The sequence below is a fragment of the Haliotis cracherodii genome, unplaced genomic scaffold (assembly GCF_022045235.1).
Source record: "Haliotis cracherodii isolate W230 unplaced genomic scaffold, xgHalCrac1.p SCAF_18, whole genome shotgun sequence".
Classification (NCBI taxonomy): Eukaryota; Metazoa; Mollusca; class Gastropoda; order Lepetellida; family Haliotidae; genus Haliotis; species Haliotis cracherodii.
The window spans coordinates 10,884,629-11,028,807 of NW_027266273.1; the positions used below are offsets into that span (position 1 = coordinate 10,884,629).

Consider the following 144,179-nt stretch of genomic DNA (forward strand, 5'->3'; position numbering starts at 1 on the left):
TAAACTATGAAAGAGCCACACAAATTACAAACAAGGACAATCCCCATAGAGTGTGCATGGTAACGATTAAAACCCTGCTCTCTGCTGGTTTTCACTGGGAGGCCCGTAACTCAGCATCTTAGCCGATAAAAATAGAAGCAAATTAACAGATTCTCACTGACAATGCTTGTCATAATCAGGCGAACCAGGATTCGAACCCACAATCAAAGGTTTCTGGCGTTCCTTAGGGATGCAACTCTGCACAGTGAATTGTTGCACCTTGAGACGACTGGGCCACATAGAAGCATGCATGAATTAAAAGTCCTTCAAGGATGGTATTTCAGAGAATAAGGTGAGGTGAAATGGGTTTTAATGTCATGTTCAAGATCATTGCACTTACATAGCGACATGCATGCACGTGTGTGTGGCTGCTTGTACAAACTAATGCTGATTTTACCAGGCAAGACCACTGAGATACCATGATACAGTTTAACATGGATTCCAACCTCAGACTCACCATACCATCTTCTATAAAAGTCCAGTTTCCACCCTTGCCGAACTAGGCTGGTATTATGGAGCTACGTTTTGTCTGGACTAACAAGTCTATGAATAGTCCAATCAAAATCGCGCACCGAAATCAAAATCTGGTTCGTAAACTGTCAAGCAGATCTCGATCAATTGCAGGATTTGCAAAACATGGGAATCGCCAATTCGTGGTCAGCAGATATTTTCCAAATCCTTTCATGTTTTTAATCAAGGCGCTCACGTGATTTGATGCATTTCGCGTGGCCAGATCCAATCAGATCGTCCTCACTGGGCGCCACCATTTTGTGTGAAGGAAACGCATGTGACACGAGAGGTGGACAACTTGTTTGATAGGTATTACTTAGAAGTTGGCGGATGACAAGATAGACACAATTTTTATGGATAACAACTTCTTTAATACTGTAAAAAGCTGGTGGAATCTGATTGGTCCATAGGAGAGGCTTAGAAGGGACATAATTGGTAGTAGCCACTGGTGGCGCAACGATAGAGCCCAGTAATTCCAGCCTAGTTCAGCAAGTTAACTCCCTTGCCTCGGGAAGATGCACTATACTGACTCCAAGATGTTTTTTACCCTTAAAGCTGATGACAAGGCAGAGTAAGAAGTTCCATATTTAGCTTCTTTGATTTTCAAGATAACGAGTAACAGAGTTATGTTTGTCAGTTATATGATGGGGTGTCAGTTATATACGTGTGGGTGTATTTCAGTTATACACCACTGGGCACAAATGTATACCCTTGATACTACACCCTTTTGTGTGTGTGGGGAGCTTTATACCCTTAAAGACGAGGACCAGGCCGAGTAAGAAGTTCCCTATTTAGCGTCTTTGGTATGACACAGATGGGGATCAAACCACCGACTTTCCGTTCTCCGGGCAAACGAAGCCGGTCCTTCAGAGACCAAAATATCAGATTTCTTTGATAGGCATTTAGAAGTTGGAGTACTTAGTAAGGATAAGAATTTTTGGATGAACAACTTCTTTATTACAATTAAGAGTGACGTTTCGGTTTAGGTTCTAACACCGTTATCAAGCAAGTGATATACAGATTGTGGTTGGCCAGTATATATATAAGTAGGAGGCAATGCTTATACAGTAGAGTAGATATTGTTATACTAGAGTAGAGAAGCTTGTTATGTACACACAAGGGTAGTGATGACAATCATTGGTGAGTGAGTGAGTGAGTGAGTGAGTGAGTGAGTGAGTGAGTGAGTGAATGAGTGAGTGAGTTGGGTTTAACGCAACTTTTAACAGTATTTCAGTTACATCACAGCGTGTCAGCTTAATGTGGGAGGAAAACCCGAAGTGATGCAGGTCTCAGACGTTAACCACTTCAGTGAAACCCACGAGGATGGGTATGGGGCTGACAAACCTAGAAACATAATCAGGCGAACCAGGATTCGAACCCACAATCATAGGTTTCTGGCGTGCCCAAGGGATGATACTCTGCACAGCGAATCGCGGCGCCTGAGACGACTGGGCCACCCGTGCCCCCTAATCATCGGTGAAGTCACACCACAAGCATTTAGCACTTCTGGCATGAGGAACATTCATGTCAGTATTTAGATCATTCTCACCTTACAAGTTCGACATTCACTGCAGTCATCGATCCTCACACAACCAGGGCAGCTGCCGCATTGGGTTTTTAGTTTCCTTCTTTTCTTCTGGAAGACAATGAGGTCAGAAAATAAATAACGCCATGGCACTGAAGCTCAACTTGACATGTACTCAACGCAAGAGGCGACTAACAGGATTGGGTGGTCAGGCTCACTGACATGGTGATGCATGTTATCGTATCCCAATTGCGTGGATCGATGCTCATGATATCAATCACTGGATTGTCTGGTCAAGACTCGATTGTTTACAGACCGCCATCATATAGCTTGATTATTGCTGTATTTGGCGTTAAACAGCAAACAAAGAAAGCTTAAAATATCAACAAAGACAGAAACTTAAGAAAAGTCAGCATTAGTATTTGAATACTTCCTGCATGAAAACAGAGATCTGAAAATGCACTAAAAGGATCTGAACAAAATATGATGTCATCAGTCAGACAAACACAGATGCTAAAGTTCAGCTCCCTCAGTCTGACAACTCTTACACTGAGTTTCAAGAGGATTTAAGAGCAATGTCAAAACAAGGTTGAAACATGTAAAATATTGCAAATATAGAACATGCTGAGCCCCACTACTAAATAAACATACACCAAATTCCATTTAGGGTTTTCAATATGGCTATTGGGGTATCTACACTGAAAATCTGCTTCAACTACTTAAAGAAACTGAGGCATCATCACTTGTAGGAACAAGTATATGAAGTTTCAGTTCCATTTTTGGATTTTTTAAATTTTGTATATGATGATCAAGATACTAGGTAGCTACCTGGCGACCATGTTGAGATTGCAATTGTGATGCCTTGAACGAACTTGAATCCTGAAACAAACAACCACACAACATTTCAACTGAATCCATCAAGCCGTCAAGATTGGTTGGTTTGTTGTTTAACGCCGCACTCAGCAATATTCCAGCTATATAACGGCGGTCTGTAATTAATCGAGTCTGGACCACACAATCCAGTGATTAATATCATGAGCATCGATCCACACAATTGGGATCGATGACATGCATCAACCAAGTCAGCTAGCCTGACTACCCAATCCCGTTAGTCACCTCTTACGACAAGCACTGTCACCTTTTACGGCAAGCATGGGTTGCTGAAGACCTATTCTACCCCGGCGTCTTCACAGGCCCCGTTTCAAAGAAGTTAAACATGTACAATGTAATTTTGTTGTCCTTACATGTACATAGATATGCTCTCTGCCTCATGCCATTCATTCACCCGATGAAGGAGTAAGCATATACTCTGAAACGTGTTCCTCATAAAAAAGAAATTCACATCCATAAATGTTCTTCCTTATGTACAGTGTTTGTTCATGACATGTGACGACACAAGCTTTTATGGCCTTTCAGTCCAGGCGACGCAAAAATAAACAAAGATTCATACCAAGAGCAAGGTGAAACCCTGCAAGCAAAAAGAGCTTTGAACACTAACATGATTTAAATGAAGGCAAAATGGTTCATCAATGCACCAGTTTTTTATTCTCAAGCATATAATGCACTTACCTTTCTCCATGGTAGGTTCGGAACATCGTAATCAAATCGAAACTCTTCTCCCATTTTGATATTTCGACTGGCAAACAGGCAGATATGGGTCTTATTTTCACACTGCACAATTCTTAGGAAACAGTTTTTTTCATGCTCCTTCCAGCCATCATTAACGAACCGTCCCATTGTCTTTGAATGTGTGGCATCCACACTGAAACCAAAAACACTAGGTTTACCACAGAAGAGATTCTATGTGGGAGACAATTCTATGTTCTAAAAAGAATAGGATTGGTAGTAAGAAAAATATGATTAATGAGTTCTAAATCATATAAGCAATAATGTATTGTCTATATTTCCGGGAAATATTTAAACAGAATTCACATTGATGACGCTTTTACAACACAGAAGCCGATGACACCACAAAACTGAGGTTATAGTAAAACCAACAATAGGAGGACAAAAGTCTCTCTGAATATCAACATTATCTATCAACCATGTCAAAGTATAAATGCATTGGATAACTGACTTACTCTACACAATGGCAAATTCCCTCACAAGAGGTGCTACTTCCCATTGGCTGGTCTACACAACCAAATTGTATACAATATTTGAGCTTCAAATGGTGCTAATATTCTTTTGCTTGCCAGGAGCATTAGAATTAATGATCATGCTTACCAAAGTCGTTTTCCTTTCTTGTCTTGGAAGTATACAATAAATGACCCTTCTTTTTCTTTATCGTACTTCTCATCTCGGAGCTTAGCCTCAGTCTGAGAAATCAGCTCTCCGTGATATTCTAGCACAAAGTCACCCTCTGATAGATCCTGGGTTGCAAATACCCCATAACCTGTTAATATATTGCCTGGCAGAGGTAATTATAAGGCAAAAATTTTAAAGGAACACATGTAATATTGTTTCTGTCTGGAAATTAAGCCCTACAATACACATGAATCGACACCTTATGAGCAAAGTCTGTTTATATAGTGATGAAGGGTCTCCTTCGCCGCATTCAGCAATATTCCAGCTATGTGACGGCAGTCTGTAAATAATCGAATCTGGACCAGACAATCAAGTGATCCGGGCAATTGGGATACGACAACATGCTAACCAAGTCCGTGAGCCTGACCACCCGATCCCTTTAGTCGCCTCTTATGGCAAGCAGTTGCCCATTACAACAAGCATGGGTTCCTGAAGACATACTCTATCCCGGATCTTCTCGGGTCGATAATCATAGTGTGAAGATCTTTTCCTGGAAAGGGACCCCGTTTCCCTTCACATTTCTGATGTCTCTGCCATGATATTGCTGGAATATTGCTGAAGTGGCATAAAAACATACTCACTCACTCACTCACCTATGTTGGAGTTGATGTGTCTGACCTCGCAGAAGGGAGGGTCCAGCTCGGCCATGATGTAGCCTTTAGCTATGGATTCCACCTCCTCCACCTGGACACAATCAAGTGACCTCAGACATGATGGACTTGTTCATGTTATCAACTAGTGCTAGGACGATACACCGATTTATCATCCAAAACTGGCTCCCACAGGAAATATAGCTTGGATTAGATCAAGCGATATCTACACTGTAGATATCGCTGCAATGAAATTACATCACAATGCTTTGCAGACCATTGTGACGTCACTGGTTACCATGACGTCACAATCAAATGACATCACTAATGGCTCTGCTACTGAAGCTGTTAGTAGTACTTTTACACTGAAAACACTGCTAATTACTGTCTACAAATTGAAAAAGTTGGAAGAATGATGTTGGATGATAAATAAAATCTCACCCTTGTGTCTTTTGATATCAAGTATATCAACACTCGTTGATGTAAGTGGCAAAAATCCTCTACAAGCCTCGGAATTTTTCCACTTTTATCAACTCGTGTTGATATATTTGATATCAAAAGACACTCAGGTAAGATTCTCTATCCATTGGTGGATCCCAATTTTGTTTACTTCTTGATACAAGTATTGATCCCAGTCACACACACACTAAATAGTATTGATTCTTACCTTAAATGTTTGGTTTAATACTGTTACACTAAACGCTAATTAGGAATGAGGTGAGGTGAGGTGAGGTGAAATTGGGTTTAACGTCGCATCCAAGATTATTGCACTTATATAGCGACGTGCACGTGTGTGTTTGTGTCGCTGCTTCTACTAGTCCGGACTGATGCCGATTTATAGTGCTAGCTCACTGAGATACCATGCCGCAGTTTAACATGAATATCCCACACAGTATACTGACTCCAAGCCGACTAGTCCTTGTTTTAGCCCCTTAATGCCTAGCGCCAGACAGGGTAACAACAAGTACCATCTTTTAACGTCTTTTGGTAAGACGGACGGGGATCGAACCCCGGACCTTCCGCTCTCCGTGCGGACGCTCTACCACTAGACCACGGAGGCGGTCAATTAGGAATGAAAGTTTATAGTGAAAACGTAAATATTTTCATCCGTTGTGCCATACTTCACACTGCTGACTGAAAATCAGGTATTTGGCCATCCTGTCTATGAAAAAGATGGCTTAGGGACCACAAATGGGAGCACATCAAGTATCAGATCATAAGTAAGGTATCGTGATATGTATTGGATCGCACATTTGGTGTATCGTCCCAGCCCTATATATATTATCAACTAGCTACTTTGATAACTATCAAAATTTTGTTGCCCATCAGTTCCAAAATAGCATTTTCCAGTTCTACAGGAGCAATTCAATGCCCTAAAGAAAACTCAATTAAGGGTTCTATCATCATCATGACTCGCAAACATTATCGATTTACAAAGGACTTATTTTGGTACAACCAAAACATTTAACAGTAAATAATGTTAATGTGTAGCTTACATGATTTATGTCTTTTCCCTTGGATGAGAGTTTGATCATATGACTGCGAAACAGATTTTCATATGCCTATGAATGACCCATTTCACAAGACTATTCTTGAAATGAATGACAGATAGAGGACATTCCTGGCAAAAGCCCGTGAAATTCCTTAGCACGCATAAATACAAAAGTGTTGTTTCAGATCATTTATAAAAGACCACCTAATCTAGAACTCTGCATTTTAGCACACATTGGGAAAGATCAGAGAGCTTGACGGCCCATTCACAAATATCCTCCAGTGAACAAAATAAAGAACGTACATCCAAGCTCGAATGATGATACTGTTTGTTCTTCACATTATCAGAAGGTTCAAACTCCAGTTAACACAAAGTGAAAGTAAAATCTTAAATCAAGAGCAAGAAAAATAATATGAGCTATGTTCAGTAGGTCACACAAGAAAAATTGACATGATTCTGGGCGAAACAAAAGAAGTTTTGATGGGAAAACCGTTGTTGCAACCGGCAAATAGTCGCATCTGGAGCAGACAAGCCAGTGATTGATATTGTGAGCAACATACCAACATGATTAGGGTACAATGACACAGAATTGACCAAGTTGAAAAGCCTCACTACCTGATCCGTTAACTAAGTTGTGCTTCTTACGACAAGGGTAAGGGACTGGTGGCCTATTCTAACCCTATTCACAGCTGGGCACAGAGTGAGTGAGTGAAATGGGAAGGTCTGCCTCCTACTTTGATTGGTTGTAACATTCACTGACATATACTTAGTGTACTTACCCGCCATAACTGTTCTTTTAATGTTTTTTGCCTTTTGGTCATATTGCTTCATGAAGACAGCTGGAAGTGAAGGAGGAGCAATGTTATCACATGGAACTCAGGAGGATACGAGATTTATCTCCATCTGCTCTGAAATTGATTTTTCAACCTAAATATGCTGCCAATGTCAGTAGAAATTCCAAAATTGTAATTAAATATGTCACATTATTGTATTTGTAACAGATCATGGATTTGGTTTAATATCTTTGATGCTGCTTGTAATAACAGAATAACCTTGTGATATACAAGGTGTTACTTTTTTAAGGTAAAACTTCCTGAGATCAGGATTATTGCGTAATGCATAATGGGATGTCCTCCAGTGTTTGAAAATGAAATATTTCCAGGGTGCCATCAGGACCCACAGACTTTAGAAGCTGCAGGCCCTGATGAAACTCTTCAGGCCCTCATTAAAATAAATACAGTTTATTGTGACCAACAAATCTACAGGCCGACACAAGATTTACCTGCAACTTTAATGTGTTTATCATGGTTTTGTGTAATCACTTACAGATGAAGGGAATTGTTGAACATAATTTGATGTTAAACAGTATCTTTCTGTGAATGCACACAAACAATCTGGCATTGTGTTACAGTGCTCAGTGTGTGTGTGTGTGTATGTGTGTTTTCTTTTGTGACGCTAGTCCTATTGGCAAACTGGCAAAATTACAATTGTGGAAAAGCACGAGACACCAGGACACCAGTGTGCAAGATGAAATTACTTTGTTCAAATTACATGTTATAGTAGTCCTTATGTTGTCCCCCAAGAACCAAAATATGTATTAGTCTGAGGTGTGGTCACTAGCAAATGCGACTACCCTGTGACAATAGTGACATAGTTGTAATATTGCTGCCTTCATGCAAACATTAATTCACTCACTCATTCTGGAACTTGTTCTCACCATCACCATTGCCTGACATCTGACAATATGCCTTAAATATTCCTGATGCGATGTTTTTTTAATCTTAAATTGCTAACTAGACCACTGGGCTACCATATCTTCCTGAGGCAAGGGAGTTAACAGACAATAAAGGTCCAGTTTCCACCCTTGGTGAACTAGGCTAAATTTTCCAGGCTCGATCTTAACCCAGTGGCTATTACAACTTCGTCCCTCCTATTGCTCAATCAGATTTCACCTTTCATATCACTTGCATTTGCTTCAAACAAAATGGCAGCGCCCAGTCAAGACAATCTAATCGATAATCAAGATCTATATTGTAATAAAACGGGACTTACATCGCGAAGTGCATCAAATCACATGAGCACCTTGATTAAAAACATGAAATGATTTGGAAAATATCTGTTGACATTGAGTTGGTGGTGCATATGCTTTGCAAATCCTGCAATCTACCGAAACAGATTTTGATTTTGGTGCCCGATTTTGATTTGACTGCATAGACTCATTAGTCCAGCCACAATGTAACACCATAATAACAGCCTAGTTTGGCAAGGGTGGAATCTGGACTTATATGGTCTGTTAACTCTCTTGCCGCGGGAGGTGGGATCAAAGGGCTAAGAATAGAGTTGGGGGTCAATTACCATAACACTAGAACAACTAATGCTAAGGATTGTATTATGTATTATGTATATGTAATATTTAATATATATCTAGTGTTAATGATACTATGGTGGCCAACAGATTCCATAAATGCACCAACGTTTCTTCCTCACTGCCTAGTGAATGAGTGAGTGAGTGAGTATGGATTTATGCCATTTTTAGCCATATTCGAGCATTATCACGACGAGGACACCAGAAATGGGTTCCACAAATTGCACCCATGTGGGAAATAGAACCTGGGTCTTCAGCGTGAAGAGAAAACACTTTAACCACAATGCTATGGAAACAAGCCCCTCACTTCCTTGATAAGACTATAAGACTATAAGACTAAGTGTTGTACACCCTACAGCCTGTGCCACTTTAGACTTTCCATAATTCAATCGATCTGACGTTAGTATTGTTCAAAGGTTTTAAATCAAATCGCTGCCATAATTCGCCTAACTTCACATAATCACATATGTGAAGGTAAGACTCCCTCCCGTACCCGCACCCCGAAATATATATAATCAATCGACAGTTTTGGAGGGGAGATTCCGGAATACGAACGGAAGCCTTTCCGACCAGACAATGTCAAAGATGTATGCGGTCAGACGAACAAGTCACGTGACGTTACGGTGTTTCTAAGAAAATTCCTATCTCATATCATAAATAAACACAATGTATGACAATAGCAGATGTTAAACACCTAGGAAATGTGCTATAACTAGTTTATACCATAGAAAACTGTGCTGATAACAGCAGACGGCTTTCAAAAGAATATTGGACAACGTCCATTGGATGAAATACAAATATGTGAAACATTGTATCCTGGTTTTGAGTGCGTACCTTGGAATTACACAATCATCTCTTCCTACAAAACCATGTACAATAAACACTTCGGGCTCGTATGCGTCATATCCAATTGATGTATTACATTGACATCAGAATAACAGGTAAAAGTTTAAATTTTGCCTCGCACTTACCGCAAGGATTGCTCAATCAGTTCGAACCATAACGCGTCTGGCACGTGCGCTGGAGTCACGTGATGTTCAAAAATGTAAACAACCGACGTGCGCAGACAACTTTCGGGGACCTGTGAACTGTCGTCTTTTCTGAAGCGATGTGGATATGTGAACGACTGAATGAGTATGGTTTTACGCAACTTTTATCCACGTGAGATTGGTTTTAGGTCTGCATTACCAGTCCCTTAATGGATCCGGTGGTCAAGCTCACCCGGATGGCGAGGATCGTTGCTCATAGCAACGTGATCATGCGACTACTGGTTTGTCTGGTCCAGACTCTATTATTTATAGACTACCGCCATATAGATGGAAATTTGCTGAAAGCAGGGTTAAACAACAAACAAACAAACCAAAAACAAACAATGGTATTTCATTCTGTATATTTATTTGTCATAATGTTTTAGAAACTTGCAACATTATGATGGTATTTTTCACGGATGATTCACAGACATTTGAAACAGAATTAGGCATTCTCCCTTCAAAGTTTAGTTTCATCGTGATATCATAAGGTCACATCGAGTGAGTGAGTATGGTTTTACGCCGCTTTTAGCAATATTCCAGCAATATCTCGGCTGGTGACACCAGATATGGGCTTTACACATTGTACCCAGGTGGGAAATCGAACACAGGCCGTCGATTTGTTTGTTTGTTTGTTGTTAAACGCCGCACTCAGCAATATTCCAGCTATATGACGGCGGTCTGTAAATAATCGAGTCTGGACCAGACAATCCAGTGATTGTCATCATGACCATCCATCTACGCTGTTGGGATCGATGACATGCATCAACCAAGTCAGCGAGCCTGACCACCCGATCCCGTAAGTCGCCACTTACGACAAGCATAGGTTTTTAAAAGACCTATTCTACCCCGGGTCGTCTTCGACCACAAGACCACCCCTATCTCCCCAAAGGTCATAGGAACGGGTGTATAGATAAATGACATTATGATTGTAGTGATCTGTATGGTCTCTTAGTTTTGGTCCAGATGTATACACATGGAATTAAAAATATTAATATAGACAAATCAGACGGACACACCTGGAGAAGTTAGCCAAATGGCTTAACAATATATTCGTTGCACTATATATTCGAAATGACTGAAGCGGACATAAAATATTCATAAAACTACAGCTTCTATGTTCGCATTCCATCCGAATCGCTTCATTTGAAAGCGTCATTTTATAAGCAGTTGTATCAGTAAAAACGATGTGGGATTTTGAAGTTGAACTTCACTATTATTTTAATGCACCTTTCGGTACAGGTCTTAGTGCCTTCATTACTTTTTTAATTTGATTTTTTAAAAGCAGAAATAAGTGAAATGTTAAAAGAAAACAAAAGAAACCAACAAATAATGTACTGTCACTTTCAATATCAATAAATTAATTTCAAGTGATATGATAAGTAATTAAAACATGTTGAAAATTGATCTCAAAAACGTAAAAACACAGAGAATCATGACCAACCTCTATTACTTACTTAACATTCGAAGAAATCAAAACAATATTTGAAATTGGATTTTATTTATTTATTATTTTTTAACCTACCGACCTCAGTTTTCGGGCCAAATATCCGTAAAACCCAAAGAAACTGAAATAAAATCTCGGGCCTTATTAGGTAAAGGTACTAGCCTCTTTACGGAAACGTTGCACTGAAGGACTATAGCAGTTAATATCCACGAGTCAACTCTGTCTTGTAGTACAGGTGCTAGTACCATCCATTCGGCTTGTCCCGGAATGGCACGAGTTGGTCACGAATATGTACCGTTATGACCTGCTTGCTAGGAGTACTTGCAACTACAATGTGTCTACAAGCCTTCAGTGATGCCTCACATGTTGATGTGTGCGTGTTTCGCATTATACAAATCGGATAAATCAGTATAAGACTCCAACAAACTTTAGATGAATACCATGTTTGGATAAATTAATACGTAAATTAAATGTTATGTTTTGATAAAAGAAATTGCAAATTTCCCGAAATACTCAAAACATAAATTAGGGACCAAAATGAAAGATGAAGACAACTTGAACCAAGACACTTTAATGTTAAAACGCCTCAATGTGACTCTCCATGTTGATAACATACACTGCCGGGCAAAAGAAAATATACACTTGAAAATTGGATTTGAAATTCCGACCCATACTTTCCTTGAGACGTCATATGCACGTCATGTAGGATATTCATTGATATGATGCATGTAATAGCGCCTATGACATCCTTATCAAATACATCATCATTAAATAACCGTTTCTTGTTGTTTCATTTTTAGCCACTATACATGGTATATACTTTCTTTTGCCCGTCAGTAGCGTTCGGCCGTCACGCCGAAGACCCGGGTTCAATTCCCGACATGGGTCCAATGCGTGAAGCCCATTTCAGGTGTCCCCCGCCGTGATATCGCTGGAATATTGCTAAACGCGGTGTAAATCCATACTCACTCACCCATCTGACCGTCAGTTTACTTCGACACATCCCGATGCATACCTTACCAACTGTCATTCCGAGACAAGCCAAATGCATGTTACGATAAGATGCGAGTATCGACAGACAATTCCAATGTGTTGCAATACCGAAACCGCTTTAAGGGAAACAGTGTCGTGTTTGGCATGATATTTAGTATGCACCCCGACGTCAACATGAAAGCGTTTAACTCAATATCTAACTTTCCCCATTACAGCCACAGACTGAGACACGAATTGATCATTGATGTTGTAAATGAAAAAATATTTTTACTTCAGAAAGTATATGGATATTTAACATCTGTCCTGGAAGGACAAATGTGACAGCTGTGTCTTATGTGATTGGCTAAAGGGATCCTTTTGCACGTGCTGCTTGTTGCCGAACAGTGCCCGGATGGCGAGCGCCGTGCAGATGGCCAGTAGGAAGAAGATGAGTATGGACATGCCAATGATGACGCCAATAATCTCCATGGATACGTTGCATGTGTCCGATACCGTTGTCCATGTCCTTTCTGGAATCAAATTTACACAAAAGTAGTAAGCATGATTACATATCGTAAGGGAACAGGTATTTACATGTGAAGCTTTTCAATTCCAGTCAGGAAGGAGCTTTCTGAAGGCACCCTAAAAAAAACATTCATGGCTGCTTTGAGGTCATCGTCACAGCGCTTTCCAGAAAGGTGTCCTTTCAGTTTAGGAAACAGGTGGAAATAACTTGGTGCCATGTCTGGCGAGTATGGAGGGTGAGGAAGCTCTTCGAACCCACGTTGTCGCACAGCAGCCTCTGCAAGTCGAGGGGTGTAAGAAGAGGCATTGTCATGAAGTATTAGAACTCCAGCAGTCAGTATTTCCCGCCGCTTTTCTATGTTAGAATTTACGATGAAGTAAATCAGCATAGTAGGCACAGGTAATCGTCTTTTGACTTTCAAAGTAATCAACAAGGATCACACCCTTTGCATCCTAGAATACAGTGACCATAACTTTCTTTACTGGTCTTGAATTTCTTTGGTGCCGGAGAAGTAGAATGATTCCATTCCACGGATTGACGTTTTCACTCGGGATCATAGTGGTAGACCCATGTTTCATCACCCGTTACTAATCTACGTTTTGAATTTGACGAAATACTTCTCAATTAGCTCTAAATATTCTCTTTCCTTGAGATCAGAATTTAGAAACTTTGGCACCCAAACGAGCAGATATTTTATGTAAATATAGATGTAAATGTTGATCAATAATAGTTTCAATGGTTCCATGGCTTAGATCTGTGTCTTCCTCAAGTTCAGCAATGGTAATACGTCTATCTGACAGTAAAAGTTTCTTCACTGGTGGAAGTTGAGGAACGTCACCAAGGCTTGTTCTCCCAGCCTTAAACAGAGCTGCCCAACGTTTAATAGTGGAATAGTTTAGGCACTTACTCCCATACCCTTGTGCGGTCATGAATTTCTTGGGGAGTATTTTTCTCTAAAGTAAAAAACTTGATCACTGCTCGGTACTCTTTTCCATTTCTGTGCCCATTTGGACCCCTATCACGTTCAACTGGCTGTCACTAATATACAAACGACCTCAACAGACCAAATACACTTGCACCGAACTACTCAAACAGTGTACTCCATTGACTAGTACACTTTGTTATGGCCCATAGTTGAAAGCTAGTTAGGCTTAGAACTTTTTGCCGAGCCCTCGTATTCGTCGTACTGACCCGTATCATGCTCTATCGTGACTGGAGGGGGCACGGGTGGCCCAGTCGTTGCGCCGCGATTCGCTGTGCAGAGTTGCGTCCCTTGGGCACGCCAGAAACCTATGATTGTGGGTTCGAATCCCGGTTCGCCCCGATTATGTTTCTAAGTTTGTCAGCACCATACCCGTGCTCGTGGGTTTCACCGAAGTGATACACGTCTGCAACCAGCATCACTTCTGGCTTTCCTCCCACATTAAGCTGACACGCCGCGATATAACTGGAATACTGTTAAAAGCGGCGTTAAACCCAACTCACTCACTACCATGAATGTACCATGACAAAGACTGCTTACAACATTTATACGCACAACACTTACAGCATACATCACTGATACATCACAACTACAGAATGCGCTGGCACGTATCATGCATGACTGCACAGCATACTCCGAGTGAGTGAGTGAGTTTGGTTTAACGCCGCTTTGAACACTATCACGGCGTGTCAGCTTGGTATGGGAAGATAACCGGAAGTGATGAAGCCCATCGACGTTTATCACATTGGTACAACCCAAAAGCACCTGTATGTGCTCACGAACCAATTGCAAGAAACCTAATTAGCACGAACCTTATATGGACGAACCGGGATTCATAACCCTCGATCATAGGTTTCTGGCACACCTAAGGGGCGTAACTCTACACATTAAAGTGCGAATAGACAATTTGGCCACCTCATTCGTTCGATGAATACAGAGTGAGTGAATGAGTGTAGTTTTATGCCGCTTTTAGCAATATTTCAGCAATATCACGACGGGGGACACCCAAAATGGGCTTCACACATTCTACCCATGTGGGGAATCGAACCTGGGCCTTCGACGTGATGAGCAAACTATTTAACCACAAGGCTACCCCACTGCGTCCATGAATACAGATGGTGCATTGAAGCATACATACATTAGGTGAGGTGCGGTGAAATGGGGTTTAACGTCGCGTCCAAGAATATTGCACTTATATAGCGACGTCCAAGATTAATGCACTTATATAGCGACGTGCATGTACGTGTGTGTGTTTGTGAGGTTGCTTGTACTAGTCCGGACTGATGCCTATTTATAGTGCTAGCTCAATGAGATAACATGCTGCAGTTTAACATGAATACCCCACTCAGACACAGTATACTGACTCCGAGCCGACCAGTCCTTGTTTTAGCCCCTTAATGCCGAGCGCCAGACAGGGTAACAACAAGTACCATCTATTAACGCCTTTTGATATGACGCGGCCGGGGATCGAACCCGGACCTTCCGCTCTCCGGGCGGACGCTCTACCACTAGACCACGGAGGCGGTCCATACATACATTACTTTCACCGTGGCTACATACGGCAATCATACATGTCATGTGACACACATAGCACGATGCACGTATAACTACAAGATAGGTATACGCACCACCGTTTGCGTGCAGAGGATCCCTGATGGTCAGCACTCGGCCGAGAACCTTCTCCTGATCAACGTTCCTCCTCCTCCGCCGACCAAGTCCAGTCCCTGCGCCAGTCAGGTCACAACCCAGCTGCTTGGGAAAATACGAATTCTAGAGAAACCACAATCGAAGCTACATCCCATCATGTCAGTTTAGTAGAAGCTTAAGTTTTTATTGGTTCGCCAGTGGTTTTCGAAAACCTATTGGTATTGTTTAAATACTCCGCGTTCTCGTGATTATTGCACTTACATAGCTACGAGCTAGCACACGTGTGTGTGTGTGTGTGTGTGTGTGTGTGTGTGTGTGTACTAGTCCGCTTTAATGCTGTTTTTGCACATTACCATGCCGTAGTTTATCATAAATACCCCACTCAGACACAGTGTACTGACTCCGAGCCTTTGTTTTATCCCCGTAAACCCGAGCACCCGACAGGGTAACAAGTACTAACTTTTAACGTCTTTGGGTATGACGCGAACCCCCTGACCTTCCGCTCTTCAGGCAGAAACTCTATCCACTAAACTTCGGATAAGGTCTTGGTTTGGTGTACTGTTGCTTCTTACTTTGAATGCATTATGGACTTTAATGAGTGACTTTGAAGTCTAGACGTTGCAATAGCAACATCGTCTCTGTATAATTAGACCCCTTCTTTGAGCCATACATTCTAAGTGTAAATTGCATAAGCCAGGGCATGCTTGGGGTTTTAAAACAAGAGGGGAGAGGCGTGGGCAAGTAAGGCCGAGGTTCTCTTGTCGAGGGCCTCCCGTTCCAAGCATATCAGAGGAGTGTTTTGTCTTGTTGAGAAACCTACATTATACCTAACAAATGTTGTATTTGGGATAACACTTTCTTAGAAAAGTACAGATTACCGTTTTTTTGGCTTGAAATCATATCGACCGAATTTGTCAAAGTAAATCTAATGACCAAAGAAAGTGATTTACAGAGAAAGAAAATATCGAGCAACATATTTATTTACTTTACCTGCCCTCTCCATCAACCGAGCAATACGTTTGTTTGTTGTTTAACGCCGCACTCAGCAATCTTCCAACTACATGCCTGTGAATAATCGAGTCGGACAAGACAATCCAGTGTTTGATATCATGAGCATCGATCTATTCAACTAGGATACGATGACATGCATCTAGCCTGGTCTTGCGAGTTGCATTTGTATTTACCGGAACACAGTTGGCTGCTGCCTCGCACATCTTTATTCGGCATCGTATGAGCAGATTGTCTCCCTTGCTGAACTTGAAGGCGTCAAACATGAAGGTGACGCTGCCGGTGGTGGAGTTGGTCGTCATCGGTTGCAGCGTCACCGACGCGAGGGCGGGGACATGACAACTGGGACATAAAAAATGAGGTCACGGATCCACTACATATTAATCAGTACACTTGTTCATTAATTAAAACAAAATTGTTCCATAAAAAAAAATCATAAAATAATTTGGTATCAGGTTTTAAAAATCAACAACACATGCCAAGCTGGATATGATGTATACAAAATATTACGATAAAATAAAAAATGGTTGGGCTTCTCCTTTCAGAGAAAGTCTTTTCAAAGGCTTCAAACGGTACCCGAAAAATGTTTTGTTTCTACCGATCATCTACACAACAAACACGATATTGAAATAAAGAATTAAAAAGATTACACTTGAACGTTGGATTGGACCACACCATTACAAACGATATCAAATCGTTACTAGGCTAAAAACAATCATCGAAGCACGGCAAATGTGAGTGAGTGCATGAGTTCGGATTTACGCCGCTTTTAACAATATTCCAACAATATCACGGCAGGGGACACGGCAAACGTGAGGTCAAAAACACATTTATGATACCCGTAGTAAATACCATCGAATAATCATTTCTTGTTGCATGTTGTAGCCACCATGAAACATTAGTGTATACTTTCTCCGTCTGGCAGTTGATCACAATATAGATAATACATAAACAGTGAGTGAGTGAGTGAGGTTTTACACCGCTTTTAGCAATATTCCAGCAATATTACGGCGTGGGACACCAGTAATGGGCTTCACACATTGTACCCATGTCGGGAATCGACCCCGGATCTTCGACGTGACGAGCGAACGCTTTAACCACTAGGCTACCCTACCGCCCCTTAATACATAAACAAGTTATTGAGAAGCATGTACGTTCATACGGAATTCATCTCTTGTGTACTGAAGGTAATGAATGTACTTGAAAATGGTCTGTTTAACTCGTACGATAGTGTAAAACTAAAGTGCTCCATTAACCGCGGGCCCCTGTACCTGTTCTCAACGAAGTTGGCGGACCTGTAGTCGACGTTGGTGTCGAGCAGGTTGTTCGTCGCTGAACATTCCTCTAAACGGAAAGCTTGATATTCTGTCAACAGTTTGAAAACAAAGTTATGATAGATTATTGGCAATAGTGTCCATGCTTCCCTGCTCAGGTTATTGGGGAACCATCAATTCGAAATCCTGGTCATCTGCCGTAATATGTATGCTGTCATAAACAGACACGGTCATAAACAGGATAGGACAGTGGGTTTTTATCGTACTGACAAAAACAATTTTGTTCGATTTTGTTAAACCATTTGTCTTTGAGGATCGGATACTAAGTAACCTCTCTTGTGTGCAGCTGCTTAAAACTTAATTATTCTACCAAGCTAGATATTTACTAAATTTTCAGTCAAAAAATCTGGGGCCGTACACTCCATCGTCAATACGTTCCCTAACCACGCGTGAATACATACGGCAGATTTGCGGCGAAGTTGCTATTTTTAACCAATGAATCAAGCTATGACCTGGTTCCAGTGAGAGGGAAACCACAAAGTGTATCGACCAATGAGAGCTCAGTTTACATCGGTAAAATGTCTTGTGAAACACGTGCCACATCCTGCTGTCATCCCCTCTTCACATTGACTCAATGTAGTGCTCGCACAAGTCCATGCACGGGATACGGATCATTTGCCTTCCGTGAGTTACACACGGCCTCGTGTCATCAGCTTATAAAGAATGGGCACACACCACTAAACCGCCTGGCGGCCGTATGTATTCCCAGTTGGTGGAAGGAGTTAATGTATACACGTCCGTGAAATACTGACGGTGCGAATACTTGTGTTCAAACAGTTCTGCCAGTTTAGTATTATACATGTTCCCGAGGCAAGGGAGTTAACTGACCATAAAAGTCCAATGTCCACCCTCGCCGAACAAGGCTGGAATTATGGAGTCATTATTTGGCTGGACTAACGAGTCTATGCATAGTCCAATCAAAATCGCGTAACAAATCGACATCCGGTTGATAAAAATGCGTGCAGATTTCGGTCGTTTGCCAACTCGGCGTCAACAGTTATTTTTTAAATCTTTTCAAGATTTTAATCAAGGTCAAGATTTGGTGGACTTTGCGAAATAAGACCCGTTTTGTTACAATATAGATCGTGATTATCGATCAGATCGTCCTGAAGCCAAGAAATTCCAACCTTGTTAGGCAACTGGACTTTTACAGTCAATTAACGCCCTTGCCTCGGGAAGATGAGTATTATATGTCTTAACCAATTTCACGAGTCAGAGCCGTGGTCAATGGATTAACATCAGTGATTTCATCATACTTTGACTGCCTGCTTCTGTCAGGGCTACTTCAACAGTGACGTCATCTCCCAAACTAAGTTCGCCGTTGATGACGTTGCCGTCGAGTGTCATGTCGAAATTGATGTCGCTGTCGAGGGGAACATTACCCAAGCCTTTGTCGCGGAGGCCCCTGAAATGAACAAGAAACAACACCATTAATTAAATGAAACTTTGTGCATGATTACGTCTGTGTTTCATCCCACTCCATCTCTAAAAGATGTGAGAGAGTTTGGTTTTATGGATAATAATCAGAGCGAGTCTGGGATTCGAACCCACTACCAGCAGATCTTGATATGGCTAAAGGGTGGCCATGCCACAAACTGAGTTGCCTCTCTTAGATCACTGACCCACAAATGTACTCTTCGAAATAAGCAGATATATATTCTTTACAGACCTTCTGTTATATTTTAATACCGATTTTACTGCACATTAATATAGGTGGGAGAGTTGAACTCAAATTTGTAGTCGTCACTTAAAATAATCCCTAAATCAAGCCTGCAATCGTTTGCCTGCTAAATTTGAAATAAATACAACATTTTTGTCCTTTCTTCTCATCATCTTTTATAGTAAGTTAACACCCTTGCCTCGGGAAGATGGTACTTAAGGCTAGATATTAATCGACAACAGCGACAAGAAGTCTTCAAGAATAATATGTTGTTTCTTGTCTGGTACAAAACAACAAAACAATTAATTTTGACATCTGTCATCAAAATAAGAGCATGTTTTTTTCACCCCCGTCTTCAGGGGCCACCAAAATATGGACGTGATCTAAATTATTAAAAGCTTGGGGGATATACATTGTACAATGCCAGTTCTTCATATGTCCCGCTGTAAAGATGCAAATTTCAAATTTATAATTCAAAGCAAAAATCTTCACCAACTAAGTCTTGACAGGCACCAATTCTATACCGTAGATGCCCCAATGCTTGCTGTACCTGAGGTGCAACAGACTTACTGATTCAGCATGCCGATGGTGACTGTCGATGTCTGTTTGGTGAGGATGTTGTCACCGCAGACTGCCGTCACCAACTCGTCACGGCGTGTTACCTGGTCACTGTTGTACAGGATCACCACCTTCCGCGTGTAGGTGTCTTGCTGCAATAACAGACACAGTTTCGAGAATAGTCACTTCCCCTGGAGATTCAATGACAGAATGGGGCCGGTTGGGTAGCCTAGTGGTTCAAGCTTTCGCTCGTCACGCCGAAGACCCGGGTTCGATTACCGACATGGGTACAATGTGTGAAGCCCATTTCTGGTGTCCCCCGCCGTGATATTGCTGGAATATTGCTAAAAGCGGCGTAAAACCTCACTCACTCACTCCATGGCAGAATGGGCCCCACATAACCTGCGCTTGTCTCCCTGTGGTGAAGATACGTCACAGTACCCTACGCTTGTCTCCCAGTGTGGCTCAATAGGTTCCCTTTACCCATACTTCACCCTTCGGGGCAGGGTGGGTCCCCAGTACCCCGTGTTTCTCTCACCGTGTATAGACATACTATAAGATTTCAACCAATTAATTTCCATTATGTCGAGAATATTCCGGCAGCTTTACATTTCACAACTTTTGAGATACAATCGAGATTGCTCTTTCAACCAAGAAAGTCTTACGACCCTCCCTCAGAAGTTGTTTGATGAAGGTCGCAGCATTCAAGGACTCACTAAAGCTTTCAAAAAGTTTTATGGTAGACATGTGGAGGACATTTCCAAATTTGACGCATCAGTGACAAAAATGATATCCGATGCAGTTCTCTGTTTTGACCTGACAATATGTTCCCTTGTTTTGCCTTTGCATGTGTTTGTGACATGTGCCATCGGCGTGGCAGGATTTGATAGTGATTGATAAACACATGCTCATGATATAGTCGGAATTGCACAACATTCATTATGAATATGGAAAGGGTTTTGTCGCAATTATCTAATACATAATAAATGTAATCGCAATAAGTTTATTCTAAGCGCCACAACTCGCTATACAGAGTTGCGTCCCTTGGGTATGCCAGGACACGATGATTGAATCCTAGAATCCTAGATAAACCCGGATTATGTTTCCTGGTTTGTCAGTACTATTCCCGTGCACGTGGGTTTCGCATATGTGGAAAAACGCCTTAAAATTAGCATCTCGTCATGACGGGTTTCGTCAAAACCAATCTGCTCCGCCGTGGTATAACTGAAAGACTGTTCAATGGGACGTGAAACACAACTCACTCACTCACTCATACATCAAGTGTCGCGGCCTACCAGCTGATTGTAGTCGGCATCAGAACAACTACTTTCGGTGTGACCCAGGGTGATGGTGTAGGGGTCATCTGGTGAGGCCTGGGTGAATTCACAGTTAACGTCACCTTGACGTCCCTCGATGAACATAACACCGTTGACGAAGTTGCCCTCGGGGACGATGGAGAGGGTCATATTGGTGCCACCGCTGCAGTCTAACAAATCTAGACAAGGGGATAACCAAACCATAATAACATGTATACTGAAAAGAAAGTATATTGTCGGCAGTACAGGTTTTATGAAATCATTAATAACGTCACTTTCAAGTTTTTATCTTTATTCATTAAAACGACATTGAGACAAAATCTCATATACACTGAACAGACAAAGTTAGGTATTACGAATATTTGGGGGGCACGTGTTTTTGTAGTGAAGACTGAGCAGACAATTTTAATAAAAATATCCCCCAATATAATTAGTTAATTATAGTATGTTTATCGTAAAAGTAGGGGGATATTATTTACCAGCGTTGCTGCATCTTCGTGTTTCTTGGGAAAGTGTATCATATCTCCAATCTATTATGATAAATACTCTGGACCCATTCGCCGCCATAGTTTTGGAAGAGACTTTGAACGTCACTTCCATCGCGCCTATTTCCCAACTGATCACACAATTTCTCTCGCTCGTGAGAGTAATTTGGGCAGCCTGCTAATTTGAGCGCCGTGCTTTAAGACTTGTTTGTTTGTTGTTTAACGCCGCACTCAGCACAATTCCGGCTATATGACGGCGGCCTGTAAATAATCGAGTCTGGACCAGACAATCCAGGGATTAACATCATGAGCACCGATACACGCAAATGGGATACGATGACATGCATCAATCAAGTCAGCGAGCCTGACCACCCGATCCCGTTGGTCGCCTCTTACAACAAGCATAGTCGCCTTTTACGGCAAGCATGGGTTGCTGAAGACCTATTCTACCCCGGATCTTCACGGGTGTCGTGCTGTTAGAATCGGAATAATAAGCGACGCTATTGCAGCGAGTGGGATAGAATTAAGATGTTATACCCTGGATTATTCAGGATGACGCTGCATCAGGGTACTGTTATTGATCATTATAACTAGCAAGGGCGTGTATGGCCTAGTGGCCCAAGACGCCGCAAAGTGCTGACTTAAGTTGCGCCCCTTTTCCGTGTCAGGATAGGTAAGACGTAGGTTCGAATCCCAAATATACAAGATTATTATCCTAGGTGTGTCATCACCAAGCCGCGTTCGTGGGTTACACAAAAGTGGTGATCATCTACGACCTTCGTTACTTTGCCCCAACACCAGCCTGACGCGTCCACCTACACGTGGAGCACTCTTGACAGCGTCGAGGTAGTTAAGTCGCCCATTATGACTATGTACAACGTTTAGCTCTGTCAGGGATCGGCGTGATCAAGGGAGAGTTACCTCCCTTATCAGCGCTGACACTTACAACGTGGAATTTCACACTGATCGCCGGTGAAGTCTTCCGTGCAGTGACAGTTGGAGTTGGTTCCGTCTCCGGTACACGTCCCGGCGTTCTGGCAGCTCGTGTTGGTACAAGGAGGCTGTTCTATCTCCGCTAGAGGTGGTAAATTGCATTTAACGTACTTTGCAGTCATTTGAACGTTTACATCCATATAATATACGTTATATAGTTTGTTTATTTGTTTCTTGTTTAACGCCTGACTCAGCAATATTCTAGCTGTATGAAGGCGATCTCTTAATTGTCGAGTCTGGACGAGACAATCCAGTGAATGACATCATGATTGAGATATCATGACACGCATCAACCATATCAGCGAGATTGACCACCGATCCCGTTAGTCGCCTATTACGACAAGCATTGGTTGCTGAAGACCAATTCTAACCCGGATCTTCACGGGTCACATCATGATTGAGATGCCATGACATGCATCAACCACATCAGCGAGACTGACCACCGATTACGATAAGCATGGGTTTTCGCAAAACAATTCTAACCCGGATCTTCACGGGTCACATCATGATTGAGATGCCATGACATGCATCAACCACATCAGCGAGACTGACCACCGATCCCGCTAATCGCCTATTACGACAAGCATTGGTTGCTGAAGACCAATTCTAACCCGGATCTTCACGGGTCACATCATGATTGAGATGCCATGACATGCATCAACCACATCAGCGAGCCTGACCACCGATCTCGCCTATTACGACAAGCATGGGTTGTCGCAAAACAATTCTAACCAGGATCTTCACGGTGGTCAATATCGTGTTGGCGTCCATTATGCGCCATTGTTGTTTTCGTTCCAAAAAAGTAAGTATTAAAATGTGTAAAGACATATCTAACTTCCAGCGAATGCACGTATGTGTCACCTTTTCATTACGTTACCAGTATTGGACACAAAAGTTGAGTGTACTACTTCAATTCGTTTACGGGGGGCACGGGTGGCCCAGTCGTCTAAGGCGCCGCGATTCGCTGTGCAGAGTTGCGTCCCTTGGACACGCCAGAAACCTATGATTGTGGGTTCGATTCCCGGTTCGCCCCGATTATGTTTCTAGGTTTGTCAGCACCATACCCGTGCTCGTGGGTTTCACCGAAGTGGTAAACGTCTAAGACCTGCATTACTTCGGGCTTTCCTCCCACATTAAGCTGACACGCCACGATATAACTGGAATACTGTTAAAAGCAGCGTTAAACCCAACTCACTCACTCAATCAATTCGTTTACTCAAAGGCAAAAGTTGTGACTTGGCTATTTTACACTTACAAAAGAGTGAGTGAGTGAGTTGGGGTTAACGCTGCTTTTAACAGTATTCCAGTCATATCGCGGCGTGTCAGCTTAATGTGGGAGGAAAGCCCGAAGTGATGCAGGTCTCAGAAATTTACCACTTCGGTGAAACCCACGAGCACGGGTATGGTGCTGACAAAACTAGAAACATAACTGGGGCGAACAGGGACTCGAACCAACAATCATAGGTTTCTGGCGTGCCCAAGGGACGCAACTGCACAGTTTAGGTGGAGGTCGTAGGGCTAAGAGGCTTTCGAGAAACGGCACCCGACCTGTTACTAATCGAACATGTGTGTAACTTATCCTCCAACAACTCCGGCTTATCCTTCCTCAGATATGGAATGCCATTACCCTAGGGTGTTCAACGTTTGGTGAGTGAGTGAGTACGGTTTTACGCCGCTTTTAGCAAAATCACGGCGGGGGACACATGAAATGGGATTCACACATTGTAACCATGTGGGTAATCGAACCCGGGTCTTCAGTGTGACGAGCGAACGCTTTAACCACAAGGCCACCTCATCGCCCCCTTAACGTTTAGTGCGCTCATTGAAGCTTCCATCAATGCACAAGGACAACACACTCACCTCTGAACCCCGACTCGAGTTACATATAAGCTTTCGCACTCTTCTTATGGACTGTTTGTTGCTCGCTGCAATACCTTAAGGACATTGTCCTCTTCCCTTTGAAATAATTCCATCCATGGCAGAAACTAACTGATTAATTTTGTTCATAAAAAAATGCCTTTGAGTATAGTGCAAAACCCTAGTACAACTTTGAGTGAGTGAGTATGGTTTTACGCTGCTTTTAGCAATATTCCAGCAATATCACGGCGGGGTACAACAGAAATGGGCTTCACACATTGTACCCATGTCGGGAATCAAACCTGGGTCTTCGGCGTGACGAGCGAACGCTTTAACCAATAGGCTACCCGACCGCCCCCAGTACAACTTTGAAGTGATAATGGCGTGGTTGTCGTCCTGACTTACCTATGACGATGCTGCAGTCTCTGCCTGTGTGGGTTGTGGCGTTGTCACAGATACATTGCCCTATGGCCATGTTACAAACAGAGCTGGCTTGACACAGGGTCGGATCACGTCCACAGTCAAACACAGCGCCACCTGCATCATAACGCTGGATATCAAGCATTGTGTGAAGCTATTTCCTTCTGCTTCGTTTTAGAACTGATTATCAGTCAGATAAGACCCATGTTGACATACGATGCGGCACATGAGCTCGTGAGATCATTTATCCTATCCAGGTTGGACTATGCTAACAGTCTGCTTATTAATATCAAACAGGATCTATGTAGCAAATTGCAACGTGTGCAGAATGCTGCTGCCAGATTGATATGTAGACGAAATAAGCGTGCACATGTCACTCCTTTATTAAAATCATTAACTGGCTTCCAATAAGATCCAGGATTGAATACAAAGTCGTGTGCATTGCATACCAGTGCTACTATAGTACAGCACCTTCCTATCTGAGTGAATTTCTTACCCTACACCTGCCAGCACGAGATCTCAGATCAGCACATGAACTCCAGTCTAGTGTCCCTATGGTCTCACTCAAAGCATTCGGCAACAAAACTTTTGCTCACACTGCATCTGTGCTCTGGAATTCCCTTCCAGTGGAAATTAGGCAATCTCCAACTCTGGACACTTTCAAGACAAAACTAAAGACTTAGATGTGTCTATGACCCTGTGTGAGGCGCTATGAGCGACTTCGTAGTAGACGGATATGGCGCTGAAGAAATGGACTTTAATATCATTATTATTAATGACTGGTAAGGGTATTAGCGATATTTACAGCCTTAATCCGAAGGACACCGTTCCTACTCAAGTCGTTGGAGCCAACGATTCACGGGTTTGGAGTTATGTCCCTTTGTATGTATTTAGACCAAGCTCCTTCCCAGCGCGTGACGCCTTTGTTACACTCTCGGTAACATGGCTGCCGCCAGTGTGGGCGCGGCCATTATAAGAATCTTGAAATTTGCCCTCTTACCCCAAATGTAGTCACGTTTATATTTGTTTATGTCTCTGGGAATGCTACCATAGTGAATTTTGAAAAGGTTTATGACTGACCAGATTTCCCATATGAATTTACCTTTCTGTTTGTTTAATCAGATTGGTTCGAAATTTCAGACTAACGGAAAACTTCCCCCTTACATTCTTACTATCAATTACATGATAATTGAAATGAAATAGAAATTCAAATTGACAAACAAAGAAAATTGTTTAGAAGGGTTAAGAGTATTCGGCGTCACTGGTTTGTAATCATAACGGTCAGTTAGTTGCGAGTTCAACTCCAAGCATGGTTGTGGCCACCTATCACAGTGTACAGAGAGCTCCGCGAATGAGCCACCGCTGTGAGATAGCAACATTTTGAACAGCCTTTCAAAGGATGTACAGGGGGTGGAGGTGGTTAAGGTTGGTATTCTCACAATTTTCACGTCGATTATCTGCACCTTTTCTCCCAATACCGATTGTTAGATATCTGCCACTTTTGGGTGCGATCGTTCGGCCATTGCGTTCATCTGCGCTGCCAGCTACATCTATGAGGAACAACTCAATTGACACTTCCCTCTAGAAAATAACGTCGTCTCTTTTACGACGTCATCAAGTTGGGAGCGAATGTTCGAATCTCCAGAAATGACGTCATGATAGAACAATGTTTTATCGTGCAATAAACCACGCCGTTCTTCATTGCTTTTTGCGAATCATCGCGGAGCTATCTCATATATAACTATATCAAATGATCTATCGTGATCTATCGCGACATCAAACAAATATCTACTCCCAATATATAAGTGTAATGACGTAGAAAATGGCCACGAGACTTACCTGTAACAACTACCGCAGTTAGGATTGCGAAAAACAGCATCACGGATGATTCTGTAACAACAGGACTGTGAATGATTCCTGCACTCACTGACTAATAGCGTTATGTGCCTCACATGCAGGCTGCAGGTGTTGTATGTAAATCTCGTGTCACTGGCACCGCACGGGCTCATTCAGGACACGTACAGCGTTACTCACGGCGTTAAACAAATGGCGGCCGTGTATACCATTCACATCCACTGACCCGCACGTGTGTCTGACTTTGTGAAGGAAGGTTGTGTGTGTTTGGGTTTCACGCTGGACTATTGTGAGTGAGTGAGTGAGTATGGTGTTTCGCCTTTTTAGCACTATTCCAGCAATATCACGGCGGGGGATACCAGAAATGGACTTCCTACGCTGTAAACACGACGCTACCTGACCGCCCTGCACTATTGTGAGTAACGTCCCGTCTACACAATGTCAACCAAGTCACCGAACCTGACCAGCTGAATGACCTGATCCATTAAGTCGCCTTCGAACAGCACTGAACTGAGGGGCAAAAGAAGGTCAGTTGATCTCCCCTTACCTACATGTTTCAGAAAGCCGGTATGCCAATAAATTGACATAAGGTATAATAACAGCGTACCATTGCATATTTACATAAATCACAACAATAATGGCACGATTAACTCAGTCAGGAAACGAGAAAGTGAGTGAGTGAGTATGTTTTACGCCGCTTTTAGCAATATTCCCGCAATATCACGGCGGGGGACACCAGAAATGGGCTTTACACATTGTACCCATGTCGGGAATCGAACCCGGGTCTTCGGCGTGACGAGCGAACGCTTTAACCACTAGGCTACCCGACCTCCCCGAAACAAGAAAGAGTCGTTAGAGTGTTGCAGATGGAGGCTACACATGACCATGCTGCCAGATACTGCGGCTGTACCCGCGCCACAATGACAAGGCAGACAGAGCGTGCAGTAGATAGGCCTAGGAGCGTCAGATTACCAGTCACAACCCCTCAAGGAGATCGTGTTTACGTCTTGTCCATCTCGGAAACAGATTCCTGACAGTGACGTCATCATTTGACCTTGGACATCCTTTCAGCCGGAGAACGGTGTCGAAAGATGCCTACCTTACCGATCTGTTGACCCGTCAACACAGACTTTAGAAACTGGCGTGGACAGGAACAGTACTACAATGACATAATACGCCCATGCAGCGAGCACTGTTTACAGACGAGGGTCGATTCCAACTTTTCCGAGCTGATGGCAGAGTTCGCATACACCGACGATATATCGAATAATTTGGCTGTGGTACCTGACTAAGGAGTAAGCATATACTCCGAAACGTTGTGTTGCTCATAATAAAGAAGTTGACATCCATATATTCTCTTCCTGAAGACGATCTGGTAGTGCTCGACGCCAGTCTCAATGCACAACGTTACATCAACGAGGTTCGGCCTAACCTCCATCATCACAAAGCCCATATCTTGTTCAAGCAAAATAACCCTTATTGTGCGAGATTTTTCTCAGGTCAACAATGTCAAAGTGTTACCTTGGTAGAGTGGTCGGTTGGATAGCCTAGTGGTAAAAGCGTACGCTAGTCACGCCGAAGACCCGTCTTCGATTAGCCACATGGGTACATTTGGAAGCCAATTTCTGGTATCCCCTGCCGTGATATTGCTGGAATATTGCTAAAAGCGGCGTTAAACAATACTCACTCACTCTTGCCTTTTCCAGCTCGATCACCTGACGTGTGACCACCAATCGAGCCCCTGCGGGACCATATTGGAAGTCCCTCCTGTTAGCAAACAGTAGTTAATGTAGGCACTATGGGAGGATTGACTAAATATTTAAGTCCACGTCATCAGGAGTCTGACTTCCCCTGCTCGACGTAAAGCGAGGGCGTCATGGGATGCCCATGGATCACCTTTCCAACGTTGTGCCTCTAGATTCCTTATTTGCACTGCTTGTGGCTCGATATCTTGTTATGTTGCTGCTAGTTGATGGCTGTATAAAATACATATACCATCGTTGAATAGTTCTCTCTTCATTTCGTGAACGCAACGTCTTCCTTGGTATGGTTTCGTTTGCCCATCATGGTAGTATTAGGTTAATGGGGACCACTTCTAACCAGCAATCCCCAGAGAAGTGCGTGTCTCAGTTAAGGGTTTCCAGACCATTCCGTTGATAAATTACTTGTTAATAAAAGTGTCAATTAAGAGATCAACTTTCTGTGTTTATAGGACAATGCATCCTGTAGACTTGACAGTGTTAAAATGAATTTGGAACCAGTGGAAATCCATATCACCAGATTTAAAGTATTGTCCTGTTGACGTCCGGGTTAACGAATAAGGGTACGGAGAAATTTCCCTTTCTATATACAGTAAACTACGGTTATAACGAACTCAAAGGGACTACTAATTTTAGTTTGTTATAACCGTAGTTCGTTATAAGCATTTATACAGCATACTTACAGCAAATAGTCGGTACCAAAAAGTAAGTTCGTTATATCCGTCTGTTCGTTATAAGCGTGTTCGTTTTAACCGTAGTCTACTGTACATAGACGCCCCTTGACACAGGGGCTTTATTATTGTTGCACTTTATTTCGCGCGTCCGTATCGTTGCTGCCCGCCGTCTTGTTGCTAGAATATTACTAAAATCGGTAGAAAATACGAATCATTCACTGTATCATTGAAATACCATGGATTTATACTGAGTTAGGCACCATCCACTTGATGCGCTGTGCAGTGTGGAAAAGTATTTTAGTCCAGACATTACTGGTAAAAAATATGCTTTTCGCGGGAGAAGCTGGACATCTTGTTATGTTATGACCACCCTACACACGCCCCTGACACCACTTCTTTCAGAAGAATAAATGATCAGTCCCGTGTTGTTGTTTTTTGTTTCCATCCATCCACTTCAGCCCAAGATTGTCAGCGCCTGTCGATATTCGTGAACGATATCTCCATCACCACAGTCAATAGATCTAGACCAGAGAGGGTGCAACACCTGGCCAGGTGGCTCGGTCATACAGGTCGTGTCCAACTGCGCAGGTGATGTGCTGTCATTGCAGATCGATATTCCTCAGTCTCGGCACGCATTTTGTGACTGTAGCAAAGACTTCTCCAACAAAAGTATTCTACTCAAAAGAAGTTAATGGATACCTACAATAATAAAATTGGTTGTTCTTGAACTTCTTTTGAGTAGAATATTATTCAGTTATACGACTGGTTTAGTACATCTTCCCGAGGCAAGGGCGTTAACTGACTACAAAAGTCTTTTTATTGTCAGTTAACGCCCTTGCTTTGGGAAGATGGGTTTAGAGCAGCCAGTCAGGCCCTGTACTTATAGAAGCACATTGAACACCCCTTCGTAAACCCTCCTATCTGCATTCACGATGTATGCTCTTAGTTTATCATTTTGAATTTCGGTGTCGCCAGGTCAGCGTGCGTCAAGCTTAAAATAAATTGTCCAGTCATTGATATCTTTAACAAGTACATTCTTAAATGTGAATGATGACTTCAACCATCACTTTGCAAAATACATTCTGATTGGTCAATAGGAGTTTCAAATCACAGTAACCACCTCTAAATAAAACAGCTTATTTGATCATCGCATCGCCGTGGAAGCTAACAAAGACTTGAAAATTGGATTTGACACCAAAAGTATCATTAAAACGTTACATAGGCTGAAAGTGAGTGAGTGAGTGAGTTGGGTTTAACGCCGCTTTTAACAGTATTCCAGTCATATCACGGCGTGTCAGCTTAATGTGGGAGGAAAGCCCGAAGTGATGCAGGTCTCAGACGTTTACCACTTCAGTGAAACCCACGAGCACGGGTATGGTGCTGACAAACCTAGAAACATAATCGGGGCGAACCGGGATTCGAACCCACAATCATAGGTTTCTGGCGTGCCCAAGGGACGCAATTCTGCACAGCGAATCGCGGCGCCTTAGACGACTGGGCCACCCGTGCCCCCACATAGGCTGAAAACAGTCGACGTAACACTGCAAACATATTAAGGTTTGTTATGTTCTCTGAACGACCCTGAACGAGTGAGGTCCAAGGTGAGGTGAAATGGGGCTTGGCGCCGCGTTCAAGATTATTGCACTTATATAACGGTTTCTATGAACGAGCGTCAGGCAGGGTAACAACAAGTACCTTCTTTTAACGTCTTTTGGTATGACGCGGTGGGGGTTCGAACCCCAACCTTCGGCTCTCCGCTCTACCACTAGACAACGGAGGCGATTTTCGACAGTTAAAGTGTATTGCATTGTGATAAACTATCCACGGAGTATCTACCGGTGATTCTTATCAAATATTTGTTTCTAGCAGTATGTGGTGTATAAGCAGTTTATTCAATACCAACAGAATATCATCGTCAATATTCCACGGCCCTGCATACGCTACGTTCACCAATCACGGTGTTTAAAAAACCCGTGAAGAACCCGATGAGAGAATACCAGTTTGCAGAAATTCTGCAAAAATATACGATAACCAGTTCGCATGTTGCATTATCGAAAAGTAATATTTGTTTGTTTGTTGTATTCCAGTTATATGACGGCAGCCTGTATATAATCGAGTCTGGACCAGACAATCCAGTGACTGACATCATCAGCATCGATCTACTAAACTGAGATACGATGACATGCATCAACCAAGTCAGCCAGCCTGACCAGCTGATCCCGTTAGTCGCTCTTACGACAAGCATAGTCGACTATTATTGCAAGCCTGAGTTGCTGAAGGCCTATTCTAACCAGGATCTTCACAGGTTGTATATCTTTCGAAGATAGCGTATAGTGAATCACCGTTATATCAGACGCCATTTCTCCAGAAAGCCCGTTTGATAATGGATGAGGACGTATATGACTCGATAATCCAGTCGATTTCACCCGGACAGTCACCGTCCGGATAAACGGGGTTTGACAAAAAAGGCTCGTTAAAACTAAACTATACTATTATAATGGTAAAAAAACAAACCTGTTTTGATACTAAACTAAACTAAACTGTTTACGTTCACTCTATAAATTTATACCAAATAATTAAACTGCCTCTACTTCTACTTACATGATTGATATCTGCAGTCTGCTCGGTAGTGTGATGTTCTGTTTGCATCTCGCGTGCCTACCTGTCAGGTAAACTCATCACCTGGCCAGGTGTACACACCCCCTGCAGTCGTAACGCTAGTCATGTAGACTCAACACAATGAATTTCCCTTCTTTGTTAATGAATACATACAACGCGACCTGGATTATTTCATTTTTATTTTACCTCTGCAGATGGTCTAACTTTGAGGCGTGTCTTTCAATTTAGATTTCAAACATAACTATCGATCTTTCAATACGGTGTTACTCGTCAGCGTATGTATATGATGTTTGAAGTGTTATTTTGTTGTAATTTGAAGGCTTTCACATTCAGTAGGTCCAGTTTGCCTACTGACTGTTGTAAATCTATGATAAGGTATGGGACTTACGATCGCCTTAGCGCTAAGATCGCTTTGTACAACGGCACCCAGGGCTCGTCTTCACCAAGCTGACTGTGTCCACTGTTGTAACTCTTCGCCAGTGCAAATCCAAGGCCCCGTTTCACAAAGCGGTCGTAATGCAACGCTTGCCATGATTCTCATACCTTAACATAATTTAACATTAGTCGTAGCTACGAAATCTTTGTGAAACACTGGCCTGATCATGAGACATCGTGATGATTGAATAAAGCACATTCTCGTCATGGTAAATTGGGGTAAATCCCCAGTTCGCCCTGATTTCGATTTTTGGTTTGACGGTACCATACCCGTGGCTCTCTGCATCAAGTGGTAAACATCCACGATCTGATTTGCGTTGTGCTTTCCTCCAAAATGAAGCTGACACGCAATGATGTTGCCAACGCGCATGTTGTCGGGGAATTAGCTCTTGGGGGAAAGAAGGACAAAATCGACATCACTGTCCCGGAACGCTTTATGCACAACATGTAAACAATAAACAACAATTGCACAATGAGCGGAATACCTGCTCTGACAACACAAACACAGCGATGAGCGGACCTTCCAGCTCAGGCGTACAAGAGGTCAGCGGAGCTCCAGCTCACCTCAGGGCGTTTCCTACGAGCGGCACATCCTGATCGAGGTCGTCCCTATGCCAGCACTCGGAATACCAAGCCTGACTAACACCGTAGTAACTGTGTAAAGGTCGCACATATATAGTAATGAACAACAATGGAAATACAATGACGTTGCTCTGGACATGGGACTTCCGGGGGTGATGTACCGACACAACTCAGGGGATGAACAATTATGGCAATAAATGTCACACTATAAATAACAGTGATTAACGGGAAGTGATAAAGTAGGCCAGTTTGGCTGTCAGTCAATATACAATGAAATGTTAGTGAGGATTAACAACGGGGATTAGCGCCTAAAACGTAATGACAGCTAAGTTATGGAGACATGGCTACAGGGTAATTTGCCCTTGGAGTCAAATGTACTGCAGACAATGGTAGTCATAAATCAGTCGCTATGACAATATAACTAAACTACTGTTCAATGCAGCGTTAGACCCAACGCAATCACATATCAATCAGAAATAGTTTGAGTTTGGTTTTACGCCGCTTTTAGCAATATTCCAGCAATATCACGGCGGGTGACACCAGAAATGGGCCTCAAACATTGTACCAATGTCGCGAATCGAACCCGAGCGAACGCTTTAACCACTAGGCTACCCGACCGCCCCTTCTGCATCAAGTGGTAAACATCCACGATCTGCTTTGCGTTGTGCTTTCCTCCAAAGTGAAGCTGACACGCAATGATATAACGAAACAGCTGTTCAATGCGGCGTTATAATTGTATATATAACTGTAAAAACCAGTTACATTAGAGAACTTGTGCATACCTTCAAATTATTGAGTTCTAACAGGATTAGTAGTTATCAAGCACCCAACTCCTGGACAAGCATCCGCCGTTCTCTTGTGTCACGTGACAACAGAAAGCTATTCCCGTGACAAGAATAACGCTGCACGTGAGTTGAATAAAATGCCTTACTGCTTGAAATGGGATTTTGTGTGACAAGTTAACAGTATATATTTTTCGTGTGGTTGAGTTTATATACGCTCAAATCGTTTCTCGTTTTGTTCATTGTTTTCTCACACATACTATTTACAGGCGCCCTCGGCTGGAGCCATTAACTTTACTCGTATATTGGACACAAGTTTTGTTTTTGTGCAATATTTCAGCTATATGACGGCCTTTCATTAATCGAATCCAGTAAATAATTATTATCGGTCGACCTGTTATGGACTGTGGAACAGAATGATAACAGAAGAGAATGGGTGTTTTTATATAAAAAGGCCAGGAAGCCGTTGTTCAAAACAACCTTAGCGCTAAGACTGTCGTAAGTCTATGTTAAGGTATGGGAGTTACGATCACCTTAGCACAAGGATCGCTTTGTATAACGGCACCAGGGCCCACTTGCACAAAGCTATCTTAGTGCTAAGATGATCTTAACTCCCATACTTTAACATAGACTTACAATAGTCTTAGCGCTAAGATCGTTTTGTGCATGTGGGCCCAGGTGTGGAAGGCGGAGACGGGCTTTTGACCGAGCAAAGGGAGATAACTTCAAGCAGCAGCAGAAATGTGCTTCACACGTTTTACCCATGTGGGGAATCGAACCCGAGTCTTCGGCGTGACGAGCGAATGCTTTAACCACTAGGCTACCCGACCGCCCCTGGTACATTAACATTCAATCAACCAATATTGTTTGGTCGTTCATTTCTGAGCCCGGAGTAAATACAGCCAGCTACTTAATTATTAAACATATTAATATGTTTAATGTTGAATTTATTTTTATAGTAACATGTTTGATACTCTATTTTGATACACAACTCATGCTACCATAAAAATAAATAAAAAAAGCTTTCCCCATTGCTTTTAGCAATATTCCAGCAATATCATGAAAGAGCCGTGCGTGCGTGCGTGCGTGCGTGCGTGCGTGCGTGTGTATGTGGAAGGTGTGTTCCCCTCGGAGTGACAAGCGAGCTCATTAACAACTTGGCTACTTCACTGCCCTAAGTTTGAAAGAAGTCAGTTTAGTGTGGCCAGAGCCTGTGTTAAAAAAACCTATGTCAGCATTTGAATATCGAACTGGGTGAGGCGAGGTGAAATGGGGTTTAAGGTCGCGTCCAAGATTATTACACTTATATAGCGACGTGCATGCAGGTATGTGTTGCTGTTTGTACTAGTCTGGACTGATGCCGAATTTACCCACGGAGACACCATGCCGCAGTTTAACATGAATACCCCACTCAGACACAGTATACTGACTTGGAGCTGACCAGTCCTTGTTTTAGCCCCTTAATGCCGAGTGACAGGCAGGGAGACAATAACTACCATTGTTTAATGTCTTTTGGTATGACATAGCCGGGGATCGAACCCGGGATCTTCCGCTCTCCGAGTGGACACTCTACCACCAGACCACGGAGACGTTCAGAATATCGAACTGACGATGACTGAACTGAACTCAATTAGTTTAGTACAAGTATCAGTTTCCAGAGATAAATAATATGTGTATCATGGTGAAAAACAACTTGAAGTAAAAATCAAAACATAACAATAAATAAATGTTTTTGTTTATTTACACAATATACATTCTATAAGGAAACGCAAATATCACAAACTGTAATATAAATATTCATTTATCAAAGTTTCTAATACATAGCGACATTGCAAAATGATGTGGTATATGGTATGTACGAATATGATTACAAACATGATTATTATTCATAATTGCGCTGATTATTTCGGTCAGGAACATAATCTCAATTCATGTCCTCAAAAAGCATGGACACATCGTGCAAAACTAAGACATTGCTGTTACGATAAGGCATTCACCGAAGTGGTAAACGTCTGAGACCTGCATCACTTCGGGCTTTCCCCCCACATTAAGCTGACACGCCGTGATATAACTGGAATACTGTTAAAAGGGGCGTTAAACCCAACTCACTCACTCACTCCGATAAGGCAGCGACAAATGACCCTACATGGTACGATGAGAGAAGTGAGAAGCGCTCGTTAAATCCCTTTCTACAATAACCTAACTCTATACTACGATCTTTCAAAGTTATGATGTAAGATTAATGAACTAACCTGGAGTGACAAGAGTAATTGCTTAAAGAACTGTATAGTTTCCCTTCTGTAACTACCAACATAAAATAACCATTTCTCAAAGTTCTGCATTGGGTAAGTACATGAACCTGTGCATAACAACAGTTATCGTTTAAAACGCACGTAAAATCTCTTCATACACTTACCACCAACAACACTCTGTTGTTAGATAATGAATCTACCTGGTGAGATGACAATGTTTGCTTGAAGCATTCGTTAAATACCTTGTGCGAAATACGTTAATCTTTCTCATCGGAAATCCCAAAATGATATCACTGGCACGAGTTATTTTGTCAGTTTGAGCTAAACTGCCGGGAAAAAGAAACTATACACTTGAAAAATGGAATTGACAAAAAAATACAAACGTTATCAAAACGTTAGTAGGCTTAAAACAGTCCCAGAAACATTGCAAACATTGGGTCCAAAACACAACTAGGATACTCGTATCAAATACATCACCATCGAATAACCATTTCTTGTTTCATATTTAGCCACCATTAAACATGGCTTTACAGTTCTTTCCCCTGGCAGTTTATATCATCACGTTGTAGCAACACTGTAGTGTAACTATTAACATAACACAGTGCATCGTTGCAGCCGCATAACGTGTGCGCTCGGATCTACCATCCTGCAAGTGTTGTCAGTATGATTTACAGTTATATTGTCATCAACAGTCTTCTTCTGCACCAAACAATCCAGAGCCAGGGTTTTTAGAGGACATTGACACTTCTTCCTTCTCCCTGTCATACATGGCGTTTTCAAAACCCAGAGATGGCATATTGGGCAGGAAGTTGTATTTCTTTCTGGCTAACAAAAACGCGATGACAATGAGGACGATAAGGGCGATGACCCCGATGAGGATCCCCGCTATAGCGCCCCCCGACATTCCACTGCTGCTGCTGCTGCTGTTGGAGCCTGTAGACAAAATGTGTAACTTAGTGAGTGATGACACTCTTTAATGCTGCAGTCGTCAATGTTATAGTTATAGTACTGTGTCCAATACTACTTGCGCCTTGGCCATGTTATAGTTATAGTACCATGTCCATTGCTACTTGCGCCTTGGCCATGTAATAGTTATAGTACTGTGTCCAATGCAACTTGCGCCTTGGCCATGTAATAGTTATAGTACTGTGTCCAATGCAACTTGTGCCTTGGCCATGTAATAGTTATAGTACTGTGTCCAATGCAACTTGCTCCTTGGCCATGTAATAGTTATAGTACTGTGTCCAATGCAACTTGCGCCTTGGCCATGTAATAGTTATAGTACTGTGTCCAATACTACTTGCGCCTTGGCCTTGTTATAGATATAGTACTGTGTTCAATACTACTTGCGCCTTGGCCATGTAATAGTTATAGTACTGTGTCCAATGCAACTTGCTCCTTGGCCATGTAATAGTTATAGTACTGTGTCCAATGCAACTTGCGCCTTGGCCATGTTATAGTTATAGTACTGTTTCCAATGCTACTTGCGCCTTGGCCATGTAATAGTTATAGTACTGTGTCCAATGCTACTTGCGCCTTGGCCATGTAATAGTTATAGTACTGTGTCCAATGCAACTTGCTCCTTGGCCATGTAATAGTTATAGTACTGTGTCCAATGCAACTTGCTCCTTGGCCATGTAATAGTTATAGTACTGTGTCCAATGCAACTTGCGCCTTGGCCATGTAATAGTTATAGTACTGTGTCCAATACTACTTGCGCCTTGGCCTTGTTATAGATATAGTACTGTGTTCAATACTACTTGCGCCTTGGCCATGTAATAGTTATAGTACTGTGTCCAATGCAACTTGCGCCTTGGCCATGTAATAGTTATAGTACTGTGTCCAATGCAACTTGCGCCTTGGCCATGTTATAGTTATAGTACTGTTTCCAATACTACTTGCGCCTTGGCCATGTAATAGTTATAGCACTGTGTCCAATGCTACTTGCGCCTTGGCCATGTAATAGTTATAGTACTGTGTCCAATGCTACTTGCGCCTTGGCCATGTTATAGTTATAGTACTTTGTCCAATGCTACTTGCGCCTTGGCCATGTTATAGTTATAGTACTGTTTCCAATGCTACTTGCGCCTTGGCCATGTAATAGTTATAGTACTGTGTCCAATGCTACTTGCGCCTTGGCCATGTAATAGTTATAGTACTGTGTCCAATGCTACTTGCGCCTTGGCCATGTTATAGTTATAGTACTTTGTCCAATGCTACTTGCGCCTTGGCCATGTTATAGTTATAGTACTGTGTCTAATGCTACTTGCGCCTTGGCCATGTTATAGTTATAGTACTGTGTCCAATGCTACTTGCGCCTTGGCCATGTTATAGTTATAGGACCATGTCCAATACCACTTGCGCATTGGCCATGTTATAGTAATAGTACTGTGTCCAATACTACTTGCGCCTTGGCCATGTTATAGTTATAGTACCATGTCCAATGCTACTTGCTCCTTGGCCATGTAATAACTGTAGTACTATGGCCAATGCCACTCGCGCCTTGACCACGTTATAGTTATAGTACTGTGTCCAATGCTACTTGCGCCTTGGCCATGTTATAGTTATAGTACTGTGTCCAATGCTACTTGCGCCTTGGCCATGTTATAGTTATAGTACTTTGTCCAATGCTACTTGCGCCTTGGCCATGTTATAGTTATAGTACTGTGTCTAATGCTACTTGCGCCTTGGCCATGTTATAGTTATAGTACTGTGTCCAATGCTACTTGCGCCTTGGCCATGTTATAGTTATAGGACCATGTCCAATACCACTTGCGCATTGGCCATGTTATAGTAATAGTACTGTGTCCAATACTACTTGCGCCTTGGCCATGTTATAGTTATAGTACCATGTCCAATGCTACTTGCTCCTTGGCCATGTAATAACTGTAGTACTATGGCCAATGCCACTCGCGCCTTGACCACGTAATGCTGTGTTTTCGTTGTTGTTTAACGCCGCACTCAGCAATATTCCAGCTCTAGGACGGCGGTCTGTAAATAATCGAGTCTGGATCCGACAATCCTGTGATTGACATCAAGAACATCGATCTACGCAACTGAGATACGATGACATGCATCAACCAGGTCAGCAAGACTGACCACCCGATCTCGTTAGTCGCCCCTTACAACACGCATGGGTTGCTAAAGACCATTTCTCACCGGGAACTTCACGGTGGAATGCAGTGGTTGGGTGAATGAGTAACGATGTATGCAAATCTGGTCTGCTAACGCATGCCCAGGTCACCCATTGTGCCCACCCAATACGCATTTTCACACATTGTGTTCATCATGTTTTGGGTACCGGGAATACCCGTATTTAAGGACTGTCCCACCGTCTTATACATGTACCTCATTGGATTAGGTTTGGTTTGTTGTTTAACGCCGCACTCAGCAATATTCCAGCTATATGTCGGTGGTCTGTAAATAATCGAGTCTGGACCACACAATCCAGTGATTGACGTCATGAGCATCGATCCATACAATTGGGATACGATGACATGCATCAACCAAGTCAGCGATCCTGGCCACCCGATCCCGTTAGTCGCCTCTTACGACAAGCATAGTCTCCTTTAACGGCAAGCATGGGTTGCTGAAGACCTACTCTACCCCGGATCTTTACTGGCCTCATGTGCTTAGAAAATGAGATGTGTTTACTCATTTTAAGCCCATGTGTTTAAATTTAGAAATCAACTTTGAGTGATCCAACCCCAGATGATGAATCAAACCAAGTTGGAATGTGACGTCATCACTTGGAGGCTTCTATATTCATTCAACCCATTGGCCTCTTCAGTTGTATTTCATGATGTTATGGTGTTTGTTCAATAGAGCATCGTTATTGCACTTTTGAATTTTAAAAGAGTTGGTTTATTAGAATTGAATGAAATAGTAGTCTTTAGTCATTTTTGCTTTTTTAATATTTTCCATATTCAAGTCCAGGGCTTAATTACGGATAAGATATTCGGTCCTTAATGGTGATTAAACCGATTATAGGCCCGGGGCTTAAATACGTGCATTCCGGGAACTCATAAAGATGAATCTAACTGACCTTGCTGGTGGACCTTGGAGTTGTGAGGCGAGGCTGTTCCTGTGTACGATGGTTGAAAGGTGTTGCCGGCAGGAGTGACGACTGGGTTGAATGGAGTATTTGGGTTGAATGGAGTTTTTCCATTGTAATAAGGCGTGTATGTATTTTGCGGCGTGACGCCTCCACTTTGTTTGGTCCCCAGTTTGGTCGCAACTGTCGATGTACCTGCGATAGATGGGCGTGTCTCTTCAATGATGGACATTAACCAAGAACATCTACTAGTTATAACATATTGCAATACCCTAAATGTCTTAAATTCTACTAACCCCTAGTGCACCTTTAACATTTAAAAATGTGGTCCAGGATAGAGTGAGTGAGTATGGTTTTACGCCGCTTTTAGCACTATTCCAGCAATATCAGCGCGGGGGACACCACAAATGGGCTTCACACATTGTACCCATGTCGGGAATCGAACCCGGGTCTTCGGCATGACGAGCGAACGCTTTAACCACTAGGCTACCCGACCGCCCCTCCAGGATAGAGAATGTTTTACCCAAACATGGCTTTAAAGTATCAAATTGACAAATTAATATGTTATTACTAAAACACTGTAACCAAGGTTGGTCTCAAACTACAAGTGCATACATACCCAGTAAACGCCGCACACCTTTGTAATTCACATTCATTATTGCCAATAAACTCGAAGATGCCTTGTTTTTCGAATAATATAAAATAAATATTTTCAGTGCGAAATAATACATGCTGGACTGCTTTTAATTTACCTATGAATATAACTGTGAGAAAACACATTTTGTGCCACAGAACATGTCAAGCATCATATTGATCTCATCTTGTGACCTGACGATATAATTTTGTTAACTATCTGACGAGGAGTGAGCGAGTGAGTTGGGTTTAACGCCGCTTTTAACAGTATTCCAGTTATATTGCGGCGTGTTAGCTTTATGTGGGAGGAAAGACCGAAGTGAAACCCACGAGCACGGGTATGGTGCTGACAAATCAAGAAACATAATCGGGTCGAACCGGGATTCGAACCCACGATCAGAGGTTTCTGGCGTTCCCAAGGGACGCAACACTGCACAGCGAATCGCGGCGCGTTAGACGACTGGACCACCCGTGACCACCCCCGACCCCCTCTCCCCGCTACTCGATGAGAAAAAAACATGTTATTTGACATATCAAGACAAGACAAATATCGCCACTATATACTTATATGGCGACATGATATGATATAGTAATGGAGTGTTTTAGAGTGAGTGAGTATGGTTTTACGCTGCTTTCAGCAATATTCCAGCACTATCAGGCAGGGGAGAGGAGCAGTGAGCTTCACACATTGTACCCGTGTGGGGAATCGAGCCTGGATCTTCAGCGTGACGGGAGTATTTTAGAAATCGCCTCACTTTTCAATATTTTGCAGATGTAGCCGGCCTGAGTGAAGCAATCGAGGTCGTTCCACATCCACCCTCCTGACGCCATCATGATGACGCAGTCTTGATGCCATTCATTGTCGGTGTCCGAAGGCTCGTTGTGGGCCCAGTGTAAGTAGCTGACTGGGCTCCTGTCTGTCCACACGAAACCCCCTGTAAGTATAAGTAAGTATTAGTTAATATGGTATTTCTTTTGTATAATTATTATATTTTACATTTATATACCGCAGGTATCCAGGTACTAGTGTCTGCTCAAATGCGGTTTTATTTGTTTCCCGACCAGTGGATGCGTTCGCATTCCAGTTATCATTCTCAACTCCTTGGGGACTATACAGCCCAATCTGCATCGGGGCGCTAGAAGGTTTTGTACATACAATTCACATATCGGGTACCCATTCCCTGCTTAGTGAGTGAGTTGGGTTTAACGCCGCTTTTAACAGTATTCCAGTTATATCACGGCGTGTCAGCTTAATGTGGGAGGAAAGACCGAAGTGAAACCCACGATTCGAACCCACAATCATAGGTTTCTGGCGTGCCTGAGGGACGCAACACTGCACAGCGAATCGCGGCACCTTAGACGACTGGGCCAGAGGTAAATTGAACAGAGGTACATTTGAACTAGGTCACTTGCCGAGGGTGACAGGTATTTGGCGTGATGTACAGCACCCATAGTCCCGTTTACAAATATCACTGTTGACGTCATACGGATATCACTCAGTTAGACAATGGGTTGACGTCATGTTGATGGGGTCAGATTTACCACAAGCTTTTTCAACATGGCTGAAATTACGTGAAATGGGGTTTAATGCCACGTCCAAGATTATTGCACTTATATAGCGAAGTGCGTGATGCACATGATGATGCACTCCATTTTCATTCTCAGCTCCCTGGGGAGTACATAACCCTAGCTTCCTGTTAGGTGCTAGAATGTTAACACCCATAGAAAGTCAAGGGATCCTTGTCATAACCCAATTCTAAAATATAAAGGTTTAGGGGGGTCCTTATATTCAAATACAATAGGCGAAGACCTTCAGAACCCCCTGAATTGTGAACACTGTATATGAAGGAGGAGCATCGTCCAAACAACGTCCGCGCCATCCATTATTAACGGGACTACGATCAAATGATTATCTTAGTTCTAAAGGTGAGTTTAGGTGAAATGGGGTTTAACGTCACGTCCAAGATATCATCACGTGTGTGCGTGTGCGTGTGCGTGTGTTTGGCTGCTTGTACTAGTCCGGACTGATGCCGATTTATAGTGCTAGCTCACTGAGATGTCATGCCGCAGTTTAACATGAATACCCAACTCAGACACAGTATACTGACTCCGAGTCGACCAGTCCTTGTTTGAGCCCCTTAATGTCAAGCGCCAGACAGGGTATCAACAAGTACCATCTTTTTACATCTTTTGGTATGACATACAAATGATTTCTTCGGAACAATCAATTATCAAGTGTTGATAAAGATGTTATCAGTATCGTGTGTGCACCCTACTGACTTCACTGTCACATCAAGGGTCATAATCAGAGCAAACAGTGCATCGGATCCAGGCACAGTTGAGGCACACAACTCTGAGGGTTGCAGCTACTGAGATCACCGGGTTCCCATGCCCGTTATACACGTACATATTATACATTATACATGCCAATGGTTTGATATGATTCAGTACTGAGTAGTGATTAACGTTGTTTATAGTAGTTGCACTTTGAGGAACTTTCCAAGAATGAATGCCAGTCTTGATATATATTGTAAGAGAGCCTTTGTTGAAATCTCCGAGTCCAGACTATACCAAATTCTATGAGAAAAAGAATAAAAGTACATCACCATCGAATAACCATTTGTTGTTTGTTTCATTTTTAGCCACCATCAAGCATGGGTGTATACTTTCTTACCAGGTGAACCCAGCAGAAACTAAGTTTTGAAAGTTGAAGTTTTATGGTTGAATAAAATATTACCATCTTCCGTTTTGGACAGTCCTATCCATATATCTGTAGCGCTTTGTCCTGCGATGCCGGCCACCTCGGTCATCACGGTCTGGCTACTGATGCTGGCGAGCTCCGCCCCAATCCTCTGACACAGGTACCGAGCCTCTGGCCACGACTTGGTCACGTTGGTCATGATCTTGTAGCAGTAGTCTGCCCCTGCTGACCAGGAGGAGTCCGGGCAGAAGCCCTGGATAGCCGCTGTAGTGACCGGGCCGCTGTCTGAATGGTCAATCAGAACATGTATGCCTTCAGTATACTTGTATTTGAGGGAGTTAAAGCTATTTTCAACACTATTCAAGTATTATCAAGGTGTGTCAGCTCAGTATGGGTTCAACCAAGAAAAGTGCAGCCCGCTGGACAATGCTGACTAAGCACGGTATGCGACTGGCAGACCAGCGGATCTTGGTCGTTACTCTGACAATCTGGCCTTCCACGCCCCGCCTTTAGTCAGTGCCCTCACCAAGGTGCATCTATGAATCTGTATGACATCCTGCACTAACCCATTTGTATCTATGAATGTGTCTGACCGTCAGTACTGACAGATGTGTTTATGAATGTGTCTGACCGCCAGCACTAACCCATTTGTATCTATGAATGTGTCTGACCGTCAGTACTGACACAGATGTGTTTATGAATGTGTCTGACCGTCAGTACTGACACAGATGGGTTTATGAATGTGTCTGACCGCCAGCACTAACCCATTTGTATCTATGAATGTGTCTGACCGTCAGTACTGACACAGATGTGTTTATGAAAGTGTCTGACCGTCAGTACTGACACAGATGGGTTTATGAATGTGTCTGACCGCCAGCACTAGCCCATTTGTATCTATGAACGTGTCTGACCGTCAGTACTGACCCAGGTGTATGTATGAATGTGTCTGACCGTCAGTACTGGCAAAGATGTGTTTATGAATGTGTCTGACCGCCAGCACTAACCCATTTGTATCTATGAATGTGTCTGACCGTCAGTACTGACCCAGGTGTATATATGAATGTGTCTGACCGTCAGTACTGGCAAAAATGTGTTTATCAATGTGTCTGACCGCCAGTACTGACCCAGGTGTATGTATGAACGTGTCTGACCGCCAGTACTGACCCAGGTGTATGTATGAACGTGTCTGACCGCCAGTACTGACCAAGGTGTATGTATGAATGTGTCTGACAGCCACTACTGACCAAGGTGTATGTATGAATGTGTCTGACCGCCACTACTGACCAAGGTGTATGTATGAATGTGTCTGACAGCCACTACTGACCAAGGTGTATGTATGAATGTGTCTGACCGCCAGTACTCACCCAGGTGTATGTATGAATGTGTCTGACCGCCAGTACTGACCCAGGTGTATGTATGAATGTGTCTGACCGCCAGTACTGACCCAGGTGTATGTATGAACGTGTCTGACCGCCAGTACTCACCCAGGTGTATGTATGAACGTGTCTGACCGCCACTACTGACCCAGGTGTATGTATGAACGTGTCTCACCGCCACTACTGACCGAGGTGTATGTATGAACGTGTCTGACCGCCACTACTGACCCAGGTGTATGTATGAACGTGTCTGACCGCCAGTACTCACCCAGGTGTATGTATGAACGTGTCTGACCGCCACTACTGACCCAGGTGTATGTATGAACGTGTCTGACCGCCAGTACTCACCCAGGTGTATGTATGAACGTGTCTGACCGCCAGTACTGACCCAGGTGTATGTATGAACGTGTCTGACCGCCACTAATGACCCAGGTGTATGTATGAGCGTGTCTGACCGCCACTACTGACCCAGGTGTATGTATGAACGTGTCTGACCGCCACTACTGACCCAGGTGTATGTATGAACGTGTCTGACCGCCACTACTGACCCAGGTGTATGTATGAATGTGTCTGACCGTCAGTACTGACACAGATGTGTTTTTGAATGTGTCTGACCGCCAGCACTAACCCATTTGTATCTATGAATGTGTCTGACCGTCAGTACTGACCCAGGTGTATATATGAATGTGTCTGACCGTCAGTACTGGCAAAGATGTGTTTATGAATGTGTCTGACTGTCAGTACTGACACAGATGTGTTTATGAACGTGTCTGACCGCCACTACTCACCCAGGTGTATGTATGAACGTGTCTGACCGCCAGTACTGACCCAGGTGTATGTATGAACGTGTCTGACCGCCACTACTGACCCAGGTGTATGTATGAACGTGTCTGACCGCCAGTACTGACCCAGGTGTATGTATGAACGTGTCTGACCGCCACTACTCACCCAGGTGTATGTATGAACGTGTCTGACCGCCAGTACTCACCCAGGTGTATGTATGAACGTGTCTGACCGCCACTACTGACCCAGGTGTATGTATGAACGTGTCTGACCGCCACTACTCACCCAGGTGTATGTATGAACGTGTCTGACCGTCAGTACTGGCAAAGATGTGTTTATGAATGTGTCTGACCGCCACTACTGATCCAGGTGTATGTATGAACGTGTCTGACCGCCACTACTGACCCAGGTGTATGTATGAACGTGTCTGACCGTCAGTACTGGCAAAGATGTGTTTATGAATGTGTCTGACTGTCAGTACTGACACAGATGTGTTTATGAACGTGTCTGACCGCCAGTACTCACCCAGGTGTATGTATGAACGTGTCTGACCGCCACTACTGACCCAGGTGTATGTATGAACGTGTCTGACCGCCACTACTCACCCAGGTGTATGTATGAACGTGTCTGACCGTCAGTACTGGCAAAGATGTGTTTATGAACGTGTCTGACCGCCACTAATGACCCAGGTGTATGTATGAGCGTGTCTGACCGCCACTACTGACCCAGGTGTATGTATGAACGTGTCTGACCGCCAGTACTGACCCAGGTGTATGTATGAACGTGTCTGACCGCCACTACTGACCCAGGTGTATGTATGAATGTGTCTGACCGTCAGTACTGACACAGATGTGTTTTTGAATGTGTCTGACCGCCAGCACTAACCCATTTGTATCTATGAATGTGTCTGACCGTCAGTACTGACCCAGGTGTATATATGAATGTGTCTGACCGTCAGTACTGGCAAAGATGTGTTTATGAATGTGTCTGACTGTCAGTACTGACACAGATGTGTTTATGAACGTGTCTGACCGCCACTACTCACCCAGGTGTATGTATGAACGTGTCTGACCGCCACTACTGACCCAGGTGTATGTATGAACGTGTCTGACCGCCAGTACTGACCCAGGTGTATGTATGAACGTGTCTGACCGCCACTACTCACCCAGGTGTATGTATGAACGTGTCTGACCGCCAGTACTCACCCAGGTGTATGTATGAACGTGTCTGACCGCCACTACTGACCCAGGTGTATGTATGAACGTGTCTGACCGCCACTACTCACCCAGGTGTATGTATGAACGTGTCTGACCGTCAGTACTGGCAAAGATGTGTTTATGAATGTGTCTGACCGCCACTACTGATCCAGGTGTATGTATGAACGTGTCTGACCGCCACTACTGACCCAGGTGTATGTATGAACGTGTCTGACCGTCAGTACTGGCAAAGATGTGTTTATGAATGTGTCTGACCGCCAGTACTGACCCAGGTGTATGTATGAATGTGTCTGACCGCCAGTACTGACCCAGGTGTATGTATGAATGTGTCTGACCGCCACTACTGACCCAGGTGTATGTATGAACGTGTCTGACCGTCAGTACTGGCAAAGATGTGTTTATGAATGTGTCTGACCGCCACTACTGATCCAGGTGTATGTATGAACGTGTCTGACCGCCACTACTGACCCAGGTGTATGTATGAATGTGTCTGACCGCCACTACTGACCCAGGTGTATGTATGAACGTGTCTGACCGCCAGTACTCACCCAGGTGTATCTCGCAGATGTATTTGTTGAGGTTGTTACACAGGGTGTTGTTCCACCTGAAGTTCTTCTTCTCAACAACACAGCCCTCGCCGTCGGATGTCGATGGCTCCTTGTACGCCCATCTGGTTAACTCGACAGGGTACTTGTCTGTCCATGTGAAGTGGCCGTTACCCTGAAATAAACCAAGTACAACAATAATGTCAACTATGTCACGGTGTACGATCACCTATCAACATTTTCACTGAACTGAGATGAAATGGAACATATAATCAAAGTAAATATGTCTGACGACCACAATTGGACGAGGACAATAGAGTGAGTGAGTTGAGTTTAATGCCGCTTTTTACAGTAATCCAGTCATATCATGGTGTTTCAGTGTAATGTGGGAGGAAAGCCAGAAGTGATGCAGGGCTCAGATATTTACCGCTTTGGTGAAATCCACGAGCACGGGTATGGTGCTGACAAACCTAGAAGCACAATCGGAACGAATAGGGATTCGAACCCACATTCATAGATTTTCTCGCGTGCCCAAGGGACGCAACTCTGCACAATGAATTGCGTCGCCTTAGACGACTGTGCCACCCGTGCCCCCTTTGACAATAAAACACCTTACTTTAAAACGTAAAACTTGATGGCTAACGTTCAGCAACAATTGAATTTAATTAAGAAAACATATTTTTATCGTTGTAACCAAAGTTATGATAAGGTTGTAACTGGAAGTGAACGGAAACTTGAAATCAAGAAAAAAATAATTATCTATTCATACATTTCGATATAATCCGTTCCCCCAGATTATTAAATGCATTCCTGTTCAGAGCATTAGAGTAAGTGTAACGGAATGGAATTATTGGAGCTAAGCAATCTCATTAACATCAGACCTTAGTTCTCGCTGTCGCTAAACAAAGATCTGAGGACATCCCATTACGGGTCACGTCAGACCGACCTTTCGCGAACTCTGAGCGACCAATGGAATTACTGACAAGAAGTCGACATTAGCCAATCAGAAAGCAGCTTTCTCGTGCGTTACGGCACTAATTTCAAATTGGCGACTACGCTTCGAAACATATTTTGATAAATTCTCGCTTAAAAATTTGAAACCTGAACAAAAGAACATTCTCGAAAGGCTAATATATGGTCTAGATTGTATAGATTCAGTCGTTAAGCCCGTAACTATCGTTCGGAATACCCCGTTTTAAAGTTTTTCGAGGCTGCATGATGAGAAATCACATTCCGACTGTCATTTTCATGATCTGGTAAGCGACGCTCTGATTGGTCGGATGAAAGGTCGTTCTGACGTGACCCCTATTGGGATGTCCTCAGATCTTTGTTTAGCGGTAGCGAGAACTAAGATCTGATTTTAATGAGATTGTGGAGCAAAGTCACTGATATCAGAACTGGCTGAAATGGATCATTAAGTTGTCATGGCCTGGTTACCGTTTCACAAATATATCTTAGATCTGCGACTGCTGCAACACCTACACCTTCACACCGATTTACGAAAGTCGTAGCGCTTTGATCTCATTGGGCGAGTGTATCCAATCACAGGAGTCCGTATCTGAAAATAGACGCCCTCGTGCATATTCACGAGCATCTCCTTCGGGCTCGGGTGTGGCGATGGTCATGAATATGCATGAGGGCGTCTATTTTTAGATTGTTTTTAGACTCCTGTGATCCAATGTACTGGAGCCCAAAATTGTTTACAAGCACCCTCAGTCTCAGCGAAACGACAGTCGTAGTTTCCAATTACTTAAAACATAGATAATCGTCCCACTAAAATCGTATTGTACACTGTCTTTATTTAGTTCTTTGTCCCGTTTGACATACTCACATCAAGATTACTTAATCCTATCCACGACTGGCCTTGGCGCGCGACCATCAGGTCTACGAAGGACGCCTCAAAAGCATCATTGATGGAAACAAGGTTTCCTCCATCTGCGACGCAGGCAAACTGAGCGTCAGACCACTTTTTGGTGCTAGTGTAACCCTTGTAGCAGCTGTGACTGTAGTTTATATAGCCGTTGCTGCATCCCGCAGTGTTCTGGGTGGGGCTGGGATACGATGGTACTGGAACACGTGACCACCATCATTATAGTGAGTGAGTAAGTTAAAATTAAACGTCGCATCGGCATTATTTTACCATCATTATAGACATATTAATTATGTTGTTTTACGGCGTATTCCAGCTATGTCAGTTTTGAGGCAGACAATTTCTATTTTTTTCAACAGTCTGAAGCATATTTTGTTAAAAGAATTAAATGGGAAATCCTTTTTCGATAAAAATCCCTCCCACCAGAATATCAAATAGTCGTTCCCTTAATGTGCAATTGTACACTATTTGTGATTAACGCCGAAGATAAGTCTGTTGTTGCAAGTGATGAATTATCATTGAATCTCATGTCCCGAAGAGCTTACTTTTAGGTACGCTGCAGGCATACGCCCTCTTGGCATCGCAGAAGTAGTCGTCCCAGCCGCCGGCTTTGAACTTCCCCTGGGGCAGCGTCCACACCATCACGCAGTCCCGCTGGAAACACGGAGGCATTAGTAACAGTGAGGGCTGCAGTTTGGCCCTGTTTGAACAGTATTTCAGTTACATCACGGCCTGTCAGTTAGATGTAGTAGGAGGCCCGCGGCGATACAGGTTTTAAACATTAACCACCTTACTACCGGATGGTGATATGACATCTAGAAACATGATCAGGGCGAACCTGGGATTCGAACCTACGTTCACAGGTTTCTGGCGTACCTAATGATTGCACTCTTATACTCTGCAACCTCTCTTTCTCTCTCTCTCTCTCTCTCTCTCTCTCTCTCTCTCTTTCTCTCTCACTCTCTCTCTCTCTCTCTCTTGTTCTCTCTCCGTTCTGAACCGACTTACCCGATGCTCTTTCTTATCATCGGTACCTAATGATTACACTCTGCAACCTCTCTCTCTCTCTCTCTCTCTCTCTCTCTCTCCGTTCTGAAGCGACTTACCCGATGCTCTATCTTATCGTCGGTACCTAATGACTGCACTCTTACACTCTGCAACCTCTCTCTACCTCTCTCTCTCTACCTCTCTCTCTCCGTTCTGAAGCGACTTACCCGATGCTCTATCTTATCATCGGTGACATCCTCATCCGGTTGGCCAGGGGCCCAGGCTGTGTACAGTACCTCAGAACTGTCCACCCACATGTAGCGACCGTTCGTCGCCCTGTCCATAAGTCCGATCCATACCTGACCGGATACGCCCCGTAATAGTGTCGTCAGGAACTCTGCGAATGAGCAAGTTCTGATAAACAGTTGTGAGGATGATAGGCTGCAGGGGGTTGACGTTAATGGTATTCAACTGGAGTGAAATTACTATCGTCGGTACTTCATGGTTTTGTATACACTAATTCCCCATCACCTCTGAAGACATACAGACGCTTTGTGGTGTAGTCGCTATTTTTAAGCAACGAATCAATCTACGGCCTGGTTCCATGGAGAGGGAAATCAACGAAGCTAGGACCAATGAGCGCTCAGATTACATCGTCTGTGTGGTATAGTCGCTATTTTTAAGCAACGAATCAATCCACGCCCTTGTCCAAGCGAGAGCGAAATCAACGAGTGCTAGGACCAATGAGCGCTCAGATTACATCGTCTGTGTGGTATAGTCGCTATTTTTAAGCAACGAATCAATCCACGCCCTTGTCCAAGCGAGATCGAAATCAACGAGTGCTAGGACCAATGAGCGCTCAGATTACATCGTCTGTGTGGTATAGTCGTTATTTTTAAGCAACGAATCAATCCACGCCCTTGTCCAAGCGAGAGCGAAATCAACGAGTGCTAGGACCAATGAGCGCTCAGATTACATCGTCTGTGTGGTGGAGTCGCGATTTTTAACCAACGAATCAATCCACGCCCTTGTCCGAACGAGAGGGAAATCAACGGGTGCTAGGACCAATGAGCGCTCAGATTACATCGTCTGTGTGGTGTAGTCGCGATTTTTAACCAACGAATCAATCCTCGCCCTGGTTCCAGGGAGAGGAGAAATCAACGGGTGCTAGGACCAATTAGCCTCAGGTTACATCGTCAAACGTTCTTATGAATTTTGGGCCTCTACTATATAGTTCTTCAGAAACAGGCAATGGTAGGGTTCGCACAAAGTACACGCATAGGGATGGGCTTATTTTTACTTCCGTGAGTTTTTCGCGGCCTTAATTTACTACCGCATAATTATTACAGTGAGTACGGTTTTACGTCGCTTTTAGGAATATTCCGGCAATAGCACGGCGAGGAACAATAGAAATGGGCTTCACACATTGTATTCATTTGTGGAATCGAACCCTGGTCTTCGGTGTGACGGGCGAAAGCTTTAACCACTAGGCTCCCCACCGCCTCTCATTATCACACAGCACAGAGGCCGTATGTACCCAAGGGTGATGGAGAATGTTGTATCACAAACCTCTGAAGTATTGACGTTCAATGCAGCTGTGGGGACACTTTAGATCATAACGGGATTGATACTTGCTGACATATTTTGAGATTTATGCTATGATCTCCAGAGAGGAGACATTTTCATAGGCAAGGGAGTAAGAAGTCCAGTTTCCACCATTGCCGAACTAGGCTGGAACTCCGGAGTTACATTTAGGCTGGACGGACGAGTCTATGCATAGTCCAATCAAAATCGCCCAACGAACTCGACATCCGGTTCGAAAACAACATGGATTTCAACGTGCAGATTTCGATCGACTGCAGGATTTGCAAAACATGTGTCCCGTCAAATGAGCGTTGACAGCTATTTTCCAAATTTTTTCATGATTTTAATCTTGGTGCTCAAGTGATCTGATACACTTCGCGAGATAAGGCCCGTTTTATTACAATAAATTTAATTGAATATCGATAAGATCGTCTTGACTGGGCGCCGTGTTTGAAGCAAATGCAAGTGATGTGAGAGATGTAAGTTGATTGGTCAATAGGTGGCACATAGAAGGGACTTAACTCGTAATAGCCACTGGTGGCGCTACAATCGAGCTATGGAATTTCAGCGTAGTTCGACAAGGGTGGAAACTGGACTTTTAAAGTATATTAACACCCTTGCTTCGGGAAGATGGAGAGGAGAACTATCGCATCCTTACTATTTTCCAGTTTCGTGGACACGATGGCAAGGGTGGCCCCCGGAGCCGTTGACTGGCACTTTGCGTTAGCGCTCGTCCAGTTGAGGTTCTGTGCCTTCACGGTGCCTGCTACCATGTAGCATCTGTGGGCTGAAAGAGGGGGGGAAAGACGCCATGTTAGGAGGCTACAATGACAATGTGGATGTGAATGACAAACTAGCCATGACCTTGTTAATATTACCTAAGATGACAGGTGAGGTGAAATGGAGTTAAACGTCGCGTCCAGGATTATGGCATGATATATATAGCGTGTGTGCATGCGTGCGTGCGTGCGTGCGTGCGTGTGTGTGTGTGTGTACTAGTCCGGACTGATGCCGATTTATAGTGCTAGTCCACTGAGATACCATGCCGCAATTTCACAAGAATAACCCACACAGACACAGTGTACTGACTCCGAGCCGACCAGTCCTTGTTTTAGCCCCTTTATGCCAAGCGCCAGACAGGGTAACAAGAAGTACCATCTTTAAACGTCTTTTGGTATAAGTGAGTGAGTATGGTGTTATGCCGCTTTTAGCAATATTCCAGCAATCGATACCTTTTTATGTTTTTTATTTGGAACCGTGCGCTTGAAGTTTATCTCCATTCTACCATGACAATGACAACGGTTTTTTTGTATGAAAAGTCTTAATTAAGAGGTATTAATCGGACAATTGATACCTCATTTCAATCAAAGTCCGAAATATCTTAAGTCCTTGCGACCATCTGGAGGAAACATACTATGTTCTTATACTGATTTTTCATAACATATCGGTGGTACCTTACGCATTTAGCCAAACGTGGTCAATTCCATGTGTAGATATTACCAAAAGATATGGTGAAGTTCGAAATAAATCTATATGTACATAACGAAGTGCCCCAACGCATTGATTCCACTGCCGGTGTGACACGAGGTTAGGTACCGACCATTGATATTCCTGGGCCTGGTATTTTATCGAAAAAAAACCCATTATCCCCGAAAATTCTTGAAAAATATAATTTTACATCAGACTGTCGGGAAAAAAAGAAATTGCCTGCCACAAAAATTACCTTTTTGCAAGGTGTTTTTCAGGCTAATAATTGTAAATAAAAAAAATATACCTGGTTTTGTATCTTTAGCTGAAAATATATCTAATCTCGATACAAAATCCCAGCACACCCCCCCCCCCCCCCCCCAAAAAAAAATAAATAAATAAAAAAATAAAAAAATAAAATAAAATAAAAAATAAATAAAATAAAAGCAAAAAAAACCCCCCAAAAAACAACAACCCAAAAACCAACAAACCCAAATCCCAACAAAAGAACAAAAAAAAGACTCACAGCTGAAGACGGTCTTGAACCCTGGGGGGCAACCTCCTTGTACAACCGCTGTCGGGGCTGGAGTCATGGGGGCTGTGTTCCATGGCTTCTTCTGACATATAAACCCCATGACGTCATTGCAGTTCTGGTCATACCACGTGCCTGATATGGTGAAGGCATAGGTCATAACAAATGCTGGGATAGGCATTATGAAGTTGAACAACATGAAGACACGAGGCTTACGAAGACATAAAACATGTTTTAGATAATAACGTCATTACTGATAGTAACGACGGTTGGGGGCTGCATAATGTTTTGTAGGTCCATGCATGGAATGCTTTGACATTGATTCAGAAACGTAACTAAAAGGCACATAAACTGGAGTCAGGTATATCAACTTGTATTGATTCTATTGTTTGTTTGTTGTTTAACGCCACACTCAGCAATATTCCAGCTATATGACAGAGGTCTGTAAATAATTGAGTCTGAAACAGACAATCCAGTGAGCATCTACTTAATTGAGATACGATGACATGTATCAACCAAGTCAGCGAGCCTGACCACCCGATCCCGTTAGTCGCCTCTTACGACAAGCATGGTCGTCTTTTACGACAAGCATGTGTTGCTGAAGACCTATTCTACCCCGGATCTGTATTGATTCTAAGTTGGGTTTGGCTGCAAATTATCTGTATGTATGTAGATGTAGATCAATAAGTGGAGGAGTAAAGCAAAATTTTAATGAAAAAGGGATGCTGAAAAAAATCGGCCTTACATATGTTATTAATACATTAATTATGCATTTAGCCCCATTCAATATCTATCGTTGTTGAAATCTATAAATTTGAACTAATTGTAAATATATTTTGTGTAACCCTTTGCCTGTGTCAATAGCCTTGCATTAAGTTGTCTTTGTATTGTTTTGGCTCTAAACTATTAACAAATCAATAAAAGACACGGAATACCCATAGCCTTAGTCACAACCAATCCTTGTACAGATTTACCTCCCTTAGTCGTGCCAGAATCATAAGATTCACCTGATCATCTTTGACACGTGTCCATTGATTTCATGACCTGCGTTGTTTATTTGGCTTCGTGTCATACCACTCTGATGTGCCACGATTTCATTAAATGTTAAAGCTACATGAACTATTCACTCATTCGCTCAAAATGTAATAACATTCTCACCAAAGTGATGATCGAGGTAGACACATCTCTTCTCACCGAGACCATCATTAGGCTGACGAACCTGCCAATCCAGGAACTGTACAGGGCTCCCGTCAGACCACCTGGTACACCAAGAACATCATGTTAATATATATGTAATCCCCCTGTACGCCATGCGATGTTCCTCGTACACCTTCACACACAATGGAATCCCCCGAACGCACATAGAGATACACTTTCAAACACAATGAGATTACCTGATCGCTTGTAATTAGCCTTTAAGCACAATGGGATCACCTGCATGTTTGTAATTAGCCTCTTAGCACAATGGGATTACATGCATGCTTGTAACCAGCCTTTAAGCACAAGGAGATCACCTGCATGCTTGTAATTAGCCTCTAAGCACAATGAGATCATCTGAATGTTTGTAATTAGCCTTTAAGCACAATGAGATCACCTGCATGCTTGTAATTAGCCTCTAAGCACAATGAGATCATCTGAATGTTTGTAATTAGCCTTTAAGCACAATGAGATCACCTGCATGCTTTTTATTAGCCTCTAAGCACAATCAGATCACCCGCTCGCTTCTTATAAGACTTTAAGAACAATGAGATCACCTGCTCGTTCGTTATTAGCCTCTTAGCACAATGAGATCACATGCACGCTTTTGATTGCACAATAGAACACCTGCACACTTGTAATTAACCTTTAAGTACAATGAGATCATCTTCTCGCTTGTAATTAGCATTCAAGTACAATGAGATGATCTGTATGCTTGTAATTAGCATTCAAGCACAATGCGATCATCTGTATGCTTGTAATTAGCATTCAAGCACAATGAGATAATATGCATGCTTGTAATTAGCATTATGATTAGCACAATGAAATCCCCCCCCCCCCCCCCCCCCCCCCCCCGGGCATATGGAAATAAACCTGCATGCACGTTGATACAGATCAAAGTCAGCCAAGGCGCAATTCGCATTGCACAGTTGCATCTCTTAGGCTTACCAGGATCATATGATGGCGGTTAGAATTCCAGATTTGCTAGTCTGTCTTACAGACCCTGATACATTTATATCAACTACAGCCCATGCAAGTCTATAATGTTTGGCAAGTCTAGATTACTGCAGTATCTGAAAATGAAGAGAATCACTGGGCTCCCTTTTTATTAGATTTTTATTAAGATAACTGAACAACTGTTTTTTGATATGTTCATTTCAGAGACTATATGTTAGTCTACAGATTTGCCTATATCATGTTTCTAGGTTTTTGTGAGCTCCATATCCGTGCTCGTGGATTACTAAGTTTAAGACTTGCATCACTTTCCTCTTACAGTATCCTGCTACACAGTGATACACGTGCACTACTCTACAATGCACTTTTCAGCTCACCCACTCCAACGTTCCCTTTAAGGAGTCGAGGTGAAATGGGGTCGACTGTCGCGTTTAAGATTATTCACTTATCGCGATGTGCGTTTGTGCGCGTGCGTGCTTGAGTGGGAACGAATTAAGGAGCTTGCGATACCATGCGGCAGTTTAAATATGGATCTCCCACTCAGACATATTAAACGATCCTTGTAATATTCCCTTAATGCCGAGCGCCAGGCAGGGAAACAACAAGTACCATCTTTTAATGTCTCATGGCATGACCCGGCCAGGGGATCGAACCTACGATCGTACGCTCTCCGGATAGAGGCTCTATCCACTAGACTACGGAGTGAGTGCGTGAGTGAGTGAGTGAGTTGGGAATAACGCCACTTTTAACAGTATTCCAGTTACATCACGGCGTGTCAGCTTAATGTGGGAGGAAAGCCCGTAGTGATGCAGGTCTCAGACGTTTACCACTTCGGTGAAACCCACGAGCACGGGTATGGTGCTGACAAACCTATTAACATAATCGGGGCGAACCGGGATTCGAACCCACAATCATAGATTTCAGGCGTGCCGAAGGGACGCAACTCTGCACAGCGAATCGCGGCGCCTCAGACGACTGGGCCACCCGTGCCCCCACTAGACCACGGAGGTCCTCCCTTTGGACTTACTGGTAGCCAGACATATCCAGGTTGTTTAACCCGATCCAGTACTGTTGTCTTCTGAATGCCCTGGTAATCTGTAACACAAAGCGTTGGTGAATTCATAGGGTTTATTACATTTCCAGAGTGAGTAATTTGGGTGTTGAACACGCTTTGAAAAGTATTCCAGTTATATCACGGCGTGTCATCTTAATGTGGGAGGAAAGCCCGAAGTGATGCAGGTCTGGGACGTTTACCATTTCTGTGAAACCCACGAGCACGGGTATGGTGCTGACAAACCTAGAAACATAATCGGGACGAACCGCGATTCGAACCCACGATCGTAGGTTTCTGGCGTGCCCAAGGGACGCAACTCTGCACGGCGAATTATGGCGCCTTAGACTTGTTCGTGTTCTAATATTTAAACAAAATGCTTCATGAAAACAACCTCTTAACATCATTACCTATGTACTTCGTGTTATCATTAAGTTAGTTATCATTCTGAGAATATATCTACTAGTAACTTTTATGACATTTTCCAAACGTTTTGCTTAAACTATGCCGGACCCGTGAAGTTCCGGGATAGAATAGGTCTTCAGCAACCCATGCATGCCGAAAAAGAGCCGACAAACAGGATGGGTGGTCAGGCTCGCTGACTTGGTTGATGCATGTCATCCTATCCTAACTGCGTGGATTGTCTGGACCAGACTCGATTATTTACAGACCACCGTCATGTAGCAGGAATATTTCCGAGTGCGGCGTTAAACAACATAAAACAAACAAACAAAAACTATGCAGCCCTCGTGGGTCGTTTATACTTACCAAAGTGGTGAACAAGCCATTGTCGTCCGGACTATGGATGCTGGCCAGATCACCTCCTGCAGCCATACAGTACCTCTGGGATTCGAACCACGATTTATGGGCGTCTGACCCGTTTTGTGGGCTCAGCATATAACATCTGTTGTTGTAGAAATACCAGGTGCCATTGCCCTTACACAGGCTCGCTGCATCAGGGATTGAAATGAAATCAGGATCTTATTAAAAAGGATTTAAATCAGGATTACAGTATTTAGACTAGACAGGGTCTTGTCTATAAGTAATTCAAGCAGGATCCTATTTAATGTATTTCAATCAGGATGCTATAAATAAGTATTTTTATTATTGCAGGATCCCAGTAATAAGTAATGAAATCAGGATCTTATTAATAAGTAATTAAATCAGGATCCAATCCATAAGTAATTCACGCTGGATCCTTATAAACGTAATTAAGTCAGGATTCTATAAATAAGTAATTTTCTTATTTCAGGATCCCAGAAAGTAGTCATAAAATCAGGATCCCCTATAAACGTAATTAAATCAGGATTCTACAAATAAGTAATTTTCTTATTTCAGGATCCCAGAAAGTAGTCATAAAATTAGGATCCCCTATGATAAGTGATTAAATCAGGATCCTATAAATAAGAAATTTTGTTATATGAGGATCCCATTAATAAGTAGGGTGGGATATCTTAATTCGATATATCTCATCATGGTCCTTGGGCTTCACTCATTCTTTGTTAAGTGGTGGGTCGAACCAGGGTCTTAAGCGTGACGGGCAAACACTGTTACCACTTGGCTAACCAACGACCAGGGAATCCTCGGACATTAAAGCGAGAGAGAGGAGGATCTGCTGTTTGTTATGGTCGCTAACAGTACATCATGTTGGATGCTAACCCATGTCGAAGTACACCTACATGTTGATGCTGCCGGTGGTGTGGGGGTCGTCGTTATCTGGATACCTACAACAAGGAACGCATGGGTTGAGAGATAGAGTCAGTAAGTATCACTAATTTAATTAATGTGAGAATTGTGTGAGTAAGTGAGTATGATTTTACGCCGCTGTAAACAATATTCTAGCAATATTACAGCGGGGGACACCAGAAACAGGCTTCACGCATTGTACCCATGTGGAGAATCGAACTCAGGTCTTCGGGTGACGGGTAAACGCTTTGGCCACTAGCCTACCCCACCGCCGCTTGTGATAATTATGGGTACAATTATTTTTGATGAAAGACCACAATTTTCTAAAATAATACATACACAACATGTTTTTAAAAGATGGGATTTTCATCAATTCTTACATAGAGGATGATATTCTTGATAACATATCATGAAGAATTAGAATATGAGGAACTCATATTTCGTGATTTTATCCATGTACATAGGTTTATCATTATTCGTTGAATAATCTAACCGTGTAATTGGCCAGTGGCCGTTTCGTATACCCTATAGGAGTCGACTGGCTAAACTGGGCCTTCCTCATATCGCAAGTTGATGTCGGGCGTAGGGAACCGGAAACCAGTTTAGTCGGCTGGCCGACCTCTGCGGATATCATGGCGTCATAATGTTTGATGTGACGTCACTTTATTTGTCACGTCACAATTGACTAAAATCCAATAGTGGTCATAAGATATTCATCGAAACTAAGTATTATAACTTATGTCTTTATAGGCCATATCCGTAAACGCGAGTCACAAGCTGGGTATGTGGACTTTTGCAAGTTCGTGTACACGCCGTTATCTTCGATCTCTTGGTGTAAAAGCCCATGAAGAAAGAAATAATTGAAATGAAGAAGTTGCAATGCATATCAAGCCTTTGAATGGCATTTAGAAGTGTTACACATGAGAGAAAGAGAGATTTGTGGATGTCAACTTCTTTATTATGAAGAGTGAGTATTGATTTACGCCGCTTTTAGCAATAGTCCAGCGATATCACGGCAGGGGGACACCAGAAAAGGGCTTCACACATTGTACCAATGTCGGGAATCGAACCCGGGTCTTCGTCGTGACAAGCTAAACAAGGCTACCTGACACCCCCCCCCCCCCCCCCCCCCCCCACCCCCCCCCCACCCCCCCCCCCACCCACCCCTATATTATGAGGAACACAACGTTTCAGAGTATATATTTACTCCTTCAACAGGTTATGAAGGAGTAAGGAGATACTTCCCAACGCTGTGACGTTGGCATCCATAAATTAGTCTCTCTCCTACAATGCATAGTTTATTGTACGCAAGGGACCCAACCTCTTTGCAGCTGGCACATGAAGTGTTTAGCCGCGTAGCAGTAGAAGTCGTTCCAGGAGTTGGAGACAAAGTTGTATTCGACGCAGTCCTCTTGGGCGTTCAAGTTGTTCGGTTCCCCCTTGGCCCAATTGCTGTATGCGAATGGGGTCCCGTCCGTCCACTGGTACCCTGGGGTGTACACACAGAGCTGGTTCATTTCATAAGTCTTTAAATATCGTAATAACAATATACAGTATACTACGTTTATAACGAACACGCTTATAACGAACTGATGGATACAACGAACTGTTTTTAGTCCCGCCCATTTGCTGCATATATGCTCATGGTTATAACGAACTAAAAAATTAGAGTTCGTTATAACAGTAGTACCACAGCACTGTAGCTGTGTGTGTGTGTGTGTGTGTGTGTGTGTGTGTGTGTGTGTGTGTGTGTGTCTGCTTGTACTAGTCCGGACTGATGCCGATTTTAGGGCTAGCCCACTGAAATACCATGCCGCAGTTTAAAATGAATACCCCACTCATATACTCCGAACCAACCAGTCCTTGTATTATCCCCTTAATGTCGAGCGCCAGGCAAGGTAACAACAACTATCATCTTTTAAGTCTTTTGGTATGACTACTAGACAAAGGAGGCGGTCCAATATCAAAGAAGCTGAAGCCATGTAACTAGGACTGGGACGAGTCCAAATATACTACCCGGTACCCGACCCTACCCGGGTACCCAGTGCAGGTCTCAAGAGTAGGGAACGAAATGTCTGATTGGTAATTGTTTTACCGCATTCCTGGCTACAACTGTTTAGATATATGTATCAAACAATCAGAACATGCGTTCATTGAAGTTAAATCTTTACTCAAACATTTCCAAGTCAAAAGTGAGTGAGTGAGTGAGACCCGACCGGCCGATTACCCGAGTTCCCCTTCCCAGCCCTACAGGTAACATATGAAAACCAAATATGAAAAATTGAATAAAAACGCCTGTGTGAATGAGTGAGAAAGTGAGTTGGGTTTAACGCCGCTTTTAACATTATTCCAGTTATATCACGGCGTGTCAGCTTTATATGGGAGGAAATCCCGAAGTGATGCAGGTCTCAGACGTTTACCACTTCGGTGAAACCCACGAGCACGGGTATTGTGCTGACAAACCTATTAACATAATCGGGGCGAACCGGGATTCGAACCCACAATCATAGGTTTCGGGCATGCCCAAGGGACGCAACTCTGCACAGCGAATCGCGGGGCCTTGGACGATTTGGCAATGTCTTCATTTAATATGTATGATACAGTATTTCAGTTATGAGTGTCAGTTGAATGTGGGAGGAAAGCTCAATGTGATACATGTCCAAGAAGTAACCTCATTAATCCACGAGTATGGGAAATGGCGCTAATAATCCAAGAAACACTATCAAGGCGAGTTTGGGATTCGAACCCACAATCACAGGTTACTGGTTCGCTTAAGGCACAGCGGCGCCTGACGTTCTTAAAAGGTACACATATATACAAACCATCCTCAATATCCCGGTCGTTCAGCCCTATCCAGAAAGATCTAGTTCCGTTCCTGTAAGTAAACAATATTAACAATTCCTTCAGCCGAGTATGAGGTCATCTTTTATACTGAATTTCGAATATATTATTCTGTATATTACCTACTTCCATTGTCATAATGCTGAATTATTTAGAGGATAAAAATAATAAGTGTGCCGAGACGAAAAGCCATAATGAATGTCAAATGTGCATTGTTTACAAGAGGAAACAATTTATACCCAATAACAAGGGTGTATTATACAGAGAAGGTCATAATCGATATCAAAACTGCATTATTTAGAGGACAGAATTCATAAGCAATAACAAGGTAGCTTCATACAGAGAAGTATTATAAGCGATATCAAATTTACATTATTTACAAGAGAAAACGATTCCTCACCGATTAATAAGGGTGTTTTATACAGAGAAGAAGAATCATAATCAATATCAAATTCATTAGGATACAAGTGTGAATTATTGAAGATAGTATTATAAAATATCCAATGTCATTATGAGAAGAGATTTATAACTAATGTCAACATTTCACTATTCAGAATTGGAGAAGATTAATAACTGACGTCATGTTTCCATTACTACTATTTAGAAGAGATTAAAAAACGAGTCTGAAAAGAGAAGCCTTATTACAGATACCACGTCTGAATTATGTCAAAGCAAAACGGATTATTGTGTAAACCAAATCTGAATGCCTTGAAGGAAAAGATAGTATTATATGTAACGAAGATTCCGTTCCATCTGCCAGGCTCAGCTTACCCTACTATTGTTTGGAAGAAACTCTCGAGAGTTGAATTGTAGATGCTGACGAGGTCGCCCCCGAAGCCTTGGCAGAGGTCCCTGGCCTCCGTCCACGTCTGGAGCGTAATGGCTTTCCCCCCGTAGAACTGTCAGAACACATAATATACAGATACAGTCACACAGAACAGGCTTCCCTTTGTAGAACAGTCAGATCACATGACATGGTATACAGATACAGTCACACAGAACAGGCTTACCCCATAGAACAGTCAGATCACATAATATACAGATACAGTCACACAGAACAGGCTTACCCCCGTAGAACAGTCAGAACACATAATATACAGATACAGTCACACAGAACAGGCTTTCCCCCGTAGAAGTGTCAGATCACATAATATACAGATACAGTCACACAGAACAGGCTTTCCCCCGTAGAAGTGTCAGATCACATAATATACAGATACACTCACACAGAACAGGCTTTCCCCCGTAGAAGTGTCAGATCACATAATATACAGATACACTCACACAGAACAGGCTTCCCCCCGTAGAAGTGTCAGATCACATAATATACAGATACAGTCACACAGAACAGGCTTTCCCCCGTAGAACAGTCAGAACACATAATATACAGATACAGTCACACAGAACAGGCTTTCCCCCGTAGAACAGTCAGAACACATAATATACAGATACAGTCACACAGAACAGGCTTACCCCCGTAGAACAGTCAGAACACATAATATACAGATACAGTCACACAGAACAGGCTTTCCCCCGTAGAAGTGTCAGATCACATAATATACAGATACAGTCACACAGAACAGGCTTCCCCCCGTAGAAGTGTCAGATCACATAATATACAGATACAGTCACACAGAACAGGCTTCCCTTTGTAGAACAGTCAGATCACATGACATGGTATACAGATACAGTCACACAGAACAGGCTTACCCCATAGAACAGTCAGATCACATAATATACAGATACAGTAACACAGAACAGGCTTACCCCCGTAGAACAGTCAGAACACATAATATACAGATACAGTAACACAGAACAGGCTTACCCCCGTAGAACAGTCAGAACACATAATATACAGATACAGTCACACAGAACAGGCTTACCCCCGTAGAACAGTCAGAACACATAATATACAGATACAGTCACACAGAACAGGCTTTCCCCCGTAGAAGTGTCAGATCACATAATATACAGATACAGTCACACAGAACAGGCTTTCCCCCGTAGAAGTGTCAGATCACATAATATACAGATACACTCACACAGAACAGGCTTCCCCCCGTAGAAGTGTCAGATCACATAATATACAGATACACTCACACAGAACAGGCTTCCCCCCGTAGAAGTGTCAGATCACATAATATACAGATACAGTCACACAGAACAGGCTTTCCCCCGTAGAACAGTCAGAACACATAATATACAGATACAGTCACACAGAACAGGCTTTCCCCCGTAGAACAGTCAGAACACATAATATACAGATACAGTCACACAGAACAGGCTTACCCCCGTAGAAGTGTCAGAACACATAATATACAGATACAGTCACACAGAACAGGCTTTCCCCCGTAGAAGTGTCAGATCACATAATATACAGATACAGTCACACAGAACAGGCTTTCCCCCGTAGAAGTGTCAGAACACATAATATACAGATACAGTCACACAGAACAGGCTTTCCCCCGTAGAAGTGTCAGAACACATAATATACAGATACAGTCACACAGAACAGGCTTTCCTCCGTAGAACAGTCAGATCACATAATATACAGATACAGTCACACAGAACAGGCTTTCCCCCGTAGAACAGTCAGAACACATAATATACAGATACAGTCACACAGAACAGGCTTTCCCCCGTAGAACAGTCAGAACACATAATATACAGATACAGTCACACAGAACAGGCTTTCCCCCGTAGAAGTGTCAGAACACATAATATACAGATACAGTCACACAGAACAGGCTTTCCCCCGTAGAAGTGTCAGAACACATAATATACAGATACAGTCACACAGAACAGGCTTTCCCCCGTAGAAGTGTCAGAACACATAATATACAGATACAGTCACACAGAACAGGCTTTCCTCCGTAGAACAGTCAGATCACATAATATACAGATACAGTCACACAGAACAGGCTTTCCCCCGTAGAAGTGTCAGATCACATAATATACAGATACACTCACACAGAACAGGCTTCCCTTTGTAGAACAGTCAGATCACATGACATGGTATACAGATACAGTCACACAGAACAGGCTTACCCCATAGAACAGTCAGATCACATAATATACAGATACAGTCACACAGAACAGGCTTCCCTTTGTAGAACAGTCAGATCACATGACATGGTATACAGATACAGTCACACAGAACAGGCTTACCCCATAGAACAGTCAGATCACATAATATACAGATACAGTCACACAGAACAGGCTTACCCCCGTAGAACAGTCAGAACACATAATATACAGATACAGTCACACAGAACAGGCTTACCCCCGTAGAACAGTCAGAACACATAATATACAGATACAGTCACACAGAACAGGCTTTCCCCCGTAGAAGTGTCAGATCACATAATATACAGATACAGTCACACAGAACAGGCTTCCCCCCGTAGAAGTGTCAGATCACATAATATACAGATACAGTCACACAGAACAGGCTTTCCCCCGTAGAACAGTCAGATCACATAATATACAGATACAGTCACACAGAACAGGCTTTCCCCCGTAGAAGTGTCAGAACACATAATATACAGATACAGTCACACAGAACAGGCTTACCCCCGTAGAACAGTCAGAACACACAATATACAGATACAGTCACACAGAACAGGCTTTCCCCCGTAGAACAGTCAGAACACATAATATACAGATACAGTCACACAGAACAGGCTTCCCCCCGTAGAACAGTCAGAACACATAATATACAGATACAGTCACACAGAACAGGCTTTCCTCCGTAGAACAGTCAGAATACATGGTATACAGATACAGTCACACAGAACAGGCTTCCCCCCGTAGAACAGTCAGAACACATAATATACAGATACAGTCACACAGAACAGGCTTCCCCCCGTAGAACAGTCAGAACACATAATATACAGATACAGTCACACAGAACAGACTTCCCCCCGTAGAAGTGTCAGAACACATAATATACAGATACAGTCACACAGAACAGGCTTCCCCCCGTAGAACAGTCAGAACACATAATATACAGATACAGTCACACAGAACAGGCTTCCCCCCGTAGAACAGTCAGAACACATAATATACAGATACAGTCACACAGAACAGGCTTCCCCCCGTAGAACAGTCAGAACACACAATATACAGATACAGTCACACAGAACAGGCTTCCCCCCGTAGAACAGTCAGAATACATAATATACAGATACAGTCACACAGAACAGGCTTCCCCCCGTAGAACAGTCAGAATACATGGTATACAGATACAGTCACACAGAACAGGCTTCCCCCCGTAGAACAGTCAGAACACATAATATACAGAATCTGATACAATTACACAAAAACTTTGTTTGTTTGTTGTTTAACGCCGCACTCAGCTATATGACGGCGGTCTGTAAATAATCGAGCCTGGACCAGGTAATCCAGTGATTGACATCCTGAGCATCGTGTATCACGTAATTGGGATATGATGACATGCATCAACCAAGTCAGCGAGCCTGATAACCCGATCCCGTTAGTCGCCTCTTACGACAAGCATAGTCGCCTTTTTCGGCAAGCATGGGTTGCTGAAGACCAATTCCCAATTGCGTAGATCGATGCTCATGGTGTCAATCACTGGATTATCTGGTGTAGACTTGTTATTATTTAGTATTATTTACAGACCGACGTCATGTAGCTGGAATATTGCTCTGTGTTGCGTTAAACAACTAACAAACAAAGCTTGCAAGATCAGTCACTGGATTGTAAGGTCCATGCTCGACTATTAACAGGTCGTCGTCCTAAAGCTGGCGTATTGCTGAGTGCGACGGTACACGCACGTACACCCATAAACCGCCATAGAATATGAACATAGGTTTACCCTATAGCAGAGATCATTGTAGCCATGCCAGTATTTGGGGCATGGTAGGGGGCTGGGCGCGGTGGGAGGCTGGGTCGGGAGGGTGGTGTAGCCTGTCCGGGGGTACTCGCAGATGTAGGGTCGGTGATCGGTGCAGTTGTGGTTCTCCCACAAGCCGGCAGGGTGCCCGGTCCGGATAGCAACACACGTTTTTCTCTCGTTGCCTACAAACAGTGAGTGAGTGAGTGAGTATGGTTTTACGCCGCTTTTAGCAATATTACAGCAATATCACGGCGGGGGACACCAGAAATGGGCTTCACACATTGTACCCATGTCGGGAATCGAACCCGGGTCTTCGGCGTGACGAGCGAACGCTTTAACCACTAGACTACCCGACCGCCCCTTGCCTACAAACAAATATATATGACAGGAATGTATTATGCTCATGTGGAATTTCATTCAGTCTGTCACACTGCTGTCATGGTGGCACGTAGTGTAAGATCTGTCACAATATGTTTTGTATTGAGAGCCAACAATCTACTTCACTGAAACCTACAAACTTGACATCAGCAACACGCCTCGTTATACTCGAATCAGAATAGGATTTTGATAGGTTATATTGTTTAACTCAGAGAATGCGGTAAAAAAGATTAAACAGGCTTGCAGATAATCGATGTAACTTACAGTTAAACATGATAGGTTAGGTTAAAGATAGTCATCTGTCATCTGTTTGCTTAATCCTAAAACGAGGCTTACATTAGCGTCCTGCTATTTTAGCGTGAATGTGTTGTTCTACACTTAAGTCCAAATTGGCAGTTTCAGTTTTGGGAGGAAAATTCCATTGTGACGTATTCAGGTCACGTGCTACTTCAGGTCTTCCAGTCTTTTGGTTTCTCTCGATAACTTCCTTTAGGAACAGTATTGCTGTTGTTCTCTTATGCAAGGTCCTTACCGGTGTGAGTCTCGTACCAGGCAGTAAAATCAAGGACCTGACCGCTTGACCATTGGTATGTTCCAGGGTTCCGGTGGTCAGTCAATCCCACCCAGAACGCCGTTGGTTTGTTTAACATCTCAGCGCCAAGGAAGGCTTGAACATGACTGAAAAATTAACTGACACTTCATCTATTTTTAAGAGGAAGTAAGGGAACATGGTATCAACTAATGGTCTGTCCTGGCTTGAATATGTATATGCTACGCAAAAGATGTTAAAGACCATCCGTTTCTTTCATATTACTATAGTTAACCTGCCATTGCATGACATATACATGTACCACTCAAAAGAAGTTAAAGAGCATCCAATTCTTTCGTATTACTATAGTTAACCTGCCATTGCATGACATATACTACTGAAAAGAAGTTAAAGAGCATTCCATTCTTTCGTATTACTATACTTAACCTGCCATTGCATGACATATACTACTCAAAAGAAGTTAAAGAGCATTCCATTCTTTCGTATTACTATAGTTAACCTGTCCAGAATAGCTGGAGCATTGCTTAACATATTCACAGAGCTGCCCCCAAAGCGACCTCAAGACTACATTGTGTGAACTACCTCCCATTGGCTTACCACAGATGTAATTTTATTTCGCATTGTGCGATGGTGTATACTTCCTTGCAGTTACTATTTGAGAGAAAATTGGGTGGGTGCTGCCGGTAGAGCGGGACAAGTCATTCGTGCCCTTTTCGCGAACACCTGGTGCTCAAAGGCCCATTCATATAATTTTCTTCACTATTTCCCCCTTTACGCCCGATGGAATCTGTCCAGGCAGATTTATTATGTTCTGGCCTTGGCGTTTTGGATGCATAGCAAATGTCCATGTATTTTGCAATCTACTTCTCCATGACGAAGGGCACGCATCAACATATTAGTTTACATTATTGTTATAGAGGAAAGAAAAGCATGAAAGGTTTCATCCTGCTGCTGGAAGAATAGGACAAGTCATATTTACCATTTTCGCGAACACCTGGTGTCAACACTGATTCTCGCCGATCTGTTCATATAACAGTTCTAAACTATTTTGCCTTCTACGGCCAATGGAATAGTCGGATAATCGAGACTGGTTATTCTCTGGCATTGACGTTTATATTTGTATATCTTTATAGATTCAGATATAAGGGGCCTACCTGCCAGTGATGGTGGCGAGGTGTCCCTTGTTAGCTATACACGCCCTCTCGGCATCCCGCCACGTCTTCGACGACCACTGGAAGTCGTAGCATGTAGCGTGGTAGCCCATTTGCTGGACGGGAAGGAAAGGTGTTCTTACATACAATGTACGTGTGAAAAAATATTAAAATTGACATTAAATTCATCTCATGCACCTCCGTTAAACACCCATTTATTTGCGGCGTCAGGCAGCAAACACTTAATTTGTATTGTGAGTGGCGGGTTCTGCCGGTAGAGCGGGACATGCTTACCCTTTCCGCGAACACCTGGTATCATCACTGATTATCAATGATCCATTCATATACCTTTCACAACTTTTTGTCTTTTTACGCTCAATTGAATTTGTTTGGGGATAATCGAGAATGGTTATTCTCTGACATTGACGTTTTATATTTAAAATAATAGATTCCGCTCGATGTTAACCACATTCCTTCTAGATTTAAGAGTTCAAGTGCCTGTGCGCCTGAGAGTTGGATTAACTGTTGGATTAACTTTTGGATTAACTGTTGGATTAACTGTTGGGTTGATGATTATCATACAATTAGAGCAATCAGACAGTGGTGTTTGAATGACTTGAATCAAACTTGCATGCCAAACAATTTGCCTGAGCCAATCCCAACCCCCTTTATCATATTCTCGTGGAATGTTATAAAGTAGCAGGTATACACACAGCTCCTTGGCAACCCGTGCCCAACTCCAGTTGGGAGTTTGGTATGATGGTCATTGGCTTTTTGCACACGGCACCACTCAGTGACTCGCTGCAAACACGGTCTTGCCAATAGGGGTACTGAAACACGAGAAGGGGGATACACGTGATCTACATTCACTATAAGAACGAATTCACTGATGAACCCTATTTTTCAAAAAAACAAAACAAATAAAAATCAGTAGAGTGGTGAAACATTATCTCAAGTCAAATCTACTCGTTCACAAACAAAGACACGTAAGGGTACTTTTTGGCCCATAGTACAACATAATTTAAGAAGTAAGTACAACATAAGATTGAAAACTAGATGTTGTGGTATGTGTTCATTTCAACACATGCTTTTCTGTACATATGACAGTACTAAATGTATACGTGGGCTAAAATGCGTCGAAATGTTGATTTATGAGTTTTCAAGAAGGATTTGCTAAATGTTTGAACAAGAGCAAGTCCGTGAAGGCGCGACAGGAATTTATTCGCATGATCTTTCAGGATTATTACAAATGGATATATTCCTGATTCGCCTGGGTCTGTTTTATTGTGACCGCCTCCATGGTCTAGTGGTAGAGTGTCCGCCCCGGGAGCGGAAGGTCCGGGGTCCGAACCCCGGCCGCGTCATACCAAAAGACGTTAAAAGATGGTACTTGTTGTTACCCTGTCTGGCACTCGGCATTAAGGGGCTAAAACAAGGACTGGTCGGCTAGGAGTCAGTAACTGCGGCATGGTATCTCAGTGATAAATCGACATCAGTCCGGACTACAAGCAGCCACACAAGCTCACACACGTACATGCACGTCGTTATATAAGTGCAATAATCTTGGACGTGACGTTAAACCCAATTTCACCTCACCTCTGTTTTATTGTTTGTTGTTTAACGCCGCACATAGCATTATTCCAACTATATGATGCCGGTCTGTACATAATCGAGTGTGGACCAGACAGTCCAGTGATTGATATCATGAGCATCGATCAGCGCAATTGGGATATTATGGCATGCATCAACTAAGTCAGCGAGCCTGACCACCAGATCCCGTCAGTCGTATCTTCCGACAAGATTAGTCGCCTCTTACGGCAAGCATGGGTGACTGAAGACCTATTCTAACCCGGATCTTCACGGGTCCTGTTTTATTGAGCCAGTGTTATTGACTAATTGAAAATTTCTAAATGTACGAAACAAAGGAGGATAATGTCATCTAAATGTACTAACGTCTGCTGACATGGCAACACAGTCCTCGTCATGTCCCATCCAGTTGTTGGGTTCGTTCCGGGCCCAGTGTGTATATGACACCGGCTGGCCGTCCTGCCAGGCGAATTTCATCTCTATAGTCTGATCATTGAGGCCTATCCATACGAAATGGCCGTGTTTGGCTAAACCTATGTATAAACAAACATATGCGTGAGTGAGTATGGTTTTATTGCTTTTAGCAATATTTAAACAATATCAGGGCGGGTATCCAGAAATCGGCTTCACATGTTTTACCCATGTGGGCTTTCGAACCCGGGTATTCGGCGTGACGGGCGAACGCTTTAACCACTAGGCTACCCCACCGTCCCTAATAAACATATGAATATGACCAATAGAACCATGTGTCTCAGTGATTATTTTAGTTTTATCAGCTATTTACAATATTTTGGATGAATTATTCATGAAAGTCGGTCACTGAGATGCAATTCTTATCTCGCGTCACTTTTGACAGAACAAATTTGTCCAATGAGCAGATTTGATTTTCAGGTTTATTTAAATTCCGACTGTATCAGTCAGCATTTGCTAACCCCGTTGTACTTGTCTTTGTTGTATAACGCCGCACTCACCAAATTTCCAGATAGATGGCAGCGGCCGGTAAATAATCGTCTCTGGACCAGACAAACCGGTGATTGATATTATGAGCACGACATGAAACGACGACATCCTATCATCAAAGTCACCGACTATGCGATCCATTTTGAGGCCTTTAATAATAACCACAGGGACCTACCTATTCGACCCCTGTCCGTTGTACTCACTCTTTGGGATTATACTGTAGACCATCTTATTTTCACCATCGTCAATGATGCTGGCGAGTTTAGCTCCTTGGTATCCGCACTGAGTGACTGAGTTGCTCCACGAACCTGTGTTCCAGGCGAAATAATAGCAGGAACCCCGATAATTGTGCCAATTCTGGGGACAGTGGTATGAGTAGCCAGCTGAAGATAGAGTGAGTGAGTTGATTTAACGCCGCTTTTAACAGTATTCCAGTTATATCCCGCCATATCAGCTTAATGTGGGAGGAAAGCCCAAAGTGATGCAGGTCTCAGACGTTTACCACTTCGGTAAAACCCACGAGCACCGGTCTGGTGCTGACAAACCTAGAAACATAATCGGGGCGAACGGGGATTCGAACCCACAATCATAGGTTTCTGGCGTGTTCAAGGGACGCAACTCTGAACAGCGAATCGCGGCGTCTTAGACGACTGGGCCAGCCGTGCCCCCACTAGACCACGGAGGTCCTCCCTTTGGACTTACTGGTAGCCAGAGGCTGGCGAGGATCAGCTTGGGTGTGAGGGTATTGGGTTCAATGTTTCTTTAAACAGTATTGATGTGGGAGTAATACCCAAAATGACGCAGGCCTTAGACGTTTACCACATCATGAGCATGGGAGACCGAGAAACCAAGAAAAATATCAGGCCGAAACGGGATTCGAACCCGCGATCGTATGTTTCTTGCACGCCAAAGGGACGCAACTCTGTATAACGAAATGCCGCGCCTTAGACAACTGGACCACATGTGTCCACTAACTAGGTCAGTTCAGTACAAACTTTGCTCCGTGGATCTATATTATAAAAATCGATAAATAATTACTCTCCTTTACCATCTGGAAACTTTCATCTATGTCATCCGAGAGCACGACAAAACGTCCACGGTAAGAAAATTCCTATCCTTGAATCTCATATTCTATTACCATGTACATAGACATGTTTTATAATGCCTACTCAAATGAAAATAAACATGCTAAAAACACCAAAATGTGTCAGTACTGAGGAGACAATCGTTGTGTAAACAAATTAGGACTGAAGTTTGGATTGGTTAGATTCAAAGTCTAATGCTACATTTCACAGCATCTACCTGGAACAGACTTGGGCGAAGTTGTCTGAGGTAGCGATGTCGCACCAATCTTACCTATTAAGAAAAAATAGAGAATATTTAAGATACAGGCTTTGTGCACGTTCATATATAGTTTCTTGGCATTGTTAAATCATAACATAAATCGTCAATGCCATGGAAGAATTAGTCTCGACTTTCTGCCAAAACAAATCCAATTTGGCTTAAAAGGCACAATCGCCATGAAAATCATACACATGGATCATTGAAAGACAGTGTTGACACCAGGTGTTCCTGTCTAACCCTTGCTTATCAAGTGATCTGCACCACCTGGATATCAGGTTAGTCAAAGATGAACAGTAAAACCCCGTTAATCCAGACACTACCGTTCCAATTGAAATCGTACGGATACCCATTTCCGGATAAATGAATCATGGAGATATAGTACTGCGCAGAAGGCGATATCAATATCATTTTTAAAAAAAAAATCCAAATTGTTGAATGTTAAATATACTGCACAACTACTAACGTTACCAAAGTTCCACTGCACTAACCGTTTCAGCGACCTTGTCAATAAAAGTGAAATATATCTTTATAAGTATTTTAAAAAGTTTTTAAAGAACAAAGGCGATTACTTACTCCCTGGCTTGGCACAGACGTAGTTTAATTTCGAGGTGCAAGCGTAGTCGTTGTATTCGCCGTACAGCGCGGCCCCATACGTCATCAACATCGCCACACAGTCCTCGTTGCCTTGCTGGTTGGGCTCGCCTGGTTTCCACTGAATGACCCCACTCTGAAGCACCACAGACGTTACCATGACAACTGTCAGACAGAACCCTCTCAGTGACTCAGGGGGTGAGCGCATTTATGACGAAGTTAAAGTGCAAGTAACGCGAATAAAATGATTGCAATTTCGTTGAAATATAAATTTTCCAAGATACATTTATTGGTCAATTCCCGAAAAGACCAGAATCATAACATTCGTAGACAGTATTTATATGCTCAAATACAAAAGGCTGAAATCACACGCTCTGCAATCGGAATAAAAAATATAACTATTGGGGCGTGGCCCAATGTTATTAAAATCAGATCTCAGTTTTCGCTACCGAGAAGCGGTTTTAAAGAGATTGGGGCGTGGCTTAAAGCTGCCGAAGGTAAAACATAGGACATGATTGACTGCATGCCTCATACCCTTCCTCTTACCTGTTATTATAGAATGATCTATACAGAACAACACAAAAAAGATGGTTCAGAGCATTTTTATACATGTACAAATATAGATATACACTGACGTACAACATCATCGTCTCTCTCAACCAGGATTCAGTAGAAGAACAATGTCATCCAGGCAATGCTTTGTTGTCTTGTTCCCTGTTGGAGATTGTCTTTTAGGCGTTTGATACGATTTTCCATTTCTCAATGACACTATGTGTTGCTGCACTAAACTCACTACCATTTTCGCCTTATCTGCAGCCTCGATGTTCGTTATGACCTCGACAAATCTGTAGATGTCGGAATGATATTGAGGCATGAGTCGTCTCAGTCTCTTGAGGAATCATTCAAGGTTGTTGTTAGAGCGTTGGTCTTTTGTCTGGTGATGATTCCAAAGGGGATATGGAAATCTGGGTTGACTGTCGACACAATGCGTGATCATGTAGTCGTTGAAGGCCTCGGCACGGAGGAGGTGAGGTGAGGTGAAATGGGGTTTAACGTCGCGTCCAAGATTATTGTACTTATATAGCGACGTGCATGCACGTGTGTGTGTGGCTGACTGTACTAGTCCGGACTGATGCCGATTTATAGTGCTAGCTCACTGAGATACCAAGCCGCAGTTTAACATGAATATCCCACTCAGACACAGTATACTGACTCCGAGCCGACCAGTCCGTGATTTAGCCCCTTAATGCCGAGCGCCAGACAGGGTAACAACAAGTACCGTCTTTTGGTATGACGCGGCCGGGGATCGAACCCCTGACCTTCCGCTCTCCGGGCGGACGCTCTACCACTAGACCACGGAGGCGGTCGTCGGCACAGAGGGCACCAGGGCAGGAGTCAATCCTCACATCTTGGACATGGTCCAGGGGAGGTTTTGTTCGTTTCTTGTTTAACGCCTCACTCAGCAATATCCCAGCTTTAAGACGGCGGTCTGTAAATAATCGAGTCTGAACCAGACAATCCAGTGATTGACACCATGAGCATCGAACCACGCAGATGGGATACGATGACATGCATCAACCAAGTCAGCGAGCCAGACCTCCCGATCCCGTTACGTTATTCGCCTCTCACGACAAACATAGTCGCTTTTGAGGGCAAGCATGGGTTGCTGGAGACCTATTCTACGCCGGATCTTCACGGGTCTCCAGGGGAAGAAGTGCAAGACCTCGGAGACCTCGGCCCGTCGTATCCACTGCTGCATCCTGGAGATCGTCCATGTACATATCAGTCAAGCCGAGAACGTGTACAGTGCATCTATGTGGTGTGACGTACTATATTTCTCTTAACCTGGTCATAGTAGTGAGTGAGTGAGTTGGGTTTAATGCCGCTTTTCACAAAATACCAGATATATCACAACGTGTCAGCTTTATGTGGGAGGAAAGTCCGAAGTGATGCAGGTCTCAGACGTTTACCACTTCGATGAAACCCACGAGCATGGGTATGGCGCTGACAAACCTAGAAACATAATCGGGGCGAACCGGGATTCGAACCCACAATAATAGGTTTCTAGCGTGTTCAAGGGACGCAACTCTGCACAGCGAATCGCGGCGCCTTAGACGACTGGGCCACCCGGTCATAATAAATACGTGTAATGACATTGTATACCAAGTCTACTAAGCTTGAAGATCCGGGAGTCTTATTATATAGTAAGTGAGGGTTTAACGCCGCCTAACAATATTCCAGATATATCACAACGTGTCAGCTTAATGTGGGAGGAAAGCCCGAAGTGAAGCAGGTCTCTGACGTTTACCACTTTGATGGAATCCACGAGAAAGGGTATGGTGCTGAAAACCTTGAAACAAAATCGGAGCGAAGCGGTATTTTATTGTGAGTTTCATCGGATAACTTGTATCAACTCTGCTCATGGTTTTAATTTACAGTAAATATTCAAAAAAGGAATAGTTCAGAATTATCTCAAAACTCAAGCTGGCCTAGCATCCTATTTTCTTCAGAATTTTCAAACTAAAAGAAGATCAAAGTGTAAGTGTTGTTTGACTGAATTACTTATATGGAATATATTGTTTAGCTTTGTGTACAGTGTGCTTTCCAAAATGGGTCAGTAATGTAAACTGTGACTCAATCTCTCAGCACCTTATCTCCTGCAGACCGGCCGAATTAGAAGTGAGTTGGATTAGTCCATTACAACAGTAGGTGTTGTCTTAATTGATCACCATACCCTCTGTGTGACTACTGGCAAAATTGGAGTGTGTGACAAATGGCACTTTCTAGAGTTATGCAATACGGATAAACTTATTGTACTTTTTAAATATTATGTATATTTTATAGCCAAAACCTGCTTTTTAATTCTCCAACGAAGAAAAAATATTTTATATGGCTAGTTACGGGTGGTATATTTTCATACCCCTTTTACAACAATATATTTATGCTGTACATACTGTGATACATTTTAAGTCTCTCGTAACCCTTAACGGGTGGCTCACTTTTATGTCCTTTTATATGTATTTATGTTATTATTTCTGTGAGGTGAGACTCAAATAAACAATCTGTCTGTCTGTCTGTCTGTCTGTCTGTCTGTGTAACTAATGGGAGGGAACCAATCTATCGTGTGATGTTTAGCAGCTATTAGATACGTCAAGAAGAGGTAAATCAAGTGATGTTATTAGTTAATCCTACAAACATAACATTGCATACATAAGATGTGAACACGGTAATCAAACGGATGAGCAGAAAAAATGCGATTAAAAAGTCTGAGGCAAAAGCAGGCAAACTGGGCACCGGTCTGATCCTTAAACTTGCGCATCGCGTCTAACACAGGGAGCCCGTTTTAATCCCATTGGCGGATTTTCTCTTTTGGGGGACGATTTCGCCTGCCATTTTTTTACCGTCTCGTTTGGGCTATTGCCGTTTTACAAAGTTAATTTTAGTCAAGCATTTGTGGTGAAGTATTAAAATCTGTAAAGTTGGTTGCTATGTTGAGTTAACTTGCCACGAAACGTGTGCAGCCGACTAAAACCATGAACGGAGGGCGCGTTTCTTTGTGCGATCAAGCGTGTGATTTGAAAGTGCAAATCACCCCCCCCCCCCCCCCCCCCCCCCCAACACACACACACCTTCCACGCCAGATGATCAAAGATCCTATATATCCATTAATTAACATATCTGGCTATGTAGTCCTAAATGGCATTCTTACGGGAGCCTTGTCATCAAGCCACACAAATCCGCCCTCGTGTTTTTGGTCGTTCAAGCCAATCCACCAGTCCGCAGAGGTGTCGATGTGATCTGCATAAAGAAAGTTTATGGTTTGTCTTAGTTTGTTTGTTTGTTGTTTAACGCCGCAATCAACATTATTTCAGCTATATGACGGCAGTCTGTAAATAATCGAATCTGGACCAGACAATCCAGTGATCGACATCATGAGCATCGATCCACGCAATTGTGAAACGATGCCATGCATCAGCCAAGTCAGCGTGTCTGACCACCCAATCCCGTTAGTCGCCTCTTACGACAAGGATTATCGCCTCTTATGACCAGCATTGTCGCCTCTTAGGACAAGCATTGTCGCCTCTTGTGACAAGCATTATCGCCTCTTAGGACAAGCATTGTCGCCTCTTGTGACAAGCATTATCGCCTCTTAGGACAAGCATTGTCGCCTCTTGTGACAAGGATTATCGCCTCTTAGGACAAGCATTGTCGCCTCTTAGGACAAGCATTGTCGGCTCTTAGGACAAGCATTGTCGCCTCTTAGGACAAGCATTATCGCCTCTTATGACAAGCATTGTCGCCTCTTAGGACAAGCATTGTCGCCTCTTAGGACAAGCATTGTCGCCTCTTACGACAAGGATTATCGCCTCTTATGACAAGTATTGTCGGCTCTTAGGACAAGCATTGTCGCCTCTTAGGACAAGCATTGTCGCCTCTTATGACAAGCATTGTCGCCTCTTACGACAAGCATTATCGCCTCTTAGGACAAGCATTATCGCCTCTTACGACAAGGATTATCGCCTCTTGTGACAAGCATTGTCGCCTCTTAGGACAAGCATTGTCGCCTCTTATGACAAGCATTGTCGCCTCTTACGACAAGCATTATCGCCTCTTAGGACAAGCATTATCGCCTCTTACGACAAGGATTATCGCCTCTTGTGACAAGCATTGTCGCCTCTTATGACAAGCATTGTCGCCTCTTAGGACAAGCATTATCGCCTCTTAGGACAAGCATTGTCGCCTCTTATGACAAGCATTGTCGCCTCTTAGGACAAGCATTGTCGCCTCTTAGGACAAGCATTGTCGCCTCTTAGGACAAGCATTGTCGCCTCTTAGGACAAGCATTGTCGCCTCTTACGACAAGCATTATCGCCTCTTAGGACAAGCATTGTCGCCTCTTATGACCAGCATTGTCGCCTCTTGTGACAAGCATTATCGCCTCTTGTGACAAGCATTATCGCCTCTTATGACAAGCATTGTCGCCTCTTGTGACAAGCATTATCGCCTCTTAGGACAAGCATTGTCGCCTCTTACGCCAATCATTGTCGCCTCTTGCGACAAGCATGGGTTGCTGAAGACACCATGAAACATATGACACTATGACATATCAGACATTGCTCACGACATGACTGAGATGTGAACTGGCACAAATCAGGGTATTCAAATCTTGCCTTTTATAAAACCTAGCGTGTCTGTGTTGGAGATCTTGACCAAGTCTCCTTGTTGATGTTTGCACCAGTTACGGGCATTCTGCCAGGTGTTTTTGGCCTTGTTAAACTTGTAACAGTTGTGTTCAAATTCCATCCACCCGATATCGCACTGATAATACACTGAAAATCAACGTTCGAGATGCAGTTTGAATCACCAAATCATTGTACATGTAAACCAAATCATATCCGTCATATACAACCCAGGCCTGGTGTGAAATTAAAAGCATAATATGTTTACAAGTTCTGTCCATAACATTCATGAAATAATAAGTGATATCTGGAACCATCTCAGTCCATCACGGTCGTGTATGCATACGTTCTCCCCAAGTCATGAAGCATTGTCGATGATCATACATTTTTTCCCGTGTATCTTCTAGTGTGAGTGAGTGAGTTGTGTTTAACGCCGCTTTTAACAGTATTCCAGTTATTTCACGGCGTGTCAGCTTAATGTGGGAGGAAAGCCCGAAGTGATGCAGGTCTCAGACGTTTACCACTTCGGTGAAACCAACGAGCAGGGGTAAGGTGCTTAGAAACCTAGAAACATAATCGGGGCGAACCGGGATATCCGTATACCTCTTACTCCAAACATGTTGAACAGTATCGAAAGATAATAAACATTAACATCATTTTTACCCCTTAGGTCATCACATAATTTTCAATGAAATAACCCAATTTTACTAATACCACCTCCCATCAAACACTAGTTTTTACACAAGAGGTGGAGAATTGGGTATGCTTTGTTAAGGCTAAAATAAATAACAGTCTTGGTTCTCAGGCACCGCCCGCATCATCATAAAGTTCGCCGCACGTTTCGCTTTTATTTCAATTTTTTTTATAAATATATAAAAAATCCTTAAATATTCCTAGTCCAACTTGTATTCCAGTAGCTTACTCATCAAGGAATACATTTATGTAGGGAGGCCCGTTCCCTGGTTGATTGTGCACACTTGTTTTATTGATTACACAACTGTTTATTGGTTACATACTAGTTTGAACAACCAAAAAAAGACACCACCCGCCCGCACTATATTTTCAAAAAACATTGCCTGATAACCAATTCTTTTATTTATTTAAGCCTAAATATAACCCAACGTACAGAGTAGTGAACGAAGTGTAAAAATTCTGATTATTTGCTGTAGTTTTGTTTTGTCCTACCACAGTGTGTTGAGATTCACACAAACAAGAAACATGACAATAATAAGCTTATCAAGCACGAGAAGGGCGAGTGTATGATTGGGACCAATGGAGTAGAAAAGTGAAAAAAGAGAGAAGAAAACTATGATATTGGATAGTATGAAGAAATTGCCCTAATGAGTAAGCAATATAATCATATACAATGAAATAGATGAGTTTACCAACTATCATATTTGACATTCCTGTCAATAACAACAATCTTCTTATCACCTACACACTGTCAGGACTGCACTCTATAACTGTATGATCAAAGATAATTTTCCAAACTAGAACCTAAACATAAACCCGAATCAAACAAAAAATAACAAGAAGTAAACACCTGAAATAAACACAAATAACTCAAATTAAGTTAAGTTTACGATATAAATTGTCATTATATTTTTTGTAAAATGTAATGAAATAATCCTGTCTTTATGTATCTCTTTTCAAATCGCACGTACATTTTCTCGCGGCAATCGGCTGTGGAGATTTTATTAAAAAAGGAATTGGTTACCAAAAACTTGATTCCATTGGGCGCAAAAGACAATCAGCAGTGAAAATTACATGAATGGATCACTGAAAAAAATCAGTGCTGATTTTTTTCAGTGATCCATTCATGTAATTGGAAATCCTGAAATGTACACACACCGGCTCATATGCCACCTTGTGACAAACGTACCTGATTTTTTACAAATGTACCCCCTTCTCTCCGTACAGACGGTGTCATGCCAACGACCGGTGCTGGACAACACGGCTGCACAGTCCTCATTGTTGCCGTAGTTGTTGGGTTCACCTGAAGACAACAGACGCACCATCAGTTACATGCAGCTTCATCAACGTCCAAAACATTCGAGGATTTTAAGATCAATTTAGTTTGATGGTAAGCACAAGCTATTTTAGACTTCGGTATATCATGTTTATATCAGCATACAACCTTGTAACTATTTGCAATGTCTTGATAACTTCGGTGCACACACACACACACACACGCGCACACACGCACGGACATACACACACACGCACGGACATACACACACACGCACGGACATACACACACGCACGGACATACACACACAGGCACACACGCACGGACATACTCACACGCACGGACATACACACACAGGCACACACGCACGGACATATACACACGCACGAGCAAGCACACACACATACACGTTTATTAATAAGGGTGTTTACAATCTGTTCATATTCTCTTTTTGTGAAAACGGAGAACGTCTTGCTGTTGAGAAGATTCTTAAATTGTACTTTTATGTTGTACTTATGTTAAAACAAACTAATAATTGGTTCTAATAACTCTCTAGATCAGTCTTTTTACTGTTTCAAAGAACAAGATGTATAACTTCTCCTTGCCAACAACAGAGAGAATCTATATAGACTCATTACTCATATTATGCAGATTAGTTAAGTGCCCAAACCAGGGGAATTAGCACACACACCCCCCCCCCCCCACCCACCCCCACCCCTCCCCCTTTAACTTTAACTCCCATATATTTTGTTTAATTTCAGTTATACATGTAGTATAACATAAGAAGGATTCTCAACTACGGGAAAGTTACAAACTTACTGCCATCATTAGCTTGCCTCATGGTGTCTTGCGCATATTTCACGAACATATAATGGACTAACACATCTACCTGCATTCCAGTTCAGATAGCCAAAAGGCTTGTTGTCCGCCCATCTCCACCCGCCTTCCGTGCCAAGGTCATTGGCGCCTATCCAGTAATCTGCGGACAGCTTTCCTCTGATTCTCCCTGTAAAGGTGAACACATCACTGACATTTTAATACTTCGAAGAGCAAAACAAATTAGAACAGGATACGAATACTCCCTGTCGTTGAAATAATGTCTTGTAATGACATTAATTAATAGATTTGCTTCTGAGTGAAATGGGTCGGTTGGGTAGCCTAGTGATTAAAGCGTTCACTCGTCACGTCGAAGACCCGGGTTCGATTTCCCACATGGGTACACTGTGTGAAGCCCATTTCTGGTGTCCCCCGCCCTGCTCTCTCTGGCATATTGGTAAAAGCGGGTAAAACCATATTCACTGACTCTGAGTGAATTAAAGTCCTGTCAGTTATCAGTGTGCAGGGTCGGACCTGTGTCATGCTGGCTGCCTTCTAGTTTCATTGTTAAGTATGTCAAGTATAGAGTGAAATCTCGTTATTCCGGACACCGTTATTAGGACATCCCGCTTCCCGATTACTGCCAGGAACGTCGATGTCCCTACAAAGGACATTTAGGAGATAAACCTAATCTGTCATAGCATTTAAGGTGGTTCATAGTTGATTAAACACTGACTAAATGTCATTTTAAAACCCAATGCGTTATCATGACTAAAATGTGTTTTTTAAACCGGAGTCCTTTTCTTGCGCACGTATTCTGTTCAGCGATGCGGTCAGAACCATTTCACATTTAGTATAATTAACCAGTTAAATTAGATCATTCTTTAATGTTATGCTAGAATATTTTGAACCGATGATTAGTTTATTCGGAAATTAGGTGATAAGGACGATTTTATCGGGAAAGGTATCGCCCGGATTAACAAGGTTTTTCACTACATAGCAACGGTTGCCTCATGCCAGGGTAATGTAATCAAAAGAATGACTCGGTGCTCTCTGCATCTCTGTCAAACATGATTCATTACTGTCAACCGTTAATTGAATATGCACTCGTATAACGTGAATCACGGCTGTCTGCATGTAATGAAATTTCAAATGGGGTTTACGTGAATCTGCACGCGTAACAAACGCGAATCGCGACAGTCTACATGTAATGAAAGTTTCAAATGGGTTCGGTGAATCTGCACTCGTAGCAAACGTGAATAACTTCTGTCTAATGTATACGTGAATCTGCACTCGTAACAAACGTGAATAACTTCTGTCTAATGTATACGTGAATCTGCACTCGTAACAAACGTGAATCACTTCTGTCTAATGTATACGTGAATCTGCACTCGTAACAAACGTGAATCACTTCTGTCTAATGTTTACGTGAATCTGCAATCGTAGCAAACGTGAATCACTTCTGTCTAATGTATACGTGAATCTGCACTCGTAACAAACGTGAATCACTTCTGTCTAATGTTTACGTGAATCTGCAATAGTCTAGTACAAAATGTGAATCAAGTTCGTCAAAGTGTGCTGAAGAAGTTTGGAACGGTTCACGTGAACTGTACTCGTAACAAAATGTGAACCACGACTCTCCAAGTGTAATGATAGAGTTTCAAGGTTTACGTGAACTGCACTCGTAACAAAATGTGAACCACAACTGTCCAAGTGTAATGATAGAGTTTCAAGGTTTACGTGAACTGCACTCGTAACAAAATATTCCAGCTCCATGACGACGGTCTGTAAATAATCGAGTCTGGACCAGACAATCCAATGATTAACATCATGAGCATCGATCTTGCAGTTTGTATGTTTATTTGTTGTTTTACGCCTCACTGAGCCATATTCCATATATGGCGGCGGTCTGTGAACTGGACCAGACAATCCAGTGATTGACATCATGAACATCGATAAACGAAACTGGAATACGATGACATGCATCAAAGAAGTCAGCGAGTCTGACCACCCGATCCCGTTAGTTGCCTCTTACGACAAGCATAGTCAGACATACCAAATCGATTTGGAAGAGTCAAATCAAACCTTTCAAGTATTGCTGTAATCTATCTCCTAATAGATATTTTAGAGTTGCGTCACTCAAGAGCAACACTCTACAACAGTTACCTCCTTCTGATCCAGTGTATTATATCTTCATTCCATTTTGATAAATACCCATTCGACCCCATACATAGTTTCTTTGCGGAAGTGACGTCACCGCATCCATCGCTCCTATTTCTAAGCACATAATTTCTTTCGCTCCTGAGAGTAATTTGATTGGACGATTATTTTTAGCGCCGTGCTATTCGAATCGGACTAAAAACGACTGTGTGGAGGTGAATGGCTCAGTTAAATTTACCATAACATAATGGCGTCAAAATACACTGGATAATCAAGGATCCACTCACCTGTAATGAAGTAGGACTCCTCGCTCGCCTCGATGCTGGCCAAGCGTCCACCATGTGCCTTGCACGTGGAATCGGCGTCATACCAAGTGAGTTGTTGGTCACTAAACTGGTAGCAATAAGGCGTGCTGGGGTCAGATTCCCAGAATGCGCCGCACTTGGATGACCATGGTTCTGGAGATATTGTATGTGTATTAAAGTCTAAATTGCCGTGCAAAAGAACGTATACAGTTGAAAATAGGATTTGACCAAAAGGTTACAAACGTTATGAAAACGCTACCAGGCTGAAAACAGTCATCGATACACCGTCATAGGTAAGGTATGATACCGATATCATCCCCATCGAATGTCCATTTCTTGTTTGTTTTATTTTTAGCCACCATCAAACATAGGCGCCCGGTAGTTTTGTAATTCCTCGGGAAATTACAGCCACACATATTCTTCTTCTTATACACATTCTCATCGCAAATTTGGTATTTTTAAACACATATAAATATAATCATTTAACTATAATCATAACACCAGTTTAAAAGGTATTTCAGTGATATCATGGCGTGTCAGATTTATGGAGGAGGAAAGCCCGAAGTGAAGCACGGCTTAGGGTCAACCACTTTGATAAAAGCTTCCTAAAACTAGTGAGTGAGTTGGGTTTAACGCCGCTTTTAACAGTATTCCAGTTATATCGCGGCGTGTCAGCTTAATGTGGGAGGAAAGCCCGAAGTGATGCAGGTCTCAGACGTTAACCACTTCGGTGAAACCCGCGGGCACGGGTATGGTGCTGACAAACCTAGAAACATAATCGGGACGAACCGGATTCGAACCCACAATCATAGGTTTCTGGCATCTGTGCACAGCAAAACGCGGCGCCTTAGACTACTGGGCCAGCCGTGCCACCCTTCCTGAAACTGATCCCAAGGGACAATGGCGCACTATCAGGGTTTGGTGCTGACAAGACAAGGATGTTGACTAGTGTGAATTTGGTATCCCAAATCACGATCATCGGATTCTGTCACATCCACAGGTTTGTTTGTTCGTTTGTTGTTTAATGTCACGCAATATTCCAACAATATGGCAATACTGTCCATCGACTGACACCATGAGCATGGAATTGCGATACATGGATACCATATCAGCAAGCCTGACGACCCTATCCTGGACAAGCAAGGGTTGCTGCAGACCTATTGTAACTCGGATCTTCACATGTGTCGCCATGTGCTGAAGACCCATTGTTCCACATATATTCACGGGGATCGCCTCTTACGGCAAGCACAGGTTGCTGAAGACCCATTGTAACCCGGATCTTCACGGGGGTCGCCTCTTACGGCAAGCATGGGTTGCTGAAGACCCATTGTACCACATATATTCACGGGTTCGCCTCTTACGGCAAGCACAGGTTGCTGAAGACCCATTGTAACCCGGATCTTCACGGGGGTCGCCTCTTACGGCAAGCACAGGTTGCTGAAGACCCATTGTAACCCGGATCATCACGGGGGTCGCCTCTTACGGCAAGCATGGGTTGCTGAAGACCCATTGTTCCACATATATTCACGGGGTCGCCTCTTACGACAAGCATAGGTTGCTAATGACCCATTGTACCACATATATTCACGGGTTCGCCTCTTACGGCAAGCATAGGTTGCTGAAGACCCATTGTTCCACATATATTCACGGGGTCGCCTCTTACGGCAAGCATAGGTTGCTGAAGACCCATTGTTCCACATATATTCACGGGGTCGCCTCTTACGGCAAGCATATGTTGCTGAAGACCCATTGTTCCACATATATTCACGGGGTCGCCTCTTACGGCAAGCATAGGTTGCTGAAGACCCATTGTTCCACATATATTCAGTGGGTCGCCTCTTACGGCAAGCATAGGTTGCTGAAGACCCATTGTTCCACATATATTCACGGGGTCGCCTCTTACGGCAAGCATAGGTTGCTGAAGACCCATTGTTCCAAATATATTCACGGGGATCTCTTCTTACGGCAAGCATAGGTTGCTGAAGACCCATTGTAATCCGGATCTTCACGGGGGTCGCTTCTTACGGCAAGCATAGGTTGCTGAAGACCCATTGTAACACGGATCTTCACGGGGGTCGCCTCTTACGGCAAGCATAGGTTGCTGAAGACCCATTGTAACACGGATCTTCACGGGGGTCGCCTCTTACGGCAAGCATAGGTTGCTGAAGACCCATTGTAACACGGATCTTCACGGGGGTCGCCTCTTACGGCAAGCATAGGTTGCTGAAGACCCATTGTAACCCGGATCTTCACGCCGCACATCTATAGGGCAGATAACGAAGGTGCCTGTTTAACATGGAAACTATTCCGTCCATAGACAACTTACTTGGGGTAGTCGGAGGCGGGGACACGTAGGCATTTACTGGAAAAATATAAAACAAAACAAATATAAGTCACACATCAGTTAAATAAACTGTTTGGGGGCAACATATACACACGTTAGTGCGGAGGTAGGAGGATATATAATAGATATTTCATATGAGTGGATACCGGCCTTATGACGAACACCAGGTATTGGACTGGCTCCATTATTACATCTGTCGCACGCTGTGAACTCAAATACCTGTGTTAAACTTTACTGTATCAACATCTCAAAACATTGATACGTCTAAGCATAAAAAGTTGTTTTCAAAGATCAGACGTCTGTGGTTTTGAAGTCGTTGCTTTAGTGTCGCCGTGGATTATGCACGTGAGTAAAGTGAATGAGTAGCGATTGCCCAATCAGCGTGTCGGCTTCATGTGTGCTGACGACCAACAGTGATGCATGTGTATGGTCACGTGTATGTATACATTACGTACCTCCATCACTCGGTAATACATACGTTTTGATTTATAGTCGCTATTTTAACGGATGAAGAGAGTGAGTGGGGTTTAAAACAGATTTTCCAGTAATATTACGGCGTGTCAGCTCGAAGTGATGCAGGTCTCAGATGTTTTCCAGACCCACGAGCACGGGTATGGTGCTGACAAACATAGAAACATAATCGGGGCGAACCCAGAATCATTAGTTTCTGGCGTGCCCAAGGGACGCGACTCTGAACAGCAAATTGAGGCGCCTTAAACGACTGGGCGACCCATGCCCCGTCATTGACGATGGGGTATGACGCTGCAAATCAAGGACAACAATCGGGACTGCTATGGGACAACACAGTGTAGAATGTGAGCAGGCCTTAGGCACTTGGTCGACAGAGCTTAGGCAACATTATCGACCAGACCACCGTCATTGATTGTTGTGTCTAACGTGTATCGTAAACGTTCAGGTTGAATTTGTACGGAGAGAACATACGGGGCAGATCTAATGTTATTCTGAATACACAACTCATATACAGCAAACTACGGTTATAACGAACTCAAAGGGACTATTAATTTTAGTTCGTTATAACCGTATTTCGAATTAAGCAATATACAGCATAACTACGGCAAATAGTCGGGACCAAAAAGTAAGTTCGTTATATCCGTCAGTTCGTTATAAGCGTGTTCGTTATAACCGTAGTTTACTGTAATCTGAGATATTATATTGAACCTAGCTCTGCAGCTATAATCGCAATACACACCTGCTTTCGCCTGGCATATGAAGTTGAACTTGGCGCTGCAGGAAAAGTCATGCCAAAGACCGTTCTGTTCGGGTGTTTTGGTGGCATACATTACGACGCAGTTCTCGTTGCCCTTCTGAAGGTTGTCTGGTTGACCCTTTATCCACTGAGTGTAGGTAGCCTGATGTACAGAGGGTTGACACAATGAAATGTCGATATGTCGTTTAACCCGACGGGAGTCTGGGTTAGAATAGGCCCTATCAACCTACGATGCTACTCTCTTGAATGGGTTGTCAGGATCGGTGAATTGGTTGATATTGTCATCATTCCCCGAGAGCTGCTCATGATATCAATCACTGGTTTGTTTAGCCAAGATTCGATAAATCACGGGCCGCCGTCGTATAGCTGGGATTTTGCCGATTGAGGCATTAAACAACAAACAACAATACGTCGTGTAACGTTATAGAAACCGTATAGGCACTATGGTCTTATATCGACACTTATGTCTCGTACTATGGATAACACCAGATTCGATAATATTCGACGATCCCAGACTTCGAGTTATCGAGGTTCACTGTAAACATGCTAATATCCTTGTCAATACTCAACACAACTTTAAAATGGTCACAAATTGATAAGATTCTAAAGAGCATCCTCAATCACCAACCATTATCTTAACTGAACCAATCAGCTATGAATAGAAAAGGAGGGGGTGGGGGTGGGGGGTGGGGGGTGGGGACTGTTGGGGGAAGGGGTTTGGCACCATGCAGTCTGCCTGAAAGCAAGGCAACCTGTTAAGGGTGTGTCCTAACAGTTTACCCATAGACGCCAAAGACTGAGGAGGCAAGGCAACACCAGGAACGGATTCTGCGCCAATGGCACACGAATGAAGGTTTTGCCTCCGAGTCACAGGTTTTCAAGGCAGATGTTCTAAGATGCATTTTGGTTTAAAATGATTTTTGTTCTATTATGATTGAGGAGTACGGGTGATCGGCAGGGTGTCCAGGGTTGAATGAGGATCGGAGTATTTCAAGTATGTATTGAAATGGGAGAAGGTTTAAGCGTGTTAGGGTATGCGCAGGCAGAGCTGTGTTGGCATATATTACGTTGTGTGTGTCGCCCTGCCATTGCCACCATCCCTCCGTTGTCTGATCGTTCAGACCGATCCAGTAGTCACCGTGATGTTGTACCTTGCCTGAAATGTGCACAGATGAAGAATGTTGTCTTGTGACGTATAAACTGACTTAAACACTGGCGTACTGGTGACGTATGAACTGACTCAGACAGGCGTACTGGTGACGTATGAACCGTATCAGATAGAGACGTACTGGTGACGTATGAAGTGACTCAGACAGAGGCGTACTGGTGACGAATGACTGACTCAGACACAGGCGTACTGGTGACGTATGAACCGTATCAGATAGAGACGTACTGGTGACGTATGAAGTGACTCAGACAGAGGCGTACTGGTGACGAATGACTGACTCAGACACAGGCGTACTGGTGACGTATGAAGTGACTCATATATAGGCGTAGTGGTGACGTATGAACTGAATCAGACACAGGCGTCCTGATGACGTATGACAGACTCAGACACAGGCGTACTGGTGACGTATAAAGTGACTTAGATACAGGCGTACTGGTGACGTATAAAGTGACTTAGATGCAGGCGTAGTAGTGGCGTATGAACTGAATCAGACACAGGCGACTTGTGACGTATGAACTATCTTGGAAAAAGTCGTACTGGTGACGTGTAAACTGACTTCGATACAGGTGTACTGGTGACGTATAAACTAACTCAGACACAGGCGTACTGGTGACGTTTGACTGAGTTAGACAAAGGCGTACTGGTGACGTATGACTGAGTTAGACACAGGTGTACTGGTGACGTATGAACTGAGTTAGACACAGGTGTACTGGTGACGTATGACTGAGTTAGACACAGGTGTGAGTTAGACACAGGTGTACTGGTGATGTATGAACTGAGTTAGACAAAGGCGTACTGGTGACGTATGAACTGACTTAGATACAGGTGCACTGGTGACGTATGAACTGACTTAAACACAGGCGTACTGGTGACGTATGAACTTAACCAGACACATGCGACTTGTGACGTATGAACTGACTTAGACACAGGCGTACTGGTGACGTATGAACTGACTTAAGGACAGGGGCACTGGTGACGTATGAACTGACTCAGACAGAGACGTACTGGTGACGTATGAACTGACAACATGTTACACCGTACTTGTGACTTATATACAGACGGACACACACTGGTGAGAAACAGACACAGCGTACTGGTGACTAATATACGGACACACAGACACAGCGTACATGGTGACTGATATACGGACACACAGACACAGCGTACATGGTGACTAATATTCGGACACACAGACACAGCGTACATGGTGACTAATATACGGACACACATACACAGCGTACTCGTGACTAATATACGGACACACATACACAGCGTTCTCGTGACTAATATACGGACACACAGACACAGCGTACTGGTGACTTATATTCGGACACACAGACACAGCGTACATGGTGACTAATATACGGACACACATACACAGCGTACTCGTGACTAATATACAGACACACAGACACAGCGTACTGGTGACTAATATACGGACACACAGACACAGCGTACTGGTGACTTATATACGGACACACAGACACATCGTACATGGTGACTAATATACGGACACACAGACACAGCGTACATGATGGATGATATACGGACACAGCGTACTGTGACAATTACAAGGACGTCCTAAAACACCGAGCTGGTGACTTATATACAGGCAGACAGGAATTACACGACACACTGACAAACCGCACTTGAGATAAACCCTTGAGTCTTGGAGTCTGGAATCTTGACAAGGTTGCAGTTGCTCTGTCCAGACTTGCTGATACACCAGTCCGAGGCTGAAGCGTATGTCATGTCCTGCTCGTTGAAGTAGTAGCAATACTGGCCATGGTTCACCCAGTGTCTGGGGCAGCTGAACGAATCTGGAGGTAAAATATGACTGGGATAGACGTTTTACTGAAAGACAATCAGTTATTCTTCCCAATTAATTTAATATTTTTGAATACTCAAATCTGGAAGTTTGAAAATATGTGTTTTCCAGAATTTGTTTCATGCCAGCAGTAACATGCTATGTTTTTGTTTGTTTGTTGTTTAACGCGGCACTCAGCACTATTGCAGCTTTATGACGGCGGTATGTATATATAATCATGATCATCAATCCAGACAACCCAGTGATTGATATCATGAGCATCGATCCACGCAATTGGGATACGATGATATGAATCTACCAAGTCAGCGAGTCTGTCCACCCGATCCCGTTTGTCACCTTTTACGGCAAGCATGGGTTGCTGAAGACCTATTCTAACCCGGATCTTCACGGGCCGCTATGTTCTTGTACTTGGCTGGTAACATATGCGTTAATTAGTCATTTTCTAAATCAATTTTACTTATTTGGCAGCAGTGTTGTTGTTTGTTGTTGCTTCCAGTTTGTTTAGGCGGCCTCGAAATGATCGAGCTTGTACCAGACAATCCCCGCCGTTGGTAGTACGATCACACGCAAATATCCAAGTAGCCGGGCCTGACCACCCAATACATTAAAACGCCTCTTACGACACCCTCTGTTGAGTCGGTTGGTGTTTAACACGTACATGCTCAACGGGCCTGCGTCATGGACGGACCGTAACATATCATAGACCAACTGAACTGTTTGGCCATGGTTTAAACACATTAACTCAGCAGAGGAACGTGACTGGCGAGATCGAGTGGCGGGGCCGACAATGAATGATTACGTGAAGGATAAAGCACGACATGACCGAGGAGCCGTTAAACCATTGTCGAGTTCTTACTTACTCGACCATAACCGGGAAGGAGGGCTTTTATCTGAGTTATAAACCGTCTAAATGCAAGAAATACCAGAAAATATAAGGAAACATCGAAATACCTTATTGTAATGAAACAAGAGTGTGTCGCGGTATAAAAGGAATTCGATCAAAGCGTGCGAGAAAAAACAATACGTGCAGCATGGATCAACAGGATTAATTATATGTAAAATTGAACAACTTTTATCACCTGTCCCGGTGGTTCAATGTGGGAAAACAGTGAGTTACAAAACTAATCACGATATGTGAGGTTGCAGGTTCGATTCCCGTCATCCATAATGAAAACTTTCATTTCGTGTCCTCTAGAACATTGGACGTTTGAAACACCAAGTACAGATTTCGTCAATAACTAAACTCCACAGGTCTTTCTCGGAAAAAGTAAAACCTCACAAAGGGTTATTACGAGATAGAAAGATACCTCAAATACAATAGGCAAACGTGGCAATAGGTTTATAACTCCGTATATTGACGGGGTACTCACTTGGCGGATGTGTGATTTGCTTTACTTGTGTATCTGTAGGTATCTGGCAGATGAAGGATCTCACGTGCGTACAGTCAGGCGACACGTGCCATTTTCCATTTCTGTCGCCTGTAATCATAACATATAATGATAAAAGTTCATTATAAGCATACCTGAAACTACGAGGTTTAAATGAACAATGGTAAATGGTTTGTACGTCATTAAAACATAAAATAACTGATGCAAAATACTTGATTTTGACAGATCAAAGTGAGGCATCAAATCACAATAGTCACCTCTGAATGAAACAGCTGACTTGACGTCACTCCGGAAAGTAATACTTAGAGGTAAGTATTTCCTTACCAATCATTGGGGGTAAGCATTTTGAAATCTGAGCATGCCCGTGCTGAATTGAATATGAGGTTCCAAATTCAATTTAGCGCTGTTAAATTTACAGGTAACCTAGCTCTACATTGAAAAAAAGTATATGTATATATTGTAGATATACTAGATATTCCTACTTGTAACGATGTAGCCACAATCCTGGTGTCCTTTGCTATTGGAAGGCTTGGCACTGTTCCAGTTCTTAAAGGAATGTGTTCCCACTTCAGCTCCGTTAGTGAACACCCACGGTCCACCGTCTGTGTTATTGTCTAAAAAATAACAATGAGGAACACTCATTAACGCTATTGATTCAACTGTGATTGTATTTGCAATAACTGCATCTATTGTGTCATCGCATGAGGTACTTGCGTGATGATTTAAACTGTAGAGTTTTGGCGAAGTCAGATGAAATAGGGGTTTAACGTCGCGTTTCTAAATAGTGAACTGTCATAGAGACGCCTCTCTCTCTCTCTCCCCCCCTCTCTCTCTCTCCCTCCCTCTCTCTCTCTGTCTCTCCCTCCCACCCACCCCTCTCTCTCTCTCTCTCTCTCTCTGATGATCCCGATGATCAGACCTCCTAATTATTATAATGATATCTATAAGTTTTTCAAAGAATGATTTGGAAATATCAATAAAATAACCTGTGTCGCTTACAGGGATCGGGTGGTCAGGCTCGCTGACTTGGTTGATGCATGTCATCGATCCCAATTGCGTGGATCGATGCTCATGATATTAATCACTGGATCGTCTGGTCCAGACTCGATTATTTACAGACCGCCGTCATATAGCTGGAATATTGCTGAGTGCGGCGTTAAACAACCAACCAACCAACCAACCAACCAACCAACCAACCACTCACTCACTTACGTTAACTTGATCGCTTACCAGTTAACTCACTCACTCACTTACGTTAACTTGGTTGCTTGCCAGTCAACTCACTCCCTCACTTACGTTAACTTGTGTCGCTTGCCAGTCAACTCACTCACTCACTTACGTTAACTTGGTCGCTTGCCAGTCAACTCACTCACTCACTCACGTCAACATGTGTCGCTTGCCAGCCAACTCACTCATACACTTACGTTAACTTGGTCGCTTGCCAGTTAACTCACTCACTCACTTACGTTAACTTAGTCGCTTGCCAGTCAACTCACTCACTCACCTACCTTAACTTGGTCGCTTACCAGTTAACTCACTCACTCACTTACATTAACTTGTGTCGCTTACAAGTCAACTCACTCACTCACTTACGTTAACATGTGTCGCTTACAATTCAACTCTCTCACTCACTCACTCGCCTCTCACTCGCTCACGTCAACATGTGTCGATTACCAGCCAACTCACTCATACACTTACGTTAACTTGTGTCGCTTACAAATGAACTCTCTCACTCACTCACTCACGTCAACATGTGTCGCTTACCAGCCAACTCACTCATAACGTCTGTCGATTCCCAGTCACCTCACTTACACACTTATGTTAACTTGTGTCGCTTACCAGTCAACCCGATCCACAATTCAGTGACTCCGACTGCGTTTTGGGTTGAAAGATACTGGTTGATGAAGGCTTGGATGCCTTTGCTGAAATAACAAGTGTGACATTATGTCAGTCGAATTAAACTATTGATATAAAACGAAATTATAGGTATTAGTATGTTGAATTGTGTAGCTGTGTATAATAAATAAGCAAATCTCTACAAATGAGCCGACCCGTGAAGATCCGAGGTAGAATAGGTCTTCAGAAACCCATGCTTGCCATAAAAGGCGACTATGCTTGTCGTAAGAGACGACTGACGGGATCGGGTGATCAGGCTATCCCAATTACGTGGATCGATGCTCATGATGTCAATCAATGGACTGTCTGGTCCAGACTTGATTATTTACAAACCGCCGTCATATAGCTGGAATATTGCTGATTGCGGCGTTAAACAACAAACAAACAAACAAACAAACAACAAATAAACCATCTCCTGACATTGTACAACACACAAATCACGCATCTCCTTAAAGTGTACAACACACAAATGAACACCCCCGAACACTGTATAATACACAAATTACGTATATCCTGAAAGTGTACGACACACAATACACGCGTCGCCTGAGACAAGGGTGGTGGAGTGGAGATGTGTTACGTTTGTAAGGAGGCAAGGTTTCCGCCGAGTCCCTTGCAGTAGGTGCTAGCTGACGGCCACGACAAAGAGTAGTGGGGGTTGAACAGGTAGCACTCTGTCCCGTACTCCAGCCAGCCGTCCGCACATGTCCCTGGAAGAAATATTACTGATTAGTGATTGTAATAGTTCGCCTGAAAGAAACATCAATTTCTCGAGAAGTGTATATGGTCACTGTGTGATTGATTGATTGTGTGCGTGCGTGCGTGCGTGCGTGCGTCAGTTGTTGTTGTTTAACACCGCACTAAGCCATACTCAAACTGTATTAAGGCGGTCTGTAAATGATCGAATCTGGACCAGGCAATTCAGTGATTGATGTCATGCACCAACCAAGTCAGTAAGCCTGACCTACCGATCCCGTTAGTCGCCTCTTACGACAAGCAGAGTCGCCTCTTATGAGTGAGTGAGTGAGTGAGTGAGTGAGTGAGTGAATGGGTGAGTCGGTTGTGTTCTCGTTACCAGAACATCACGGCTGGTAAGCAGACAGTTACCGCTCATGTAAGGAGACAACATACCAACGGTCATAGAAGAGGGGCAAACTTGGGGTTCGAACCCATGGACAGCAGCTGCTGGTACATCTTCCCGAGGCAAGGGCGTTAACTGACAATACACGTCCAGTTTCCACCCTTGCCGAACCATCCTGGAATTCCGGATTTAAATTTGGGCGGGACAAACGAGTATATGCATTGTCCAATCAATGTCGCGCAACGAACTAGACATCCGGTTCGTAAACAAGGACCGCCTCCGTGGTCTAGTGGTAGAGCGTCCGCCCGGAGAGCGGAAGGTCCGGGGATCCCAAGCCGCGTCATACCAACAGAAGTTAAAACTTAGTACTTGTTGTTACCCTGTCTGGCGCTCGGCATTAAGGGGCTTAAACAAGGACTGGTCGTCTCGGAGTCAGTATACTGTGTCTGAGTGGGGTGTTCATGTTCTAGTACATGACTAGTACAAGCAGCCACACAAACACACACACGTACGTGCACAGTGCAATAATCTTGGACGCAACGTTGAACCCCATTTCACCTCACCTCGTGAACAAGATGGATTTCAATGAGCAGACTGTCGACTGCAGGATTTGCAAAGCATGTGTACCGTCAAGTGGGCGTCGACAGATATTTTGCAAATCTTTTCACGTTTTTAATCAAGGTGCTCACGTCATTTGATGCACTTCGCGTGGTAAAACCCATTTTATTACAATATAGATCTTGATTATCGATCAGATCGTCTTGACTAGGCGCCGCCAATTTTGTTTGAAGCAAATGCAAGTGATATGAGAGATGAATTCTGATTGGTCAATAGGAGGGAAATAGAAGGGACATAACTCGTAATATCCACTGGTAGTAAGGTGGTTAATGTTTAGAGAGTGTATCCATCCTGATGTCCCATTTCCCCACTGATTTAGAAACTTCAGAGACAGAAGGCAAAAACTAAACTAAAAAAACTAAAAAGCAATGTAATTAAATCCAAAATATATCACCGTTTCCAAAGTATATATATTCTAAATATAGTTTCGCAGCTATAATCCTCTGTATCTATGTAGATGCTGGCCAATGGATGGAGGCGTTGAGCAAAGCTATCCTTGTGAAAAATTGTCGATTAAAAAAACAAGACTGCAAGAGTCGCCCAAAATGATGATCTGATGGTACGTGTGACCTGTTTTTTTCTGTGATACCATGCATCGACAGCGTGGTCCGTGTTCATTTTCTTCCTGGAACGATTATTATCGACTCGATTATTAAAGACAGTCACAGTAAAACAACAGTCAGTCAGTCAGGGAGGGAGGGTATACCTTCAGGCCGTTGACAGTAGTATTTGTTCTTGGCGCCACACGAGGCCGCCACCCACGTGGACGGCAGCTGGTTGTTGGTTAGTTCCACGCACGTGTTGTTCGCACTGCAAGCAGAAAACTGGCGGTATAAATGTGATGTTTAGACGTCGCTAGTAAGCTTATTTGACTGTCATGAAAACTTAAGAGTATACAGTTTCATCTTTTGAGCATGATCGGGTAGAGTGACGTGGCCTTCGGACTCGTGTAGGTCTAGGAGCCATTTCGCGAACATCTGGTATGAACATTTTAAGTTTACAATTTAACGTGTGTCAAATATTATTAGTTATGGTGTCTTAAATTGCCGTATACGGTATCAGGTTAGGTTAGCTGAAAATTATTTAACGAGGCGTTAGCCGTGCCCAATATTGTTCTGCTAACCTAATATGACACCGTATACGGCAACTAACGACACCATAACGAATTTATCATGCCGAAAAGTTTACACTCTCTGGTATCTATATCGCACGTGTCATGTCAAAATGAAAACTTGACACGTGCAACCGTACGATGACGTTAAGGGTCAAAGGGAGACTACTCTTCAAACCTCAGAGGCCAAACCTTGTTGACAATTTTAACTATAATCTTAATCCATAAAGTCACGAACGTGATCTAAAAAACCCAGATTAATGTCCTTGCATGTCACAATTAATGATAGTGAAAACAAAACAGTGTCAAATAACGAATTTCGGTACACGAAATTTTCATGTGAAATATTTGAGATGGGTGTTGGAAAATCCAAGATGGCTGTTACTGACGGTATGCGGTCTCATCATATTAGGCCAATATCAACCATCTTGGATTTTTACTAACGGTAAACGGGCTCATGTGGGATCAGTAGTTCTGCTCTCTGATTGGTCAATCTCACTTTGATTCATTATAATCAATAAATTGTACGCCTCTGTTTTGATTATGTTTCATTCCTAAAGTCAAATACAACGAAATCCTAAAAGGGACAATGTCGCGTTGCTCTGTTGTGGCGTTATCGTGATTTGGTTATTTTTGACACGTTTTGCTTCTTTGTGTAAGGGCGACAATGCAACAACGCGACAATGTCCCTTTAATGATTCTATACAAATACCCCGACGCTTTGAACACCTGATCACGTCAATATTAATTAAAACCCTTTGTCCTGCTATTGACCCTGCCTGTGTTATGAAAGATTGATCAAACGCTTTCGACGTTTTAACGTTTCCTGTGGGAATTATCATTATTATGACCATTATTTTTATTGTTAACAAATAACTTGAGTTACTCGAATTTGGCTGGTGGTTGAGAAGGCCTCCAGTAGGGGTTGCCAGCCAGTGCCGTCCCATCTTGCCACGTCCAGACGAAACTGTTGCCCTAAACAAGACAAATTCCTTATTCGGGTTTATTTGGCCTGAAGATTTGGACTGACGCCACTTTGAACAATATTTCAGTTATATCACGGCGTGTCAGCTAGATGTGGGTGGAAAACCCGAAGTGATGCAGGTCTGGGACTTTTACCACTTTGGTGAAACCCACGAGCATGGATATGGTCCTAGAAAGATAATCGGAGCGAACCGGGATTCGAACCCGGGATCATACGTTTCTGACGTGACCAAAGGATGCAACTCTGCAAAGCTAATTTTGCCGCCTTAGACGACCCGTGCCCCCCAACATTGCCAGAAAAGTACCCTGAGTTTCATTACTGAGGGTACATAAGGGATCGAATTGCCTGTGATTGTCGCCTGTGTAGTGTCCATATAAACTAGACTGTGCCGGTCCATGTTTATAACGACATGACGGTTAAAACCTTGCTGAACCTTGCAAACAACAAACGAACAAACAAAACTATTTGACACTGATCAGTTTAAAAGTTTGTGCAGAGTTGCGTCCCTTAGCTGTCAGAATTCAAAAGGTTGGTTTGTAAGCGCCATCCCTGGACATGAGTGCTTTACCAATGCCAGTGTTACTTTGATTTTTCAAAAGCTGACATGCCGAGATACAGTGAGTGAGTTTTGTTTTAACAGTATTTCAGTTATATCACTGCGTGTCAGCTTAATGTGGGATGCAAGCCGATGAAGCAGGTCCTAGACGTTTTCCACTTTGGTGAAACCAACGAGCACGGGTATGGAGCTGCCAGAACGAGATACGGATCAAAGCGGCTCTACACCAAACTCGCTCTCCCACTCGGATATGGTATTAACTATCGTTGTGACGTATCGCTTTCTAATCATGTCGAGTAGTTCTGTTCAATGATGTCATACCAAAGCAGCTTATGCTCACCATACTTTTTGACCTCAGTCCTGTCCACAAGTTCCCATGGGCGAATCGGGCAAATTCAGCATTGATCGTCTGTGTTGTCAGATCATTTATAATCGGCAAGGTAGCGCCCAGCTCAACGCACGAGGAACTAAAACATATAATTGCAACGGTTATATCCCATGAAGCTGGATACTATGTTAAATATTACAGTCTGGTTTCTGTCACCTTTGAGGGGTTAATTCCTTCGAACTGTTTGCATGACCAACTAGAAACATATAATTGCTTTCTTTATTGTCTAACGCCGCAATCAGCAATATTCCAGCTATATGGCGTCGGTCTGCAAATAAGCGAGTCCAGACAATCCAGTGATTGACATCATGAGCATCGATTCACGGAATTTGGATACGATGACATGTATCTACCAAGTCGGCGAGCCTGACCACCCGATCCCGTCAGTCGCCTCTTACGACAAGCATATTTGCCTCTTTTACGGCAAACATGGGTTGCTGGAGACCTATTGCAGACCCGGATCTTCACGGGTCACATATATTTGCAACTGATGAAACAAATTATGACGAATCATATACTCCATCTAACAACCTTTTAAGCGACCCGACGATCCAACTGTTTGACATATGACTACAACAAATATTAACCTTTGGGCGGGTAAATAAAACAATGTAAATTTGTATTTTATGAATACCTCGTCAAAGATGACGCGTACCGTCGAACTGAGTATTTCATCTTTCATAAGGTTAGATGGGGTTTACCGTCGCGTTCAAGATTATTGCACTTACATAGCGACGTGCATGCACGTGTGTGTGTGTTTGCGTGTGGCTGCTTGTACTAGTCCGGTTTAGCATTGCTAGCTCACTGAGATACCATGGACCAGTTTAACATGAATACCCCACTCAAACACAGAATACTGACTTCGAGCCGACCAGTTCTTGTTTCATCCCCTTATATCGAGTGCCGGGCAAGGTAACAACAAGTACCATCAAACCTCTTTTGGAATGACGCGGCCGGGGGTCGAATCACCGATCTCTTGGCAGACGTTCTGAGCCACTGGTTGAGGTTAAAGTTTTCGTTCGTACCGCCAAAGAGGTGGTCGGATAGCCTAGTGGTTAAAGCGTTCACTCGTCACGCCGAAGACCCAGGTTCGATTCCCGGCATGGGTACAATGTGTAAAGGCCATTTCTGGTGTCCCCCGCCGTGATATTGCTGGAATATTGCTAAAAGCGGCGTAAAACCATACTCACTAACTCGTACCGGGAAGGACCCGGGTTAATTCCTCATATAAGTACCCCGTGAAGCTCATTCCAAGTGTTCACCGCCTTGATACTGCTGGAATATAGTTCACAAGCGCCGAAAAACCATACTTCACTACCTCACCTTGCAGACACCACGTCACCACTGATTGATATTAGCTCACCTTGCGTCGTTCCAGGTGCGCCCTGTGTTGAAATATTTGTAGCACTTTCCTTCGCTACTTATCCAACCGTGATTAGTATCGCACTTTATGGGCAAACCTGTGATCATAGGTAACGATATATTCAATTCCTGCTTGGTGGAGATTTTTTTGTTTTATCTTTCTTGTAAAAGCTGATTCATGCTTCTTATTGGTATCCAGAAAGGAACTACTTTACGTCTTGTATTTACAAATAGTTTAGAGGGTAATATCCTGTCCATCTAACACGTATTTAGATACTCTAATCCGAAAAGCATTGCCTCTTGCACGAGATCATACATCTTACAGGTAGTGCTTAAGTAACAGAAAATACGTTCTTTGATGCTAATATCAGGAAAATAGTTTCTCTTGCACGAAAGCATAAATCTTACAGGTAGTGCTTATGTAACATATGACATCTTCTTTGATGCTAATATCAGGAAAATAGTTTCTCTTGTACGAAAACATAAATCTTACAGGTAGTGCTTATGTAACATATAATATCTTCCTTACTGCAAATATCAGGAAAATAGTTTCTCTTGCACGAATTCATAAATCTTTCAGGCAGTGCTTATGTAACATATAATATCTTCTTTGATGCCTATATCAGGAAAATAGTGTCTCTTGCACGGGAACATACATCTTACAGGTAGTGCTTATGGCATCTTCCCGAGGCAAGGGAGTTACCTGACTATAAAAGTCCAGTTTCCACCCTTGCCAAACTAGGCTGGAATCATGGAGTTATCTTTTGGCATCGTCGAATCAAAATCGCGTAACGAAATCGACACATGGTTCGCAAACAACGTGGCGATTTCGGCCGATTGCAGGATTTGCAGAGCTTGTGTTCCCTCACCTGAGCATCGACGGGTGTTTTCAAAATCAAGTGGTTTTATTGCAATAAAGATCAGATCGTCGTGACTGGGTGCCACCATTTTGTTTGAAGCAAATGCAAGTGATATGAGAGGTTGAATCGGATTGGTCAATGGAAGCGAAATTTGAAGGAACAAAAATTGTAATCGCCACTGGTGGCGCTACGATCGAGCCCAGAAATTCCAGCCTAGTTCGGCAGGGGTGGAAACTGGACTTTTACTGTCAGTTAACCCCTTGCCCCGGGAAGATGTGCTTATGATAACATAATAATGTCTCCTTTGATGCTTATATCAGGAAAGTACCTCTTGGGCGTTGGCATATGGACTGGTATGACGCACTGGTACAGGAGTCGACCTCCATCTGGTACAGATGCATATTGACACATGCCCTTGTCTTGTCGTTAACGTACGACTTACTCGCCCACGGCCTGCAAGGACAAAAACATGGACATTCGTGACCAACTCGTGTTATTCCGGAACAAACCGAACAGCAATCTTCTTGTAGGTTACGGAAAGGGGCGAGTGGGGACGAGTGAAACATGAAGTTTAACTTCAACAGTCTCCTCGGTCGCCAGGGAGTGTTCAATTCTTGATATCCCGGTCGTAAAGATAGGGGGGAATTACTGTTTTCTTTCTGAACATAACTGAGTAGTCTGTTTGCGTGATGTTTGTGTGCAACGCAAACAGTGCTTGGTGTTCATGGAACATATTAGTGTAACTTTGGAAAAGTGGCTTAAAACAATCCTAATGTTGTCCTGATATGGTTAACTGAAGTAAACGTAACACAACACAATGAACCATTTGGCGATATTTTTTAGCATAATTTAATGATAACTGAACGTCAATTGCTCAATCACAACATGTGTCCTCGCCTTTCCAAAACAACGTATCCTCGCTTGATACCACCCTATGGTGATTGGCTCGGGGACTTAGTTGATTGTGTCTTTGTACCCTGAGTGCATGGGACGTTGCTCATATCATCAACCACTAGTTTGTCTGGCCCAGGCTCGAGAATGTACAGACCATCGTCACCTAGCTGGAATAGTGCAGCCGTCCCCAGGATTCACGCATAGTAAAACCGTGTCCCATGTCGTAAAATAGCAACAGGGGTGCGCGGAGTACAGCGAGTGTCTTTCCTTCATTGGGGTGAGGTGAAATGGTGTGTGTGCGCGTGTGCGTATGTGATTGTGCGTGCGTGCGTGCGTGAGTGTGTGTGTGCTTGTACTAGTCCAGACTAATGCCGATTTTATAGTGCCAGCCCACTGAGATACCATGCTGCAGTTTAACATGAATACCCCATCAGACACATTATACTGACTCGAGGAGACCAGTCCTTGTATTAGCTCCGTAATGCCGAGCCCCAGGCAGGGTAACAACAAGTACCATCTTTTAATGTCGTTTGGTACGACGTGGCCGGGAATCGAACTCCCGCCCTTTCGCTTTCCGGCAGACGCTCTACAACTAGACCACGGAGGCGGTTTTCTCGTCACTGGTGAGGATACTTACAAGATACCCATGTTGGCTTTGCTGCCGTCCGCCCATGTCCACGTGGAACCATCGCCCTTTCTGTTCAGGCCGATCCACCAGTGTGTGTAATGACCGTGACTCTTTGCACTCAGTGTGTGCATGGTGGCATTCAAGAAGTGCTATTTGGAAAAAATATATACTTTGAATAACATGGCATTAGATATATCTCAAGTATCGGGCCACGCCATCATGTAGCTTAAGATACTGTGTTTGTGCCAAAATTGGGCATCCACTGACAATGTGCTGGACAGTCTTATTAAATTCATTCCATGATCTACATTTCATATTTACATTTTGATACAAAATCACACCCTGACGGTTTCGAGTGGGAAGTGACTGGTCCTGAACAGCAAACAGAAAGTCTTCTGTTTTACTTTTCAGGCCAACCGACTTCATCCAATGCGAAGGACTCTGCAGGGTTGCTTACCCTTTCTACACACTGCACATAAACTCGATGCAGTGGTCGTTCAGATAGCCTCTCCTCTTTGGGCCGATTTCAATTCAATTCAGTTTATTCATATATTACTGTAAGACCACAGGCCCATAGTACAGAATGCATGACAATGTGGAAGCAGTTAAAAATGTTACATGGATTCATTTCTTAATAACCACGGCATGAGATGGATTTCGTATTGTCGTTTTGCTCACATGTGAGATTAAAAAGATAAACTTGTATTTATTTGGATGTTTGGATGTACATGGTATTTTTCTCAATATAAGTTTTCCTTAAATTGTCATCTTTTACGACATTAGAGGAACATTGTCACATTTTTGGGTCAATCTACTCTCGGACATTTTAAAACAATATCTTATGATATATATGTTGGTTAAATATGCCCGATATATATATATATATATATATATATATATATATATATATATATATATATATATATATATATATACATATACATATATATATATATATATATATATATATATATATATATATATACACTCTTCAAAAAAAAGAAACGCACAGGTAGTATTTTGTTTATTGAACCTGACTACACAAAAACCCGGTATCTAAATTGGATATATGTTATTGGAAAAATTTGGTGGCCTGATATTCGACAAACGGTGAGTCAAAAACGCAGCCATTGTCGATTTGCAATGTCTTAAACGGCATTGTTTTCACACTTGTTAAAAAATGTCAGTAAAGCAAAATGCACGTGCAAGTGATGACACTCGTAACTCGTGGTAGTGGCTATAAAAAAGCAAGTATAAGACAATAATTTGTCATGCAATGGTCAACATTTATCAAGTTCGAAAATGCCGAGACTCAGCGCTGCCGATCGGAACATCGCCATAGGACGTATCCAAAGAGTGGAATCTTCTGTTGCACGCCACTTCCATGTCCACCACAGCACCATTTACCGCCTTTGTACCCGATACACACAGTTCAAGTCGATTTCGGTGCGCGATTTTGTTTGGACTATGCATAGACTCGTTAGTCCAGCCAAAATGTAACTCCATAATACCAGCCTAGTTCGGCAAGGGTGGAAACTGGACTTTTATTGTCAGTTAACTCACTTGCCTCGGGAAGATGCACATCCATGGCTCGTTTAAGAAAACCGGGAATCATCAGAAAAATAATTGTTTGCATAAGTGCACAATACAATTGTATCATGAAGAGCCCCTACGACGTTAATCAAACCACGCCCTCCCATTATGATTGGTAAAACATAAGCGATTGAGGGAAGAGTAAGGGTGGTGGAATCTATTGTCTGACATGACTCTACGTGTGAGTGTGTCAATACCTGAATTTCTTGTTTCGTCCAATCAATACAACACCAAAAGAATATGAAAGGACGGGTTCAGCATAAGTATTTGTGGCTTTGACTTTATTGCGAGCGTGGGCAGAATGATAACCTTACTCTTTGCTTGAAGGATTTCCAGGGTAGAATAGGTCTTCAGCAACCCATACTTGCTGTAGGCGACTATGCTTGTCGTAAAAGGCGACTAACGGGATCGGGTGGTCAGGCGCGCTGACTTGTTTGATACATGTCATCAATCCCAATTGCGTGGATCGATGCTCATGATGTCAATCACTGGATTGTCTGGTCTAGGCTCGATTATTTTTTAGACCGATGTCATATAGCTGGAATACTGCTGAGTGCGGCGTTAAACAACAAACAAACAAACAAACTTGATGGATTTAGTGAAAAGAAAAATCCTCCGTTATGATTATCATTGATTCTATCAGCACCAAACTGGTAGGTTTCGCCAAAGCGTTTAACTGATTGCTTAACTCATTCGGGGCCTTTCTCCCACGTTAAACCGACAGCCGTAATCTGACTTTAACTACAAGCGTCAAGACAAACTCCTACCAATTGGGCTGTGGTTGTGATTTGGGCAAGGTCCCCTCCGAAGGCTTGGCATTTGACTCTGGCGTTCTCCCATAGGGTGGTAGCAGAGTTCTGGGTGAAGTAGAAGCACCATTGGGACTGCGGGTACCAGCCATACGGGCAGTTCTGGCACAGAGCTACAAAACAAACCAAAAAGTAAGGCCAACCATTAAATATTCAGAGGGTGAGGGGGTGGGGTCGGAGATGAGAGTGCTGCTTTTTGTTTGAGCCAGATTATATTTTCAGTAAGTGTTCAGAATTTGTTTTTTATGTAAGTGAAAATTGAAAGAACTGTTCTTAAATCTGATTATTGTCTATTGAACCACCACTGATTCCTGCAACAGTTTGTACACTGTAATCTGTGGCTGGGTAATTTTGTGTAAAAATAAATTGGTTTAATGAAGAGTGGAGTAAGAAATAAATTTGAACCATATGACTACAACCATATTTAAAATGTTGTAAATTTGCACCAGCGGTTGCATATTATGTGAACATTTTTCAATTTTTTAAATCAAATAATATTTAAAAAACAACAGATGGAAGTATTCTTTGATTGCTGACTAAGTGCCAGTACAGTTAATATTCTGGATATCATATTGCATCCTTGAGATAGTTTCAATTGACAGAAAAAACATATGACTCTCAGTCTTTTTCTCTCTGGAGGGGAGCCAAGTAATGCCTAATTATTATGCCTAAATACTTTTTTTCAGAACATCAAACAAGACTATGGAAAGATTTTTTCTATGGTTACAACTGAAGAACAAACAGGTTATTTAAAAATCCCATCACATTGTACATTTGTCGACGTCCGTTGTTCGTCGTAAATTTTCATATTTGAGCGCTAAGGTCTTTTTTTCACAACCCCTTGTCAGAATGCTGAACTTATTTGGATATTCAAATAACTTCAAGAAAGATAAAGTAAAAAAACACAAAATAGCGCATTCGTTTCTGAATACAGTATTATAATCTCTAAAACCTTGATTCGTGATCGTTGGCCTGTCATTGTGTGTTTGAGAATTGGACCATTTCTCGGAGACTTTCTTAAGTGTCATTGTGAATGAATACTGGTGGTTTTAACTTCTCTATACTCTCTGTACAGATGCTAGTACCTTTATCAAGATCGAGCAGTTATGTTTCAACATTATCTCCAGGGCAAAAGAAATTGTACATTTTAAAATTCGATTTTGACCAAAAAATTGTAAACGTCATTCAAACGTTATTCGGCTGCCAACAGTCGCCGAAATATTGCAACTTAAGGTACAAAACACAACTATGATACTCGTATCAAATACATCCCCATCGAATAGCCATTTCGTTTTTGTTAGCCACCATCTAACATAGGTGTATACTCCTTATTCCCGGCGGTTTATTATCATACAAAGTATATTTGTTTGTTGTGTGGACAATCATGCAGTCAATAATATTGTTTACCCTTCCCGAAACTTACCGTTATGATTTGTATATAGACTCATTCTATGTACACTGAAACTGTTCCAAAAAAAGAAGAAATTCGTAATTCTCTGAATCTATCGTATCAGTATGAACTCTGATTATTACATTTTGATTATGCAATCGAGCTCGCACGAGCCTCTTCATCCGTATCGTGGCATCATATAGGTCTAGTTTCTCGCCGATAATAAACTACAGCAGCGATAGCGCCGAATGTCTGTTATTTTGTAACACAGAATTTGACCTTGCCAACTTTGTGTATATATATTTATTATATAAGTCCACATCATTCGAGGTAAATTTATTCCTACTACCGTTTTAGTCGTAGTATACTTGTTTGTTTTAATTTGGCTAAACTTGATGATAATCGCCAGCGGCTAAGGGATGGTGTAAATCCTGCTGGGGAACCGTGCAGGTAGCAGAAGTATTGTAAGTCCCCACGGTTCCTAGTATGGTGTCCTACTTTTAATTGCTGGCGATTCCTAGCCCCGTTTTTATACTGTATTGTTATTTATGGTAGTACTTTCTTATGGTTCCATACTAGTCTTAAAATGTACATCTGTGATAATCTAGTTATTTTACTGTCCTTTGACGACAGTTTTTATGATAAAAATGTATGTATTATTACTGTCTAACTTGATTTAGTCACGATATGGCTGAAATATTGCCGATGTGACTATAAATATTCACTCACTCACTCACTCACTATATTTATTATAAATTTGAAAAACGAAACTGAGGAGCAAAAGAATAGCTCAAAGCAAATTTGATCATATTTTTTATTTTTATATTTTATCCTTAAAAATGAATTGTATTGGAAGTTTGTCAGCACTCAAGGAATTCTTATACGTGGTTGAATTTGATTTTTAAACTTGGAAACAAATCTTTAACCATCTTATTTGAGAAAATCATTAAGTTAGCTTTTTTGTCACAAATTTTCAACCTTTCAAATATGGTAGGGGTTATATGGTTGCCAAGTCATATTTTGCATTCGTCTTCATTCAACTACTTTACAGTACTTTGTTTACGCAAACCTACCCAGCCACAGATTACGTTTTACAAACTATTGCAGAAATGCGTGATGGTTAAATAGACATACAAAATCATTTCAATTTTCAGTTACAATTAAACTCGGTATATCTTTTGCCCCTCAGCTTATAATCCTGTATTATCCTTAAGGAAGAAAATTTATGGATGTCGACTTCTTTATTATGAGGAACACAACGTTTCGGGGTATATGCTTACACCTTCATTGGGTGCCCTTTCACAATTGGCCATTGCCCATTGCCATCTACCTATCAGTGATAATTTATTCCTGGCTTCCAGTTTGCCCATACTGTCAGCGCTAACTACTGTAAAGTGCTGGCTTCCATTGTTTATTGTTAATCGCCGATCAGCGCCAATTATCTGTTGGCTTCCCTTGTTAAGTTTCCATCTTTTGTTATCTTATTACTTTTGTTGTTCTTACGTGTATGCTCATGTAATGCATTCACCCGATGAAGGAGTAAGCATATACTCCGAAACGTTGTATTCCTCATAATGAAGAAGTTGACATCCATAAATTCTCTTCCTTATGTGTATCACATCTAAATGCCTTTCAAAGACCTGTATTATGCTGTCAATCGCCATCATAAACCGAGATAAACTAGGCCTGGGAAAATTCAATGTGTATTAACAAACGTGAAGAATATTAATCCACTTGCACAAAAGCGATGAGCGACTATGCTTGTCGTAAGAGGCGACTAACGGGATCGGGTGGTCAGGCTCGCCGATTTGGTTGATGCATGTCATCGATCCCAATTGCGTGGATTGATGCTCATGATATCAATCACTGGATTGTCTGGTCCAGACTCGATTATTTACATTCCGCCGTCATATAGCTGGAATATTGCTGAGTGCGGCGTTAAATAACAAACAAACAAACAAACAAGCGCTGAAGTAATATTTCTCTTTTGAGGGGCTGGCTACTCAATTAGAAACTTGTCCAATATCTAGGGGTGCGGGGATGGTGGGCGTAGGGGAAGGTTGTCCCCCCTATTTTAAGCACAGTAATCGTGAATACAGAAAACAAGTTTGCATTGGTGGTACTTGAACAATGCCTTGATAGTACTGGAACAATGCATTGACAGTACTGGAACAATGCATTGACAGTACTGGAACAATGCCTTGATAGTACTGGAACAATGCATTGGTAGTACTGGAACAATGAATTGATAGCACTGGAACATTGCATTGACAGTACTGGAACAATGCATTGATAGTACTGAAACAATGCCTTGATAGTACTGGAATAATGCCTTGATAGTACTGGAATAATGCCTTGATAGTACTGGAATAATGCCTTGACAGTACTGAAACAATGCCTTGATAGTACTGGAACAATGCATTGACAGTACTGGACCAATGCTGAAGGCTGCGCGCAACCCCAATCAGTCGCGCTGAATGAATGAATGAATGAATGAATGAATGAATGAATGAAATTATTTAAACATCACGCCGAAGAGCCGGGTTTGGGTCACCGTTTGACGCACGCCGTGATATGACTGGATTATTGCTGCATGCGGTGTTAAAGCCATACTCACTCACTCACTCTCGTATGTGCCTTACCTTGTGCCAATGTCATTAATACTACAGCAACACCGAGTGTCACACGCCTCGAAGCCATATCGCACCGACTTCAAAGTGTCGGCGTGTGTGTATATATCCAACTGTAGATGGTATGCTAAACAGACGCTCTTTAATATCTTTGGACCTTGAACGATTTGATAACAAAGCTAGGAAAGGTATCCTTGCAGACTCCTTACGACCTCATATGCATCATGTATTGCGCACCCGTTGAAATGCGATGTGCGGAGTTATACTTACGTGTATATATATCGGAATCCTAGGGAACAACCTCAAATGTTATCATTTAAAGATAGTAAAAGCACTTCAGATATGATACAAGTATCTCTTCAAATGCTTCATTGTTGACATCCATCTCGTTTATGTTATTAGATGGTGTGTTTTTTGTTGTTTTTTGTTTTTTAACTTTCATTGTTCCCGGTGTTATAGATTAGTACAGTATTCCGTCAAAAACATATTTTGGATTGCATAGAATGACACAATACACTCTTAAAGGGTTGGAAACAAAGATTGTCATATTTCGTATTTTATATTATCCTGAACGTTGTTCTAATTTGTCTATGCATGTTTTAATAATAGGATTGTGTTTGGGTTGTGGTTTCAGGTGGTACACATACACACATAGAGACACAGACAGATAGATAGACAGACAGACACAGACAGAACCATTCAGAACATGTGACCCCAATCTCCACACACACACACACACACACGCACACACACACACGCACACACAGAGGCAGATAGACAGACAGACACATGGACAGACAAGGAGACACAGACAGAAAGACAGACAGAAAGACAGACACACACAGAGACAGAGACAGACAGACACATGGACAGACAAGGAGACACAGACGACAGACAGAAAGACAGACAGACATACAGACACACACAGAGACAGACAGACACATGGACAGAAAAGGAGACACAGACGACAGACAGAAAGACAGACAGACATACAGACACACACAGAGACAGACAGACACATGGACAGAAAAGGAGACACAGACGACAGACAGAAAGACAGACAGACATACAGACACACACAGAGACAGAGACAGAGAGGGAGAGACAAACCCAGACAGACAGACAGACAGACAGACAGACACTGTAACAATGTATAAAGTTGGACCCCCTTCACGTCTTCCTTGGCTCCGCCCTTGTACCTACTATACCTTCACAACGGGTTCGTTGCAAAGCCATCCCGTACCTTCACGTTCGAGTACAGTATGGGACTGGTGGCCAAGGTCAACGAGTGTTATCTACGCTGAAGCGACATGTGGGCTGCACAGTGTGGCACTGCACATCTCCGGCGTGCCAGGTCCTAGGCACAAAAATGAGTTCACATCTCTTGGTGATAACATCAGTTTCATTTCTAAATGAAGATGTGACAATGCATTCGTGAACAAACATTGTTTTGTATCGAAGTCTATCAGCTGAGATTTATCTGCAATTTGACAACACCTACACCATTAGATTATTACGTCCGTGCTTGCGACATGTAAAGAATTCGAGAACCTGAATTCTGTAATCTGTTTCTGCACTTTCACAAGTGCATGTCATGATAACTAGGTATGTGAAAACATAGGTCAATATTTATAATAGGGCGGCATGGATCCAAACGATGTAATGGAAATCTTTATCACATCCACCGGGATCATCATCATCATCATCATCATCATCATCATCATCATCATCATCATCATCATCATCACCTCCTCCCCACCACCACCATCACCATCACCATCATCATCATCATCATCATCATCATCATCACCTCCTGTCCATCATCATCATCATCACCTCCTGTCCATCATCATCATCATCATCATCATCATGCATCATCATCACCTCCATCATCATCTTTACCAGCAGCAGCAACATCATCACCATGCATCATAACCACATTATCATCATCACCCATCATCATCACCATTCAACATCGCCACCATCACCATTCATCATTATCAATATGGACAGCAAATTAATAACAGTTAGAAAGAAGCACGAGTGGGATGTGGAGAATATTGCTCTAGGACCGTTTTATATATGAACACAATTGATGTAGGTAGCAAAACTTCGAGGCTTAATTTGAATTTCACTCATTATAGCCTAATATTACTGGAATAGTAGTCTGGTCCAGACAATTATTTACATATAGCGGAAATATTACTGAGTGCGGCCTTCCACGGCAAACACACAAACAGATAATAATATCCAACAATTAACAAAGGTAGCTTCGACGAACAGACAATCGATTTATTGTGACCTTGGAATTTGTGTGGCTCATTTATATCAGCTGCACATTCCTTGATGTACTTTATCGTGAAGGGACAATATGCTTAGCATCACGTTACTTAACAATAGGACTACTGTTTTTTAAGAGAGTATATTTTTTTATCACGTTGACGAGTTTCGTTGTCACTGTCACTGTTGTCAACTTTGCTATTTTTATTTTACGGCAACTGACAAAATAGTTTTGATTTTGTGTTTTTATCTATAAGAACAAGAAGACATAATATCTCAAACTCTCTACACAATTTAATCGTCGTATATAGGTGGAATATTGCTGAGTGCTACATTGAAACAATATCAAGCTTACAAATAATCAAACAAGACACAAATTATGCTCCACTGTCGGATGCCCATGTTCATTGCAGGTCTGGTCTGGCCATGAGTGAAAGTGTAAATAGAGTGATAGATTAAAATTCGTTTTGAATTCAGTGTCGGTAGACAAACAAAGTGCTGTTTAAATATCTTGTTTCAAACGTGCGAGGGCTGTCAACGTTCCAGAGCCTTTCTTGTTTTAAATATGTCCATTCACATAGCAATGAATGTTAACAGTCAAATGTTAATAAGTGTATAAAGCATTCATGAACACATTTTAATGGAGACATATTTGTAGTTTCGTTTCGAGGCAAGGGTTTGCTTATATCCCTCAAAACTGATTGGGCATTATAATAATAATGTGCATTTATAATGCTTCAAATTCCATTCACCACATAGATGCTCATAGCGCTACACTATTATTACCCCGGTGAATGGATCAGTGTGCACTCGATTTTCATTCTCAGCTCCCTGGGGAGTATACAACCCAAAATACCAAGCCTAGAGGTTAAATCGTTCACTCATCAAACCGAAGTCATGGGTTCGATGCCCCACATGGGTACAATGGATGAAGTCCATTTCTGGTGTCCCCCGCCGAGATGTTGATGGAATATTGCTAAAAGCGGCGTAAAATCATACTCACTCGCTCACTAAAACCGACGAGTCACGATATATTTATTCAGTTGAATTATTTTTGTTTACTTTCACAATCTGATAAATAGACCTTTGGGCCGTTTGTTCTCATCAGTCATATCTGGTTTATCGTCACTTCCAATACTGACCCTGTATCAGTGAATGTCTTGATAACTCCGTGAGAGGTAGAACGCTTGGTGATACGGACAGGATTTGCTATCATGCACTCACCACTCTTGGAGCGCGTGATGTCGAGGGTAGGACACAATAGATGTTGGACAAAGATACGGATTATCGACCTCATTGTCGGAGTGGTTATCAGGCTGTGATAAAGGACAAAAAACAAAAACATTCTATCAATGGTGTGAGTGACTGTGAATGAGCACTGTTTTACGCCGCGTTTAGCAATATCCGAGCAATATCATGAGGGGCGACACCAGAAATGGGCTTCAACTCGTACCCATGTTGGGGACCGATCCCGGGCTAACGCTTTAACCCCCGCCGCCACTTACAATGGAAGAAGAAAAAACATTGAGCGTCTACGTGTAAAGACTACACTTGTACAAGTTTATACATAATGCATGTATGTGTACTGCAAATATTTCTTTAATAGTCCAGAATGTTTTAGATCAGCCTAGCACAATCTCTCATTGTCAATTTTCTTTGATTTTACCATTTTTGGATGAATCTAAATATTTTTATAAACATAGGCTGAAAAAATAACAAATTTCGGGGTTTTTTTCTGGGGGCCTTTGAATTAAAAAAACCCCTTGCACTTTTTTGCCAATGTTTCTAAATATTAATTGCGGTATTTGTGCTGACGGGTTTGACCTCTTTGGTCATGTGGACAAGGCGTCCGACCTCTGATCAGAAAGTCCGTGGTTCGAATCCCATCACGGGACTCCGAAATTTTATGGCCGCTACATGTATTTCATACTATCCGATTTACACCGATAACGATAATAGTTGAGACCCGGGCGAACAAACGTGGAAAGTTGTTGTTACCAAACTGCTGACAAGGATTCGAACACGAAGCTGTTAAGGTGCACGCTAAAAAGTACATTCAATTTCTCTTCGTTCCAATGTGCCGGTAAATATTAGAGTAGTCTCCCCTACTCCCCGGAAGTAAACAAGACCAGTGACGATAACAAATCAATACACCTTATTCAACAAGCCTGTCAGAGCATGTGTTGACGAAGGAAGTGAACCAGCCACTTAAAAACATCACAACATTTGACCCGAGGCCAGTTGAAACAACATCTAGTTCAACAATGATGTTCTCGGATGAACAGTACAACCAAGCTTGCAAAGAACTTCTATCGCCCCAGTTGGACGGTTGGGAATATTTCGTGGAGTCAAACGATGTCACGATCTACAGGCTTTATAACGAGGTAAGTTTAATCGAATAACGGGTCACTTATATTGGCATTGGTAGTTTAAGTTTATAACTCAGATGGAATTGTTTAGTTTGACAGGTCAGAAAAGTAGGAAAATATTTTTTTGTGACAAAATTGAAAATATGTAACCATAGCAGTGTCAGGTAACTATGGAGTTTTGGAAAATAATATTTCGACACCAGCAATGGTTTTTCAGATGCAAGTTCTCATTCTCAGCCTTGTCCAATTTATCTGTGAAATCGAATTTGAAAAATGAATTCCATAACAAACATTAACTACAGAACAATTACCTAAATTCGGGGATCGTGGTAATTATCGTGATATCTCGTAAATTAAGTCTCGTATGTCGTCACACAGCGGTACTTTGGATGTACACACACTGCCACGCCTTGCTGACAAAGTGTTCCGAATCGCTGCATTACACATAAGTACAGAAAAACCAAATGTCCAACACTGAGATAAATAGCCCTAGATCACTAATACCAAATTTCATATTTCCAAAATATCCAATAAAATATATACTGTAAGCACCATCCTTCTCACATCTCGTCGTCTGCTTGTGTAGATGTCAATAAACATAAGTCACGTGCATTGAGGTGCTGCCGTCTGTTAAAATTAAAAAACTATGGCAACATTTTCAGGCCATCTCGTATAGCTTTTTTTCGTTTTCATAGAGTTTGGGTGAACTTTCCTTATATCCACAAATCAAGGTTACTTGAGGGTACTCCATTCTGTGTAAATTAATTAGCTTCAAAATTAAATTGTAACTATGTATTCTCTGGTCTGCTTTTAGTTTTACTGTCTGACATGCTGACATTCACTGCTCGCTAAAACATAACTATGATTCACAGCTTCATTCACGATGTTCTGCTAAAGTCTGATGGTAATTTTGCACAGGCCTTAACAAGCTCCGACTGATTGCAAATTACATCATATGCGTGTTGGTAGGGCTGGGACGAGTCCAGATTAACTACCCAGGTACCCAAACACCTATTACCCCCACCCTACCCGGGGACCCGCTGTAATCTCAAGAGTTGGTAACAAAATGTCTGATAGTGAATTGTTTTACCGCAGGCCTGGCAAAAACTCTTTACATACATGTATCAAACAATCAGATCATGTGTGCACTGAAGTTGACTAAAGCTTTATCGTTACTCAAATGTATACAAGTAAAAAGGAACGTGTGCATCATCAGAAAGAAATGAGATCATTAGCGACTTGAAGTGTAACCACTGAGCTATAGTGAGTATTTGGCAATAAACAATATATCACGTGACTTACCACGGGTGTTGGTAGAACTGTGGGTACCCGGGTCCTACTCCGGACCCACCTGACTCAAGTACCCAAGTTATCCGTCCCAGCCCTTCATAGTGGATTTTTTATGCCCACTCTTAACCAATTCACCTTTGAATACTGACAAACCTTTCATTTTGTAATGTAAAGGAGTCTAAAAACATGAAAAGTTATAGTTTATTGTCTCAACTGCTTTCTAAAATTAGTGGCATTAATAACCTGTATTAAAGATACATGTAGTATGGTTTCTTTATATTATGAGTATATGTATTCACATACAGCAGTCTATGATTTTATCCACAAGTTTGAAGCCTCTGTCTTGTAAAATTTCTTGTGATCTAGTATAGTATACTGGTCCATATATGACTAAAATCTACTGAAAATAATGTCAAAATACAAGATTGGGCTAGTAGACCCAAAAGCATTTGGTACAGACTGCTTATAGGAACATAATATCAATTTTCATGGTGTAATGGTTATTGTGCCGTTGTGTGATCAGACTGCCATATATTAGACCACTGCATTCATGTTTTTCGTGTACGCAGACCTCAGGGTTGTACGAGTACAAGATCTATGGCTACATGAAGGATGTGCAACCGGACATCAGTGCCAGAGTCTACATGGATACAGAATACAGGAAACAGTGGGACAGTTATGTAAAAGGTATTTGTTTCTTTGTAGCTTATACAGCGTTGTGTTAAGACGAAGCACTCAATTATCTGGTACGGAATCGTATGGCATGGCAAAAAATGCCACATTCATTTAAATAATATAGGTACTTAGGTGTGCACCTGTATTATAATGTAAAATAATCAGTGAATCACTGAAAATCAATTCCTAATTGAATGATATTACTGTAAAGAGAACATACATAAGAACCTTAATAAGAATTGGGGTGGTCGGGTAGCCTAGTGGTTAAAGCGTTAGCTCGTCACGCCAAAGACCCGGGTTCGATTCCCGATATGGGTACAATGTGTGAAGCCCATTTCTGGTGTCCCCCACCGTGATATTGCTGGAATATTGCTAAATGCAGCATAAAACCACACTCACCCACACTCACTTCACTTAATAAGAATTGCCCTGCCCTGCTCATGGTAAACATCTTCGACCTGTATCACTCTGGGCTTTCCTTCCACACCAGGGGTGGTGGGGTAGCCTAGTGGTTATAGCTTTCGCTCGTCACGCCGAAGACCCGGGTTCGATTCCCCACACGGGTTCAATGTGTGAAGCCCATTTCTGGTGTCCCCCACCGTGATATTGCTGGAATATTGCTTAACGCAGCATAAAACCACGCTCGCCCACTCCTCCTGCGCCAAACTGACTTGCCATGATGTAGGGTAACTGGAATATTGTTGAAAGTAGTGTTAGACATGATATATAGATTGCGAGTCATTTTGTGGCCTTTGATTGGCTAACCAACCACTATTTTTGGCGTTCCATCAACCTAAACAAATTAGGTCACACCATGTAACAGAGACCACTGTTTCCTGATTAGCTCATAATAGAATGGACGGGTCGTGTGTTACATTATCACGATTATTGTGGTGAATAATGTCACAGATTTTTTATTGTTGTCAACAGTTATTTATGTGTTGATGAATAAATAAGCTGATTTCTGACATGTTTCTTGATAAGAATTGACTTCAATCTATTTTTGCGGTTATGGATATATAAATATAAACACCGATGTGTGTATTTAGACTGTGTGCTCACCAGTTTTTTTGTTTATAGAGCACCTCCATAAACACATGCAAATATTGAAGTAATTTCTTAATCAACCCCAGCTCACTCACTGTTGTATTTGGACCCGTGAAGATCCGGGGAAGAATAGGTCTTTAGCAACCCATGCTTGTCGTAAAAGGCGACTATGCTTGTTGTAAGAGTCGACTAACGGGATCGGGTGGTCAGGCTCGCTGACTTGTTTGATGCATGTCATTGTATCCCAGTTGTGTGGATCGATGCTGATGATGTCAATGACTGGATTGCCTGGTCCAGACTCGATTATTTACTGGAATATCGTTGAGTGCAGCATTAAACAACAAAGAAATAAACAAATAAACAAACAATGTTGTATTTGACAGAGTTAAAGATTGAGAAGACCCTTGACCAAGATGTGATCTACTGGAACATCAACTACCCGTTCTTCATGTCAAACCGAGATGTATCCTTGTAGCAGCTTCATTGGCATCGGACTCAGAAACAAGGGAAGGGCACCAGATAATTCTTGGAGTCATTGAGTATTTACTCACAATTTATAATTCATGGGGTATTCATATTTTCACAACCTTTGGTACAGTCTTTTGGATATTTTTAGACTAATGGTAGCCATTTTTTTATAATTATTCTGCTTAAATGTTGTTTCAGGTGACTTCTAATTTGTGTCCTCTTGTGTGCTGTGCCAAGTGTGTAGCATGTCGCATAAACTCACAATAGCAATATGTGTGTGTGTGTGTGTGTGTTTACGAGGGGCGTTCAATAAATTTTGCAACTTCAATTTAAGACCAAGTCGCAGAATATCTTTAGCACTTTTATTTTTCACTATAATCTCCTTTTACCTCAATACAGTTATTCCATTTGTCCTTCAAGCTTTTAATACCACTTTTATAGAAATCTGCAGATTGGCCCTCTAACCACGTCTTTGTGGCAGCCTTGTCCTCGTCATCCTGGAAGCGTCTTCCACGTAGGGCAGATTTCATTTGCTGGAATAGGAAATCGTCACTGGGGACTAAGTCTGGGCTGTAGAGTGGGTGATTTAACTGCGACTTGGTCTTATATTGAAGTTGCAAAAGTTATTGAACACCCCTCGTGTGTGTGCGTGCGTACGTGTGTGTGTGTGTTGTCAACTGCTCTTAGGGCTTTTGTGGTGTGATGTAGCCTGTGTGTGTAGACTTGGGGTACATGGGCTCACACACAGGGTACATCATACCATATGCTGCGAGGGATTGGTTGACAACAAATTTATCTCTCTGACTTTCATTCACACAGACCTGGAATATATATCCAAAAGTTTAACCGAGTAGAACGGGCTAGATGGAAATATTTGCCTGTTTCTTATCCAATCACAAGCTAGTATTTTAATGTAATGTGAGATAAGGAGAGATCTAGTGCCTTGTTTATGCATTATTCACAACGGTAGACTAGAGTTCAGGTATGTGTTGTGCCTGCATTTGGTCAGTAAATGAAGGTCTGTAATAAATACATGTTGCAAAGGATACTTACTTGTAAAGGGAAATTATTGTTGTTTTGCTATTGGATTTCAAAAGATTTTCATGAATATTTGTATGCTGTCAACTCATAATTAATTGGTTAAATGCATTGATAGAAACTAACATTTTATATATTTCACTAGACCTTACAATGAGAACATATAGCAAAACCCTTTTTAAAGGACAAATTTTTACTGGTCCTTATGGTGCCTTGGTGTGTGTAATTGTGTTCCTCAGTGCTTTCTGGATATGCTTTTCTTTCTCTTCAAATCTAAGATTCATCATGATCATGGTGCTTGGGTCTTTCAGGGCGATACCTGTGCTCGTGGATTTCACTAAATTTGAAAATGTGTTAGGCCCGCATCAGTGGGCCTACTGTTTAATGAGACATTAAGCATCTTAGACAATGTTAAACTCAACTAACTTACTGATTTTGAAGTTGTAAATACTGACCTGTGAAGATCTGGGTTAGAATATGAAAAACATTAATCACACCAGTGCCACTGGAGTTTTTGCATTGTTATTTTCTCCTTAACCGCCATGTAGTATGTGTTTTCACGAGAACTACGTGAGATTGATTATGAAAACAACAAAATGTGGGTGGTCCTGGCAAAGAGCGTAACTTCGGCATCATTTCCCGAGCAGTCCGGTGTCATCCGTGTCTCCGACTACTTCCAGAGTGCTGCCCTTATGACTGATGGACAGGTCGGAACTAAAGGTGTGGAACGGAAACATTTGTGATGTGGATATTGTCATGGAAGGAAATCTCACTGATGAATGTATATGAGAGAGCACCCTTTTCTATCCTCTGTATTGTCCTGGCTGGACCACTCAATCCTACCCTGGACCACCACCATGCCTTACCCTACCCAGGACAACCCACAACTAAGCCCATCCACAACCTACCCCTACTTTGGATCATCCCATTTTAGCCCGCCCCTACCCCAGCCCACCCCTACCCTGGACCATCCCATTTTAGCCCGCCCCTACCCAAGCCCACCCCTACCCTGGACCATCCCATTTTAGCCCGCCCTAACCCCAGCCCATCCCTACTCTGGGTCATCCCATTTTAGCCCGCCCTAACCCCAGCCCACCCCCAGATTATTGAAGATGCAGAAGATGATGTGTGCCATTTTGACCGATTGTGTTGCATCTTTATCTTGACTACTTTCAGCCTTCATGCACTACTATGACAACCCTGGCGGCATGATCCCCACCTTCCTCATCAACTGGGCAGCCAAGGTAAATATGCGCCATCTTCCTTCATCTCATGATACACATTGGTTACATTGTGATGCGATGTTCAGTAAATTATTGGTGAGATACACTGTTCAAAGCAGGCCATCACGCCAAGGCCTGTGTTCGTTCTCCACATGGTTACAATGTGTGAAGCCCATTTCTGTCATCCCTCGCCGTGACATTGCTGGAATGATAAAAATAATAAGTGCATCTATAATGCGCCAGATTCCATTGACCATGTGGTTGCCCATGGCGGTACACTATTATTACCCCAATCAATGGGTCAGTGTGTACTTGATATTTATTCTCATCTCCCTTGGGAGTATACAACCCAAGCTGCCCGTGAGGCGCTAGGTTATCAGCCACATTACCATCTCATCCTACCGGGTACCACTCACTGCTGGGCGATGTCGTAAGAGGCGACTAACATGATCGGGTGGTCAGGCTCGCTGACTTGGTTGATGCATGTCATTGATCCCAATTGCGTGGATCGATGCTCATGATATTAATCACTGGATTGTCTTGTCCAGACTCGATTATTTACAGACCATCGTCATATAGCTGGAATATTGCTCAAGGCAGCATTAAACAACCAACCAACCATTGCTGCGTGAACAGAGGCACATTTCGAAACAAAGTCACTTGCCAAAGAAGACACCACGTGCTAGAAGCAGCGTAAAACCACACTCACTCACTCACCCACTCCAACTCACTTGCTTCATTCATCCTTCCCCACAAACACACCTAATGCACAGCCTTAGCAAAATCTGAACAATGTTTTCTAAGGGGAGGGTTCAAATAGAGAGTTTGCATCCTCTCGGGGCCCCACTGAGTTTGACAAAAGCCACACGTTTCATTTAAATGGTTCAAGAAGTGAAACACTGATATTTTGACAGCAGAGATTTTTCAAAATAACCCTACATTCTTTTCAACATGAATATGAACCGAATGCACAACGTCTGTGTTTAAACTTGTTACTGAATGTGAATCAACCTTTCTTTTTAGACTGGTGTGCCCCAATTTCTGACGACGATGCAGAAAGCTTGTCGTGGGTATGAGGCATTTCAACAGAAGAATTCCAGTTGACAGCTTCACCCTTCATCCACATTAGTAATTATCTAGTTCCACCAACTGATCAGTACTTTTTAAAATATATATATATATATAAGGCCTTTCCAGTTTATTTTCTATTTTTGCAGAATATTGGGAATTAAGGGGCTAAATAAAAAAATGTAAATGTATTCATTGCTAAAATGTTGTTAATTTCATAAAAATACTTTTGAAATGACAGTTTAAGCAAAGATACAAGCAATAAGATGTTTATGTTACTGGTATTTTTTCCCAATCACACTTGACATTGAATCTATTTATTTTTACATTCTAAAGTTAGTAAAGACTCATCCATATTTTCATTCACACAACATTATATTATTAATGTTATTAGTTTGGCAATGTTCAGTGTTGACTTACTGGTAAAATAAGAAAACAAATTGGTTTGTTGTAACAATTATATAAAAGATAAGATAAAGGTATGTCATTTAAGAAAATGTAGAATATTTATATGTGATACTTTTGTTAGGCCTTTGATCAGGTCACAGATATAGCACTAGTGATGCACTGAAACAAATATACATTAAGGCTGTTGAATTGAAAATAACTTTCCCAGCCATTGAGTTTTCAATGGAAATGTGAGCAAAATTGTTGCTTTTGTTTTATGCAAAACTTTGTAATCCACATGTTAAATTTTCAAGGTCACAGATAAAATTGTTTGTTTTTAACCATAAACCACCTTTAACATGTTAGACAATGTTAGATTGTTTAAAAAAAATAAATTTAATCATTATCAGTATTTTTCAGCACTGAAATCAATAAACATTATCAACCTACCATATCTGTATTTCAAATACCTAAACATTCTTCCCAGGTGCTTGAATTAATATTTTATTTATACGCAAAATTAATATTTTCATTTAAGTTGTACATTATATCAGAACATAGCCATTTGACATCATGTCATTGGTATACATTGCTATCAGTTTGATACACAAGTATTTTGTAGAGGTTTAGCATTGAAGTAGGAAAAGCATTATGGAGCCTTCAGAAGAATATCTTAATGACATGTAATATTTATCATCCAAAACTGGCTCCCACAGAAGATATGGCTGGGGTGAGATCAAGCGATATCTACACTGTAGACCATTGTGACGTCACTGGTTACCATGACGTCACAATCAAATGAAATCACTAATGGCTCTGCTACTGAAGCTGTTAGCAGTACTTTTTACACTTAAGACACTGCTTATTACTGTCTACAAACTAAAAAAGTTGGAAGAATGATGTTGGATGATAAATAAAATCTCACCCTCGTGTTTTTTATGTCAAATATATCAACACTCGGTGATAAAAGTGTAAAAAATCCTTGGCAAGCCTAGGAGTTTTCCCACTTTTATCAACTCATGTTGATATATTTGATATCTAAATACACTCGGGTGAGATTCTCTATATCTCACACATAGTGATGTTTTACTAACTCAAGGAAGTGACTGTCATGAGTGTTATTGTGATCTTATTCTTTGTTCTTGTGATATATATATATATATATATATATATATATATAGAGGATTCATCACGAGTGTTTTTAATATGGGAAATATCAACCGAGTCTTAGTTAATCGGTATTTGCCGAGCCTTTGGCGAGGCAAATACCGATTAATGGGACGAGGTTGATATTTCCCATATTAAAAAACACGAGTGATGAATTCTATTTATCATTTTCACATTTTTGCTTCCCAATTAAGGAATAATTGCATTAAACATTAACATCAGCAACTTGTCGAAATCTTACGTATAGATCGTGCGTAGTTATACATGTTTTCAAAAGCCGTGTAAACCAAAATTAACAACCCCTTAACTCCTTTATGGCATATTCCTTCGCTGAGAAACAAAATACTTGAAAAGACTTTTGCAGAATAATTGAAATTATGTCTCCAACATCAAAGGTATCCATGTTGTTTTTAAACACCTACTCACGTGCACCGGCGAAAAAAGTCCCACTTCCGGCTATCTAATTTGCATACTTATGTCATTGGGGTATGACATATATGTTTTTATGTCATAAGCTTATGTCATGGATAAATGCTTTAGTTAAATGATAAATATATATATATATATAATGTTGAATGTTTTTTGTGTGTTTGATAAACCTTATAAAGGTTGGTGAATTCTGTATCAGGAATGTTAGGATTTCATTAGAATTTGAGAATATTTATATTTTGAATAGAATATTTTGTTATATTTAGTTTTCATATTGAAAAACAGTAGACGAGAATGTGATAAAGTATATTTCCTACTGTGTGTATGTTACATCACTGCCAACTCTAGGAATGGGTTTCCATTTTCTATAAAGGTCTATATTAAAGTATGGGAGTTATGATAGTTTTAGTGCAACGATCACATTGTGGAATGAATTGCGGGGTCTTGCGAAATATTGAATAAATTCATAAGCTGATGAAAGAAATTTGAAGCTTACATTTCCCCATTAGCACTAATTGTACTTTGAAAATGAAAATGTTTGGATCATGTCATTGAAGAGGTGTTTGATAAGCGTCCAAATACAGTATGTGGTTTGCGATGAGAAATTTGCCATCAACGACTGACATTTTGTAGTCCAAGAGTAAAATCTAAATAGATTCCAGAACAATGTTTAATTTAAGAGAACTGAGGCAATTTAGACTTGACAATTCATTCTAAACTTTAGTTGGACTCAATTCTATATTCTCTTGCGTCAGGGAGACTATTGCCATCCAACTACAGTTGATTTGTGTGTATATTGTTAATATGAGTGAACTTGAAGTGGTTTGGAATTTACCATGTTTACAGTGAGTTGAGTTGATTGCTGATGAATATTCATGTTAATGATACTCTGATGATATGAATATGCAAGGCATCTTTTACAGTGTTTCTGAGTTTAAGATGTGCATTCTGGTAACACGCAGGTAGCGATGCTTGTTTCCCTGGCTTTTTCATGAAAAACACAACCTTAGAGGCAGCTGGAGGACTTACTGTAACATGAGACCAACATCCTTCACAATGAACATCCTTGTTATAAGGGGGCGGTCGGGTAGCCTAGTGGTTAAAGCTTTCGCTCGTCACGCCGAAGACCCAGGTTCGATTCCCGATATGGGTACAATGTGTGAAGCCCATTTCTGGTGTCCCCTGCCGTCATATTGCTGGAATATTGCTTAAAGCGGCGTAAAACCATATTTGCTCACTCACTCACTGTGTTACAAGTACCCAGGGATTCATTTAGACTTGCTCAGAGGCTGATATATTCGGCCCCCAGTCTGCAGCAAATGTCAGTATATATTCCCAATTTGGAACTAAAACTTTCCAATTCATGTTAAGGTGTATTAACATATAAAAGTAATAACTAGTTGTATAGACGTAACCTGTATCACTTATAACAAGACCAATAAAAAGGAACAGGTTTTAATGCTTTGTTTGTCAGTGACCACCTCATTCTATCATATAACGACACTTAATATGTGGAAGGAAATTGGCAATTTGATGGTTATTGAACGATATCAGATCATCGATATACCTGAATCTTCTTGGCCCAATCAGCATGTTTTGAATTTGCCAATACAAGAAAAATGTCAAGATGTCTTCAGTAGGATATATAGACCTACCGGGATGTCTATAGTAGCATATTTAGACCTACCACGATGTCTACAGTAGGATATATAGACCTACCAGGATGTCTACAGTAGGATATATAGACCTACTGGGATATCTACAGTAGGATATATAGACCTACCAGGATATCTACAGTAGGATATATAGACCTACTGGGATATCTACAGTAGGATATATAGACCTACCAGGATATCTACAGTAGGATATATAGACCTACTGGGATGTCTGTAGTAGCATATTTAGACCTACCAGGATGTCTACAGTAGGATATATAGACCTACCAGGATGTCTACAATAGGATATATAGACCTACCAGGATGTCTAAAGTAGGATATATAAACCTACCAAGATGTCTACAGTAGGATATATAGACCTACAGGGATGTCTACAGTAGGATATATAGACCTACCAGGATGTCTACAGTAGGATATATAGACCTACCAGGATGTCTACAGTAGGATATATAGACCTACCAGGATGTCTAAAGTAGGATATATAGACCTACCAAGATGTCTACAGTAGGATCTATAGACCTACTGGGATGTCTACAGTAGCATATTTAGACCTACCAGGCTGTCTACAGTAGGATATATAGATCTACCAGGATGTCTACAGTAGGATATATAGACCTACCACGATGTCTACAGTAGGATATATAGACCTACCAGTATGTCTACAGTAGGATATATAGACCTACCAGGATGTCTACAGTAGGATATATAGACCTACCAGGATGTCTACAGTAGGATATATAGCCCTACCAGGATGTCTACAGTAAGATATATAGACCTACCAAGATGTCTACAGTAGGATATATAGACCTACCAGTATGTCTACAGTAGGATATATAGACCTACCAGGATGTCTACAGTAGGATATATAGACCTACCAGGATGTCTACAGTAAGATATATAGACCTACCAGTATGTCTACAGTAGGATATATAGACCTACCAGTATGTCTACAGTAGGATATATAGACCTACCAGGATGTCTACAGTAGGATATATAGACCTACCAGGATGTCTACAGTAGGATATATAGACCTACCAGGATGTCTGCAGTGGGATATATAAACCTACCAGGATGTCTACAGTAGAATATATAGACCTAAGATGATGCTGCAGTAGGATATATAGACCTACCAGGATGTCTACAGTAGGATATATAGACCTACCAGGATGTCTGCAGTGGGATATATAGACCTACCAGGATGTCTACAGTAGGATATATAGACCTACCAGGATGTCTACAGTAGGTTTGTCAGTACCATATCCGTATCCATGGGTTTCACCAAAGTGGTAAACGTCTGAGACCTGCATCACTCCAGGCTTTCCACCCACATTAAGCGGACACGCCGTGACATAACTGGAATACTGTTCAAAGCGATGTTAAACCCAACTCGCTCACTCAAGTTGCTGGTGATGTATATATCTGAACTGATACACTGATCAAAGGGGGGCGGTCGGGTAGCCTAGTGGTTAAAGCGTTAGCTCGTCATGCCGAAGACCGGGGTTCGATTCCCGAAATGGGTACAATGTGTGAAGCCCATTTCTGGTGTCCCCCGCTGTAATATTGCTGGAGTATTGCTAAAAGCGGCGTAAAACCATACTCACTCACTCACTCACTGATCAAAGCTGTGTTAAACCCTAGTCACTCACTCACTCTCAAACCTATATTTGATTGGTAATTAATCTCTTACGAATCCTGGACCTCACTTCTGAAGTTTATGTATTCTCATTATAAGGTTTTATTTACAATGATGATACTCATGAATGTTTATTGTCTGACTGTTGTTCTTTCTGTCTGTTAACCCTGTTTGTGGAATAAATGGAATATGTACGATGTTTATATTTATATATATTGTTCTGGAGAGTTGGTTTTCCAGCTAAAATTAAAATATTGTTGTGATTGTAGGTTTGCTAGCAAAATTTCAGTCGGGGAAATGATTCTGAAGGGCCCTAGCCTGACTGGATACTGAAATTTTAATGGTGATTTTTTTTTATGCACACCTCTTAGTTTATAACTAGGACCATAAAAAATCATATTAATCTCAGTCGAATCGAGTTAGCGAGATCAGAGTTACGCCAACTGATGATGAGCAATTTGGGTGATACCTTTGCAGAATCTGTTTCTGGAAAAAAATAACCTGTCACATATTTAAGCTAGTGAACTTTGAACCCAGCTAGCCCACCTGGCCAGCAATATTTTGGGACTATTTCCCACTCTCCGCCAAGGTCAACTGTTCAGTGGAAATGGATTGTGATGATCACAAAGATGATGCATATATCAAGTCTCTATGCTTTATGCTGGTATGTTGTATTGAAGAATGTTATAATGCTGTAATACATACGCCCATGTGTTATAACGATATGTTGCTTAGAATAGCTGCATCATTGTTCATGCATCGTAAAGCAGTATTTTCAAATGATTTTTCTACGACAGAAAATATACATCAAACACCATTGAAAAATTGTAGATGCTTGTGATTACTGACAAATAGGTTTGGTCACACGTGACAGTGAGCTAAAGTCACACATGTGACAGTCAGCTTTTTAGTCACACGGCTTTTAGTCCTACAGTGAGCATTTAGTCACACGTGACAGTGAGTTTTAAGTCACACGTGACAGTGAGCTTTTAATCACACGTGACAGTGACCTTTAAGTCCTGACAGTGAGCTATTAGTCACACACGTGACAGTGAGTTTTAAGTCACGTGACAGCAAGTTTTAAGTCACACGTGACAGTGAGTTTTAAGTCACACATGACAGTGAATTTTTAGTCACAGGTGTATCAATGAGCAGTTAGTCACACATAGTCATAGATCATTTTCCCAGTGGTAAATGCTTTTATTGGATGACCTTTGTGTTTGTTGTTAATGAGCATGGAATAATATTGCCCTATGATATTGATATTTTACCATTATTATTGATAACAATTGCAGTAGTTTGTCAGTTTGCGTGCATGATGAATAAACATTCCCATGATGACACACAGTGTTTGTGATTCTTGTGTACAGCAGTCGGTGTGGGCCAGTGTATCCAGGACATCTCTGTACACTCGCACACATGTTCAGTCCAAGACAACCGTGGTATACAACTTTCTAAACATTCCTGGAATATTGGGGAATATGTAGCTCCACTGATATTCTGTGGAACATATTGCTCCATGTGGCCTGCACAACATAGGCGCCATACATGGTGTACACAACATAGGCGCCATACATGGTCTACAGAACACTAGGCGCCATACATTGTCAACACAACACTAGGCGCCATACATGGTCAACACAACACTAGGCGCCATACATGGTCAACACAACACTAGGCGCCATACATGGTCAACACAACACTAGGCGCCATACATGGTCAACACAACACTAGGTGCCATACATGGTGTACACAACATCAGGCGCCATACATGGTCTACAGAACATCAGGTGCCAAAGATTGTCTACACAACATCAGACGCCATACCATCTTCCCGAGGCAAGAAAGTAAACTGACTTTAAAAGTCCAGTTTCCACCCTTGCCGAACTAGGCTGGAATTACTGGGCTCGATCGTAGCGCCACCAGTGGCTATTACCAGCTATGTCCCTTCTCAGCCTCTCCTATGGACCAATCAGATTCTACCTCTCCTATCACTTGCGTTTGCTTCACACAAAATGGTGGCGCCCAGTCAGGACGATCTGATCGATAATCAAGATCTATATCGTGATAAAACGGGTCTGGCCACGCGAAATGCATCAAATCACGTGAGCACCTTGATTAAAAACATGAAAAGATTTCGAAAAAATCTGCTGACATCGAGTTGGTGGTGCAAATGCTTTGCAAATCCTGTAATCGACCGAAATCTGCACGACGGTTTACGAACCGGATTTCGATTTCGGTGCGCGATTTTGATTGGACTGTGCACAGACTCGTTAGTCCAGCCAAAATGTAACTCCATAATACCAGCCTAGTTCGGCAAGGGTGGAAACTGGACTTTTATAGTCAGTTAACTCTCTTGCCTCGGGAAGATGACGCCATACATGGTCTACACAACATTATGTATAAATGACAGATGGCCTGCACAACATTTTGTATGACATCATGACATCATGACAGATTTCTTACTATCATACTACATACAGTAATAGGCAATATATCAGGGAAGTATATACACAGGAACAAGTTTGTTCACTGAAGCCTGCCCTTGATATAACTGTTTTACGCAGTATAAGTAAACAATGTAGCAGCTTTGCAGATTTTCCTACTTCAAGGCATACTTAATCACAAATGCTTGTCCAAAATTATATTTGAAAAACGGAAATTAGCATAAAATATATGAGCCTGATTAGGGTGATTGTTCGACAGTGGGCAGTAATTGTTTAATGCAGTCAGAAAAATCAAATTTAAATTATATTTATGCAGTAAATATACCGATCCTATTATTATTTTGTGAGTAGGTTTCATTTCCATTCATCAGAGACCGTATATACCAGTATGTTTGCTAGTGCCAGTATGTGAAACTCTCGCTTATCATTTACGTCAGTGGTTTCTTAATGAGACGTAATACATATAAATTATTATGTAAGTAACAGCTAATGTCCTCAATAAAAAATCAAGCAATATGCTGAAACATAAATTTGAGCCTTTACACAAGTTAAACAACTTTTTGATTATGTTGGTATCATTGATTAAAAATTGAGAAAAATACATTCTGAAATATTATCTTATTAACTGAATAAAAATAATTCTGAAAAGTTGATATTTGTGTTTTCAGTAAAATGCATCATATGGAAAAACAGAGTTTCAGAGCATATACTTAGACTGGCTTAGACTGTAAACTGTGATCGGACCAGTCAAGTGAAGGGAAAAAAGGAGCCCTTGGCGTTCGCGCATGCTCATGTAAAAGCTAGTTACGTGAGACCGTAACATTTTTTGAAAAACAATTAACTGTTTATATCTTTTATGGTAGATATTTTCATATCTAATATGACTGCATTACATGCATACAGTTATACAAATTTTGAATGGCTATATATCATAGTACCAATTAATGTATTCAACTCGCGCGCCGTGGAGAATTCGCGAGAAGTGTCATGGCGTCGTGTTCTTTGTGCGTCTAGACGGTATGTATCCTGGCTGTTTTCCCTGTTCTTTTTGCTCCGTAAATGGTTTTGGTCTTACTCTGTTCGCCACTGTTTCACTACTCAATTGCTAAACTATCTGTCGTGTTTTGCAAGTGATAGCATTGATGGATTCGAAGTAGTGTGCTCGTAAACAAATCACATTTGAAATGCAACAAAGACCGACGAAAAGGTAAAACGTGAAATGACCCGGGATTTTTGTAAGTGTCTAAAATGTAACAGACCCAGACATATCCGCCCAACACACAAAGCCCCAAGAAGTGTCGCTTTTAATTTAGTATCCCGAGTTCAATGGTCTCGGTGTTTCTGTCATGTCCTTTCGCACACGCCATTTTTTTTAACATAAAATTACGCCGTCTCAGAATGGATTATGCCTTTATGGTCAGATATTGATTACAAGGCCTCAGCATGGTCAAAATACATAAAACAGGACAAACGACTCAGGTAGTTAGTGCCAATTTGTGTCCCCAAAAATATAAGCGGGCCCTTACTTGATATTGTAACTAATGGCAGAGACCATATATACTCGGACCCCATGGTACCGCGGCATTCATCGTATCGCGGCATTTGTGATTTCAGATAGTTCACGCGGGACACGCCTCTTAGCGGCTGTATATTAATGCAAATCAGTAACCACGAAGTGCTCACTTCGTAAACAATTTCAATTTCCTCGGAATGTTCCGTCTGCTGTAAGTAAGGAGTTATTAATCAGTTGATACATATTTCTGGCATCTGTTGTAATATTGCCTTACCCCCATCTATCAATGGCCAACGATATAACCCGCAGTTCCCCAAGTTAACTTTCTCTATCGACCTGAACTAGATCATCTGCATATTCATGGCGACTAATGAGGTAACGGAAGTTACGTAGTCCGCACATTTTTTCCCGCTCTGTGCCCAGAATCTATTGGGAGATCATAAGGGCCATAATGCCAAACTTAGAAATACGTTCTTCACTAATAACCAAAAGATAAATACATACTTTGGGCATACTAGGAGTGCTTTTTATATATTTATTGTTGACTTTTAACATTTTTCCATTTTGTGACAAATTATTGTCATCCAATTTTTTTTAAACAATCTTAAAATATCATTTCTGATATTTTGATGTTGACTTATAAAAATATTTTTCTCTTACTTTTCGGTAAATATGCATTGAATACCTATTGCTGATAACACATTTAGAATTTTACTTGTGCTGTCTTTGCACTTGTCTGGACAAATCACTGATGTCTGGCATGATCATACCAAGTGGTTGGTAGAATTATGTCCTCTTTTTGTCCAATTCGGACCTCCATACACAACTTTTCTCTGTACCGCGATACGATGGAGTTCTCTCCCTTGTCAAACAGAGCGCGAGGCCCGGCTTTTACTCGGAGCTACTGATGTAAATAATGAACTTTTATCAGTAAAATATGCATTGTTTGATAACATGAATGATATCTGATACAGAGAACACGAATAAACATAAAGGTTAGTGAGTGCATTTTGTTCCATTTAGCGTACATGACAAGTACCCGCGATACCCCGAGGTTGCAGGCTAATAGATATTATTATATGGTCTCTGCTAATGGTTTATAGTATACTGCTCTTCTTTTATGTCACAGCCACCGGTCTGACTGAAGTCCGATGTTGGTTTTTCATTGGCCTTCACAAGAGTGAAAGTTATTTCGTATCCGTAGATCATTAATAACTCTGTAATTTGAAGTTTTGAACTGTTTCTTGTATTTATATATTTCTCTTCACTTTTCAGATATGAGACGCATGTAGCCAGCAGATAATAATATGGCATTGCCGAACTATCGCCAGGTTGCACAGTCCTCTCCAGCAGTTCGTAAGTATCTTGTTTAAATGTCCTTTTTTTGTGTTCCATCCTTGGTACCAGAATAAAATGTGAATAATAGTTAATACAAACTGTGGAATGATACAATAGAATGATCAGTGTTTAGAACTCATGCAAGTAAGAACAAAACTTATGATAGTCAAAACAGATCTATTATCATCAATGATTTAAGTAAGTCTTTGTTCATGCTGTTATCATACAAAATTTAAACAACTTTCTTGAACATGATGAAGAAGGAATAAAGAAGACCTTTGGATGTTTGATGATGTGTTGTAAACACATGGAACACAACAATCTCCTTGCTGATTGAAAACTAAATAAGAGAGAGAGAGAGTGTTATTATTTGGTTAATTTGACATACCGTATTCAACGTAAAGGCGTTCAGGGCACTCTCAAAATTAGAAAAAGGGGGCTCTTATTAGAATATGGTTTTGGTAAGAAGAAATACAGAGATGAAAGATTGTTAATATTGTGGTTTAGGCTGACAGCCTAACATGATTCAAAAGAAAAGTCTGTGCGTATTATATACGACAGATATATTTTCCAAAATTTACATGCCCATAATTAATGGTGTATATAACATATGAATGCATATTATGCATGAATAAATAAGTCTCCTACACATATATCAATTGGAAGGGGTGCTAATTGGGATTGTTCGTTAGCCGATATATCAGTAAATATGGCCGTGGGCGCTTGTTACGTCGAATACGGTATTTGGCAGAAAAGTTTGTAACAATGTTTGGACTATCTAAACTATAACTCCTAAGTTAACTTTCTCCAGAGAGAGGACGGTCAGCACCTGGCACACCATCAGCTTCAGAGAAGGTAGGTCTTTTACAGTGTTTTTGATAATATTCCATCAAATTCTGATGGGCCTATCCCAATACATGTTACGACTAAAGATTAATCCCCTGGGGATCCTGGTTATAAGGACCCCGTGTATTACAGGTGGTCACAATCACATACAGCTACTAGCTGACTGGGGGACTGTGTGTCCTCCAATCAGTGTTCGAAATTAAGCATGAAAATCAAGGGATTCTTTTCATTGTTCTTGTGTTAATAGTTACAGATTTGGGGATCTGTAGATTGATATAATATAGCAGCACACCTCAAGGACCCCAGGACCCCACTTAATTTTGAACACTGCCAAAAGTCACTTCTTTTAAAGAAATACGTGACAATAGCTTTACAGACAGATTTATAGCATCTTGTATATAATGATTAGCTCAAAAATACCTGAAGACAACAATATGAAATCAGTGACATCATCAAAGGCATCATTTGCAATTTATTTATTCACCCTTATTACCAAGATTTCAAAGTTGGGTCAGTCTGTATGTTGTATTTCAAATGATTTTTCAATTTTATTTGTGTTTCACCTCCAGGGCTCTGGTGGTAGCCCGTTTATCCAGACCAGTCATGGACATCCCGGCTTTAATCCTACGAAGGTTGGGAAATCGGCCCCTGTGAGTATTACTATTCGAACTATCATCACAATCATAATACTGACAGGGCTTTTAGACATGTATACAGATACTGGCAAAGTATCCATATGCTAATTAATGTAAAGTGTTTGACCTGTGTTTGGTGCTTATTGAAGGTAGTAATTGATAATTTTTAAACTTACCCTATCTCACACTATGCATTTCTTCCTTCTTCTTTTGATCCTTATGTGGAAATATGCTAGAACAATGTTTCCAGCTTCTAAAAACATTTTGTCCGATCATATCCCAGCATCACCATGTCACCACCCAAACAAATGTGTCATGCACTGTAATCCCACGTTGATGCTGGGATAGTGTGAGATAGGATAAGTATATAAATATACAATTTCATGTAAATTTTACAATGTTTGAGAGTAGATGGCAGTAAATGCAATACAACATATGAAATATGTAAAATATATAAATTGAAAACAACTATTAGAAGTAGCTTCTTGTTGAAACTATAATAAAACAATCTCGTTAAAATCAGATCTTAGTTCTTGTTACCACTAAATGAAGATATGAGGACATCCCATTACGGGTCACTTCAGATATCCTTTTATCCGAACTGCCTCCATGGTCTAGTGGTACAACGTCTGCCCGGAGAGCGGAAGGTCCGGGGTTTGATCCCCAGCCGCGTCATACCAAAAGACGTTAAGAGATGGTACTTGTTGTTGCCCTGTCTGGCGCTCGGTATAAGGGGCTAAAACCAGGACTGGTCGGCTCAGAGTCAGTATACTGTGTCTGAGTGGGGTATTCATGTTAAACTGTGGCATGGTATCTCAGTGAGCTAGCACCTCACAAAGGTTTACAAGGGTATTCCAAGCCTGTTACAGACTGTAGGCCTGATACCATCAGAATAATCATCTATATTGTGCTTCAGGGGATAAACATTTGAAAGTACTGCCAAACAATCTTGATCATCTGTTAGACATTCATAATTTTTCATTTTTTCAGTTTTCAAATTTTGAATCAAGAACTTTGTCTAAATATTTTTCAAAACATAGTCTGGAATGGAATTTGCCATTTTGATGTATTGCTGGAAAGCTGCTTTCTGATCGACTAATGTTGACTTCTTGTTAGTCATTTCATTGGTCAGTAAAAGTTTGCAAAAAGTCGTTCTGACGTGATCTGTAATTGTGTCCTGAGATCTTTGTTTAGCGTTAGCAAGCACTTAAGATGTGATTTAAATGAGATTGAGAATAAAGACAATTGCAATTCTATTGTATGACATTCTTCAGTCTTGAAAGTACATGGTACCATTCTGTATATTTCAGAGTGACCCTAGGGTGCCGAAACCTCCCAAACCCCCAGACAAGCCTCTCATGCCTTACATGAGATATAGCCGTAAGGTGAGTAGGAAGGTGAGACAAAAACGCGAAAGCGACATTTTTATTTTCGGTTATGTTCATCGCTTCACCGTAGTCCTAGCGGCCGTGCTCAGAAGTTGATTAACAGCTAATACCTGGAGAGGACGGCCTCGGCCTAGAGTACTTGCCGCTGCATGTGTTCCGTTCAACTGTGTTTTGCATGACTGTTTGTACATGCGTTCCTCCATCTCGCATGAGGCCAGGCAATAGGATAAACTATGCAAATCTTGCAATCTCTTCTACAGATGACTTTAGAAGTGTTTTTGTGTCCAATCTCAACTTTCTCATTCAGATGACTTGCTTTGAACATGTTAAACATAATCTAATTATAGAAATACCCCTTCAAAATGACTGCTATGTTGTAAGATGTACAGATGTTGATTCTGTTTTGAGTGGGATGATATTGCCTGGTCTAGAGTTGGAGGAACCGCATCTTGTTACTTGTGTCACAGTTAGTATTAAACCTTGTTGTAGTTAGTTGATGCTAATACTGGTTGTATAGGCTCTGTTACTTTATGCAATGCATGTAATTTAAGGGTGCAAACCATATATAAAAAGACACTGCTAGATTGAACTCTGAATGCCAGTGTTTATGATCTGCTAGCAGTTGCATTCTACTGGCCTAGTTGTCTAGTAGCTGACCCAAGCCAATCACAGATGTAACATATTGCAAATTGTGAGCTGTCAAATTGAAAAGTGTGTTTGAAATAGAACATTTTGATCAAAGGCCAGTATATCTTGGCATAGTTGCAATTTTTATTGTGTTTCCAGTTTTGCTCCCTTAATATTGATGTCCGTGTTAGAGATGTTAGATGCTGGATCATGTTACTGTGTTTGGTATTAATCATACTCACATTGAAATGCCCTGTCAGGATGTTTATTATGAAAAGATATTTTTTCAACATTGTGTCTTCTTAAGCAATTTCATTGATCGTTAATGTGTTCATTAATGTTTAGATCCTTCCAAAGGAGCATCCTGGCAAGATTATGGTGACATAATTATACAGCCTGAAACTTTAAACAATCAAATATTTATGTTGAACTCCTTTAAAATGGTTATATTTGATCACATCTTCATATTGCCTGAGATACAAGGATTATCAAGCTGTATGATTCATGTTCACCATCAAACTGTAGTTGAATCATATTGTTGAATTAGGAAAGTTTTTGTGTCATTGATATGTGATCTGTTCATTTGATTTTTTGTTCACCTTGACGTTGTCAGAGTGGGTTTATTTGAACATGTTATTTGTGTTTTATCAGCTGGATAACATGCTTCTCGCAGATTGACAGTAAATTGAGTAATCAGTACTAAAAAGTTGAGGACAGATTGTTATCAACACATAAAATATATTACAATTATAAGTGAAGATAATACTCCACGGTTATGTACCCTATATTATGAAGCAGCAGGCCTTTAATTCTGAATCATGAAAGTTCTAGAAACAGACAGGGGGCACAGGTGGCCTGTGTAGTGTTGCGTTCCTTGGGCACGCCAGAAACCTATGATTGTGGGTTCGAATCCTGGTTCGCCCCGATCATGTTTCTAGGTTTGTCAGCACCATACCCGTGCTTGTGTGTTTCACCAAAGTGGTAAACGTCTGAGACCTGCATCATTTCGGGCTTTCCTCCCACATTAAGCTGACACGCCGTGATATAACATGAATACTGTTAAAAGCGGCGTTAAATCCAACTCACTCACTCACTCCATCATTATCTCTGGACATGGGGCTGTTGGGTAAGCCCGGTGGTTGAATCGTTTGCTTGTCACACCAAAAGCCCAGGTGTAATTCCCCACATGGGTGCAATGTGTGGAGGCCTTTCCTCTTGTCTCCCACTGTGGTTTAGCGGTAATATTGCTAAAAGTGACAGAAAACCATACTGACTCTGATGAACTGGTTGACAAATTACTGATTAAGTTATATCACAAGTTTGCTGGGATATTCTGTCACAAATCCTAGGATATGAAAGGCTTTTCTAGTGATTTCACTTCAATAGTTCAGATCAGTGATTGTGCATAAAGTCTGTAGATACATCTTCTTGAAGTAATTATTGCCATTGTGGTCAACAAGCCGTACATAATTATTATTAATACAGCATAAACAGTGACCGCGATAGAAACTAACAGTTTTTGCCCACTAGTCCTGATAATGATAACATATAGCAAAACCTTTAAAAATGGCAAATTTCTGCTAGTCCTTTTGATACCTTTACTATTGGGCAGTTTAAGAAGGACTTATATGCCAATTTCTAACACTGAGTGATGTAATGGTTTTGATGAACATTTGAGCTACAGGCCTTTTTAGGAACAACATTATGATCACAAAGTAAAATTTCAACTTGATCTAAATGATTTTGTATTGAGATATAACAATGCTATCTTATTTCACTTTATGGAAAATCAATTCATTACCTTTTGCTCATGTGACCAGCCATGAGATAAGGAGCTTGTGAGTGAAAAACCACATTTTGACTTTTCATTAGATTTTACAACTACATCATCTTCGGAACTTGATGAAGGTTTCAAACTTTGCGTGATGTGTCTAGATATCACACAGGTTGCAAGCACACATATTGAAGTGTTTATCCTGTGTGAAATGGCCCTCCCACCCCTTAAACATGTTTAGGTCATCTTCCACCTGCATCACCGTCGTCATGATATGGCTGAAATACTGCCGATGTGACGTTAAATGTTACTCACTCACTCCACCTGCATTATTCCTCTGAAGTCTGGAGTTACCTGCCCCTGGAATGTAATGTCCCGAAAACAGGCATGTTGTTTGGAGTGGATAGTTCAGCAGAATGAAATTGAAATATGTTGTTTTCTGCTTAGTCATGTATAACTATGATAATGCATACAATTGTAAGTGTGGCACTTGGACAAATGAGTAAATAAAATATGAATATGTGTCCAAAAATATTACTTTAAGAACAGGTTTACATAATCAGGATTGAAAAGAAAAATCCCTGGATGAACAAGATTGTATTGATTAGTATTGTAAGTTACCTATGCTGTGATGAATGGCTATGGTTGATCCCTAGTTCTACAGGCAGGATCTATAGGGACAGTGTGGGTATATCCCTCTGTATGGGTAGAGGGTGGACCTAGTCACTGGTCTTCATTCAGCTCCAGGGGCGGTCGGGTAGCCTAGTGGTTAAAGTGTTTGCTTGTCATGTTGAAGACCTGGGTTCGAGTCCCGACATGGGTACAATGTGTGAAGCCCATTTCTGGTGTCCCCCTGCCGTGATATTGCTGGAATATTGGTGAAAATGGCGTAAAACCATACTCACTTATTCACTCATTCAGCTCCAGGGTTCCATAGTTACATTAGTCTGAGACTAGAAAGGTTAAAAAAGAACGGATGACATTTTCTTGTGGACTTCCACTTTCATTGGGTGGATGGTAACTCTCTAGCAGATCATTTTTGAGAATTGGTGAATATGAGAATTAGTTCTAACCCTAAGGGGGCAGAGGGGTAGCATAGTGGTTAAAGTGTTCACTTGTCACTCCGAAGACCTGGGTTTGATTCCCCACATTGGTACAATGTATGAAGCCTTTTCTCTCTCTTCTCTCCCGCCCCCAAAAATCCCCCCCCTTGCCGTGATATTGCTGGTATATTGCTAACCTTGAGTCCCAATTCAAAATCTAGACACCTCACTAGAAACTAGAAACCACTTCATTTCTGGAAATATACAAGTCAAAGTAAGTTAAGGACCACCCAAATATTTCTTATTATGTGACATGAAAGAATCGTGTGGTCCCTAATTTCTTTTGAATAGTATAATTTGTAGGGTATAGACCAAGATTCTGACAAATTTATATACTATTTAGAAACAAAATACAGGTGAAATAAGATAGCAATGTCATGATAAAGTTTCATCCATTGATGTAAATTTCCTATTTAGTATGATTGTATTTAACTGTGAATTTGTACATTACATATTTAGTATTATCCAAAGTAGGTAATGAATTAGGTAATCATATACTAGTTATGATTACCTAAATATAACCATGCTTACATGTGCTTGCTGTCATATTCAGAATGTATATCATAACATTATGCTCATCCAATCATGTATTTTACATTGTCAGCATAAACCATTTCACAAGACAAGTGTGCAGCAAAAAGCATCACCTTCCACACAGCCAATTAATCTCACTGATAATTTCCATTAATGTGTATTTGTCCTAAAACAGGAATTGGTAACGCCTGTTCTGTAGTATTTCATCACGGAGCATGTTTGTAAATGAGTGTTTTGGACATGCACTGCTTAAGAAATTATTACTTTTAGTAGCTCCATTTATTCTTTATTTGCGAATGAATTTTCATATGTTTTGAGCTTGCTCAATATTTTCAACATGTCGTATGATAATGGAAGCTTAAAGTTTTCCGTGATGCAAGTTGTTGGTGTACGTGGGCTGAGGTGTGGCGTATGTGTCGACATGCGGGCCAGGGTTTCCAGATGGAGTAAGTCATGCCGTAGTTGACCTATTGCAGGTATGGGAACAAGTAAAGGCCTCCAACCCAGACCTCAAACTATGGGAAATCGGCAAGATTATTGGACAGATGTGGAGAGACTTGAGTGATGTCCAGAAACAAGAATACATGGACGAATATGAAACTGAAAAGGTAGTCAATAGGTTTCTACAAGAAATGTAGAAATAAAATTTGAAAAATAGGGTTTTCCCTGATATTAGTCATCCTTAACTGCCAAAATCATCATTTTAGGTTGTCATTTGTACTGGAAAAGATGTAAGGTGTCATTAAATATTAGGTCAAGGAGCTACTTTATGTCATATTAGACTAAAAGTGCCGATAATTTTGTAAGCAAGGCTGTACATCATCTCATAATTTGAGGTCACGTGTCTGAACAGAGGAGGCATGTGAAGCTTGGATTGACAATTTTTGATTTCAGGCAAAAGAATGTCATTGCTATGATTTATAGCAGTTGAGGTGTTCTGGAAATGGGTTTATACTTCTAGTGAGAAAAGAGCATTGTTTTTTATACATCTTTTTACAAAGTGTGGCAGTTAGATATGTTAGGGAGGGGTGGACTACTGCTGTGGGTGAAATGGGGTGGATTTGGGTCAATTCTACTGGAACAGCACAGTTTTATCAGATCCTGTTGACATTGCAATTTTGAAATTTCTTTTTCAAAATGTAAGCTTTTTTAAGCAAGTGTGAATACAGGGTCTATCTGCCATTTACTATGAACATGTTCTCACATGATCCTCAATATTTATTACAATTCGGAGCAAAAAACGAGAGCAGTTTGGGAAAGACTTTTTTAATATTTTATTTGGATTTTGCATGTGGTTATGATGGTTTCTCAAGGAGATACAAGGGAACTAAAGTTTACTTTGTTGCAAAAATGGGTTTATGTATTTGTCTCTTCCCATGCATTATGTATGAACCACCACTTAATTCCTGCAAATTCTGGCCTACGTGGTGATGGCTTATTTTGATACAGTAAACTTGTTTGTCACTCCAGGCTTCAGCTGCAACAAATATGTCTCTATGTTTTCCTTTGTGTAGCCTTCAACTATGATATGCCTTGCCTACACAAATTGTTTGGCAGTCCTGTGCAGTACAGTTTTCAATGTCTGGGGAAAACCCTATGTATGTTTTAGCTTTTGTTTAATGATAGTGGCTATTTTGTTTTGTTTGGAGTAATGCTTTGGTTAAAAGTAATCAAATCAGTGTTCACACTGTTACAGAGAGATAATTGTATTTTGATGATTAGAACTCAAGCATTTGTTAGCTTTGGTAATCAAGTTTAATTTCCAGTTAAGGGGAAGTCTCCACGAATGAGCTGATTAAGTAAATTGGGTGGCTGGGGTTCCTGGTTTTCAGATGGTGGATGTGATGAGGATGATTTTATCCATTGCAGGTTACGTACAATGAGGCAATGAAGTCCTACCACAACTCCCCTGCCTACCAGGCATGGGTAGCAGCTAAGGGAAAAGGTGAATCTTCCTTCCTTCCATGCATGCTGAATCACTGGACAATAAGGAAACTGAGCAATAATAATAATAATAATAATAATAATAATAATAATAATAATAATAATAATAGTGCATGCTCAAAGCTTTTCATTATTATCCCGGTTAATAGATCAGTGTGAACTAGATTTTCATTCTCAACTCCCAGGGGAGTAACAAACTGGGCTGCCTGTGAGGCACTTGAAGGTTAATTCATATCCTTCCTGGTACCCATTCACTGTTGGGTGAACAGAGGCATGTATTGATCAAAGTCACTTGCCATAGCAGACCTCACATGTGCTTCAGTGTTGGGCAGGACCGAAGGCCTAGACACTCTCAGAAGTCAAGCTGCCGAATATTACATTACGTCTATTTATAATATTCACCAATACTACAGCTGTGTCATTGATCTTGTTGGAATTGTCCTCAGTACCTCATGCTGGTTGAAAGAGCTGGTTGGCGATTGGGTTGTCAGACTCCACCGATCACATGGATCATGCTGTGTTTTTTCAGTGACTGGTTTGGTTGATCCAGACTCAGTTATTAAGCACGGACTGCAGCATTGAACATTTACTTCCTCCCTTTGTCAGGGGGCACAGGTGGCCCAGTCGTCTAAGGCGATGCGATTCGCTGTGCAGAGTTGCGTCCCTTGGGCACACAAGAAACTTATGATTGTGGGTTCGAATCCCGGGTTCGCCTCGATTATGTTTCTAGGTTTGTCAGCACCATACCCGTGCTCGTGGGTTTCACTGAAGTGGTAAACGTCTGTGACCTGCATCACTTTGGGCTTTCCTCCCACATTAAGCTGACACACCGTGATATGACTGGAATACTGTTAAAAGCAGCGTTAAACTCAACTCACTCACTCCTCCCTTTGTCTTTGAGGTCTGTGAAGTAGTTGAGTGTGGTCCAGACAAGATGTGGATGATAGGGATACTCTGTACCACACCTGTAGGGACTCCCAGTTACAATTTGGTCCCCAGCAACTTACGTTGTATGTGAGACACAGCAATGGATGGGGTGGTCAGGCTGTGACCTGGTTGATGTGTGTCATCTTACCCTTAAGAAGTGAATCATTTCTCTTAAGATCAATCACTGGATTGGCTACTCCATATGTTATTATTTACAGTCCATCATAATTTTGCTAGAAATATTACTTAGTGAATTGTAAAATGCTATTTTCAAAACCTATTTATGGCCATTACTTGGCTGTGTTTGTTCAATATGTTATAATATTTGGTATTTATTTAGTTTTAGCAGATGTTCCATTTCTTGTCAATAATTTAATTTGTAATTCTCTCCAAAGGCATTTTTGAAAATCTTCTCCCATGATATTGCCAGCATGAGGTAGCTGAACTTCCTAGCATATGTGTTTGTTAGGATGACATCATATTTTTTTCAAATTATAAGATTTTAGGGTCAGTTTTTAGTCCCCAGTATTTATGCAGTCCGTTGTGTGTCCATCTGTGCAAGATGTTGTTTCTGGACCAGATCTTGAAAACCGTACAATATTTCTTCACCAAACTTGGTACATAGATAAGTCCAGTGGGGAACTGGTGCCTTTTGATAGTTTGGGATTTTTGAAGTTTTGACAACAATTTTGACTTCGGCTGAAAATGGCAGTAATGCTCATTTCTGGAGCATATCTTGAAAACCATACAATGTTTCTTCACCAAACTTTGTACATTGATAGACCTAATGGTGAACTGGTGCCTTTTGATGGTTGGGGGTTTAAACAAAATAACAAATTCATGTTTCCATAGCAACGACTTTGACTTAGACTGAAAATGGCAGTAGGGCTCGTTTCTGGAGCAGATCTTCAAAACTGTACAATATTTCTTCACCAATCTCAAAAATAGGTCTACTTGTTAACTGGTGCCTTTTGGTTTGCGTTTTTTATAATAAATGTGTTTTCAGTTTCCATGGCAACAATTTCATGTATTTGTTCACAGACTTTGTCCTCTTGTCAATCATTGGAATAGTATCCAGTCCTGTGTAGATGCATTAACGTTCAAGTGTTAGGAAGCTGTCATGTATGTTTCAGCCACCGAAGCCGCTGCTCTGGAAGAGGAGGAATCGCGGGCCGAGAGAGCCACTGCTAGCTCTCGGCAGTCGGTAAGAGTAATGGTCTCTGCTTTATTTTTTTATTCTAACAATTACAACATAAATTTAATAGAGGCAAATTCATTTAAGTGGATTGAAGTTTTCTTTCTGTTAAATGCCAAGTTTTATTCATTTTTATGAAGTAATTGATTCTGGTAACTTGCTGCGTGTGATTATTATTTTTTCTATTAACATAACTTGCTCATTGACATGCAGTCAAGAAGAAGTCACATGACTAGAGGATCATCTTAGAGAGTTGGAGTTCAATATGTGTTATTCTTTCAGAATTCTAAGAACGTGGACATGCCGAGAATCAGCATTCAGCCTGCAGAAGATGAAGATGGTGTGTATAAAGACTCAAAACACTGACTGACTCTCCTTCTGACATACATCGTCAATTCTGACATTGTGCTTTGTTGAAGGGACAACCTACATGCAGCAGCAAAAATGAATTCTTGGTCACTTGTACTCAAAATGCTTTTGATAAATATTTTTCAAGATGTTATTTTGTATACCATAATTATTTTGATCTGTCTGTAGGGAAAGTGATGTTTTTTTAGTTTGAAATTTAATTGGTTGTACTATGTTATTCTGTTATTAGATACTGCATTGTCTTGATTATATACCTTATAACATAGATTACAATGAATTGGTGTGGTGTCTGTATGGTTGCATGTGCTATCTGAGTTACAGTTTAACCTTATTTTGAGTTAGATTGTGTAAACTTCCTTTCCAGACTTGGATGATGGTTTCTCGGTGAAGCATATAGCTCATGCTCGTTATCAGCGCAATCATCGGCTCATCAATGAGATATTCAGTGATAGTGTGGTGCCTGATGTTCGGACAGTGGTCACTACAGGCAGAATGAGTGTGCTCAAGAGGCAGGTCCAGTCTCTCACAATGCATCAGGTAGGCTCTCAGAACTATTTGGGGAACGGAAATGTCCCCAGTATGTCACGGTTGTTGAAACAGGCAACTTGCTGCTATCCTGTGATAGTGCTGTAATACTGCTGACTGCAACATGAACCAAGAGTTGTTCCCTCCCTCCCAATGTAGCCACTCACTCACTCCCTCCTCGCTCAAGTCACTCACTCACTCACTCACTCACTCACTCACTCACTCACTCACTCACTCACTCACTCACTCACTCACTCAGAATAGTCATGAGTCTTGTCATGTTTCATGAATCATTTGTTACTGAAACTGCAGTTGAGGCAAAATTGCAGCAGATAAGTAGTAAGGATTTGACAAGGCTTTATAGTGAGTTAGTTAGTGAGTATGGATTTACACTGCTTGGCGAGGGACACCAGAAGTAGGCCTCTCATACTGTACTCATATGGGGGAATCGAACCCAGACCTGCAGCCTGACGAGTGAACGCTTTAACCACTAGGCTTCCCCAATGGATTTTTAGATATTAGTAACTAAAATGATTCTTTGGTTCCTTGTGTGACTTGTGTGATTGTGTTTCATACTCTGGTGGCTTGGATTTCTGCTCATGCTATCAACCACTGGATTATTTAATTGCTATTGGAATATTGATGACTGAAATGGAATTTTTTGTGTTCCAGAAAAAACTTGAATCAGAGTTACAACAGATAGAAGAGAAACATGAAGCCAAGAAAAGGAGATTCTGTGAGTCCAGTGAAGGCTTCCATGAAGAGCTCAAAAAGGTTGGTACTGGTCAATATTTTTCCACAAGACTTGCCTGACATATCATACAGATCCTGAGGTGATGCCTATTGTGGATTTTTTTTGCGTTTTTATTTTTCTCAATTTCCATGGAAAGATTTTGGATGTAGTCTCAAAAGGTGGTGGTGGATTTCGTTTCCGGTGCACAATTTGAAAACCATGAAAGACTTTTCATTCAAAGTTGGTACATGTATTAACCAAGGGCTGAAGTGATACCATTTTTTTATTTAGGAATTTTTCAAAATTTGAGTTTCCCCTGGTTCTATGGAAACACTTAAGACTTAGTGAAACGGAGGTAGGTGGTCGTCAACGGAGCACAACTGAAATAAAATATTCAAGATTTTTTATCCAAACTTGGTACATGTATTAATCAGGAAGTGGTGCCTTTTGCTATTTAAAAAAAAATATTTTGTCCTGTTTCCATGGTCACAAGTTTGACTTTGACTGTGTTCATAGTGGTGTGTTTGTCCAACCATATCTCTAAAATTAATAGGTATTCTTTCATGACGCTTTACACAAAGACCAGGTTGTCAAATGGTGCCTTTTGCTACTTTGGGCTGTTTAGAATTCATAATTTTTCCGTTTCCATGGCAACAAGATTGACTTTGTCTGACATTTTGGTATTTTGGTAACTGACATAGAAATACAAAGTTCCAAATCCCAATTTCCATGGTATCGTTTTGATAGCTGAATAACTACTCTTGTATACGGACAGACAGATTAGATAGAAATTCTCTCATCAAGTTTTCTTTCGAATTTATATCAGGGCTAGGGCATTTGTCTTCTTCTTGTGACTTTTGGCACGGACCTATGGTTATACAAGTCTGTGCTTTTGGTTAATTGCTTCAGATACATTTCAATTACTTTCGAATATGATTTGAACTGTTTACGTGTGGCTTTGACATGTTGACAAGATTAAGATGAAAATAGCCTGGGCAGGGTCATGTAGTATTTCAGTCTGCCATGATAAGCCAATGATCATGACGATGGTCTTTGTTTTGGCTAGCATCTATTGCAATGATGTTGAAAGCTGTGTTGTAGTAGAAAGGTGCTGATGCTGACTGTAAGGTGATGCTTATGTTTTGTAGTTATGTGAGAACAAGCCCCAGGTGACTGAAGACATGTTCAATGGAATGATATCGAAGGCACGAGAGGACATGCGTCAACGGCATCAACAACTCATTCAGCAACAGGAAGAAGAGAAGAAGAAGCAGCAGCTGCGTGATGAAGAGAAAAAGAAGAAGGAGGAAGAAGACAGAAAGAAAGAAGAAGAAGAGAGGGAGAAATCTCAAGAGGAGCAGATGGACGTTGATCAGGCTGTGAAAGAGGCTGCACCACAGGTCATCCATCCATCCATCCATCCAT

The 144,179-nt window shown here is 41.8% G+C and overlaps 4 protein-coding genes across 6 annotated transcripts in view; 2 read left to right on the forward strand and 2 right to left on the reverse strand.

Annotated features, from left to right (window-relative positions):
• Nucleotides 1-12,587: 12,587 nt before the first annotated feature.
• On the reverse strand, nucleotides 12,588-26,940 carry LOC139465253 (EGF-like domain-containing protein 2). Its single transcript, XM_071246930.1, has 10 exons — nucleotides 26,901-26,940; nucleotides 25,047-25,178; nucleotides 22,738-22,866; nucleotides 21,286-21,485; nucleotides 20,003-20,142; nucleotides 19,029-19,177; nucleotides 17,710-17,803; nucleotides 16,615-16,780; nucleotides 15,412-15,532; nucleotides 12,588-12,805 (listed from the first exon to the last, which is right to left on the reverse strand). The coding sequence occupies exons 1-10, from the start codon at nucleotides 26,938-26,940 to the stop codon at nucleotides 12,588-12,590; spliced, it is 1,389 nt and encodes a 462-aa protein (XP_071103031.1).
• A 9,266-nt stretch (nucleotides 26,941-36,206) lies between these two features.
• Nucleotides 36,207-108,204, reverse strand: LOC139465764 (macrophage mannose receptor 1-like). Its single transcript, XM_071247652.1, has 46 exons — nucleotides 108,119-108,204; nucleotides 104,045-104,199; nucleotides 101,694-101,833; nucleotides 100,491-100,615; nucleotides 99,304-99,400; nucleotides 97,893-98,019; nucleotides 96,898-96,986; nucleotides 95,607-95,710; nucleotides 93,782-93,911; nucleotides 93,145-93,227; nucleotides 91,788-91,919; nucleotides 91,288-91,395; nucleotides 89,739-89,909; nucleotides 87,989-88,077; nucleotides 86,904-87,063; nucleotides 85,676-85,711; nucleotides 83,332-83,502; nucleotides 80,958-81,074; nucleotides 79,982-80,095; nucleotides 78,091-78,249; nucleotides 76,629-76,717; nucleotides 72,902-73,055; nucleotides 72,287-72,340; nucleotides 71,188-71,367; nucleotides 70,391-70,557; nucleotides 69,151-69,267; nucleotides 68,441-68,553; nucleotides 67,269-67,414; nucleotides 66,338-66,540; nucleotides 62,269-62,396; nucleotides 61,479-61,531; nucleotides 59,978-60,145; nucleotides 58,650-58,694; nucleotides 57,739-57,920; nucleotides 56,947-57,014; nucleotides 54,927-55,027; nucleotides 53,763-53,903; nucleotides 52,428-52,556; nucleotides 50,413-50,582; nucleotides 49,744-49,852; nucleotides 49,160-49,395; nucleotides 47,332-47,503; nucleotides 43,444-43,692; nucleotides 41,462-41,641; nucleotides 40,065-40,268; nucleotides 36,207-36,952 (listed from the first exon to the last, which is right to left on the reverse strand). Exons 1-46 carry the CDS (start codon nucleotides 108,174-108,176, stop codon nucleotides 36,705-36,707), a joined length of 6,171 nt encoding a protein of 2,056 aa, XP_071103753.1. The 5' UTR covers nucleotides 108,177-108,204; the 3' UTR covers nucleotides 36,207-36,704.
• A 4,316-nt stretch (nucleotides 108,205-112,520) lies between these two features.
• Nucleotides 112,521-121,106, forward strand: LOC139465254 (phosphatidylcholine transfer protein-like). The gene is made up of 6 exons (XM_071246932.1): nucleotides 112,521-112,770; nucleotides 114,615-114,732; nucleotides 116,151-116,230; nucleotides 117,822-117,993; nucleotides 118,450-118,517; nucleotides 119,520-121,106. Exons 1-6 carry the CDS (start codon nucleotides 112,651-112,653, stop codon nucleotides 119,598-119,600), a joined length of 639 nt encoding a protein of 212 aa, XP_071103033.1. The 5' UTR covers nucleotides 112,521-112,650; the 3' UTR covers nucleotides 119,601-121,106.
• Nucleotides 121,107-128,280: 7,174 nt separating this feature from the next.
• LOC139465765 (SWI/SNF-related matrix-associated actin-dependent regulator of chromatin subfamily E member 1-like) overlaps nucleotides 128,281-144,179 on the forward strand; it is an 18,417-nt gene continuing 2,518 nt past the window's right edge. Inside the window, exons 1-12 of one of the 3 annotated variants that reach the window (XM_071247653.1) lie at nucleotides 128,281-128,320; nucleotides 130,092-130,172; nucleotides 130,966-131,009; nucleotides 131,570-131,650; nucleotides 132,946-133,032; nucleotides 137,538-137,669; nucleotides 138,931-139,006; nucleotides 141,066-141,148; nucleotides 141,410-141,467; nucleotides 141,861-142,033; nucleotides 142,694-142,795; nucleotides 143,903-144,154. In XM_071247653.1, coding sequence (XP_071103754.1) covers nucleotides 130,124-130,172; nucleotides 130,966-131,009; nucleotides 131,570-131,650; nucleotides 132,946-133,032; nucleotides 137,538-137,669; nucleotides 138,931-139,006; nucleotides 141,066-141,148; nucleotides 141,410-141,467; nucleotides 141,861-142,033; nucleotides 142,694-142,795; nucleotides 143,903-144,154 — 1,137 coding nt within the window. In that variant the 5' untranslated portion in view covers nucleotides 128,281-128,320; nucleotides 130,092-130,123. The remainder of the gene's footprint in view (nucleotides 128,321-130,091; nucleotides 130,173-130,965; nucleotides 131,010-131,569; nucleotides 131,651-132,945; nucleotides 133,033-137,537; nucleotides 137,670-138,930; nucleotides 139,007-141,065; nucleotides 141,149-141,409; nucleotides 141,468-141,860; nucleotides 142,034-142,693; nucleotides 142,796-143,902; nucleotides 144,155-144,179) is intronic. The other 2 variants (XM_071247654.1, XM_071247655.1) reach the window with 2 other exon arrangements.

Coding starts and splice junctions, on each gene's coding strand:
- LOC139465253 (XM_071246930.1), bottom strand. CDS start 26,940: ATGCTGTTTTTCGCAATCCTAACTGCGGTAGTTGTTACAG. Junction 25,179..26,900: donor AACTGCGGTAGTTGTTACAG/GTAAGTCTCGTG, acceptor GTTATGATGCAG/GTGGCGCTGTGTTTGACTGT. Junction 19,178..20,002: donor ACCATCGGCATGCTGAATCA/GTAAGTCTGTTG, acceptor TGTTCATTTCAG/GGGCCTCCGCGACAAAGGCT.
- LOC139465764 (XM_071247652.1), bottom strand. CDS start 108,176: ATGGCTTCGAGGCGTGTGACACTCGGTGTTGCTGTAGTATTAATGACA. Junction 104,200..108,118: donor ATTAATGACATTGGCACAAG/GTAAGGCACATA, acceptor TTTGTTTTGTAG/CTCTGTGCCAGAACTGCCCG. Junction 49,853..50,412: donor ATGATAAGATAGAGCATCGG/GTAAGTCGCTTC, acceptor CCGTGTTTCCAG/CGGGACTGCGTGATGGTGTG.
- LOC139465254 (XM_071246932.1), top strand. CDS start 112,651: ATGATGTTCTCGGATGAACAGTACAACCAAGCTTGCAAAGAACTTCTA. Junction 112,771..114,614: donor TCTACAGGCTTTATAACGAG/GTAAGTTTAATC, acceptor TCGTGTACGCAG/ACCTCAGGGTTGTACGAGTA. Junction 117,994..118,449: donor TGGACAGGTCGGAACTAAAG/GTGTGGAACGGA, acceptor GACTACTTTCAG/CCTTCATGCACTACTATGAC.